General features: G+C 43.5%; 2 protein-coding genes across 7 annotated transcripts; both read left to right on the forward strand.

Annotated features, from left to right (window-relative positions):
- Positions 1 to 498: 498 nt before the first annotated feature.
- TRPM8 (transient receptor potential cation channel subfamily M member 8) lies at positions 499 to 92,671 on the forward strand. Of its 4 annotated transcripts, none has more exons than XM_052675656.1 (27): positions 499 to 661; positions 26,998 to 27,119; positions 54,789 to 54,893; positions 55,472 to 55,545; positions 56,591 to 56,747; positions 59,735 to 59,912; positions 61,223 to 61,395; positions 62,579 to 62,753; positions 63,657 to 63,724; positions 65,021 to 65,218; positions 66,228 to 66,330; positions 66,919 to 67,037; positions 67,364 to 67,654; positions 68,123 to 68,218; positions 68,998 to 69,127; positions 71,080 to 71,225; positions 71,843 to 71,955; positions 72,642 to 72,858; positions 75,649 to 75,740; positions 76,721 to 76,862; positions 77,663 to 77,834; positions 78,305 to 78,482; positions 79,682 to 79,872; positions 82,137 to 82,236; positions 83,042 to 83,075; positions 84,349 to 84,429; positions 85,609 to 92,671. In XM_052675656.1, the coding sequence occupies exons 1-26, from the start codon at positions 655 to 657 to the stop codon at positions 84,397 to 84,399; spliced, it is 3,432 nt and encodes a 1,143-aa protein (XP_052531616.1). In that variant the 5' UTR covers positions 499 to 654; the 3' UTR covers positions 84,400 to 84,429; positions 85,609 to 92,671. The 4 variants fall into 4 exon arrangements, with proteins under 4 accessions (XP_052531616.1, XP_052531617.1, XP_052531618.1 ...); XM_052675657.1 differs by having other exon boundaries at positions 72,642 to 72,849; XM_052675658.1 differs by lacking the exons at positions 499 to 661; positions 26,998 to 27,119 and adding an exon at positions 45,315 to 45,422.
- A 120-nt stretch (positions 92,672 to 92,791) lies between these two features.
- On the forward strand, positions 92,792 to 101,693 carry SPP2 (secreted phosphoprotein 2). 3 transcript variants are annotated; one of them, XM_052675660.1, is made up of 7 exons: positions 92,792 to 92,934; positions 93,023 to 93,147; positions 93,689 to 93,811; positions 95,354 to 95,464; positions 97,197 to 97,251; positions 97,627 to 97,716; positions 101,472 to 101,693. In XM_052675660.1, exons 1-6 carry the CDS (start codon positions 92,850 to 92,852, stop codon positions 97,704 to 97,706), a joined length of 579 nt encoding a protein of 192 aa, XP_052531620.1. In that variant the 5' UTR covers positions 92,792 to 92,849; the 3' UTR covers positions 97,707 to 97,716; positions 101,472 to 101,693. The 3 variants fall into 3 exon arrangements, with proteins under 3 accessions (XP_052531620.1, XP_052531622.1, XP_052531621.1); XM_052675662.1 differs by having other exon boundaries at positions 101,529 to 101,693; XM_052675661.1 differs by lacking the exon at positions 101,472 to 101,693 and adding an exon at positions 99,783 to 100,087.
- Positions 101,694 to 143,154: the final 41,461 nt, after the last annotated feature.

Genomic DNA, 143,154 nt, shown 5'->3' on the forward strand with positions numbered 1-143,154 from the left:
CTGAAAAATATCTGTTTGTATAATGGTGCAGTGGGCTGCTATCCTTGTCAGCTCAGCTGCATCACTCCCAGCTTTGTGGTAGAGGTTTGGGGTCAAAAAACAAGCTATGAAGATTTCAAATATATTTCCTTTATAGCAGCACTGTTAGAAAACAATCTGCCTTGCAGTGGTTGATGTGAATTTTCTGACAGTTGTCTGAAGGACTAATACTGCTGCAACACTTAGTTGAAATGGAATCCAACTATTCTAGACCATTTGTTTGCTGACTTGAGCTTGATGACTTTTTTTTTAAGGTCCTCCTTTAAACCCCAGTGGTTTAGGGAGGTAGATCTGGGAGTGGGAGTGAACGGGGTGCTGGCTGCATTGCTGCTTCTTGGCAACTCATGCAGTAGGTGTTCAGAATATGATAGATACCATTCTTCAAGATTACCAGGTATCCAGAACTTCCTTCTGTAGCGCAGCTGTTTGACTTGCTACTCCAACTTAAGCTTCTGTAATTGTAGGAGACTGGGGAAGAGATCCTGGTCCTGTGCAGCAGCTGAGAGCAGTGAGTGATTTCAGTGCAGACGCAGCTCAGCTGTGAAAGTGCCCGTGAGCATAGGACAACAGCGAGGAGAACAAGTGAAGTGTGAAACTGAAGCAAGTGGGAGTGTTATGAGAGGTGGGTATGTGATGAGTAGCACAGCATGGGGCAACTTGAATATTCACTCCTTCCTTTATAAGAGACAGGAAAAAAAAAAAATCAAAAGAAGCAGATGGGTCTGACCTTTCGGTTTCCTGTGAGATGACAGATAAAAGCTAGAGTGGCAATGCAAAACTAACCATAACTACAAAATGCTGAAGTAGATATGACTGCTTTGGGAAGTTAGTTGCCAGTGCTTGGCTACAAATGCTTTTAAGATTGTCAACTTAGAGGTAAAGAATATGAGTTGGTAACAGAACTTGCTTTCTAAAGAATACCTGCCTCTTTCGCCTTGTCCCAGTGCATGTCTTGCAGTACTGTTTTGTGTTGATGAAACGAGTGTTTTTGAATATAGATGGTGAGCTAAGTGACTCTAAATGCCAAAGAATGGCACCAGCCTAGACATGGCATGCAGAATTACTCTAGGCTGTGAGTAGACTGCTGGTAGAGGAAATACTGTGGAAAGGAGGGGGTTGGTTAGGATGAAGAGTAATGTGTTTAACCCTTCAGAGAACTAGTGTGGGCAGAGCTCTGGAAACGCTTACTCAGCCAGCAGCAAATGTGAATGCAAAGCAGGTAGCATGCAAATTATCAGCTGGGCTGCTGTGAACAAATGCCTTGCTATATTCTTAGATATCTTGCTGGAAACAGGATGCTGTTCTTTGGAACCTAACAATGAATTCATTTGTGTTATGGGTTTCTAGCAGCTGTTAAAGCCATTGGCTTTAGGTACTTGTACAGCAAGCACTGCAGGTAAAATGAAATGTCATTCTTTGGTCTTACTGATAAACTCATCTACTAAGCCTCACACAGGAGGCATTGATGGTAGATAGTCAGAGGCCAGATAGAAATAACTTGATTTCACTTGTGCTATCAGACAACTGCTTTTGTATGATCACTGAGGGCTTTTTGCAGAACAGGACTTGGAGACAACTGCTGCATCTTTAATATTGGGGTCTGACATATACACAGCTCTGTATGCTTGCAACTCAGGTGCTTCAATTAGATAGGAAAAATGCAGCAAGTAACCATTGCCCTGTTGGAATGATTGTCACTGGATAAGAATTAAATGCATAAATGCATGCAGTTAGATGAACACTTTTGCAAAGTGCTTCTGTACTCAGTCAAACTATAATGAGTAAAGATACTCATTTTTCCAGGGGGAAAATAAAAAAAAAAAAAAAATCAACAAAAACATGGTTTGACTGCATTTAGCTATGTCTTCGTGAGATGTAGTTCTAAACATGCCTTTTTATCTTCAGCATGTCATAATAAAATTGGGCACATGGGGAAGAGATTATGAGCAATGAATTAGGAAACTCGTCTGGCAAAGCGTTTTTTCACCTTTTACCAACACACATGTAAATTGTGTAGGCTGCATGCCCGGTGTGGGTGGAAGGCTTGGAGATGATTCAGCTACATGGAATGTAAATGAAGTCCTCTGTAGTGAAATAAGTGGGAATGTTTTGGGCTTTCTTTAACTTTATGCTGTAAAAAGGTAATTCAAAAGCTGCTTCTAACTCCTGCAATACAGTTCTCAAAAACCTTATTAGGGATGGATGGAGTTGAGGCTTTTGTTAAACCTTCACCACAAAATATTTGTAAATCCTTGTTGCTAAGCGTGACTTGTGAAGTGAAATCTTGAGTGTCTGAAAGGCATTGCAATACTGAATTTAATGTGGAAAAGTTGCCAGCCCTAAACCAAAGGGCTATGGGCAGCTGGCTTGTAGTGAATTCAGTATTTGGGTAATGGTGCTTTAATAACTTCAGCTAAGGACTAAAGAGAATAGTGAACAAGATGGATTACTAGAAGTTGAGTGTGAGTCACCTGGGCTAACCTGCTGCCCTTGTAGCTCTGAACTAGTGATAGGAACTCAGCCATGAGATCTACCCAAGGCAACAGTTGGACATCTGTCAGTGTGTACTCAGCAACAACGAAACCATCGGTGTATGAGCAGCACTGCTTTATTCACAAACGCAAAGCACAGCACCGTGCAGTTATTATGAAGAAAATGTATTCCATCCCAGGCCAAACCAGTGCAGATGGTTAGGTGAAAGCATAATGAGCAGCTCTGGTTTTGGCTTTCGACATAATAAAATGTTTTGGGTTCCTGTGGGTTGTGCCTATGTAGGAAAAAGAATTCAAGCTGGACTAGATGTGATAAACTTCTGCTCAAGGGATCATCACAGTGCATGAACAAGAGAATACCTTTAAGTGAGAGATTGTTTTCTTGCAAACTCCTGAAAAATAAAACGGTGGCGTGCAGCTCTGGTGTAGGGTCAGCACTGGGAAGCAAACACACATCTGCATAGGTGTGCTGTTGCAGTGATCACCATCGGTCAGTATTCATCCACTTCAGTAGAGCAATGTGGGGAAACAGATCTGGACAGAGCAGATATAGGAATTGAGTATAAATCTTTGATTCTCATTACAGCAATACCCACAGAACAAATTCATAGGTCCTTAAAATACGTTATTTTTCACTGTATTTTTCAGTGGTTGATTACTGAAATGTTAAAGCTTCCAGAGTATGAAACTTAAGTAATGTTCACAACATAGTATATGTTCCTTGTGGTATTTTCTTTTGGCACTGAAATAATGTCTTATTCTCCAAAACTGCCCCAATGTTTTCTTCCTGTGGATTTCTGAGAGCAGCTGGATCTGGACATAAAACAATTGCAGCTTTTGAAAAGAGAATGGGTTGGGAGCACCAGTGTCATGAGGCACAGCCGGAAAAGAATTTTTGCAGCAAAAAAGATCTGTTAATGAATTCTGGGTATTTATAGCTCTGCAAGCTTTCCTGCCGAGTTTATCTCCATGGGAAGTTATTAGCTCAAAAGTGAGCTTAGTCACAAGCTGCTTATAGGGAATATTTCTATTTATAATATTCTTATGTCAGTAGATGATGCTTCTATGGATATTTACTAGTCGAGGTGGCCAGCACGGCTCAGGTCAAAATTCATTCCTTTTTACATAACTGTCTTAATGGGGAAAGAGCTCCATGGCTATGCCAGGTGGAGAAACACGTGCCCTGTGAGGCTGGGATGCAAGTGAAGAGAGAGATTGAAGCCCTCTTGCTTGCCCAGTAACCCTGTGTTTACACTGAGCAGCAAAGCAGGGGGTTCCCATGGCAAAGGGTAATGGGAAATCTATCAGTGCTGATGTTGTGTGTGTTATTTTCTCATCCATTTACTGCTTTATCTGATTGGTGGTTGGTGGAGCAGATATTCCTTTTGCAATGCAGAATGACTGGGCTGCCCATATGTCAGCAGAGGAGAATGGCTCAGAGCATGAATTGATATTTAAGGCTGTTCATGCATGAAATAATTTGTTTTGTAATAGCAGTGGAAAGCCTGCTTATGCATCAGTGAGATGCAGCAAGCCTGTAGTTACAGAGAGAATAAAATACAATTGTGACTGTGTATGTTCACAAATACGAATTTAGGCCTAGATGGATTTTGGTGGGTTTCTGTGCATGCAGAAGCTCCCTCCTGAATCCTTAGCTTGTTTTTTGGAAGCATCTTGCAAAAACTTGATTCTTCCATTCTAATTCTAGCTTTAGAGCTCTGCTTCAACTTCCCATCTGCTGGCTACTTTAGGTATCCTGGTGAGGCTTGACTTAGAGGAAGGCCTTAGGTCAGTGATATCCTGCCTTCCTACAGCATCTCCTGAAAAGAGGTATCAGTGCCTCCCTGCTAAATGCAGTGGCAGACCCAGGCACAGGTAGGTGAGACCTCCTGACCCTGAGGGTGCGTCTGATAGGTAAGGCTGGAACCACGTGTAGATTTCCAGTTACCAAGGAGGAACACTTGTAGTCTGTGTCCCCAAAGCTGTCACAGTTGGCTGCACGTCTGGCTACTTAGCCTCCAATGCACCAAAGCTTTGGAGCCATTTTTCTACTGTTTGTTAAATAGCAGATATAATTCAGAAGGAAGCCTGGTCTCAGGAGGCTTGCCGGGCACTGCCAGCTAGCAGTAGAAAAGCAGCTTTAGCAGTTCTAGGAACTAAAACAGGAGAAGTAGAGTGGTATTTGGAATGCTATATTACATGTGGCTTTTGATTTGCTAACCAGTCTGACGGATACTGCAGCTGCTCAGCTCTGTGTGGGCAAGCAACTGCTGTGCTAAGCAAGAAAAGTCAACACCTGGCAGCAAAGCCTGGCTTCCAGAACAGCAGTGCATGCTTCAGCACCAAGTCCTGGGCTCCAAACAGTGCAACCCTCTCGGGGAGGACATGCCTCAGGGTTTCAGTACCTCTATAACCAGAAAGTTGAGGTTGTATTGAGGGCACCAGGAATCCTGTACTGGGCACCAGCTGTTGTGCTGAATTGTACTGAACAGAAGAATCCAATTAGCCCTTCCAGAAGGTGCAGTGTCACAGCAGGCTCTCCTCCAGTTCAGCTCATAGCAGTCTCTGTCTGCTGTGGTTAAAGTCATTAGTTGGGCTCCCTTACCAAAACCTCTAGAATGCCACTCATTTACTGTCACTGGTTAGTGTTAACTGCTGCTCAGGACTCTGGAGGGTGCATTTTTCTTCTATTGCATATGCTAACTGGCATTCTAGGGAGCCCTTAAGGAAGCTGAGGTTAACTCGAGTTCTTTGCTGGTGATGCAGCACTGTGATTCATGTAACCACAGCAGTTCACCTAAACATGCACTACAGTGCCTAAGGTTTATGTCAGCGTATCTCTCAAAAAGAGATGTGATTCATGAACCTGAGAACCCTGTGCTATTATCTCCCATTTGAATGAGCCCGATTGAAATGTTCACAAGAGCCTGCAAACCCTGCTGCCAGATTGTTGGGCTGTAAAGCATCAACACTGTGATTTATTTTGGTTTTGATGTAGACTGGGGGCTATGTGGTCTCTTAAGCCTCTTTGAGGACATGATTCAGCCTTATTTCAGCAAGAAGAACTGGAGCTGTAGATGTCTTCATTGCTAAAAAGCCACTGGGAAGCACTGGCTGCTGTAGACAAACCCTGTCATAAGCAGACCTTACTTGTCATGTCTGTACTGATGAATCCCTGACTCCAGACAAAGCTTGATCTGTGAAGCCATTGCTCTGATGGTCAGCTGGGGTTGATGAGAAGTAAGGCTTCAAATCCCCCATTTATCTACTAGATATTTCCTTCTTTCAAGACCAGAAGAAAGTTGGTACCACACAAATGGACACTCCCAAACTTCCGTTACCCGAAGTGCTGGGAGATGTCTGTCAATCTGCACCGAGCAATGCTGTGTCAGTCCTGAGAGTGAGGAGCTAACAGCTCCAAACAAAACAAGGCAGTGACAAATTTCTAATGCTGATGTAAACTGCTTTGGAACTAACCATGTCAGTGTGTTATGTGGAAACGTACAGTGATGCAAACAGGACACAGGAGCTGGCAGTATTTCATGCTTTATTACACTCCTCCCGCATGGAGCTGGCTTTAATTCTAGCTGCACATGCAGTTTTTGCCCCCCAGCCTCTCTGGTGTCTCATGTTGATATCAGCAGGAGCCTTCACCAAATACATTTGTCTTTATAGTGATAGGTTTTGTAGAATTTGGCTGTGTGCCACCGAAGGACCTCGTGGTTTTAGAGGAGTTCAAGTGGTTCCTCTGTATAATTACTTCTCCGAGGAGATTAAGAAAAGCTTAAATCTGGCAGCATGAATGCCTTGTTCAAGAAGCAGTGGGTCTTTCTTACCCAATCTGACAGAAGAAAATTAAGGCTCATTCTGGTTTCAGTAGAAACCAGAATGCTGCTAAATATAAATCCGAACTTTAGCTGTCTTCTGCGGAGGAGAAGCATCTCAGTGTCAGCTTTAGATAACTACTGTTATTTGCCCTGTTTAACCCCAGTCTGAATTGGTTTGGACTGCATAAACATGCAAGAGGACTGCAACTTGTTTATTCCCTCTGAAGAGGAAGCTATGAAATGTTCCCTTTCTGAATCACACTGAAGATGTGTGGAGGAGCCTGGGGCAGGCATCATCAGACAACTCATGGTTCTGTTTTCCAGCGGAAATGTAAGTGAATTAAAGTGAAAGTGGTTATCTGTAATCTGTCCAGCCCATGCTGCTAAGTTATCACTTGATGGAAAGGAAAAGGCTTGTACTAGCAGCTGATGTTTCCTAACTATTACCAATGACAAATTAAAGCTGCTTGTAAATGCCTGAGAGGTTAAGTAACTTATCAGCTCTATGATGTTGAATGGTTCATATTAGGGACAATTAGATGCCTCCAGAAACAGACAGTGACATTGAACTTGTCTAAATCTTATCAGAAAGGAAAAAGTATTCTTCTGTATTATTCCAATATTCTTGTGCTTTTTGCCTCTTTTTTGGTTGGAACTGGAAACTTAATTAGGGGATTGTCTTTTTTTTTTTTTTTTGTTCCCCTGCAGAGATTGTTGAGCTTTTAATTGGTACAGAAGAAAAATAGTCTATGCTGCCCCATAGAACTGTTCCAAATAATTCAAGGAAGCGGGGTAATTGTTTGCTTAGCTGACAGCTTGAGGAATGGAACTGGTCTCTCCAAAAGCCAAAGTAATGCTTCAGGTGGTAAAGGCAACCAAGTAAAGGCAGGCCTTAACTGTTTGTAGGCTGGAAGAAAACATCGGAGAAAGGGATAACGGGAAATGGAGGTGGTATTTCAACATGATGTCATATGAACCCCTACAGTGTGTGATTGTCCCTCAAAGGCTGACTCTACTGCACTACTTTACTTGAATAATTTCCTTGACAGAAGAGACTATCAATATACCAATCTTGGAAGTGCTGATTTAACTGCAGGACTGTTATCTTGAAGTTCTTAAAGACCAACCTCCTGAATCGCATTCTCTGATCCTTACATAAAGGCATGCTTTCTTGTGAGCCAGCTGAGAACTAAGCCCCAGGCCTACTTTGTAGAGGCACTTTGAGCAGGACTCACTACGTGTTTGTGGCTGAGGATTTGCACTTGCTTTGCTCTAAATTTCCAAGGATTTCAACGTTTAGAATATATTCAGTTGGAGGGGACCTGCAAGGATCATCAAGTTCAGCTGCCTGACGTCTTTAGGGCTAACCGAAAGTGGAAAGCATATTATTAAGGACATTACCCAAATATCTCTTGTCTGGCATTGGTTCCAGGTGTGGGCCCTGACATTTACCCCGTTGGAACTTCATACCATCGGTGATTACCCAATGCTTCTGTAGGTAATCATCTAATCAAGGTGTCTGAAAGTTCTCTCATCCCTCCAGGGTCTGGGCAGCACATCCTAGTTCAGTATCATTGGCAAACTTCTGAAGGAAGCACTCTGATCCTGTATCCAGATATTTTATAATGGTGTTGAACAGAACTGGCTCTAGGATAGAGCCTGGGGAACACTGCTAACTAGATGTAGCCCCGCAGACTACAAGCTTTTGAGGGCTACTGTTGAGCCAGTATAGTGTGGGCCTGTTTATCTCACAGTTGGTCAATTTGTTGAGAGGGATGCTGTGAGGGATTGTATCAAAGGCCTCCCTGAAATCCAAAGTGATTACACCCACCTCTTGCCCTTTATCCACCTAGATGGTGACCTTATCACAGAAGGAGATAACCTTACTAAGGCAAGACTTTCATTTCATGAACCCTGATAAAAGGCACGCAGAGAACAAAGCTTTTAGTATTCCTCAGGATAATTTCTGTGATGTTTCCAGGGACTGAGATTAAACTGACATGTTTGTTGTTTCTTGAGTTGTTTACGTGCCCTTGTTGTGGATGAGAATAATGCTGCCTAGCTTCCAGTCAGCAAGGACCTCCAATAACTCCCAAGACACTTGGTAAATTGTTGAGAGGTGTCCAGCTAGAACATCTATGAAATCCTTTAGTACTGTGGCATGAATACCCTGTGGGCTTCTTAAATAATGTGTCCAATACAGTTGCTCTCTCACAACAGCAACCAGTGATGGAAAGTCACTGCTCTACTCGTCACGGACATCCTATGTCATTACATACATTCTTTGCCATCTGTCACCACAGTGGCCAGTATTGGCTCAAGCTGAGCTCTGGCTTTCTGGTTTTCTCGCAGCAGGTGCAAACTGCAGCTCTGTATTCTCCCTGTCAAGTCTGACCTTGCTTCTGGAGATCATGTTTTCTCTTTCAGCCCTACTTCTACCAGGAGTTTCCTATTCAGAAGGTAGTTCTTGAAGTGACCAGCTCTCATGGACCTCTAAACCTGATTCCCAAGGGACACTGCTAACCAGCTCCCTGTTTGCTCTCAAAGTCCAGCATGTTTACTCTGCTGACCTTTTCTGCTTTCACAGCTGAAATTTTGAGCTCAACTATTTCACTGTGCCTGGGACCATCACCTGTCCCACAAGGCCATCCCAGTTCTCAAACAACAGTACTAGGAGAGCACCTTTCCTAGTTGTCTTGCTCAGTACTTGTGACAGGAAATACTCTCCAATATGCTTTAGGAATTTCCCACACCCGCTTACTGCAGTGTGGTATTTCTTGTTTATGTACAAATACACAACATGCTTTTTTATTTTGCATTAGCCCTACCTGCTGGCAGAGCGCATGGCTGTAGGGTGAGCGTCGGTGCTTCCTTGCTGCCACGACAGAATGGTGTTAAATGTGCTGCTGCTGGGTGAGGAGATTCTCAGGGCTGTGGCCTGAGCCTGCTGGTGGCAGAGCAGGCAAGCAGAGAGGCCGTGTCAGAGGGGCAGCTGGGACAGCATCCATAAATCTGAGAGGTAGCACCAGTGCCCTGTCACAAGATGAAGGCCAATTCAGGCCTTGCTGAAGAGTGAGGTTACATTGTACTGCTATGGGAATTAGTTCATAGGCCTTCTTCAAGACTTTGCCGCCTCGCTATTTAAAAAAAGAAAGAAGTGAGCTAAACTGTGCAGAAGTGTAGCTGTAGACAGTGGGACCATTGAGCTGCAGTGCTCAGTCTGTGGCTCAACAAAGTTCAAGCCTGGCTCATTTCGTAACTTGTGTTTTGTCTCGTCTCTCAGAAGAGGTTAAGCTGGTATATTCTCTTTTTTTGGCATTAAGAGAATGGAATCGAGCAATTTGTGGACTGGGCGGGAAAAGAATCAGTAGCTCAGTTATTGTTCTTTACTGCCAAACACCTTGACAGCAAGAGATCCCCAGATACTCTGGGTTCTTGCTCCATGTCTGAATTTGATCGAATCTGCATAGACTTCAGCATGGCAGCTGGCACCAATGGGGCACACAGGGCACTGCTGTGCTAATGGCCGGGCCCCTGAGTGCAGTTGGACTTCATACAGGTGTAGGGTCTCTGTGGGTCTCTATGGCTCCCAGCAGTCAGGTAGAAGCACAAGCAAATAAAAACACTTATCCTGGCTTTGATCTATGGCCAGGGAAGGGGAGCAAGACTTTTATTGTCAGTTCAGAGTGCGGAAGAGAAGCTATAAAATTTCTGTAGTGAAAATAATACATGGAGCTGTCATGATCTGTGTTGTAAGAAAGCACTCGCTGCACACACAGAGCTGCTGCCTTCCCCTGCCTCATAAAGAGGCTCTTGTTACAGCTCAGGATCTCTGGGCAGCTCCCTCTCTGGGCTTCAAAGAAGCTGCTGAGCCATGAACAATGCAGGTTAAGGTGACCCTAAGATGAGAAAGTGCCACAGCTCATAGTCCCAACATCTGACCTGCTTTTGTCTCGTTCTCCATCCATGCAATGTGTGTGACTTTCTGGCTGTCCTTGGATGATGTGCTCTGGTGATGCGTTCCATCACTTGAGTGCATCCACTGCATGAATCTGCACTGCTTACAGTACAGCTTGCATTGTGCACCTTTTCCCATCTGTGGGCGCTAGGTTTTAAAAAGGAAAATAAGGGAAAGAAGGAAAGGAAGACAGAAGTACAAGTGTAGTAAAGGATGATGACAGCAAATGGGGGAAAGGAAATGTTAGGTAACTATTGTCCTCTGAAATGGAAGGTAACTAGTCTGCATGGCTTCCATAAGATAATATGGAGCTAACAGTGCGTGCTGCAGCTGGGAGGGCAAGAAAAATGCCAGAACAGAAGCATGAGATTCTTCTGCTTGTTCTCAAAGAAGGCTAGCTGGGATCTCAAGTGTGAAACAGGAATGGAACTTGCTAAAGTGAAGCCACCAACTCTTTAAACTGGAATGGATGGTAAATGGAGGGAAAAACCCCAAATGAAACTAAACAGAGTTGTCCAGGTTGGGCTGTGGTCCAAGTTTTTGCTTTTGTCTTCTAGTCCAGATATATTAACAACTCAGAAAATAGATCTAGGAAGGGCACACTGTGCTTTTTGTGTCTGGGGAGGCAAAAATAGGTAGTTATTAGTAGTGAGCTAAGTAGCCTTGCAGTGAGCAGATCAGGTTTAGAGGGGAAATTTTCCTTTTTCAACAGAAATGGTTATTTTAACTGTGTATATCAGTTGATTGCACTAAAAACCAGTTCAGTTGCAGTGGGGAGTGGCTGGAACATGTCCCCGTACTACTTGCCCTAAGTGACCCCAGGGCCGGTGCGTGGGTTGGTAAGAGCACACTAATTAGCCTCCTGAATGACAGAAGATGTATCTAGAAAAATCAATTTAGGCTTCTGCGAAAAAGATTTCCATGGTATGGGAGGCAACAGAAGGCAGAGGCGTAGCTGGAGGATAAGGGCAGGCAGAGAATCATCGGTATGAGGAGGGCAGACAAGCAGCATAGATGGGTTTCCTGAACTGCAGACTTATGTGGCTTTGTTAAATGCAAATTTGCATGCTTTGCTGCTGAGAGATCAGTTTGGTTGTTACAGGCTTTTTTTTTTCTGGACAGGAGGAGGAGATGACTGTAAAGCAGTTTGAGGGACAGAGGATGGAAGGCAGGTCAGAGCAGGTCATGGGTAAAATCTGCAGACCAACTGAGACTGAGCAGAGGATAGCCGGGGAAAAGAGAACAACCAACAGGAAATGAAGCTACAACAATAAACCTTATCCTGAAAAATGCCAGATTGTTTTTCATTCCAGAAAGAATATCTGTCTCCGTTCTCAGGGTAGGACTTCATTTGGTGGGATAGTAGAGAAAACAGCTAGTTCACTGGGGAAAATGAGACGTGCCAGATGTCCAGATGCTGGTGAAGTGCTGTGCTCATCCTGCTGAAGTCAGATTTAGCATACGTGAAAGTTAGATTTCTGGGACTAAAGATCTGAGGTAATAAATGATTTCTGCAGACAAAAGGATATGCTAGTCACTGCCTATGCCTGTGAAGCTGGATAGGCTGGAGCCCAGCCCCCTTTGCACGCACTGTTCTGCAGGCTTGGTTATACAGAGAGCAGCATTTGCTTCACCCAGATGTGCATCTTGTAGCAAGAACTATCCCTGTGTGCACTCAGAAGCAAAATACTTGCTAGAGGAATACAGTCATGAAGCTGAAGAGTGAGAGAACTGCTGGTAGTTCCCACAGCACTCTTGAGACTGAGGTTTACTTGCTTCCTGTCTTGATGTAGCAGCCCTGTGGTTTCGTTGGGCTGGTTTTGGTGCAACATATGCCTTTCTGAGGAATAAATAGTTATGTGTTAGCTTGTGTATAACACAATGGTAACGGCTCAGTGGATTTTAACAGCCTTGTCAGCTGGAGCACAAAGCCCTTTAAACTCCACATTCCAATTCTAAGAACTTTTCAGAAATGACCTTGTTACCTCACTTACAGCAGGAAAAACACAAGATTCAGCAGTAATGATTTGTAGCACAACAGTGTTTTTAGGCGCTGCCTGGCTTCGTGCTAAATGCTTTCTTTCATTCAAAGGGACTGAGACAACTGATGTCTTAGCGTGGTCTTTGATGGTCCTCCCATGAGTTGTAAGGATTACATTTTGATCACAGTGTTGGATTAGGGACTGAGGTTTGTGTGTGAAGATGTTCTGGTGGATTTAATAAGAAGTAGAACCAGTAATTCATACTATGTAATATGGTCATGGCAAGACTTAAAGGCTCTCAAAGCTTTGCCACGTCAAGCTTTGCCTTGACAAGGTTTGATATACTTGCTGGTAGGTGACTCCTTTTTGTTTCGAGATTTGCTTCTGGAGAAAGGGGAGATGGAGCGACTCACGTAGTGGGTCAGGCCTCCTTTACCCATTTGGTTGTTGTCACTAATGTAAAATAAGGACACTTGAACTCCCAGGCTGACAAATGATTTAACTATCTGCCCTTTAGACAGAGGGCCGTTTGTTCTGCTTTGCCAGCTATCTGTGCATTACAGATGCAAAACATTGTGTGACTTACAGAAATGTTGAGTCATTTCTGTTTGCTGGTCAGCTTCGGTGACTTTATAGCCTTTGCAGTCATGGTGTGACACTGGGAGGACTGCATCTTGATTTGCCAATCTTTGGACCCAACCTAAAATGTATGACTTTTGGGATTGAGGCTTAAAGGGTGTCATGCCAGGACAAAGGAGCTCTAGGAAAGATGAAAATACTTGTGGTTTTATGAAGAAACGTAAGGAATGTGGAGTATTTTGCTTCGATTAATGTCAGTCTCCAGCTGCCAGCTCCCAACAATTTCCTCTAACCTGAGCAGAAGTCTGGCAGGATAGCAACCAAACTAGCAAATGTTGGCTCTCAGCCTCTGTCATGATGTTATGTGTTGTTTTTTCTTCCTAGAAATTCCATCATCTTTGAGATAAACTGGTTAGTAGTATAAGATAAAGGTGACTTAGCCTTTCATAGTCCAAACCTCACCCTAAACCCCAAGATAATGTACAGTGCCACAGAATCTTTTCTACAGATGGTCAATGGCAAAATATACAAAAAAGGGCCCAAACTGCAACTGCAAAGCATAAGAAATTTCTGCAGAAGAGCGAGCTGGGGCCAAATTGGTTGGAAGAAAGGATAAGGTTGAAAAGGAAAGAAAGAGCAGCAGAGGGATGTCAGCAGAGGTGAGCTGCCACCCCTTCCCTGCTGATATCTTCAGCCACAGTGTTGAGTGCTTGTCCTTGAGGAGCCAGAAGGACATTTCCCTAGGTCATGGTGCCCTTCCCTAGCTGCTCATTGGGAAGATTTTTTTGTATTTATCGTCCGTTGCCAGAATTAATTCCCATCATCTGTTCTCAGTGCTTACCTACTGCTGGCTGTCAGAGCCAAGTATCTCCTGCATGCCTATGGGACTTGGGAATGGGGAGGTGCCTCTGTAGTCCTGTGTGTTGCTGCCCTGCCAGAGCACTTGGGGTTTTGGCTTTCCATGGCAGTCAACTAGAAGTTGCCACTCTGTGGTCAAATGGTACCCAGACGGTGAAGGACATTTTAATACCAAATCCACGAACAAATCAATTTGCTGCAGTAAGCTACTTAGTGGGCCCATCTGGTAGTTGCTAATTTACAGACTGGGCCATCTGCCACTGTCACAAGCTGGTAAGACTAGGAAAGTTACCCAACACAGCCAACAGTTTAGCTTTGTTTTCATTTTTTATTCTCCCCAGCGCTGTGTTCTGTTTCACTGCTGGCTGATGGGAATGGCAGTGGTTTCTGTTCTGAAATTGGATTTCTCAGACCTCGGATAATCTTGTGCAGCAGGGAACCGCTGCTGCTGTGACTCAGCAGCTGCTGCTGATGTGTTTGTGCAGCATTCAAGCTGCTGACAGTGGAGTGCAGTGGTTTAGGAAGCTGCGTCTCTATGCAGTGCCAGCATATTTCAGCTTGCTGTGACAGGATATGTGGAAAACTTACTTTAAATGCGTGTTATTAAAGCTGGAGTCTTCTCAGCCACAGAGTAACTTCTGCTCTAATGGAAACAAAGAGATAAGGCTGCTGTGATGTGGAGAGCAAACGAATTAAAAGCTGTAGATGTGATCTCCAAGTTGGTTTTGAATATGTGTGAGGAGTGAGAGATGGAAGTGCGTTGTAAATTCTTCAGTAAAGGTCAGCTCTGAAGGGAGACGTCCCTGCAAAACATGCAATGGCATCACAGGACCAAGTGCTGCTGGTGCTTTGGAGGCTGCAACAACTTCAGAGAACAGCTGACCATGCCTGGAGTGGGGTTGTTTCTCCTGGCTCCGTGCGTATTGCCATTCGTTTTCCACAAGGCAGTCAGCACTTAGCTAGTTTTCCTTCAGATAAGAATGCAAAGCAAACACCAGCTGTTGGGTGTTAGCATTTCTCTGATGTTGTGCCTGTGCAATATTTAGTTAAGGCCAGCTGATGGGCGCTTTCCACTATGGGAGTGAACTAGTGGTCATTTTTGCTCGAGGTCTGCCTGGCTAGGTCTTGGCAGATGCTGACTCTTACAGTGCTTACAACTTGGATTTAATTTTCCATCTGAAGATGACATGGTGAAGCTGAGCTAAGTCTCTAATTACAGTAGGTTAGGGTTAAGGTTAGCCTTAGTCTGAAAACCATTTTCCTTTGAGAACATCTTGAAGTGCCCTTCAGGAAGGATCAGAATTTAATCCACACTTGTTTCATTCTAATTAACTAACATTCTAGACAATCTGAGTGGTAGAACTGGAGGTGCACAGGATTTACAGTCATCAGCCGTTAGCTGTTACAGATGGTGGAAAGTGAGGCAGTGCAACAGACCAAACACTGATTTTCTGAAGGTTTGACCCTGGGAACTCCTTTGAGCTTCCTTGGATTAGGATGGTAACTCATCCTAGAAGGGAAAAGCCCTCAGCAACAACAGAGCTTGCAAACCCAGCTGTTCTATTGACAAGGTGAAGACACAAAGCCTTTCCTTACTGCCAGAAACTAATGGTACTCTCCCTATTGGGACAAAAGCTTTCTACTTTGGAGCTGGGATTTGTTTTTCATCAGAGCGTGTTTTTCGTCACTTACTGTTATTGAACGAGTTATCCTTGGGGGGAATATTAATTGAATTCTCTGTCAGCCTCTGCTTTAAGAACTGGGAGGACCCAGAGGAAAGATTGCCAATAGGGTTCCTATGTCTAATGTGATTAAAAAATATTTGGCTGCAGAAGAGAGAATATTGTTGTTCTTGCATTGTATTTCTCTGCGAGGAGATAACGTGGATGCTGACTGCTGAAGAGACAGGTCATACATGTTTAATTTGAACAGCTATAAAAAGTAGCTTGCAGTAGGGCTGCCTATTGGAAATTTAATAAAGAAAAGTTATTACTGTGGCTCAGTATAATCCCAAGGATATCTCTTCATGTACTCTTCTTGGAAACTAAGCTGTCAAAGAAGTTAAGCTAGGAAGTTGTTGTGTGAATAACACATTAGATCTGAGAGGCAGAATAATCTTTTTTATGAAGGGATTTGGGAGCTGAGCACTGATCTTTGCCGTATTCACAAAGCTCACATATCAGTGCTGCTGGACTGTTTCATGGCTGGGGACTACAGGCTCCAATGGAGCGACCAGCCCAAGGCTACCACGGGTCCTTGCTGTGGTTGTGATGGGTGCAGTGATCATTAAGCCCTCCTTATCTCCTGACACTTTCCTACTAAAGACATAATAAACAGCTGTAAGACTACTAAATGCCTTTCAGGGCTTTAGCTTGTGTTTCTTTTTGAAGCCAGGGATATGTTTTGGCCAGAAACCTGCCCTTGGGAGAGGCACCATGCTTCCAGCAGCTCCTGAATCTGAGGAGATCAGCCATAGCACCAGAAGCTGTGATGTCCTCTCCTTGTGACTTTTCCACCTCTGACTGTATGTTGAGAGCGTGGCATTGAGGCTGTGGGCAGTTTGGAAATGATGCGACAGGGGCTTCAATCTCATTTGCGTGTATTCTGCTTACTTCCTTCAGTGAGAGTGTATCAACATATGGCCCTGCATTTCTTGCTCTGGAAGATGCAAAAATGCTTAACAGTACTCCTTTGTCTTCAGATTAACTTAATCATTGACTTATTTTTGTGGTTATTGCTGCCCTTGTTGTAAGACTGTTTTCTCAGTAGAATTTCAGGTGTGTCTTTAACCGATGTTTTTCACTTATAATTTCCAAGAGGTAAAATCTTGGCATGTTTAGAGTATCCTCAAAAGTTCTGAGGGGAGTGTATGCAAGCTGTGCAAGCTTTTGTCATTGCTGCTGTGTGTGAATAGCTTGCACGTGCCTCTTTTACAGTAGCATGTAAAATAACCAGATAGAAGCTCAAGCGATAGGCAGTTAAAATCAGTCTATGAATATATTCCAGGATATTCTTGAGGCTAAAAAGTTGGGAGGACCTGAACACTTGGTTGGGCGTCGGGTAATAGGTAAGCTCCATGGCAAAGCTCCATGGATGGGGATGGAAGTCCTAGATACAGACCCAGGTGAGAGGTGCCTTGTTCAAAGGCTGGACTGGTGGTGAGATGGTGTGCTTTGTTGGAGATGAAGCAATGGAAGGTTCGAAAGTCAGCTGAGTCTGAAAGAGGGAGCAGGGAAAATCTGAGGTAGTTTCTTATCTTTCTCAGTTGACACTGGGTTCATACACCAGCATGGGAGGTAGAGCCTTAAGAACTGGGAATATCCCATCTCCTCTCAATTGGGTACTTTGAGACATTTGGCGTGCCTTTCTACAGGGTGGAGTGATGCTGTGCAGCCCATGGTAGAGCTGGGCAGGGATGAGTAGGGGACAGGGCTTAGCTGAGAACAGCCAATTTGGGAAGTTGTCACTGTATTTGTCCAATAATATTTTAGAAATAAACCTTATAACATAGCTTTTCAGATTTCTAAATACAGACACCTCCTGGGGGTCACAAGGCTGTTTTCCAGAGGCAAAGAGCAATGAACTATTAACTTCAGTCATGTTTAGACATTAGAAAACATTTCACCCAATGTAGGATAAAAACATCTACGTAAGAAATTGACTTATTTTAGGGTTTATGTAGAACTTGAAATTATTCAGCCTAATGAAGCGACGTAATGCTTTGATAAAGGTGCCAAGTAGGAAGTGAGGGCTGTGTTTGTATTTGTTTTTGCATTGAATACATCTCCACAGCTCCCTGCAGAAACAGGGGCAGAATAGAAGACAAGCTGACTATTTCTTGGCTCAAGGCTTTAAGACTGGCTACTGCTTGCAGCCTCAAAAAAGGCCTCTTGATAGGTGAATGGGGCTGTGGCTGGTGGCATTTATGCATTTCACGTGGCAGGCTCATTAAGATGCCACATAGCAATGCAGATGTTTGCTGTGCATCATGTTGTATTACAAAAAAGTGCATCCCTGAGCAGTGGTAGGAAGGATGCACCTACTGTGAGAGCAGTGCCTTTCTTTGCAGTGCAGAGCTGCAGTTCATAGGGATGGCAGGCAGGTCTTTGGGGTGAGAAGGACTTTGCCTGACAGTTTGCCACAACTTGGGCTTGCATCTGAAATCTGATATGTAGCAGCATACAGCAATGAGGTTCTGCTAACGTTAAACACACAGTTGGTAATGAACATGGAAATGCAGCAGCAAGGGAGAGCAATGCTTCTGTAGCACAAAGCAAAACCCTTCTCTGTCTGCTAAAAATGGTCATCTTTGTGTGTGGTCACTAAACAGTGCTGATCCTGTCAATATAAGGCAGAAGGCCCTTGGGATGCACCTTCCTGGCATCAAAGCCCAGCACTGCAAACCAGCCAACCTTCCCTGTTTTATCTCCATATTAAACCTGACAAAATCATGAGGTTGGTTTAAGGGCTGTGTCTGCAGATCTAACATCCTCCTCCAGGAACCTCTAAGTCTCATCACTGGGAGGATGATAACGCTAGAGTGGTTTTCTGTGTGTCCTCCCCATTCTGTTTCCTCTTTTAATGGCTTTCTCACTAGTGCCTTTTCCTACAAGAAAGTGTTATGCTCCCCAGCAAACAAGATCAATGGATGGCCATGATATTTTTTATGCGGGGGAAGGAAACATTGCTTGCCTGGTTGACGAGGCTCTCCATTCCTGCTCTGCTCTCTCATCAGCTTAGCCTGTAAATTGGCAGCCCTCCAGGCTTTAATTTCTATTTAGCTACTGTGTTTTGACATTGCCGTGCAGTGACAAATGTTGAGCTCCTTGTGAAGCTGGTGGCTTCTGATGAACTCTTTCAAGTCCTACATTGACAGGTGGGTTCCTGGGGTTTAACTTGCCCATCAGTTTTCCCTTTGTTAACTACCAGATGGCACTAGAAAACACAGAGGAAAAGCATGATGGAACATCTAATGACCTGTAATGTCACTGAAAGTACCAGAGAGTGATGTTAGTACAGGGCTGCCTCAATGACTAACACATTTGTGCTAGGATTGAAGCTTAAATCACAGTGTGCTAGCCCTTAGGAGGGCATATGTGCACCATGCAATGTTGAGCAGGCTTTCCTGAGCAAAGCCTCGCTCCTCTCCTTTTGCAGAGCTGCTTGCTGCCTGCAGCCAGGTGTGGGCAGCACCTTGCTCACGGCCTGGAGGGCAGCAGAAAGGGGCTAGGCCTGAAGGCTGAGGGCTGTAGCCTGAATTCTTGCTAACCTGTCCCAGCCAAGTGCTTTTATGTACTTACGGCTTCTAATCATGTCTCAGAGACAGAGCTTTAAAGGTAGAGTCGGCTATTTCCAAACCGCAGTTTGAAAGCAGTGTTATATGTAGCTGTTTTTTTATTACTAGCAACTTCAGCAGCTGAAATTGGACCCCAGAGCTTCAAAGCAGCTGCTCAGCTGAGGAAGTGCTGCTGAATAAAAGCTCCCCGCTCTGCTACCCTCCCCCTACTTTTCTACACTACCAGCTGTGTGAGCCCAGCAGCAAGGAAGAGAGTTTGGCCTTGAAGTGAATCTAAAGAGGAAAGAGAGAAGAGGAGAGGTGGAGTTAGCAATAGCAGCCTGCAGCATGGGAAGATGAGAAAGCAGAAGCAAAGAGACAGATGCTTGAATCTCTGTGTGGGTGAGCTCTGAGGAGCAAGGTCTGAATAGAGGGGAGGGCCAAGGAGTTTAAAGAGTGAGCACACTCAGTGCAAAGGCAGGGATTGTGTTCCTTTCTCTTTCTGGAGGATCAATCGAAGGGAAAAGGTAAGGGGACAAGGAGGAAGCAAGTGAAATCAGTGCCAAATTCCAGTTACAATATGAACCTTTAACAAACAAGGACTGTGAAGTGGGAAGAAGTGCTGACATCTTCCAGCGTAATGCAGGAAGTGAGGAAAAATATAGAGGCGCATAGAGTATGGTAGGCACGATAGTCCCATTTTGTGACAACCTGGCTGTGTAGCTCTGTGCAGCTATCACTGGCAATACTTCTCTTAACCCCTAATGCAGCTATTAGTGCAGTGTCAAGCATTATGGTCTTTCAGAGGATGAAACTAGCTGGCAAATACAACGTTTTTTTACTTTATTTATTTATTTATTTATTGGAACATGGGTTTAGCAAAAACCTGGAGACAAGAGGATGGTATTTACCTTTGATAGCACTGCTGGCTTCTGCTGAGAAATGTGGCTTTTAGCTAGGTTTAAGAGATTCAAGTTGAAGCTTGAGGCAAACAAATCAGAACCAGCTCTTAAATACACGGAGTAAAAACCATCAGTTCCCTTTGAGATGCTGCAAATGACTGGATTGCTTCTTGTTCTGAAGTCCCACAGGGAATGGAAATTAGGGAGCAATCTTGTTACCTCTTAGGGTCATGCCATAGCCAGTCTGCAATCCCATTCTGTCAGAAGTGCTGCTGTGAAACATGCAACTGCTCCCCTGCTCCTACTATTTCGTAGAGCAGTATTTGCCCCCGTGGGAACTGGGGAACACAGAAGCAGCTGGCTCAGCTTTTCCATGGTGGTGAAGCAAGCACTCAGTGTGGGGTCCTGTGCCTCAGCCAGCATCTTACCACAAAGATATTTTTATCTGATGCTTGTAAGGCTAGTAGTAGGTTTGGGGTTGAGTGGTTGTTGGAAGTGAGTGATCAGGGGGCTGGGGCCATTCTCTTGTCATGCTGTGGAGCAGCCATGAATGCAGCCCCTCCAGTCCAGCTGTATCAAGCTGGGGTTACCAAGCCCACGACTGCTTTGGTAATTCTGGGTAACCACGGTGCTCTGCTTACCCTTTCTTTCCTTTGGCAATGGCAACAGACCAGTGACTCACTGAAAGAAAATACCAGTGTTTCTTTAAGGATTTTGAGGATTTAATGTGTCTCTGGATTATTTTGTTCTGTCAGGCAGGTACTCCTGAGGTGTTAATAGGAAGGGGCTAAACCTCTCTCTTATTATTTTAGTGTTTTAACTGAGGAGTAGAGAGAGACAAGTTAGTGTTGAGAAGTCAAAGACAATGGGATTTTAAGGTGCACAGTGCTAGCGAAGCCATGAGCATCCTTTTGGAAGAAGGTGAGCTTTTTACTAGCTTGGTAGTGGGGTGGCAGAGCCTGGGGAGATCTGAACAGGAGCATGAATAGCCTCAAGTTACACCAGAGGAGATTCAGACTGGACGTTGGGAGGAATTTCTTCTCTCAAAAAGTGGTCAGGTGTTGGGTGGCACTGCCTGGGGATGTGCTGGAGTTGCCTGGAGGTGTTTAAGAAACGTTTAGATGTTGTACTGAGGGACATGGTTTAGTAGGAGAATATTGGTGATAGGTAGATCGTTGGACTGGGTGATCTTGGAGGTCTTTTCCACCCTTGGTGATCCTCTGATTCTATGAGCTGGTCCTGGGAGGTGGACTCCAGACTGCAAAGCTGCCAGCTGGAGAGTGTGAGGAATGTGGACGGATCTCTGCATTAGCAGAAGGAAGCAAAGCCGTTCCTTCATCTAGGTACAGCTGTATATTTTCCCCTTTTTAGCAGCAAGTTCTATTTTCAGAAAGGCTTGCTGTCCCTTGTGGTTTATCTGTTTGGTAGGTGGTAGACACAATAAACCGAAACGTATTACTTTCTTCTCGCCTCCTGGAGCCTGTGTATTACAGTCTCTGGGAGCAGAGTAACTAAGCTGTAAGATCTGCTTTCAACATACTGAAACTGTAGGCTTACTTTTAATGTGGCTGGCTTAAAAGCAGCACGGTTTTCTTTCTGCCTTGTCTAGAGGCAGGACGCCAGGCCCTCCCAGATTCTGACTGTGGTTGTGGTGGCTTTTGGAATTACAGAATAAATCTCCATTTTTCCTTTCCAGCTCTTCCTTGGGGAACTCCTGAAAACTCTGCTCTCTGAAAGGCATGTTAGAAGCCTTAAAATGCCCCCATAAGAGTATCAAAGTGTGACGTGAGAGAATAATCTGCATAATCAGATTTTTGGTTTTATCTGGGCTTTTTGTTCAGAAAAGGCTGCGTCCTTTGCTGAAATCTGGACTCTGACCTCTTACACCCCTTCTTCTGTTTGTTTAACGTGCAAAAACAGTCTCACGCCCAAACAATCTGTGAAACCTTGTGGATTCTTGAAGTTGTGGGGGCCTGAAATAATTGATTTTAAGGCAGAGGTACTGAAGGGGAAAAGCAGTAATTCAATTTGACTGAAAAGGATTCAGGAGTCACTGGATTGTCTGGGTGAGGTGTTCTCTCTCCTGTGACTTCTTGTTTCTGCCAATATGTGCCATAGGTGGGTTTGCGTCATCTCTTGGTTTGCTTTGGCAGCTCACAGCTCCCTCCTTTCCCTCGGTTTTATTGCTCAGTACGATGCCATGTCACGGCCATGTCCCTTCCCAGCCCATTTTACACCCCCAGCCCCTTGCTAGCAAAGCAGCATGAGAAGCAGCAAAGTCACCGGCATGGTGTAAGCACTGCTCAGCAAAGCCGAACCATTTCTGTGTTAGCAGCGCTGTTCTCGCTACAAATCAAAATCATGGTGCTGTATGAGCTACTGCAGAGAAAACGAGCTCAATCCCAACCAAAATAGAGCACTGGGATGGAGAAAGTGGGTGATAACGGATGTCATCAGGCTTGGTTGATGGCAGATTGTGGTAGATTCCACTAGAGGCTTCATGGGAGGGGGCAGAGGGTACAGACCTGTGAAATATGGGTACATACAGCGTGCAGCTGAGACTGAGCCTTGCAGTTCTTTGCTGAGATCTCAAAAAGCAGGTGGTGACAAGGTGATCTTGGTTCCCCACAAAAGCAGTTTGGAAATAAAACTGCAGTGCGATTGGACACAAAATTTAAGAAGCAGTAACAACGTTTTGTGCCATCTGTGGCGTGTTAGGTAATATACTGAAAAGGGCAACCAGTGTTTGACAGCTTATTGTCTCAGAGAGCCTGGGAAATGGTAAACCCGAGTTCATGCTTCTGTGCTTTGCTGTAGCTTTTCATTGGGAGCATCGTGGAAGGTGTATGTCTTCAGAGGGAGTAGCAAAAGAGTATACAGTGCTTTCTGTAGTTGAGCGTGTTTGTGAAAGTATGGCTTTTTGGAAGCCTGGCCCTGAACACAGCTCAGCTTTGAAACTCACCCTCTGCTGCAGGTTCAGCTCTGCTTCAGTTGCAAAAGCAGCATTTACTCTTTAGCTCTCTGGAGCCACGTATTGAGAAATGTGGAGTGAGTCCTACTTACAGTAGTAACTCTGATGTGTATTAGTCTAATATAAAACTTAGGCTGTCCAAAGGTTTGCTGAGGGGCGAAGCCTCCTTCTTGCCATTACAGCTTTTTAACAAATGACCCTGGGAGGTACACCCTTAAAGATTGGGTTTCCACTGCTGCAAACACCGTGCAATAGGATTTACACAGGCATCCCAATTCTGGCTGAGTTCAGTTTCCTTGTTGTAGAAGTGACCTACTTGAATATACACTGAGTAATGTAATTACCATCTGGAAACAGCTCACCTTCTGTTGCTTAATTATGTTTTCCAAGTATACTTAAGTCGATTTCAAAGGAACTGTGTTGGTTGACATACTGGGTTTCCTCTTCACTGTTGTATGAAAATTGCCATGTAATTACACTCTAATATAACGTGCGTGTATCATTATGGGGCTGTGATTTGGGTAATGTCAGTATATTTTATAAGTGTTATGTATGTTCTCCACAGAGAATCAGCAATCCCTTTAATGACAGCAGTCTTTTACAGCTATTCATTACTTTGATTCTCACACGCTTAAGGTCCATAATACTCCTTCAATCATCTTGTTAATTTTCTGGAAATTGCTCTGCTGGTTGAGGTGAGGTGTCCAATGATTGTCATCACAAAATAAAACTGTGCTGGTGCAGAAACAAGGCAAGCACGCTAATAACCAGCTGAAAAACTTCAAGTAGTGGCATTCTGGTACTTAAATGTGCTTCAAGGTGTTTGCTATATGTTGGTTAAAAGAAGAAATTGTCAGTAATCCCATTACTGAGTTGATACAGGTTCAATTAAATATCTTAGAGCTCCACCGGTGCACGCAGGAGCAGCAGCTCTTTATGTAATCTGCTTCTTCTGTTAGGCTTACATGAGAGGTTTGCCAGGGCACTTCTCAAAATTAAATCTAGCCTAAAAGGATGAAGCACCTCTGGAGATTACCTTTGTGTGCATTACTTTTCTAAATAGGCAGTGACCCCAGAGGGGCAATGGGAGGAGCTCTTCAGTCCTCTGCTGTGATGAAAATGTGTGGCACTAAAAACCTTACAAGTAATTTTTGCATTGCTAATCTTGGTGCCAGACTTAAAGGAGAGTTTTGTCTTTTTTTTTTTTCCCTCCTCCATGATGCTTAACCTGCTATGTGATTTCCCTGCTCTTAACATGTTGCATATCAGCCCCTTTTCACTCTTCCTGGTGAGCAGATCACTTTTCTCCTCTGTGCTTTATTTCTTAGCAGTGTGTCACTGCCTGCTTTGGTGCAGGTGTGGAGCCAGGTGTGATCCTTACTTGATTCAGCTTAGGTGCTTATGTACTGTCATCTTCTGTATGCTCATATTTCAGTACAGTTCTGTGCTGAATTCCTTTGCCTCTCTGCGTCTGGGAGAAGAACATAGTGGCAATGCAGTACCAGCAAGATTCTACAGTGAAGAAGGCGATGAATTTTAATGTAACACAGAAAGAAAAGCATTACAGAAAACAGAACCTCTAATTCATTAGAGGATTTGCATTTCTTTTTAATGTGCTTTTTGACTTGCTGGACCACTGCACTGTAGAGATAACTAAAAACTGTACTGTAGTGTGTCTAAGTGCTGCTCATTGAAATAACAGTGCTAGCTCTTGCTGTCCTGTCCTCTCTGAGTCCCAGAGATCCATGGCTGAAGAAATAAGTTGCAAAGAGAGAGATGGGGATTTGCCAAGACCTTTTGCAGCAACTACTATGTGATGACTGATAGTGAATTACCTTGGAAGGGCTTTCTGGGAGGCACAGTTCCTGGAATTTAGAACTGTACTGTCTTATTTTCATCCTTCCAGATTTCTGTTGGCACATCTTGTGTAAATGAAGATGTTCTAGGAAAAATAAATCTCTAGTTATGTCTTTGTGCTAATGAAAAAATGCTACTCTTGCCATATATTCCTGAATTTAGCCAAACTGAAGTGTCTGGACACAACAACCTCATCTGCTTCTGAGCTGTGCAGAGCCAAAGATGATGAAACTGAGTAGGACTGAGCCATGCAGAAAGTGCATTTTTATCATGAATTTAAACATCTGTATGTGGCTTTGGCTCAGTGCTATGCAGACGGAATGAAACTGGCTGTGAAGAGGACAAAGAGCTTGTCACAAACACGTGTGATTGTTTTGTGATGCTGCACAGCAAGGGCAATGGCTTTGCTGACACTGGGCCAGACAGCTGCGTCAGTTGCTTTTCTGCAAACATGCAGCTAATATCATTAATGTCATAATATCATTACAAGCTTCTGTGTGGTTGCACTGCTGTTTTTATACTGTTCTAGTCACAGTTCAGGCACCAGGCAGATGCAAGTCAGACGTTCATTGTCTTGCTGGCTGCACACAGCTGTGTGCCTGTTTGGAGCTGGGCAGAATATAGCAAGGGATCCTTGGCAGCAGTCACTATTTTCCTGCCTCTTACTCCTGTAAGGCCAGCTACTGTCTGTCTTGCATCTTCTCTGTACCAATTTCATCTCTCATAAGACTGCAAAGATTGGTTAATTAATATCTTTTAGTCTTAGATCTCTTGGGAAACTGTCCTTAGGGACACAGGAACAGAATTGAGCTGGCAGTTCTTTAAAGGACATGCTTCTGAGAGCACAGCAACTCTCCATCTTCCACCAAAGAAATCACATAGAAGAGGCTTCCCTTGCTGGGAAACCAGCAAGGCTGAACAAAGACCTGCTGGTCAAACTGGGGGATAAGAAGAAAATGTAGAGGCAGTGGATGCAGGGATGTGGTGCCTGGTAAGAATACAGGGATGCTGTCTGTATGTACAGAGATGGATGCAGGAAAGCCAGAGTGCAAATGGAACTGAACTTGGTGAGTTATGTGGAAAATAACAAGAAAATATTCTATGGGTATGTTGAGAAGAGACAGGGAAATGTATTCCCTCTGATGAGAAGGGAGAAAACGCTTCTACAGACATGGAGAAGACTGAGATACTCAATGAATTCTTTGCTTGGGAAGATCATGGCGCAGATCCTCCTGGAAGAGATGTCAGTGCACATGTGAGATGAGGAGGTGAGACAGTCTGCACAGCTTCACAGAGAGCAGATTGTGCCTGGCCAATCTGGTGCCTTCTACGATGCTGTAACAGCATCAGCCTACATAGGCTGGGCAGGGGAGATGTTCTCTGCCTGGATTTGTGCAAGGCTTTTGACTTCTATTAATGGGAAAAAGATGGGTTTGAAGGCTGGACTGTTAGGTGAATAAAGAGTTGGTTGGATGGTCGCAGCCAAAGGGTTGTTGTCAATGGCTCTATGTCCAGGTGGAGGCAGGTTACGAATGGTGTCCCTTGGGGCTCCATCTTAGGATTGATGCATTTCAATATCTTAGCAATGACCTAAGCAGTGGGATTGAGTGCACCTTCAGCAAGTTTGTTAGATGACATCTAGCTGAGTGGTGCAGCTGGTACAACTAAAGGAAGGACATCATTCAGGGTCTGGATGAGCAAGTTATTGCACTTGATTCGGGGCAATCCCAGATATATGCACTGAGTGGGAGAACTCCTTGAGAGCCCTGCAGACAAGGATTTAGGGGTTCTGGTGGACAGTAAGCTGGACATAGCCAGCAGTGTGTGCTCTTGCAGCCCAGAAGGCCAACAGCATCTACAGAGGGGGTGACAGCAGAGAGTGGGAGAAGATTGTCCTCTACTCTGCTCTTGTGAGGTCCCATCTGCAGTACTACATCCAGGATTGGGCCCTGAGCAGCTTAATCTGGTGCGTGGCAACCCTGCCCATGGCAACGAGTTGCACCTAGATGATGTTTAAGGTATTTTCTAACCTAAGCCATTCTATGATTACATGTACACAATATCATGACTTTCCTCCTGGGCAGAGTACAGAATAAAACCATCTGAGCTTCTGTTTATTTGGTGCCTTATTATTAAGGCAATCCTTAAAAATAGAGCAAACCTTAAAATCCTTTAGCGATCCTTCTTCCCTGGGGAAAACTGCTTTCTTTCAAGCCATTCATCTTCTAAAATGTTTGCCTTCTCTGTTTCTGACTAGAGTGTTGTTTTCCCTTGGGGAGCATTAACCACTGCTGGCTGCCAGGAGCCACCAACCTGCTGTCTCACTCCCCCCCAGCAGGACATGTGGAGGAAACAAGATGGAAAAGCTTGGTGGTCAAGGTAAAAACAGGGAGATCCCTCACCACTTACCATCATGCTTTGGTCTGCATGTCTCCTCTGATCCTGATATCTCCCCCGCATCTCCCTTGCCACCAAAATCTTGCCATGTCAACCTATCTGATCTTAGTATTAATGTAGCATCCTGGTAGGGATGTTTTTCGTGTCCTTGGTCAGAAGGTATGGAAACAGTTTCTTAAATTCTTTCCTGCTAGGAAGGACCACTTTGAGCCCCCCCAGGCACAAACACCTCATGCTATGCCTCTATGTACTTCTATCTGAGAAATGATTGTCTCTTCTACAGTCATCTCTATTTCTGTAGAGCGGATGTTTTGCCAATGCTGGGACAGTCATGGCTTCCCTAATGACTGTTTTCTGTGCTGCAATTATGTCAGCTTGTGTAGGAGTAGCAGAAAATAACAGCTATTTAACATGAGATGATCCATTCAGCTGCAGTGTCAAGAAGTCTTAGTGGTGGGCTCAAGTTGATGAAAAAGGAGGTTTTCACAGAGAGATGAAATGGGTAGGAAGGTGGGGGGTAAATAGCATTTTCCAAATAATCATTTGTCTGTTCCCTTTTAGAAACTGAACACTTGGCTTAAATAGCATCCCTCCCACAACATATTTGCAGTAGTAAATACTATGCCATGAAATCTTATGCCTTCAGAGATGGTCGCTAATGCTATTGTGATTGCAGGAACTTGACTGTTCTGGTCAGCTGTCTTGAAGTGAGGCTGCAGTCTATGCTGCTCCTTGCTAACAGTCTTAATCTTCTGTTTACAGTATGAGCTCAATCATCTGTCACAGAAATAAAAATAGAGTTGAGAGGAGCAGGAAAGAAACAGCTGTTGGCTTTGCACTTGCCCTTTCGTGCTTGTTTTGATCCTTGTATCCTGCTGTTCTTCATGATCCCACCCCTCCCAAACAAGTATCAGGCTTTCTCAGACTCACACATGCAGATTATTTCAATAGATTCCCCATGTAGTTTGCAAATATTTGTGGATGTTGGAATGAGCCTATAATACTGAAGTCTTTTACTCCTCTTGCAGAATTGCAAGTTGCAGTTTCTGACTCTTGTAGTTTATACTATGAAGTATAGAATTTACTGTAGAATTTAGGATCTCAAAGCACGTTCTTGACTTGTGAAATTACCCTTAGGTGCTGTCTTCTGTATGATAGGTGATAGGCAGTTTTATCTCCACAGTGGCAAGGTACCTTACCTGGCTGAGGTTGCTTTCTCAGTATCCAAAAGTTCCTGTAATAGGCTTCTAGAATGTTGCTAGTGATTTCATATGATCTGTGTTGGCATAACTTAAATACTTAACTTTTGGAAACCGTGAGGGTAGTTGCCTTGCAGTGAAATAACTGGGGAGAGTAAGACTCCATGTAGAATCTGGCAGCAAAGAAAGAACATGGGAGGCCTGGTTCTCTCAAGTGTCCTGGACCAGTCTGAAATCTGAGGTTAATGCAGCTCAGTTAGACTTCTGGAAATATTTTTTTTCTTTACCTGAGAATAGGAAAGATGAGTTCAAAACAGATCCTTTAACGAAAAGCATTATCCTTGAGTTGTCTATCTAGAAGAGTGGTATAAAAAATGAAAACAAATCTACTGTACTTGTGTTCTTATGTATAGTGTTTGTAAATAGAAGTAGCTGTGCTTTAATCAGATTGTACAGCACTCTCTTCCTGATGCTGGACCAGGGGTTGATGCATAACCATCAGTGTGCTCTGAACAGGCCTTTATGCCATTAGGGCTAGATGCCAGAACTCTACAATGAGCCATATAAACCCAACAGGAGAAGCTGTTCCACTGTACTGCACCCCAAATGGCTGCCAACTGGTGGCTTTATAAAGCAGCCATCGCGATGTAGTTAGTGTGGTTGGCTCAAACAGGTTATTTGGGCAAATGGATGTGAGAATTTGATTTAAATGCAGGCTGCAAATAAGGATTAAGCCACTCAGACCTTCCGAGTGGTCTCCAAATCACCTCGGTTTCAGTGCATTTTAAATGAGCATCATCAGTTCAGTAGGAAGAGCTGAGTCCCCATCGTTTGGCAACGCAAATAGCTCTAACCTCTGTCACCTTTCCCTGTTGGGATGTACTTCTGTTTTTTAAATCCACATGGCTGTTTCATTTAAACTTGTGGTCGTGAGTTCACTTTTATGGTCTGAATGTTCTTTGGGGATTTTGTTTATGTTTTCTCATGAGGAAAGACATAGCTTGTTGGATAGCTAAGATGAGAACCTAGAGGGAGAGCCATGCTTTGAAGAAGGAGCTGCGATGAGATCAGCATATGAATGTTGAGATGAGAATATTTGGAGTTTGAGGTTAGGATGCTTATTATAATGCCAAACAAGGCAGACTGTGCCTGGGATCGCAGAGGTAATGGCACTGACTAACCTTAGCTCATGTCTTTCTGTGCAAAATTGCTTGGAGATTTATATTACATCTGCTATTTGATCAGCTTTTGTATTTAATGATGTCTGGGCTAGGTCAGACAAAGGTACTTCTGTGGCTCAGTGGGTCTGAAATTCCTCACTGGGTCTTCCTCCCCTGTGCTGAACCTGGAGACTGACTTCCCTTAAGGGTCAGCTGGCTCAGAAGGATTGTGACAGCACTGCTCAGCTCTTGTTTGGAGTGCAGCAGTACGAAATCAGATTCTAAGTGCTGTGTCAGGCATGCTTCGAGTGGGGCTCCATACTGTATGACTTCTGGACCCAGGCGAGCATAAATCCACTTTTATGGGCTTCAGTAGTTATAAATAATGGTGACCAAGCTGAGCAGTTTGTACTTTCACTAATAGGTAATATAAAGCAGACTGGGGGAAGTGAGCAATACTCAATATTGCTATGCACAAACCAGGGAGAAACTAAAACGTTTAACCTGCTTTTTGGCTGTTCAGTTCCAGAGATAAAAAGAAAACAACAAAACAACAAAGAACCAGTTGCTAACCTTCTTTCCCTGGTATGCATTGGATGCTTGATCCTTCAGCCTGCAGCTCTGGAGTGTTCAGTATGACTGATCATAGAATCTTAGAACGGCCTGGGTTGAAAAGGAGCACAGTGCTCATCCAGTTCCAACCCCTGCTGTGTGCAGGTCACCAACCAGCAGACCAGGCTGCCCAGAGCCACATCCAGCCTGGCCTTGAATGCCTCCAGGGTTGGGGGCTTTAAAATAAAATAGGTGCTAGGTTAATGGGGACTACTGTGTCCTCTATGACTTAATTACATGCGATTTAAGGTGGGTGTTTGTGAGTTTTCTTTTCCTTCAAATGTGAATGAACCATCTGGCCTTGTGTACGTCTCTACAGTAGGAGAAGCAGAGTTCAATTCCTCGTTTCAACCAGGGCGCATTGAATAGGATGTTTGTATTAAGGTTTTTAATCAGCTTTGGCACACTCTCTAGTGGCACGACTAAGCGCGATTTACTGCTTTTAATGTAGCAACTTTGCTGAGTAATTGCTGTGTGAGCTGGACTCAGAGTCGATAGGTTTGATGCCTCATGGGCAAATGCTTCCACGAATGCCATCCTCGGAGTGTGAATCCTAAGCAGCTGGAAGGCTACACCATCAATAAATCATGGTTCAGTCTTGGTGAACTGCAAGCTTGCTGCCAACTAGGTAATCTGTGCTGTTTGGTGTGCATCTGATGAAACGTCTGCCCATCTGCTGAGTGGGTCCTCCAAAAGGCTAAGGGTAAGATGGAGGATTAGAAAGAAATGCAAGTGGACTTTCATCCCGATTTATTGTGGCTTTCTTGTGTGGTGTTCCTGGCAAGATTTATAGAGGAAAAATGTAATTGGATTTCCAAAGAAGGCAGAGGATAAGGCAAGCAGGAAAAGCCTGTATGGGAGTGTTATATTGCTAGGGGAACTGGAGGCAGTCTGGGTGAAGGCACAAGGGGGTAAGTTCTCTTCTAAGACCTCAATTCAGGATTTGACATTTACGAAGTAAGCATCTTTCCTGTTGGCAAATACTCTGGACCTAAAGGCTCACAGTGGAGAAGAAAATATCTTAAGAATGTTCAGAAGTTGCCTCTGGCAATGCTTCTTAAGCAGGTTCTCAATTCAAGCTGTAAGCACATTGATATAGGTGGCAGCTACTCACTCCTTAAGGCAGATGTGTGGCATATGCTTCGTCCAAAATGTTGACTGGCTAAAATATCAGCAACTCAGTGAAGGAAAGCAAAGAATGGCAACCGTGTGAAAGAGAATTTAGGCTTTCCTAATGGCTGCCTGTCATTACAGTGTGATGGTATGTGAGCAGATATCAATCCAGAATATTCTGGGCTCACTTGCTGCCTCAGAGCAGGCTCTGAAGTTGTGATCCACTCACGCAGTGTTGAATAGCTCAGAGCCTAAGACTTCTCCTTATTGGACTGAAAGACCATTCTCTGCCAGTAACATCCTCTGCAATTATCATCCTACGCCCAGCTCGGTGAGGTAAGTGGCATAGGAAGCCTTGTGATGCCAGGAAAGTGCAAATGCTCTGTAGATGTAGGCTCTTTTAAATCGGGTCTAAGCTACCGAGCCCATTAGTAGGAGGATGCCAATGACGTTCCAGGTAGCAAATGAGGATATGAATTAGAAATGAGGATATGACTCAAAGGGCAGATACACCTGGAGGGGTCTGGGCTTCTGAGGGGCCACTGCCTTGTGATGTGCTTTGCCCTGTAGAGGATGCTCTCTGGAAGAATAACAGAATGCTACGGATAAAATTTCAATCTCCATGAACATGCACCTGGCACTGGGCTTAAATATGTATTTTCCACAAACTGCATTTACTTTTGAAATATGTTAAAACAGGAGGTCTTGACTTCTCACGTTTCCAAAGAAGAGATAAGATCATCCATGCAAATATATTGTGTTCTGTGGGAAGTACCGGGCTGCTCTCTAGCTGCAGTGGCAGTTTCCCTGAAGTTGCAATCCTCCCTTTATCTTTCTTCAGTCCTCACTCAGGCCTGTCTGTTGTATGTTGCTGTGTTCTACAGAAATGGGCTTGCTTCCTCCAGTCTTAGGTCTGATGAGTTGGATGACTCTGCTGACAGCAGCGTTGTCAGCTGGCTTGCAGTCCGGCTTCAATAAGCCAAGGCACTGCGACCCTTTCATTTATCTGTTTGGCTGCACAGGAAAGGCTTAAAACAGCAGGCTCCTAAGATCTGCACTGGAATTGTTTGCACATGTAGAGACTTAATGGTGAAAAATAGTAAACCATCCCTTTAGAGCCTGAAGAGTGGTATCTAAAGCCGTGCCCTCAGCACTTTCAAGCCATAAATAAGAGTTCAGGCATGTTTGACTAAGGAAGATTATTAGCTTGGCAGGGGAGGGAGGTTGTTTTCTCTGTAATTTAAAAGATTGATTCCTAATTACCTGGTTGAACATTTGCTGTCATGCATGCTGAGTGCCTGAATGCAGTGGCTGAAGACAGAATAGTTCCCTTTGGGAGAGTCATCACAATTGCTTGGCCAGCAAAGTGCCTGATCTCATCACCTTTTGCTGCAGGGAAACATTCGAGTCCTGGAGATCAAAACATCTTTTCCACAGCGTGGGAAGGAAATGAAAAGCAAAACTGTTTGTTTCACACATTCCTGGCCTGTGCTTGCTTCTGCAGTATCCCAGCACTGTCCAGCAGTATGTTAGGTGACGTGGGGAATGTTTGTCACGTGCTGTTTGTTCTGTCATCTTTTTCCCAGGGGTGAGCGCATGCTTTAAGTGTGTAAAGACAGGGAGCTTAAGGAAGTGCATGTTTTATCCATAGACATAGCTGTGCTGGGCACACTGAATGGTGCTGCTGTTACAGAAGGAGGACGGTTTTGTGGCTACTTTCACTTTAACATGATTTAATTTTGCCTAAGCTTAGTTTGTGGTGCTGTATAGTAAAGAACTTATTAAAAGGTTTGGTGGGGGGGTTAAAGAAACCAAATTGAAGTGAGCTTTATTTCACTATAGTGATGGAAAGCCCTTCTTCTGGTGTCTGCTGTCAGATCCACTTTCTTTGTCCTTAGCCTATCAGAGCCAGCCTGGCACTGGTGCCTCTTGCTCCACAACCATCATATTAATGGGATGGCAAGATATTACAGCAAATCCCTGTTGGACAGGCAGCTTGTCTGGCAGCTGACCCCAGCCTGAAGGAACGCTGTCCTGGGGATTTCAATTGTGTGTGGCACCACAGTGGTTGTCAGGCAACATCGATCAGATTGAGCTGCAGAGTTCAGCAGTTCATCCTGAAAGGGCGTCCATGAAGGTGTGCTAATGCAGCCACGCTCTCTGCTTGAGGTGCTAAAATGCTTCCTGGGAAGAGTTCCTCCAGCAGCCGTCCTGAACTTTGGCCCCACCAGCATGTGGGGGAAATGTTTGGTGATGCTGACAGTAGAGCCTAGCATTTTTCAGATGGATGCTTTAGTCCGTGCGTGACTCTGTGCAGCAAACAGAAGTGTTTCGTTTAGAGATGGTGTGAGGCAGTGCCTGTTCTACTAAACTGCATCTTAAACTGAAGAAATTCTGCCTGAAGCTCACCGAGGTTGAAAGGTTTGTTCAGTGAGAGCAGGAGATGAACTGGGAGACAAGGAACACTCTAAAGAGGCTGTGCCCTAAGCTGCAGGCTGGAGTCCCACAATCCCTGCACATGGCACATCTGCAAACGCACCTGTTAACAGCACTACTGAGGAGCTAGCAGGTCCCTGGCAGCCCTATGTAAGGTTAGGGAGTGAAATAGGGAAATCCAAGAGCAAGGGAGCTGGAGTTCTGCTGGATAACGGGTTGGCCATGAGCCATCAGTGTGCTGTTGTGGCCAGGAAGGCCAATGGCATCCTGAGGCACATTACAAAGAAGGTGGCCAGCAGATTGAGAGAGGTGATCCTCCCACTCTGCTTTGCCCTGGTGAGGCCATATCTGGAGCACTGGGCTCAGTTCTGGGCTTTCAAGTTCAAAAAAGACAGGGATTTCCTAGAAGAAGCCCAGCAGAGTTTCACAAAGGTGATTAAGGGCTTGGAGCTTCTCTCTTACGAAGAAAGACTGAGTGACCTGGGACTGTTTAGTCTGGAGAAGAGAAGGATTAGGTGGAGTCCTATCACTGTTCATAAATTTCTAATGGGTGAGAGTCAAGTGAATGAGACCAGATTCTTCAGTGGTGTGCAGTGATGGTCTTTGGCCATGGGGAATGGACTCACCTTTCAGTGCAAAGAAATATCTTATTTAAACAAGTTCACTTACTGTAGAAATTACATACTTCCATGTAGGTGTTTGGCTGAACTTGATATCAGTTAATTCTTGCTTCCTGGAATATTTTGGTGGAGAGTGGGGTGTGCATGTTTTCAACACATCTTGTATGCTGACTCTGCAAGTTGGCCTTTGCTAGATGATGTATTAGAAATGGATAAGGCACGAAGTGTAGTTTGAGGTTACTGCTTCACAGCTGAATGGCAAAGTGTTTTGCTCGTCTTTTCAGGTCTTTGCTCATCATTTCAGGTCTTTGCTCAGAGCGGAAAGCGAAGTTTACCCCGTGCCAGCACTGTGTTGATTTGCCTTGCTTGCTAATGCCTGCTTACATTTTTTCCACTTGCATGAAAAAGCAGCCTCATAAATTAGAAGCACTCAGTAGACAATATGCTGCTCCTAATTATGTGGAAGCACAGACAACAGTCAAAACAGTAACAGGAAAACTACCAAAGCAAATGCAGCAGGCTGCTAACTGCCAAATTAAGGTCTCAGCTCTTCATTGTAACTAAATTTGCATGTTGATGAGATTTGGTGGCACGCTTCTGGATTACTGTCCTCCCCATGGAAGAGGTGGACTGCTCCTGCTGTGTCAGACCTGCGCAGAAGTGTCAGCCTGTAGGACACGCAGAAGGACAGTTTTGAGGTTGCTGTTAGCACACAAAAATAAGCTCAAATTCACATTCCGTTTGCTTAGTTCTATGTCTGCAGTCTGAAATGGCATGCCATTGCTGCTTGCTACACATCTGTGCTACAAATCTTTTTTAGGATCAAGTCGAGGAACTCAAGAAACGTTTGGATGTGGGTGGGTTGAACTGAGTGATCTTGTAGGTCTTTTCCAACCTTGGTGATTCTGTGTGGCATCTTTATTTTTCCCATGAGAAAACACATTCCTTGCTCTTCAAGTACTGCTAGACAACAAAAGCCAGGATTTAAACTGAGACAGGGGAGGTTTAGATTGGATATGAGGAGGAAGTTTTTCACCCAGAGGGTGGTGAGGCACTGGAACAGGTTGCCCAAGGAGGCTGTGGATGCCCCATCCCTGCAGGCATTCAAGGCCAGGCTGGATGTGGCTCTGGGCAGCCTGGGCTGCTGGTTGGCAACCTGCACACAGCAGGGGGTTGGAACCAGATAATCATTGTTGTCCTTTTCAACCCAGGCCATTGTATGACTTCCCCTTTGAGTTTCTTTTTCTCTGTATTACAGCTGCATTGTGACTCCAGCTTACTGAACTGTACTTCTTGCAGTTTTAGATTGGCCCAAGCCATACGGGTTGCTCCTTGCCAGTGTAATTTCCAAGGTTTGCAGCTCAGAAATGTTGGGAGCTGAGGGGAGTGCCAGCAAAGTGCTCCTGAATTTTTGTGGTGTGTGAGAGACCCGGGAGTTAAGGAGAAAGCAATCACTGCACAGCATCTTTGCACGAGCTGTTTGGGTTGTATCATTTCTGATTGATGTGTTTCTTCCTCCTGTAACACTTAGGTTAATACTTAGTGATGATGATGATGGGTTGGCAGTTGGGCTGGATGGAGTTGTTTTCCAACCTTCATGGTTCTACACTTCTATGATTAGTACATATCCCTTAAAGCCTAGTAGGTGTGAAAGCTTTCAATCCCAGAGCGAGGTCTCAATGCGTCCTTGTTGCTCTGTGTCAAGGATTACTTGGCTATGGCACTACAGCAGCCACTTCTGTTTTCTCTGTACAGCCATGGCACACATTTTCTCATTCAGCACTGTGGGCTCTGTTTTCATTTTGTGGCTGAGATCTGTAGCAGAGTACTGCCTGGACAAGGTCCTGGAGGAAATTTATTCTCATTGCAGTGGTGCTTGCCAGGATTTCTTAGCATGAGGTTCCACAGTAGAATGTACATTTTTCATTACGTATCTGTAACGAGATTTAAGGTATGGATTAAATACGACTTTAATTGAAATGCTAAAATGTCCTAGGGCAAAGTAGTAGCATAATTAGAATTGAGGCACATACATCTATGTTGCTGGGCATTGCAACAAAGCAGGAACCAAGATGTTTTGAATGGAAACCACAAAGCGTCTTGTTGTCATTTGAAGACCATAGCTGTGATAATGCTGAATGCCCTGCTTGCTATTCTTTATGTACCAAGGCATGTGTATAATTGCAGACCCCTGTGAGTGTTAGTTACGGTGAGTTCAGTCCTGAGCACGGCGCACTTGGTTTGTATTTACTGCATCATTCAGCACTGATTGCACAAAGCTCCTCCGACAGATGGAGGAGCTCTGCCACCAGGTATGCAGGGGAGGATTTCCTCTGTGGAAAGCAAGCCTTATTTTTAGCATTGGAAATGCTGTGTTTCTTAAATCTCCCTCTTTGAGATGGAGACTCCTGTGGTCTGGCAGAAGGTAAATGTACACCTGCCCAATTCCTCCACGGCTGGCCAGGAATGCTGACTCAAGGAGACCAGATTAAGTGATATGGTGCTGGGTGGCTGAAATCAGCTGTGCCTGTTTCCACAGGGTCAGCTCGCTGTATTCTGTGTGCCTGAAGTATCCCCTAACACTGGGTGTGAGCTTCCAGCTCTGAGCTCTGGTTTCATTTCATCTCAGACTGTCAGGCTCCTGATGTGAGCAGCTGTAACATGGGCTTCAAAGAAAACGGGTGTGATGGCATCTATTTTGGTCTCCACTAATGTCATGTTACTACTGGATTTTTAAGCAACTCCTAAGGAAAGGGTATGGCTGTATGGACCTACATTTTCTTATTCCCTAATCCCAGACAAAGGGAATAAAAAATTACAAAGCAGAAAAACTCCTTGCTGCGTGGAAGGAGAAAGCTCTACATAAATCCCTTTGGCCCTTCAGAGATGGAAGCAGATGGGAAGGCTTTTAGTTTTGGATTTAGAGGGAGAGCACTAACAAAGACATGGTTACTACTATGCTTCTTTGCATGTATTTTTTTTCCTTCTAGTTTTGGTTATCAGTGCCATACATGCATGAAAATTCCCTTATATTTAAGAAACGTAGATGGGAGATGGGAGACAGTTGTCAAACTACTTCTTTGTGCTTTGGAACGTGTCCATGTCAAGCTTGAATGGCTCAGAAAGGACTTAGTTGTGTTCAGAGCCTCATACGTGACCATCCTAAGCGCTGGTATTTTCATTACTTATTAGCTCCCTGTAGAGTGAGATGGGAGAGTTAAAAGAATCTGATGTTGGCTCTGTATGGACACAGAGCTCTTATTGCTCGAGCTGTAGCTGCCTCGGAATGGACAAAATTACATCTTGCTGTAGTCTGAGTTTTCTAGAAAAAATAAAATGCTGCTCTCTTTGGCACTTCTCCATCTGTTGCATTGCCTCTTTTCCCCACCTGGAGGGTATGTTTGTCATTGCTGCTGCTACATCAGCACGAGTGTTTCTCTGTGGCACTGGAGGAGGTGTTAAAGAGGACACTGACATCTCTGCATCTGTGCTGAAATGCTTTGGCAAAACTGTGCATTTCCTCTCTTTAGTGAAATAAATGGCTGGTCTCCCTCTCCTGCTTTGCTTACCCTGAGGAAGGCTGCTATTCTGCTGACATAACGTCTGTTCTGTGGTGTTTGTCAGCTGTTCCCTCCTCTGCTGGTTCATGTATTGAAGCACTTGTTTGGGTTTATTAGGAGTTGAGTGGTCGTGTAGCATTGCTTACCGCATGTTTGCTGGACAGAAAACCCTGCTGCTTAATTACCTGTGAGTGTGGAAATGCTCTGCTTGTTTTCTATGGAGGTGAGACCTGCTAGCATTTCTGCTGGGACGTGGATTGCAGCGAGTAACTTCAGCCAGCAATTGCCACCTGCCTGCAGGATCTCATCATAATGTCTAGAGCCAATTCAGGGAGGTTCTAACAGAGCTGTGCATGACAGAGAACCCCAGGCAGGGCAGTCGTGTATATGAGGGGCTGCTCCCAAAGTAATGCCTCCTCTTTTATGATATCAGCCCGCGACATCAGAGGTGAATGCTGGTGGGATGGCAGTAGAGGAATGGCACTGCAAGCCAAAGTCAAAACAGCAGGCAATCGAGGGGCCCCGTGTGAATTCTCCGAAGCTGCATTGCAAGCGCATGTTTTGCCTGAAGGTGGCAGAGTAGAAGGTTTTGCAGTTACTGTGCTGGTAAGTTAGCGCTCGTCCCCAAATTAATTTGACTCTCAGCCAAGTCAGGTGTTGGGCAAATCAGAAAAAAACAGATTTGGGCCTTATGGGTTCAACTGAATTACGCTTCAGGACTGCCAAGTCGGTGACCTTCCCCAGCACACAGTGCTATCACAGAATCCCTGATCATCTAGTCCAACTCCCTGCAATGAACATGGACACACACAGCTCTTATCAATGGTGGGAAACTAATCCACCAAAGGCATTACATTTTTTTGTTATAATACAATGTCTGTGTGTGTGGAAGTGAGAAATGCACGCAAGACTTTTGGAACTTTAGCCAAAGCACTTAATTTGAATAACACTGTGCAGAATAATTCAACAAGCCAATTTGTGTTCTTATTTTAATTCATAAGGAAGTGATAATGGAAAGTTCCTTTTCCTGTTTAAATGCTTCATCAGATTGTGCTGGGACAGTCTCTCAAGTATTTGTCCAAATATGCATTGCCTAACTCTTTACACTTTGTAGAGCTGGCAAGAGAAGCCAAAATATATGTTCAGTCTGTTCCTCTTTCTAAATACTTTTTTTTGTCTGTAAGGCAGGCAGTGATCTAACAAGTGCTTGAGGTGATGCTTGTCACAGATGCAGCTGCTTTGGCATAACAAATACAGAGGTCCTCCTGCTGTGCCTTTCTCCTGTGGGCTGGTTGAGGTCTGTGAGCTGGTTCATGTTGTGCTTCAGGGGGAAAAGTGCACCTGCAAGTCATGTCAGACACAGGTGGTGTACATGCAGTGAACTCTGGATACAGCACATGGCTGCCCATTAGGCAAGGCAGAGTCTGCACATGGCAAAGTTAAACAGTCATGCATGAACCATGAGCAAAGCTGCTTCCGATGACACTGGCAGATGGCTCTCAGGAGAGCATTTTGGTGATGACAGTGAGTGTATTTGCATGTCAGCAAAGGAGGAGGGTGCTGCACTGGCTGTGGATATGGTACGATGGGATTCCCTTAGGGATTTGGAAGGCTTGAGGCTATAGGCAAGGTCCAAGGATGGGTCCGCAGCCCTGGGGGGGACTGCAGCTGGATGCTCCTGGTAGGTCTGCTCAGGGCTGTTCAGGGCCCTGGTAGCCCTTAATATGATGGTCTTTGTGGTCGAGTACTTTGTGGTTAGTATTTCTTGTTCTTCACTCAGTGTCTTTATCGATTTTTTTCGCCATGCTGATGCTACCTGGAAAGCTTGCTGCTGCAATAGCTTCGTAAGAGCGGGAAATGTTTTCAGAGGCAGATATTGACTGGGTCACGAAGTCCTGGTTTCTGACTATTCACGTTCAAGCAAAGTTCCCAGTATCACTTTGAAAAGCAGAGACAAAATACGCCAGGCAGCCTTTTCTGTTCCTCACATAGGTCAGCAGTAAAATCTATGATTGCTCTGATCTAAACTGCTGTTTTAGCAATAGGTGGTCTTCTGAGGGCTAAGCTGCTTAATTGAAGATGCTTTTGAATGGTGGGGTTTGTGTGTGTGTGTTTTGTTTTAATGCACTATGACTAGGGCTCTGTCAGCTGAGGATTCTATTGCAGAAACAAATTCAGGCTTGTGCCTTGTGCAGATGTGGAGTTTGTAACATAGGCAATCTGCTCCTTTTGCAACTCCAGTTGTAGTATCAGCTCTACCCTCGCTCCTCCTTGTGGCCATTTAAAAACATTGTACTTTTTTAGTTTTCAGTGTGAATATAGTTTTTTTTCCCCCAAATTAGGCTTCTGTCCCTGGATATGTGTGCCTGAGTTTGTGACCTGGCAGCCAGCTGCTTGGTGTAATGGTAGTGTTGCAGAACAACAAGTTTGTGGGCATCATTTGGCTTCTTCTTTGCTATGTAAGGATTGTGACAACAGTGGGATGTTTTATCTTTTTTTTTTTTTTTTAATTTACTTAATGAGTAGAAGCCCTGTGCAGGTAGTCTTCTGTGATGGAGTTGGAAGGACTAACCTGAGTTTTTAGCTCTATAGCAAAATTAGGTTTCTAGAATGATGTGGCTGGCTTTAAATCTCTGCTTTAATGATGTGCTTTATATCACCTTTCCGATACATGACCTGTCAAGTTGCTTCACTGTGCTTTTTTTTCCTCTCCATTAACAGCACAGAATCCATTTAGAAAGTACATTGATATCCCTTTGACCCCAAGGTTTGGGGGTTTAGGTAATAGGATCCTGTAATGGAAAGATTAGCTGAAGTACAGACACAGTAGGTATCTGCACTACTGCAAATTGTGAAGAAGCTTATGGTTCTTCCCTTTGGAACCAGCACGTGCAGCACTGAAGCACCACTAAACATGGGCTGATGTGAGCTTAGATGCTGGGCAGCCTCTTCAGAATGATCACTCTCTATCTCCCACAAGCAGGCAGATGCCCAGCCAGTCTCCAACAGGGATAACTTTCCCCACCAATACCCCTACCCCCTGTACTACTGAGCACAACGCTCCACAGCATGGTATATCCCTTGGGTCAGTTTAGCTCAGTTGGCCTGGATGCATCCCCTCCTTATCTCTTACATGCTCCAAATGTACTCTTGGGAGTCAGAAAAAGAGAAAACCTTGAGTCTGTGTGAGCGCTGCTTACTGACAGCCACAACACCACTGTGTTTGTTATAAACACAAATTCTAAACACGACAGAACATGGGCAAAACAAGTTGGAGCAACAATTACGTGCCCGTCCATTCTTCTTACCTTGTTCCTGTACTGAAAGATGGGGGTTAGAGAAAGCAATTGTAGGAGATGAACAGAAGTTGTCTGAGGGGAAAAGGGGGAAATTGCATGTAGGAAAGATGTGTGTTGGGGAAAGAGCAAGCTTACAAGAGAAGGAATTGTTTGAGGCCGTGTGGGAACTATGCAATGCATTTCTACTTCAGTAGGTGTTTTCCTGGTACTTGAACTGTTGTTTTTTTTTTTATCATGGGGATGGTCAAACACTGGAATAGGCTTCTGAGGGAGTCAACAGCACGTTCTAGTTTAGTATCATCAGCGATCTTGCTGAGGTACCTCTCCAGTCCTACATCCAGATCATTGATAAAGATGTTGAGCAGAACTGGCCCTAGAATCGACCTCTGGGGAACACTGCTGGTCACCAGCCATTCACTACAACCCTTGGAGTGCTGCTATGGAGTCAATTTTATCACCCAGTGCAGCACAAATTTGTTCAAATTACAGTTGGATAGTTTTTCCAGGTGGATGCCATGGAGGACAGTATCAAAGGCCTTGCTGAAACCCAGAATGATTACATCCACTGCCTTCCCTTCACTGCCAAGTGGGTGACCTCGTTGTGGAAGGAGATCACATTACCAGGCACTTTCTCATATTGACTATGCCAGATAACAGCTTTGTGCTTTAAGCATCTTTCAATATCCCTCAGGAAAGTTTTCTTCATTACTTTTCCAGGAACAGAGCTGAAGCTAACATCTCTGTAGTTTTCTGGGTCTTCTCTTATGCTCTTTTTTTATGATGTGGGATAGTGCACCCTCAGCAAATTTGGATAGGGATTGAGTGCACCCTCAGCAAATTTGCAGATGACACCAGGAGGAGCAGTGCTGTCAATATTTAGAGAGCTGGGTTGCCCTTCTGGTCAAGCTAGCAGTTGAACTTCATGAACTTCATGAAGTTCAGCAGGACCGAGTGCAAGGTCCTGGGGCAATTCCAAATATCAGCATACAGGGGGTGATGAGTGGATCAAGAGCAGTTGGCAGTACTGGTATATGAAAAACTGGAACACCTTTCCTATGAAGGAAAGCTGAAACAGTTGGGTTGTTCAGCCTAGAGAATAGAAGGCTCTGGGGAGACCTCACTGTGGTCTTCTGATACGTAAAGAAGAGCTACTTAAAAACAAACAAACAAAAAAACCCACAACAACGCACAGACTTTTTGCTAGGGTCTATGGGGCAGGACAAGGGACAATAGTTGGAAAGTAGATTCATATTGGAGAGAATGCAGAAGTTTTCGTGATGAGGATGATGATGAGACCCTGGAATAGGTTGCCCAGCCAAGATGGGAATGTCCTATCATTCCAAGTGTTCTAAACTGTGTTGTCTGGGACAACCTTGTCTAGTTGAAGAGTTCCCTGCCTGTGGCTTCGGGGTCGCACAGGTGATCTTTAAGGGCTCCTTCCGACACAAACCATTCTATATTGCTGTGGTTCAGTGATGTTCAGTGATCTTCGAATTAGAGGAGACACTTCTTTTCATTGAGACTTTCACAGTGAGCATTTCTTCCTTTCATAAGCCTGTGGTGAACTGTTCCTCTCTGTTGTCCACAGGAAAACTAGGATAAAAGCAGCTTTCTGCCTGTCTGAGGGGAGTAGGCTGTCTTCTCCTTTAAATGTCACACCGCTGCCTGGATAAAGAATCTTTGCTCCTCTACACACCTCCTTTTCTGCAAAAGTATCTACTAGGTAGTGCCTATAAATATGTGTAATTTCCAAGGCTTCATGTCTTTCAATAGCCATCTTTCTATAGAGAAGAAACATTGCAGACTGGCTTGATGTACAATTCTTTTTTCCCATCCTTAAAGCTTTTAAGCCTACAACTTTCCTTGTACACCTCTAGCAACTGGTGAAGGAAAAGGTGTTATCTTCTGACACAACCATGAAGCAGCGTGCTCAGAGCTGCTGGAGCAAACCCTGGGCTGGAGAACTGTTGGACTTGATGCAATAGAGTCAATTTATTTTAACTGTAAAAACAGCCCTGTTGAAAATCTGTTCAGCCCTACAATTCTGATAACGGGACAAGTTTGTAGAGCAGCTTCAGGGCTCTGTGAGTGGAGGAAGCAGCCTTTCTGGTCCTGGAAATCCAAACTCCTGCGAAGACAAATGCCTGCCTCTCCCATCTATCTTCTGGTGTGTCTTTCCCTGTGTTTATGGCGAATCAGCTCCACATGGGTATGTCTGTTTGCTCTTGGTTCTCCTCCCTTGCCCTTAGCACTGTGACAATGGGAACCGGTTTAGAGTTAGATTAGAAAGGGAATTTCCAGGACTGACAGCTCAGGAGGCAGCCCAGGGGCAGGGTGATGCTTAGAGCTGGCTGCTGGGAAGAGGGCAGAGAGCATGGAAGGGATTTGAGTAACAGAGGTCAGCGCTGCTGCTGCTTTAGAGATGGATTTCATTTTCTGACCCCGAGTGTTGATCTAGCTCCTTCGCATTTAACCCTGCTTTCCATGAGGTGGAAAATGATTGCCCTCTTATTCTTGCTTTGTTCTGTTGCAATGCTAAATACTCTGAGAGCTACTTCTCTGTGCTGATAATGTGTAGTAATGGGATTGCTATTTTAAAAAATCGATACAAATATCACACTAAAAAAAGAAGGGTTTATCAATTAGTCTGTCAAGGGCTGTTTTAATAGATCTGTCTGACATTTGAGACACTTTCCCTAAAAGTATGCTTTCAGTTTCAAATTACTTTTTAAATGCTGTTGGTTGCAGATTCCAGGCTAGCTAATACAAACTGTTAATGGTGAAAAACTTTCTCAGCAGTTCCAGAGAAACTGGAAATCATAAATGCTTTCATGATTTTTTTCAATTGATCAAGAATGTGTTCTCTCACAGCAGGGAGTGGCAGCTCCTAACACATGCCTTATTTTTGTGGCTTCAGCTTTCTGGTAGACCAGAGAAGCTGGAAAATTGAAGCTGATATGAAAGTTTAGAACGGATCTTTCTAAAGCTTGCATTTGCAGTATGAAAGGTTGAATGATACTGGCTTGATTGAGGCTCTTTTGAGATGCAAAATAATTTGCTGGCAGCTGCATTTGTAAGTTAGATGTTTGAAGTTGTCTTTATGTCCATTTTGGTCTGTGTGCTTTTCTTTATTTGGGAAAGTATTCCTCTTTTACAGACCCTTAAATCAGTTGTGGAGAGGTAAGATTGTGTTAGGATCCATCTGTTCCCTTATCTTTTATATGGCATTTCTGGGTTAGTGAATGGCTGAAGTCTTGCATGAGGAGGCAGTTAATTGTTTTGCTTAAGCCTGTGCTTGAGACTTGTGGGGCTGGACCAGGTGAAAAGGATTGATTTGTATAACTACTTTGCTGCTGGTCTTCTGTAATTCTTAGAGCATCGTTTATTTGTAGCATTTACTGAAATCTTAGAAGAAATAGGTGTTACAGTGGGAAGAGTAATGACAGCTCTCAAAGAATGCCCAAGAGCACAGTGTTTGAAACAGAGTTCTGTTTCAGACTGGCTTGCTCCACAAGGAGGAAACTGTATTTGAAATGCTTGGCTCCCTGCAGAAAAAGAAGTGAAGACCATGCCCATATATCCTCTGTAAAACATAAAATCCACAACGGCCAGTTTAAAACATCGTAACTCTGCAGCGTTCATTGGGGAACGTGCAGTTCAGAGAGATACACCATCGTACTGCCCTCCCAAAACAGGTTTTGGTGGATCTTATCTCTCCCAGGCAGATGCTGATCTGCAAATAGGAGAAACCAAACGGTTTTAGAAGCCCTGTTGAGCTCTGTGCCGCCTCAGCAAACAGTTGCTGACCTTCCTCACCAGTGCCCTCCTCACACCTTTCCCCCTCAACTTCTGGATTGAGAACCTCCCCATGCCCTCTACTACACTCTCCGTGGTTTACAGTCAGTCAGGTGGCTCAGGTCCTTGAAACAATGGTGTATCTTCAACTTGGAGGGTGGTCAACTTCTGTTGGAGTCTATTCCAGACACAGAGGTAAGAAGCATCAAGGAGGCAATGAAGGGAACAGTGTTATCTTTAAGGCTGTAGTTGACAGAAATGACTGTTATTTTAATGGTGGGTGTGAAGATAATGTTTGCCTTTTGTTAGCCTTGTTCTTTACCAGAAAATGATACCTCCTTCAGTACTGTGACTATACAATGAAACTGTTTTCTGTCGGGAATGCTTCCAGCTGGCACCAAGATTGGCAGAGTTCAGAAGCTGGAGAACTGTTCCTCACATTTCTGCAGCTGAATGATGGACCAGGGACTCGTGGCATTCCCAGGGAGAAGGTATCCAACATAGATATAGTGCAGAATAAGTGTAGCACCCAACTACATCACTTGCTGCTCTTAGGAAGAGGCTTCTGGTTCTGGGGCTGAGTCATTTTTTAAGCTTGTGGATATGGCATCTTGGAGGAAGAATGAGTTCATGCCTTGTGCTGCTGAAGATATACCAGTTGTGCTGCAAGTGTGCCCAGTCTTGGGGAGATTACAAAACCTAACAGAAGTTTGAATTCCACATGCAAGACCAGTATGTTCCAGGGAGTCATTTGTTGTCAGGATCGATGGCAGCGTGGTGTTTTTAAGCACCAGGCTTGGTAGTGGCAGCTGATGAATAATTAACAGAAAATTATGGTCAATGAAAGAAATATATCTTTGCTAATTTATAATGACTTGGCTGCATATATTTTCCATGAGTGTCTTTTCCTTGGAGGAGTCTGAAAAAGGGTTTTTAGGGTTTGCTTGCTTTCAGCTATGGTTTTCAGTGGATAATGACTGAAACTGTGTCCTGATCAGTCTGACCATCCCCAAGGAGTTGCATTCCTTTAACTGTCTCTGTCTCCTTGCCTCTCTCTCTGCGTGCTCAAATTCTTGGCGCAGCTGGTTGCTCTCTCTATTAATGCTGCCTTTAATGCTTCATATTTTATGACCGTCCTGAGCTCAAAACTTTTCTGTACAGTCTCATCTAGGATGGCAGTTCTCGCTCAGCTTGACCTCAGCCAAATTTTCTTGAAAAGTTTCCTCCCATCAATGGGGAGAAGGAATTGGTCCTACTTTTCTCAAACCGACTTTCCAGTGACAGCAGAGAATGAAGGATTTTAGTATTTTACAGGGCTCCAGGAGTCAGATCCTCCGTGTGGCCACAGATAATTCAGTCAGATTTTCCCACCTTAATTCTGGAGTGTGGCTGTTATTATTATTCCTTTTTTTCCGTGGACTTGGCAAGAGCTCCTACATCCTCTGTGTTCCGTGCCACCTGAGTTTCTGTGACTTTCTATTTCACCAGGTTTGATTGAACCCAGCTTCTATATTACAAGAGGTAAAGGTGTCCTTGCCCTGGGACATGGTTTAGTGGGCATGGGTTGATGGTTGGACTAGGTGATCTTTAGTGGTCTTTTCCAACCTTAGTGATTCTGTGACTCCTTCTCTAGTAAATCTTATTCTAGGTTAATGAAAGTGTCATTAGCTGTATCTGACTAGGAGCCAGCAGTAGGAGAGACAATTGTATTTTGTTGATGGCAGTTGGGATGTAGATATTAGTTGGTACAACAGAAAAAGATCACTTCTCTTGTGACTTGTGGAAACTTTGCTTGCAAGAACTGTGCTTAGACCTGGGAAAATGTGTACATTGCCTCTTCTGCCCTTGGAATCGATTATTTTTATTGCTTGAATAAACCTGTGTAGAGTTAGTTCTCGGTGATGGAGCCACTTGAAAGTGTCTGTAACTGCCCAACACGGAAAGAATGAGTGGGAAACATACCCAGGCTGTTCTCCGAGGTGTGTAGGAACATTGCAAAATGCAATGGACAAAAACTGGAAGTCAGAAAGTCGCAGTTAGATATTAGGAAACAAATTTCAGCGTGAGTGAGCTCGGATGCTGGAAGGGGAGTCTAGAGAGGTTGTGATACCTCTTGCCTTTATGCCATATAATTGTACGTATGTGATCTCATGCAAAATCGCTCCTTCCCCTCTTCTCTCCCTCTTCTCTCCCTCTTCTCAACATTTCTATCAAATTAAGTGCCTAAAAGCCTGAGGTGCACAGTCACCAATCACTCTGAATGTTCATAAGCTGAAAATGACATTATTTTTTTGTGGATTTATTTCATTTTTAAGGCTTTTACAGAAAGAATCTGATAGTGTTCTGTTCATACCTATTAATATTTCACACAAAAATGTGCTTTTAAAGCTTTCTGGGCTAACATGCACATCAGTGATTTCACCCATTTTTTCTCCAAATGCTCTGCGCTCTCACACTATAAATAAATATCAATGTCTGCATTTAGGAATTGTTAAAAAGGATTTTAAATGCTTGTAGAACAACAGAATAAGTAATGAGAGAGGGTAGATCTACAGCTTTCTGTTTTGTCATAGCCACATTTTCATATTCTGCTATCAAGAAGTCTTTGTATCCTTGCAAAGGAACACCTGGAGTTATTCAGGAGAGCTGCCCCGTTTCGGTGATCCCAACAGCACGCTTGGAAGAGGGATCCTAGCAATGTTGGGCACTGTTAGTAATCCCTTTTTGAGCTGCTCTAGTATCTGTGATGGTCACAGCACTGTAATTTTGCACTGGTGTGTCACTTATGTCACTGTAGACTTGATGAACCACTGTGTTGCATCTGGGAAAAACAGTGGGTTAAAAAATAACAAAATTGCTTCTGGTAATTAATATGAAATCCTAGTGACTTGAGCAGCCAGCTGGATATCTGACTTTCCACTGGAAAGAAATAAGAATCACTGGAGCTTCAAATCCTTTATACAGCTTTGAGTGATCTCCAACAGTGCACTTGCCTTCCTGAACGCAGGGAGGAATGAGCAAGTTCGTTCACAGAGCTGTATCTTTACTATATCTACTTTGCTATGAGAGTGGTGAGGTGCTGGAACAGCTGCCCAGAGAGGCTGTGGATGCCCAGTTCCCTGGAGGTGTTCAAAGTGAGCTTGGATGGGGCCCTGGGCAGCCTGGTCTGGTAGTAAATTTGGAGGTTGGTGGCCCTGCATGTGGCAGGGGGGTTGGAGGTTCATGATCTTTAAGGTCCCTTCCAACCCTGGCCATTCTGTGATTCTGTATCTCTGGAGCAATGCTTTCTACAGGGGCAGCTTCAGCTCTTTACGCTTTCCAAGATCCATAAAGACCCCAACCTATTATAGTTTAAATAGTTTAACTGACTTTTCTTGGAACAAAACCACCTTCTGCTGCTGCTCATTTTACTGAGCCTTAATATATATTAAGCCTTAATAATTAAAGCGTAACCTCAAGAAACATAATTAGACTGTAAGACCCAGTTAAGTATAATTTCTGGTTATAAATAAGAATTGAAGCCAACAAATTGCCTGCAGTGTCCAAAAGCAAAGAGAGTTATGGTTGTGGTTGGTAGGTGCGCAGAGCATCCAAGTGCTTAGCTTGGAGGTGCCTCATTTCCACACTACTTGTTTTGACTTCCTATCCAGAAGCTTAAGGTTTTAGCTCTTACATAGCAGTGGTGGCCAAGAGAAGTGCAATCCATGCACACAGGAAGGATTCAGATCTCTCTTGGTCACAAGTGGGACGTGGTTTTGGGGAAATCCGTCCTTGTCCATTTGTTTAATCTGAAGAGTTGACTTTATTCCAAAGCATTTGTGGGATACTTGTTGCTGTTATATTGATCTTTCTCCTTTCAGAATCTTAAGAAGTTCTCCTTAGCCACCGGTAGGAGAGATGCAGGGGATGAAACTGAAATGACAGTTTATCCTTCTTTCTCCTCGGGTCTGTCGTGTAGTTCGTGCCAATTATATCCAGCATGCTTTTGAGAAAGTGCTCAAGTCCTGTCTCATACTTTACATTAAACAATTTTAATTGCTTTCTCTCCCTCTCCCACAACACTTCAGAAATGCTGTGTCTGAATTGGAGACGTGATGAAACAGATTTGTTTTCCCCAGAGGAGACTGGGCTGTTTTCTCCTCCAGGCTCATGCTATTAAAAGGGTAGAGTCATGCAGGCTGTTACCCCTGCTGAAGGTGAATTTCTGCTGTTTGGATAAAAAGGGAAGAAGCAGGTCATTATAGAAAGCCATCAAAGAGGGAGGGATGCAGAGGGCAAGTCACACGCAGTAAATAAGCTTCTATGTGAAACTGTATCAGCAGAAATGCGTTAGCCGAGGCAAAATAAATCCAAAGGGGATTTCTGTGATAGAAATATATGGATGTATATTTTGTGAATCTCCATGTAACACTTTGTTTTTGTTTCTGTAATTAGAAAGTGACGTGGCTGTTCCACAAGAGTGGCTGGCATCTTGTTCTCTCTGCTGATCCGTGGGGATAATTTAGATGAGGAAAGCATGACGATGACATAGAACCTTTTTGTCCATTTGATCCATCGTGCTTGGATAGTGCTGCAAAGCCCATCTGTATGGTTGTTTGAGCTCTACTGTGAGTTTTGGGTGAGAACAGGTGACCTCAGCCTGTATAGCCACTGAATGCTGCAGCAGCAGTGTCAAAACCTCCAGAGATATTGTTCTTAAACAGTGCTGATTGCATGTGGCTCAGAGCTTAGCTGAAACAATCTTGTCCCTAATGTGGCTTTCATGGCCAATGCTTGGTAATTTTAATGCTGTCAGCCTGTGATACTTGTTGACATAAAAAATTGAACTCTGCACAGTGAAATGAGGCTAACTGTGTTAAAACCTACAAAAATAGAAGTAATATTTTGGTCAGCTTCACAGGTGCATTGCCAATTCTGCCTTGGGCAGTAAAAAGCCCCATGAAGCTCTGATAGGTCCTGGGTTGGAAGATGATTTACTGTTGAGCTACTGAACCTCATAGCACCAGACTTTCTGCACAATAGAGACTGCAGGGTTCAGAAATCCCTGTAGCACTTCAGGCACCATTTGCCTTAGCTCTGCTCTTTGCTTTACACTTTGCTCTTTTTTTTTTTTTTCTTTTTTAAAGACTCGGAAGGTTCATTTGTGTACAGAGATCTTTCTTCTTTACAGTCTTTGGAACAATGGAAAATACTTTTATACTTCTGTTTCTGTTTGTGTTTTAGTGATTTAAGTGCTTGCCTCCTTCATAGATAGTGGCATAGGTAGTCTTTAAATGCTGATCCTGAGGATGAGAGATTTTATGTCTTTGGTCATAGCAGCACAGTTCTTTAGCCGGGATGTGAAGAAGAATCCATAGTAGCACCTCCTTTGTTGCTCAGAAATACCTTAATTTAGTCCAAATTAGGAGTTATCTTGAAATACTCCTCGGTACGTTCTGTGGAGTGGGAAGGATAGCAAACTCTATGGAGTTCAGCATGCTCCCGTTGAAGTCTCTGGTGGAAATAGAGACCTGTTTTACTGGAATACAGTAAATATTAATGTATTTGCTACCACTTGAAATAATTGGTGTAGGTTTAGAATATTTAGAGGTGTATTCTTGGATAAAGAATGCAGAAATACTGGGAAGTACAAATTGTTGTCAGGGAAGTAGTTCTTGTCTTCGCTTAATATTGTCTGTCTTATGCTTGGGGCCTGCTCCCTTACTTAAGGTACAGATAAATTTACTACATTTGAGAACCATAAAGTTTTCCTAAAACCTCTTCACCAATTTTCCTATACCTACGACCAGACCAAAGAGTTTGTTTCCCCATTCTGAAGTTGCTTTTTAAAACAAAGGATTGAGCTCCCCATTTATCTACTCATTCGTTCTTCATCTCGAGAGCTATCAGTCAGCTGGGCTGCTTTCTCAGGGCTGTGGCTAAGGGACTCAATGCAGGTATAAGCCACAGGTCAAGATGCATCTTCAGTGCTACCCTATTATGGGTGCATGACCACGTTGCTTCTGGCTGCCTCTGAAAACTGTGTTCCTGTGAAATGTGACTGTGAATACAGAACATCACCAGGAATTGCTTTGAGAGCCATTCTTCCCAGGCAGAAGATGTACAGAAGTGTTGTAGCTCCCTCTGAGAGTTAGCTGCAAGTCTTTGATTTGTTTTCTTATGCTTCTGAAGGGTAGTGGATCATGATGAATTATGTCTTCGGGCTGAGTGCACACGTAGAGCAAGCAGCCTGAACTCCCTCCTGACTTGAATAGAAGGTGGGTGGCCAGTGCTATTCTAAGGGAAGTTTCTCTCATGGATGGTGAAACTGCATCCTACATTTCTGGGAGGAAATGAAACAAAGGAAACTTTTTCCTTCAGTCTGACATTGCTCAGAAAGAAAACTGCAAACTGTAGTTGCCTCCAATGGTTTGCACTCTTAATCATTTTTTTACTACCAGCTTTGGATAGACTTCATGGGGTAACAGGTCTTAAAAGAGGTGAAGTAGCATGCGTATGTCATGATTACAGGCTGTATGGCTTTGGTGAGTTCCTGGAGTTCCACGTGGTCATCATTTTGTGATCCTAGCAGCTTTTAGTGTCTAAATGTTTAGTTTCTCCTTCTCTTTTGTTCCTTGTTTTGTGGGTGAACTTATTGGATACCAAGTCAAGAAGGAAAGAAGATGGAGCAATGAAGTCCATGGTAGCTGCCTGTTTCAGGCCAGGTTGGATGGGGCTCTGGACAAACCTGATCTGTACCTGATTTTGTGGTTAGCTATGCTGCCCATGGTAGGGGAATTGGAAAGAGATAATCTTTGAGATCATCCCAAGCCAAGCTGTTCTGTGGTTCTGTGATATGATTCTATGGAACTGCAGAGTGAAGTTAAGCCTCTAAATGAAGACCTCTGCAAATGTGCCGAGGTAACACGAAATTTTGGATAAACAAATCTCCATCACAGATTGCTCTGGGGCCAGGCAGCAGAATGGAAAAAGCAGATTTGTTCCCTCTTCTGCTGCTGCCTCCTGCCAGTCAGTTTGCTTCCTCATCCTCATTGCACATCCTCATCGTCACCACACGACCGCTCCCCACCATTACATCTGTCCTAAGTGGGTGGTTAAATGGGCGCACTGGGGAGCTCTGCCTTCTGCAGAGAGAGCAGATCGGGAGCATCCTGGCTTTCCAAGCAGTTGCTGTGAATTTCATGCCAGTAGAAATGACTTCTACCAAAGTGGATGGTTTCATGGATGTTGATTTTAGAACTGTGTTTTATCTTTTGATACACTAACATCTGATTATTTATTCTTACACCTCTGGCTTTGTAGTAGTGCTGTTGGTAGGATAAATCAGCTGCAGTACTGTTATCAGTTTCTAGAGTACATTGGCAGCAGGTGGAACAGAAACAGCTCTCTCCACTTTCTGCAAATAACCTGCAGCAGTTATTTATTTCCTGCATCCTGCTGCAAGTATGCCTTTCTTCATTATTTACTGGTGAATGAATAGGTAAGTATTCCTGCCATTGATTATTCCTATGCATTTTCTTGTTGTCTGTGCTCTCCCTTAAAAGGAAAGCATGACACAGATTAAAAAAGGTGGGGCTTTGCAAGCTGAAGTATATCAAAACCTTCCTCTTTGAGTAATGATTTCAGTAGAATTGCTGGGGCACATTCTGGAGACTCTGGTAAGTGCTCTGCACCCGTACATGGTGAGGCTTTGTTTTTCCTTTGCTTAAGAGTGTGTGCTTTTTATATGCTGAAACTGAGGTTGCTGCACCTCTGAAGTTCAGCACTACTCTTACCTGTCTGGAGGACTTTGCTTAAAGCCTGCTGTTAGGATTCTGTTGCTGCAAATAGTGGTTAGATTGATCTGAAACCTTCCTGAAAATGGAAGCGAGTCTTTTCAATTGCAGGCAATATTTTTAAAAGCCTGTTTATTAAAACCTCTATTAAAATTTATTGTTTACCACTTCTGTTCTATTTTTTCCATTGGTTGCTTCCAGGCTAGAGATTTCCTTCGATAATGCTCCTTTACGTGCTGAGGAAGCCGTATACTTAGCTGTACAGCTTAGAAGATGATTCTGATTTTTATCTAAGGGCTATTATTCTCTGGAACGTGCTGGTTCCAAACAGTTACACTTTGTCTGTGCCGTAAAAAAAATGTCTTCCTATCTATTTAGTGGATTGGAAGCATGATGAAAAGTGAATTGTGTTTGCCTGTTGCAGAGGCTATAGCTGTCACATCTCTTACAGTGTGTACAACTGCTGTTATTTCTGACACTCGTGGAGTTAACAAGTCTCTCTCCCAAATATCAGCTGAACACTGTGCTATCAGCACATAAACTTACAAGCAAATCCATTTTGCTTGTCTCTGGTTTTCAGGGTTCTTTTGCACCATCGCTAACTTTTCTCACTTTGTTTGCAGCGCGTTCCTTCTTGTCAATTATTTACAAATGCAGCGAGACAAACTTGAAATTCTTTAGTGCTCCGAATGAATAATTTAATGCCCTTGTTTCTATTTAATCTTCTCTGCTTACAGTTATGCCCATGGTCCATTTTCAATGTTAACTTACAAGGCAAATCAACAAGTGAAGTAAAGCTCGGCCAATAAATGCTTCACAAATCCAGACCAACACTCATTTCTCCCCGTGGATCTTTTGTCTTGAATTTTGCCCTTATGAACATTTTTCATCAAAAATAAATCACGTGCAGTAACGAGAATTGCACGGTGGATTCTTTATAACTATGCCTCCCAATGCAATCATCAGGCACACAGCTAAATAAGTGAGGTGGTGTGCATTTGCAGTTGCTTTAGACAATCCAGTTTTGTGTTATCTGCTTTTTTATGATGATAGTGAAATACAAATACAAATGTTTCTGTGAAAACTTGCCTTTTTCTTGCTTTGGGAGTTGCTCTAATGATGACTGCTGCTTCCAGCTGTCCTTGACTGGTAGTCAAGGTAGTTCTGCTTTTGGATAAAATCTGTGGGTAAGTGGCTTATTTTCCACTGGGTTGTTTCTGGTGCTCAGAAATGATCTATTCTCACTCAGGGGTGATTTTTTTAGAGCTGGAGGATGAGCGCTGCTGCACCTGGGAGGCAGCTTTTTCTCCATGTGGTATCACCTGAGGCACAAACCCAGTGTACACAGTGGGAGCAGAGACAGGAGAAAAGGCAGCATTGAAAGCAGTGAGATTTCAGCTCTGCGCCTTAGCTGAGGCTGCTCCACAGAGGGAAGCCAGCACCCTTACATGCTCTAGAGGGTAACTGCAGTGTGTTTGGTACTGAGACTGACTTGTTAACGAACTTTAAATTACTTACTGTCCTTCTGGGTGCATCCTTTGGCTGTCATTAGTGGAGCAGGTGACAGATGTGAGGGCTCTGAATTGAGGTGCTGTGGTGCTGCATCTGCTCTAAGTTTCTGGTGTCCTCCCCGTCCAACTTCTTTTTACATGATGGTTCATTTTCTGTGATTGAAAGTGTCACTTATTAATATCACACACCAAACTAAGAAGCTGCTCATTGTATATGAGCACTCAATAGCATAGTGTGCCCACCTGAGATGGCAGGGAAAGAGAGAAATGTTGGGATGAAATGAGATGTATGTGGCGGAATATACGTTCCTTTCTCAAAGCATGTTGACTTGGAATTCTTTCTGAGTGGGGAAAGAAAGACGAAAGTCTTCTTGTGGAATGAAATAGGAGAAAAGATTTCCTCTGAGTGCTAGTTTCACATTTTAGCAATCAATTCAATGTAAAATTTTTATGTTGAATTTGAATAAGCCCTCCCTTTACCCCCTCCCAGGACACCTTGTCCTTGCTGATCCTGTCTGTTGAAGGAAATGACCATGGCAGTGAGCCTTTCCCCTCTGCCATGCCATTCCAGGTTTCTGCAGGCACAATGAGGCACCGAAGAAATGGCAATTTTGAGAGTTCCAGACTCCTCAATTCCAGCATGTCTCGCAGCATAGATGTGTCGTGCAATGACAGCGTGAGTATCACGACATGGCTGATAAACTTGGGAGATGTTTCATCGATGTGTCAGCTTTGCTTTCATGGAGGTTTCCCAGTCAGATGGACCAGAGTTAACCAGAGTTTGGAAAGTATCATCAGGTTTAACCTCTGTAACCATCCATGCAAATGGGATGTTCTCTAGTCTACAGCTGACTGCATGGTGCCACTGCATTCAAGTAAGATGTTTTCTATGTGGGTCTTCTGGATTACAACTGCTGAAATTCGAGTAAGCTTTTCATGGCAATTCGTAGGGTTTAAATTCTGCTTTGGTGTTCAGGTTTTTTTATGGGGGGAAGCCCCACGTTCTGTTATATTGTGCTTGATAGAAAAGGATTGATATCACTCTTTTATTTGAGTGCCTGTCTGTGATGTTTAGCTGTCTTCTGTGTTTTGTCCGTTTCACTCAATGCTTTCTCTTTCCTCCCTGTCAACCACTTTGAGAAGGCAGACTTGAAAATCACACCAATTTCACTTTGTGCTTGAACTGGCTGTGCTGTTAACTGAAGTCTGTGCTGTTTCATAACCTGTTGAAAGTAATTCTTTTTTCCTCCCAAGGATTTGGTCAACTTCATTCGAGAAAACTTTAAGAAGAGAGAATGTGTCTTCTTTACAAAAGACAGCAAGTCAGTGTAAGCAGCCATTTTCCTCTGGTTTTGCAGATGTTGGGTGTCAGGAGCTGAGGGTATTGCTTCTTGCTAAGCCATGTGGCAGGGGTTGTTTGGGAAGCAGACTCAGGAGTCTGAATCCAGCAGTGCAACCTCACCTCAGTCTTGCTTATACAAGTCCTCTGGTTGTCATTGCTTGTTTGGTCTGTTAGCTTATGTCTGGGATATTGTTCAGTCGTGGTCAGAAGAACTGGAATTCTAATGGTAGGATAGGTACCCTGGGGTGCTTCTCCCAGCCCTACAAAGTGTTTTGATCACACACTCTCTATATGGTAATTTGTAAATTACATAAATTTAATGCTGTGCTAATATAACATACATTATAAGATTCATTTTTATGAAAGGAATCTACAAAGAAGATCAGATCCAACTACCTGCCCGCTTCTGGGTTATCAGAAATTGAAAGCACGTCGTTGAGGGCATTATCCAACTGCCTTTTGAACACTGGCAGGCACAGGGCATCGACCACCTTGCTAGGAAGTGTGTTCCAGTGTTTGACCACACCTGGGCTATATCCCTGTAATCTGCCCCCTATTATTTATGTCCCTGCCTCCATGTCTATACTTTTCCTTTTTGTGCTACCTTTGACTGAGAGGAGTAAGAATTGTATTAGCTGTGCTCCCAAACTGTTATCATTGTGTGGAGGGATATGTTGGTGATTCTGAGTTGCCTTGTTGCTACTCAGCAGTGAAAGAGCAGAAGCACATGTCCTTTCCCTCTCGATCTGACCATGTATTAGACCAGTCAGACCCTGGATTTACATTGAAAATGATTATAATGAACAGAACAGTAACTTTTTACTTTTCCTACCTGGTTAAGAGTGCAGAAAGGAGAAGAAACTATTTGTACCCTTAAGTTTAGTGGCTGATAAGGTCATCTGATGGTGTCTGATGCTGAAACCTGCTCTGACTCTTGAGTGTCCTGTAGGCTTTCAAATCAAGCTGCTGATGTTTTAACTTGGGTTAAGGTAAGGAAAGAAGTCATATAGGCCCATTCACTCTTCTTCCAGGGGCAATTTGTGTAAGTGCGGATACCCTGAAAGTCAACATATAGAGGGCACTCAGATCAATGATGATGAAAAGTGGAATTATAAGCAGCACACCAAGGAACTTCCTACCGATGCCTTTGGGGACGTTCACTTCGAAAATATAGAAAGGAGAGGAAAGGTAAGTCATCTTCTTGAAGGGCAAATGTCAGGCCCCATGGGAGTCCTGAATCCAATGCCAGTGGGGGTTCCTAAAAACAGGGAAGGTGAAGCTGAAGTAGATTTTATTCATAAGGAAATGGGAAGAGTTAGGCTAGAAAGGAGCTGAGATGGTTTCTTTAGCTGTGATAGCTGAAACAGGGAACAATTTCTTCTGTGTTATTTGTTTTATAGACTGATGTGTGTGTGTCTGTGTGTGTGTGTGTGTGTGAAGGTGTTTCCAGGTGTGACAGAAGAATTTGTTTGTTTGGAGTCTGGAGGAAATAGTTTCAGCTTGACCTGTGATGTCTGTGATGAGTGTATCTGCGTGCTGCTGCACTGCCCACTCTGTGTTTCTCACTGCTACTGAAACGTGATGGTGTTGAGGCACGACTGAGCACCCTTTTACCCATCTTTACTAGTGAACCCAGCACAGTAAGCTTAAGTGCCTGAATGACTGAGCTCCTGATAAAGATGCTTTTTTCCTGACTTTCTGACTTTAACATTAAGGCAGGGTTGTTTCTTAGAATGCTGCTCCTTTTCAGTGTGGATAAACTTATCCTTTAGAAAGAAAATGGTGGGAGACTGCGCACCAGTGTGACTCCTGGGGCAGGAGCATGGCTAACATGCTTTGCTGTTGAAGGTGCAGCAGGATTCGGGAGATAATAATCATAGAGATTTCACATCTGGAAGGATGTAAGACCTTTTTTCTGAGGATCTGTGCTCTTCAGTACAGAAGCTGCATGCACGTACCTGGTTGGTTTTCTCCAAAATCATCACTTGTGTTTTTAATGGTGTTACCATTGCATGGCATGTCGTTGCTGCCTGCAGAGCTTTCTGACCACTCACCTTTTTCTCCCCCCCTCTTTCCTTTTTCTCCTCCTCTCTCCCTCCCCCCCCTTTCCTTTTTCTCCTCCTCCCCTGCACCTTTTTCTCCTTGCCCCTATCCCCCAAATCTGAGGTAATTGAAGACCCTCTTCAGTGAGGGGCAGGAAGATTTACGCTCTGCATCCCACTCCCAAGGTCACACCAATATTGTGGTAGAGATGCCAGATGTGAACAGGCCAATCAAAAGTCTACCTTTACTAAGTCCTCCTTCAGCTCGTTTATTTCTGCAGTATTGCTCAGAAGCTGTGCCATCCAAGAACGTGCAGTTTCTGTATTTAATGTTCTGGCGGCCTTCAGCCTGGATAAAAGCTTGCTTTGCTGAATACCTGTCTGAATTCAGCTGCAGAGACGCCTGTTATTGCCTGGGTGTGATGGTCCTCGAGTCTGTGGGCATGCATTAGCTGGGTGCATCAGGCAGATGGCACTGTTGGATTTTGGAAATAGCGAGCTGCGTTCAGCTGAGCGGGTTACAGCCTGGCATGGACTGGAGGTGGAAAGTGCCAGGTGGATGGTGGGGCTCAGAGCCTTGTATAGGGGAAATGCCTTCTACTACAGAGCTAATAGGAGTTGCTTTGGCTGTTCTGAACCATTTGCAGGAACTAGGCTTGGGAACCTTCCGAGAACATAGGAGTGTGTTGTTTGATTCAATTTGAATGCCTTTCAAGGTGTTTTTTTAGCATAGAAAAAATAGAACTGTGATTTTTTTTTTACATAAATGGAGAGATGGTAGGACTATCTGAAACGAGTTATCTATGTTCTTTATGGCATCCTGACAGACTGTTCAGACTTTGCTGTGAGTTTGATGCAGTTAGTTTTGTTACAGTTAGAACTGCTGTACCACAGACTTGCTTGGTGTTCATCCTGTGGATCCAAGGTCTATGAGTGGAAGGTTTGGGAAGCCTTACAGTGACTCTTCAGGCCTCTGAAGGGAGGATTTCAGTATTGGTCAGGGGGATCCTTTCCTCCTTGGGCTTGAGATGCTAGGAGTTGTTTCTGTAGATCTTTTTCAAGACTTGTGCCTGTGCTCTTTCTTCTCAATGCTTCTGAATTATGCAGTTATTTCCATTGGATTTCTCACTTCTAAAACTATTTTTACCTGCCTCACACATTTACACTCAAACATTGATTGTTATTGCCCATTGATTTCTTTTTACAGACTGCTACCTGTGCCATCTGGTGTCAGCATTCTTCCACACCACCCTCATTCTGGTCGTACATCGTTCAGTCTCCACAGAATAGCTACTTGTCATCATTATGAGCTAAAGCTAAGGCAAACACAGACAGTGCTTGCCAGATTGCCAGACGGCTGCTGTCACGGCTGTAACCAGTTCACACCAAACTGATTCTTAGGATGTCGATTCATTACAGAGACAGTGAACTTCAGGTTGGATGTTAGAGAAATTTCTTCTCTGGAAGAGTGGTTAGGTGCTGGAATGGGCTGCCCAGGGAGGTGCTGGAGTAACCAACCCCGGAGGTGTTCAAGAAACTTTTAGATGTTGTACTAACAGATGTGTTTTAGTGGGAAACACTGGTAGTAGGTGAATGGTTGGACTGGGTGATCATGGAGGTCTTTTCCAACCTTGGTGATTCTATAACTCAATGATTTTCACTAGTAGTGGCAAATATGTTTCCTGTGTCATGCAGTTTATCTTCGGTGCAGTTGAAGATGTATGTGGCAGAACACAGGGTACAGTCACGGCACTGCAGCTCACCCAAGTTGCAGTTTTGGGACTGAAAAGGCAGAGCTGGGAGACTTGAGATGAGCAGTCGTGTTCTTCACTATGCTGCTGGTTGTAAGCTACCACTCAGTGCTCTGCTTTAAGACCATCCCTTATCTCTAGACCTGATCTACAAGTAGAGGAAAGTACCTCAGAAATACCATGCTGTAGGTTGTAGGGAGAATATAAAGATGCCTTAGAGGAAGAAATAAATACTTAAGCTCCGATTCTTCATCAGTTCACTTGCTGCCCACCAGCTGTTGCAATGAGAGTGTACGATAGAGAAGAAAATACAATTCCTGGTCTGTTTCCAGCTATCAGTGTTTATCTCTTGTTATTTTTCTCTTATTTTTTCTCACTGAAGTACATCCGTTTGTCATGTGACACAGACCCTGAAACACTCTATGACCTCATGACACAGCACTGGCACCTGAAAACCCCTAACCTTGTCATCTCTGTCACTGGAGGGGCAAAGAACTTCGCGCTCAAGCCCCGAATGCGCAAGATATTCAGCAGGCTGATCTACATTGCCCAGTCCAAAGGTAAAGATCTGCACGTGGATTTGCATTGCTACACCCGCATAAGGCTGATGGAGAGAAAGCAGCTAAGAGGGTCAGCAGGGAAGCAGAGTGTTCGTGTTGTTTCTGCTTGGCTGGTGCATGTGGGACAAATGTTATCTATCAGTTTGTAAGTTAGAGAGTTGAGAACTAGTCCTTTGGATACCCGTGGCAACATAAGGTAGGCTGTGTGGCATGTATTGTGGTGTGTCCCCCAGGGGTCGGTACTGGGGCCCATCCTGTTTAATATCTTCATTGACGACTTAGATGAAGGGATTGAGTGTACCCTGAGTAAGTTTGCAGATGACACCAAGTTGGGAGGTGGTGTCGATCTGCCTGAGGGCAGGGAGGCCCTGCAGAGGGATCTAGATAAGCTGGGCTGAGGTGAATGGGATGAGGTTCAACAAGGCCAAGTGTCGGGTTCTGCACTTTGGCCACAACAACCCCATGTAGCGTTACAGGCTTGGGGATGAGTGGTTGGATGACTGTGAAGAGGAAAGGGACCTGGGAGTGTTGGTTGATGCTCGGCTGAACATGAGCCCACAGTGTGCCCAGGTGGCCAAGAGGGCCAACGGCATCCTGGCCTGCATTAGAAATGGTGTGGCCAGCAGGAGCAGGGAGGTGATCATCCCCCTCTACTCAGCACTGGTGAGGCCGCACCTCAAGTACTGTATTCAGTTTTGGGCCCCTCACTACAAGAAAGACAATGAGGCCCTGGAACGTGTCCAGAGAAGGGCAACGAAACTGGTGAAGGGTCTGGAGCACAAGTCTTATGAGGAGCGGCTGAGGGAGCTGGGATGGTTCAGTCTGGAGAAGAGGAGGCTCAGGTCAGACCTCATTGCACTCTACAACTTCCTGAAGGGAGGTTGTGGTGCATAAGGGTCTGGCCTCTTCTCCCAGGCAAATAGTAGGACCCGAGGAAATGGCCAGAAGTTATACCAGAGGAGGTTTAGGTTGGATATTAGGAGAAACTTTTTCTCTCAAATGGTGGTCAGGCACTGGAATGGCTGCCCAGGGAGGTGGTGGAGTCGCTGTCCCTGGCAGTGTTCAAGAGCGCCTGGATGAGGAGCTACAAGAGATGGTTTAGTGCTTGTGGTACTAATAGGAATGGGAGGATGGTTGGACTAGATGATCTTGCAGGTCATTTCCAACCTTGTGATTCTGTGAGATTTTATGTTTAACTGAAGGATAAATGCCTCAAAGTGTCAAGTTTTGAGTGGGAGTGGGATTGTGGTCTTTGAAAGGGAAGGTATTCCACTGTATCCTCCCGTGTTATCCCTCCACATTGTCCCCAGGGGCCTGGATTGTCACAGGAGGCACAAATTACGGGCTGATGAAGTACATTGGGGAAGTGGTCAGAGATAACACCAACAGTCTGAGCTCCGAGGAGAATGTGGTGGCTATTGGCATAGCAGCCTGGGGCATGATTTCCAACCGAGAAAGCCTGATTCGCAGCGGTGATAATGAGGTAAGAAACATAAACAGTCAGTGGGGAAATAATGATAGGGCTCTGCTCTAAATTATGCAAATTACATCCTTGACTGCTGCTCTGAGCAGTGATGGGCTCAGCTGATGCTATCAGTTATGTGATGACTGACTTGAGCAATTAGCAAAGAGGTCTTCTTATTATGTTATGATAGACCTGAGCTTGCTGGACTTTTTTTTCCCAATGAAATGTTTGTGTAGAAACACAACAACAAACTTAACAACACAACAGTTAGCTTTTGTGTACCTGAAACAATTCAACTTGGGCCCAGCTTTTCTTCAGCATACGTTGCAGGGAGATGAAATACCAATTGCTCTTTCCAAATCAGAAAGGTGCTAAGGTGTTCTCTTATGCAAGATGGTCTCAAACATCAGGTCTGGTGTGGGGAGGATCAGCTGGTGATTCCAGCTGTGGGCTTAGCACGCCTGCATGCTAGTTCAGCTGCTCTAACTTCATGTCTGACAGTTACGGAATACCTCTTCCACACTTACTCTAGCTGTGAAATCCTTGCGTATTTGCCCACAGTGGGGATTCCCATTAACTAAGACACCCTGTGCCACCTGTCCCTGTTGAGGCAGTCCCATCAGTCAGATACACTGGCACATCTCCTTTTCTGTCTTGCATAAGCTAGCTCTTACAAGCATATCTAAAATCCATCCAGTTAGATAAGAAAACTGATGAGTGTACTGATGGCTCTGAGATGATTTGGGGATTGGACTAGATGATCTCAACAGGACCCTCCCAGAATTTTCGAGTCCCTCAAATTCTGCAATTCTCTGATGTGTTGAAAGTAAGTTTTCTGCAGATTTAATGTTTCCAGTGGCTGAAGGAAGCATACTTGCCTCCTGCATTGCTTGACAGATCTTCAGAAAGGACTAAGCTGTTTGAACTAATTTCTTTCTGTTCCATTACCTGAAATGAAGTTATGGGAAGATCATCTCAAATCTGTACTTGTGAAGAAAACAAGATATTTCTACTATGCTCTTCCATGATGTTTCTCTCACAATCTTTTGTTGCTGTTGGGACTGTTAGTGTATGGAGTCAGGACTCCTAAATGATAAAGAATAACTGGTGTTTGGAGGTTCAGCTGCCACTGGTTTGACCTTCAAAACTTGTGCATGCTTTGTCCTTGCTTTTCTGTTAAACACTGTGCTTGTGATTCTAGGGGTACAACTTGGCTCATTACATAATGGATGATCTCAAGAGAGATCCCCTCTATTGCCTGGATAATAATCACACCCATCTCTTACTGGTTGACAATGGCACCCACGGGCACCCGACGATAGAGACAGAAGTACGAACTCAGTTAGAAAAGTACATTTCGGAGCGCGTTATCCCAGGTAGGTGTGGATATCAGGTTGCAGACCTCCTCCTCCTTGGAACTTGCTTGCTCTGGGGCTCAGTGCTCATTCCAAGGAATGAAAAAGCAGTAGAATCATCCCTTGAACGATAAGTGGGAGGAGTGTGTTATCTGCATTTCATCTCGAGCACTTCCAAGAATGAGCAGTCTTCTTCAGAGCCATCTCTTTCCCCTCATTGCCATTTTTCATGTGACAGTAGTCCTTTGCAGGACACAACAAATAATCTGCTTTAGCAATGCAGCCCTTCTTACTCTTCCTTCTCTTGGAAGCTGACTACTGACTTCTGCATGTGGCCCAACTGGCACTGAGCTGAAGCACAGCTACACAGGAGCTGATATTATGCTTTATAAAAAACATCAGTGATGATCCATCTGCATCCTGCTTATAAACAGTTTCTTCTTTGGCCCCTTCTTTGCTAAGAAGGAAAAAGACAAAGGCCTTGGCAGCTGCTCTTGACTTTTTGTCTCTTAAAAACCAACTGGAGTCATGTGGTTCTTAGCTTTCCTTTACCATTGAAAACGTGGAATCAGCAGTTCTGAATCTTCAACTTTTGATAAGAACCTTGCATCTAGACTCCAAATGATCAAAGCAATAGGTAAATAGAGAGAAATCAGATGTTGGGGGCTTCAGAGCTACTAAAATTATGATTGCTAGGAAGAAAAAAAGCTGGAGAAGGCTGATGCCAGCTTAGCAGAATGTTAAGCAAAACTGAGTTTTCATTAAAAATAAGTTGTTATTGATAGATTTACCAAAATCAACAGTAAACTGGTATCAAAATGAGTGCACGAACAACTCAGAAATGACGTCGTTGAACTGAAGAAAACAGGTTGGTCCAACTGCACTAACAGGTTGAATCTTTTTTTCTTTTGGCCTATTCCACAGAATCAAATTACGGTGGGAAGATTCCAATTGTATGTTTTGCTCAAGGAGGAGGGAAAGAGACTTTGAAAGTGAGTTTATTTCTTTCATTTGTTTCTTTCACTTTTTCCAGGAGTGACATAGGAATGTTGCTCTTGTATATCAGAAGAGTCTTTGTCAGCCATGTCACTACTGACCTTTAGTTTATCTGATGGTTTGGTTTGCCAAAATTTGCCTTGCACTTGTTCAGTGGAGATTAGTATTTTCATTTCATACACTAAGAGGATCAGCTTATGTTGGAGATACTCCAGTTTAAAGCCTGCAAAAGCTGACCTTATTGCTGATCCTGTGAACTGTAGGCCACATCTAGTTTAAACCTAGAGAGCCGAACAGGTGAGCTAATACTGAGGCTAGTCAAACTGGTGACAAAAAATGTTCCTAATAATTCTAAGCACGGTCTCTGTTACCATTTCATTGCTAACATTAATCAAGTAGTCTGTATCACTCTGTGAAATCGTTACCCCAGCCTTTCTGTAAGTTTCCTGGTGTTTGATTCTACTTGTGTGATTAATTTAGTTTTGCCCACAAGCATACTGTAGATGAGTGCAGATGCAGAGTTCAGTATGCTAATCAGAAGTCCAAAGATAAAGACGAGATGAAAGCATCCATTCATGTTTTAGAGTGAAGCTTTGCTGTAACTGCTATCTTCTTTTAGTTTCAAACAGCCAACTTTTAAGAGAGGATTTTACTAGAACTGAAGGAGTTGTACTGAATGCTGTATAAGAGCAGCTGGTTGAGAAGCACTGTGATTGCCTGTATGGAGAGACATCAAGCCACCATGATGCATAATATATTTACTAGCTATCTAATCAGTATGATAAAAGCCACGTCAAATTAAATGCTTCGTTCATGGAAGGAGGATCCTCTGAAATGTTACTGGATGATGCTTCAAGGATGGGTTCATGCCAACCATAGGGTTTACTCATTAGTGCTAATAATATACTCAGACATCTTTGTCTGCCTTCTTGCTCATTTACAGATAAAATCAAAACCTATCTTCTGCAGGAGTGAACTGAGTCTCTGACCAGCTCAAAGTGATCAGCAGGTTTCATGCTGCAGAAGTCTGTTTGTGTAAGACTATTGGCTTTTCCTCTAACAAATAAAGCTGGAGCCCTTGTGCTCACCTTTAGTGTTACTTAAGCAACACTTGTCCATAGAAGAGTAGTGACTGTCGGTTTAAGTCGGATGTTGAGAAGAATATCTTCACAGAAGGGGTGGTCTATGCTAAAATTACTAGGCTTTCTTCCTGAACAGTATTCTTGAATAACTAGTATTCTTGAATAGCACAGTGGTGCTGCAAGTCGTCATCTTTCCTCTTTGCTCCCTAGTCTATCCATGTGGCCATCAAAAGTAAAATTCCCTGTGTTGTTGTGGAAGGCTCTGGACGGATAGCTGATGTTATAGCTAGCTTGATGGAAGCAGAAGACACTCTTACTTCCTCGTGTGTCAAAGAGAGCTTGCTGAGGCATCTGCCTCGCACCATTTCAAGGCTCTCGGAAGAGGAGACTGAAAGCTGGATCAAATGGGTAAGTAGTATGTGCTGTTGTAGAGAGCTGGTGAGGTTGAAAGCAGCAGAAAGGTAGAAAGGAAATGAGGTCAGGAGCAGCCAGGTTTTAGGGGAGCAGCATGTACTGCATACATGTAATGCAGCTGAAGGTGGAACAGTGCACATACGCCAGCAAATTCGTTTGCTTTTTTTTTTTAAATCTTTGACCACAGATAGAACCCTCAGAATTCAGATGCCATGCTGACTGTTTATTACAAGAGTTTTCTTTGGAGACTGGGGAGACTGGAGGACTTAGGAGAGCATCTCCTATATTGCTCGGGCCAGACTCAGGAAACTGTTTTGACTTTCCATTTACCTGATCTTCTGACTGACCTGGTTTTAGATATAATTCTGCCCTCCTAAATAGGGACAAAAAAATGGAGCTCTAGGAAAATCTTGATGTTTTTCTGAAGTCTTTGTTCCAACAACACTTCTGCCTTGTAGTCCGTTAACTTAGGTTAATTGACTTCCTCAATTAAAAGCCAGTGCTTTATTATAGGGTCTGACTCAGTTTTCCTCTTCTGTTTAATTATCTCCTGCCTTCATGGTAGGGAGCAGAAGGTGGGAAGTGATTGCATGTTCGTAATGGGGGTGGAAAATGATGGATTGCTTCTTGTAAGTCTCCTTCACTCACTTTTTCCCCTTCTTTATTTAATATTAGTTATTTTTTATGTATGTACCATTGTAAGTTGTTTGCAAGCTCCAGATAGAGATTCAGTCGGTCATACTTTAAGAGTAGTTCCTTATTACTGATACTGTGGTTTTTGGGATGTTTGCTGTATTCGGAGTAAAACTAATCTTATACTTCAGCAGCTTAAATCTCATCTGCTCCTGTCTGGACTTGTGTAAATTTTAACAACTGTACTTGGAAACAGGACTGATGAGATGGAAGTTGGCTACAGTGTGATGGAAGATTTCTTTTAAAGAGGCTCTAGGAGATCATCTGCTAAACATTCTATATTGCTTTGAGTTGAAACTTCTTTTTGTAGATCAAAGAAGTCCTTGAGAACCCTCATTTGCTGACAGTTATCAAAACAGAAGAAGCTGGAGATGAAATTGTGAGCAATGCCATTTCTTTTGCTCTGTACAAAGGCAAGTAATTGTCTTTCTGTTCTGTCATTTTGTGTGTGTGTGGTATTTTTGTGTGCTGCTTTTTAAACAGGCGGACAAAGATGGGTTACTCTGGGATTCTGAATAGTGGGGTTTTGCCCTGTGCAAACGTATTTTCATAAACTGAGTGTTCTGCTGAACCTGGAATCCATCAGTCCTTTTGCATGCAACATTTTCTTAAACTTGAAGTAACTGTCCCAGTGGGAGATGGGTTTGGTTTAGCATTTGGTTTTACTTGTGTTCATTTAATTTTCTCCTGCGAAATTCCCTATTGAAATTAGTATTGAAGACATAAATGAGTTTAAAACAAACAATAAAAATAACAAAATAGTACCATTTTCTGCATGGTGTGTGAAACTGAAGGTGTGATATGCATGCATGAGGCGCTAGGAGTGTCTGTAAGCTTTGGGAATCCTCTAAAACCCAATCAGGAAGATATAGATGAGTCTGGGGAAAGATGCCTGATACAGGGCTCTTGTTGAGCAGAGCGTGAAATCAGAGATGAATAAGTATGCCAAGAAGCTCTTCTGTCTCTGGTCTTTTACCTAGAGGATTGTTCCTCCTCAGCAGCTTTCAGCACCAATGAACATAACAGAGATAACTGGAATGGGCAGCTGAAGCTGCTGCTGGAGTGGAACCAGTTGGACCTGGCCAGTGATGAGATCTTCACCAATGACCGAAACTGGGAGGTACAGATGGTTTCTGAGTACGGTGATATGGGCGAGGGGAGAAGGGGGAAGAGAGACATGGTAACAGCAGCAGTGTCTCAGCGTCCCACCCTCTGTGGTGATACTTAAGACCACCTTTTCCTCCTTGCACTGGTATCGTAGGCAGGTCATGCCAGAAGTACTGGAGGCCATCCAACAAGTGCAATTACATACGTGAAAAACTGTTTCTCATGAAAGCGTGCCAGCCTGAAGGAAAATATGGCACTTAGCTACAGGTATCAGTCCCCTTAGGTAAGCTTTTCACATCCCATACGACTGCTGATATTTACTCTTCCATTTCTTCCTAGTCTGCTGACCTGCAGGATGTCATGTTCACAGCCCTAGTGAAAGACAGGCCCAAATTTGTTCGTCTCTTTCTGGAGAATGGTCTGAATCTGAGGAAATTCCTTACCACAGAGGTCCTTAGAGAGCTGTACACCAACAACTTCAGCAGCTTGGTGTTCAAGAACCTGCAAATCGCCAAGAACTCCTATAATGATGCACTCCTCACGTTTGTGTGGAAGATGGTTGAAGACTTTCGGAGAGGTCTCAAAAGAGATGATAAAAATAACAAGCATGAGCTGGAGATACATCTTTCAGTGAGTGATTTCCATTTTGCATCCCTGAAAAGGAGGGGAAAAAGAAAAAGGAAAAGCTATGTTTTATTTCTAGTATAGCAGGATTTACTTTTAACAGTCTCAGCCTTATTTTTAACTTAACATGTGGTCCCATTTTACCAATACATGTAGGGATTGTTTAGCTATGAGCAAAGTGGGTGGATGTATTTGGATGTTGAGTTATAATAATTTATATTGCAGTCATAATCATGACATATCAATGTCATAATTATGCTTATAATTGAAACCAACATAAATGCAGAGTCCAGTACAGAGGTGCTAGCTGGGCATGAGTAATCAGAACTTATAACCTGGTACAGACCATGGTATTTTGTACCAATCTGCTCTAGAGCAAAGAAGTTGATGGTGTAGAACTTTAAGGACTTGTTCCAGAAAGCAGTTTAGTTGAACTTTGGTCTGAAGAATTGTTGCTTTTTCTTTTTTCTTCAGACTGAGTGTCCTATCACAAGACATCCATTGCAAGCTCTGTTTATCTGGTCTGTTCTTCAGAACAAGAAAGAGTTATCCAAAGTCATCTGGGAACAAGTGAGTTGAGTTGTTCTTAGCTCCTGTTTGTAAACAGCACAGTGATGCTCCTCGTCTTCAGGTTGTTGGCCATAGAACTGTGGTAGACAATTGCAAGGTGATTCAGTAAGTAGGTTTACTGTTATCCATTTTGTGTTTGGGCCTGAATTTCATACTTTCCTTCCATAATGCTAGATACATGTCAGCAGTCCAAACTAGTACTTACACATAGCTACATTTTCTTGTCTGTTTTCAGTCTTGAATGTTAAGTGCCCCCCATTCTGCAATATGAAAGCGTTGTGATCCCAGGTATTTGATTGAAATCCATTTCTAAATTTGATTAGAGATTCAGATATAATTGCATCAAATGCATAATTCACAGACTGCAACTGTGATGCTAATGCATGCAAAGCTGATGGATGCTCCTGCTCACATTGGTCTCTGTCTCCAAAGCAGAGCGCTTCCTCCCTGGAATATACTAACGTAGTCAACTGGTCCAGGTGGGTGTACTGTGAATACAGGATTGTAGTTCCTGGCAGAGCAGACCCTCTTCTGTGCATCTTCAGCCAGAGATGCAAAGCTGATATCTGACTGAAAAACAAAAGAACTTTTCAGACTGGTCACAAAGTTGTTTCCAACCCAGTACAGAGATAGTTGTTACCGTTTGTGTCATGGAACTAGATCTTCATTTGCCAGTCTTGACTGGGAACACAGCAGCTGCAAAAAAGGGGGTAATGTTTAAAGAATACATCACTTTCCCTCTTCAGAGGGGTTTGCATGACTTAACTCTCTCTCCACAGACCAGAGGTTGCACTTTGGCAGCTTTGGGGGCCAGCAAGCTCCTGAAAAGCATGGCGAAGGTGAAGAATGATATAAATGCTGCTGGTGAGTCTGAGGAACTTGCTAATGAGTATGAGACAAGAGCAGTAGGTAAGTGCCTTCTTTTAAGCCCTTTAGAAATTTAATAGACGGGTCAGAGAACAGGAAACTGTTGCATTTCTTTGAATGTTACTGGCTTTAGCGATCTCCAGATCTGATGTACAGCAGTGCTTGCCTAGCAGTGCTTTTATTTTGTGCAACATAATGCAAAATGAAAGCAGAATGCAAGGAATATTGTTTATTCAGTTTGCTGCAATACTTCCCAGAAGGCTAGCCTGATTTGTAAAGAAGAGTATGACGTTTCAGGAAGAAGTAGAAAAACCCTTTATTTAGAAAACTAGTTATCCAGCATGAAATCATAGAAATATAGAATGGTTTGGGTTGGAGAAGGGACCTTTGAAGATCACATAGCCCGAGCCATCCCACACTATCTTTCACTAGATCAGGTTGCTCAGAGCCCTGCCCAACCTGGCTTTGAACACCTCTAATGATGAGGCACCCACAACTTCTCTGGGCCACCTGTTCCATTAGCATTGTGATTTTCACTGCTTAGAACTGTTTTCCACACCATCTGTTCCCATTAGAAACTGTTCTGTCTGAACAGCTTGCCTCCAAATATGAGTGTTCAGGGATTTTTTCTTTTTTTTTTTTTTGGTGGAGAATTTCTTTCCTTAGGAAGAAAAGCTACCTGGCTGTAATGGCAAGGCTGAAATAGCAAGGACAATATAGAGTAAGAGAAACTTTCTTCATGAGAGCTGGTAATGTTTGGGTTGAGAGGAGTCATCCTTCAATTTTGCAGTAGTACTGCAAAGTAGGAGTGAGAATAAATTGAGATAAAAAGTATATTGAGTTCCTGAATTCAACGTCCTAAGCCTTTGTTATTCTGCAAAGAAAAGCACTGCTGCCACTCATTGAGAATGCAGATCTAGATCATGCATTCTAGGTCAGTCATTTTACTTTTTATGACCTCTGGTTTCTCCTGCTAAAAGGGTTGTCAGTGGTTCAGAATTGAGTTCTACATCTCATGAGCTGGAGTAACGAGTATTTCTTATTTAAAGAAGCTAATTGGTGTCAGATAGTTGGGGTAGGGCCCATCATCCCATAACTTGGAGCAAAATACAATACACTGTTGCCTTTAAAGACTTTATTGCAGGTTATGGCCTTGTTCTCTTGACTGATCTGCTTATACAAATGGCAAGTCTGTAATTGCATTGTCAAGCAATTTGCTGTCATATCCACAAATCAGATTAGATAATGGTTAACGTGTAACAGCCCATGTTATGCAAACATTGCTGTGCATCAGATCTGGAGATCAGATCTGACAATGTCTTGCTTGTTACCAGAAAGTATCTCCTGCTTCACAAGGTGAAAACCACTTAGACTTTCTTAAAGGTATCCAGGTCTCTTGGATCTGATACAGAGAAATGACCACTGAAGTCTGTTTTCAGGACTGACCTGGTAATACCAGCTGAAGGTATTGCTGTATGTATGCATCCTTGCAGTTATGGTTAAAAGCTGTTTGAAAAACACCTAGGGAAATATGTTGCTGGAGAGGAGCACTTCCTCAGTTCTTAGTATAGAATGCACCTTAACACCATCCCTGTGTAAGGTGACTTTATATTACAGTTTTTCATCCCAACCCGAATTCTGCATGAAAGCTTAATGCATGCAAGTCTATTATGTGTAAAGTGTATGCACATGTTGTTTTATCATGCTGAAAATTTGGAAAGAAGTCTTCAGTCTGCATGGTTTAATGTTCCATTTTTTAAGTCAGTGAGGGAAATTGCATCCAAGTTGGTGAAATACTGAGTGTGAAGTTGGAGCTCAGTGTGTGATTGTGCTGGAAAGTCTATGTACAAGTATGCAGCAAGTGCTGTATGAACAAGTGTTAATGCTGCAGGACAGGATAATTCCTGCTCTTTGAGCTCTACAACTGTTTCCAAATGGGGAAGAGGCTTGGAAGAGGTGCCTTCTCTCCTTATGGACCTTCCTCTTTCCTCCAGAGCTGTTCACCGAGTGCTACAGCAATGATGAAAACCTAGCTGAGCAGCTGCTGACCTATTCCTGTGAAGCCTGGGGAGGGAGCAATTGCCTGGAACTAGCAGTGGAAGCAAAAGACCAGCAATTCATTGCACAGCCAGGAGTGCAGGTAGTATCAGTGCAAAGGTGGTGCACGTATCACTGTAACTCTTGTGATCTGGGTGACTTTAGGAAGAAAAGCAAATATTCTTGCTGTCAAAATGCTGCATCCACATGAATAGCCTGTGGAAACTCCACTGCTCAGGCACTGTCCTCATGCAAGTCAGAACCTACGGGAGTGCTGTGAAATGCATTCCTTCTTGTGGCTTTCATCCCTCCTGGAAATGGCTGAATTGTCGAGAGGGGAGGATTATTTAGAGCAGTAGATCATAAAATAAAATAAGAAAAAAAACCCTGATGATAAAGACTGCCCAAAGTGGCTTCTTCTTTGGCACAGCTTCTGTGTTCACACAGTGTGGATATACTGCCTAGTATAAAGTGCCTCATAAATCAGTTCAAGGCCTGTTTAGGCTCACATTCAATTCTTTGTCAGATAAACTAAAGGATGACTGGATTAAGGAACCAGCACACTGTTACTGATGCTGCTGTATTTTTGATATAGGAATAATTGTTATTTTGTTTTTAATCTGAAGGTTTTTTTCTTCTAAATCAAACTTGCTGTGATAGCATTCCTAAGTTATTTTGTTGTTCTTGAAACAAATGAGAGTATTTTCCTTTTCCCTGCAGAATTTCCTTTCCAAGCAGTGGTATGGAGAGATTTCAAGAGATACTAAGAATTGGAAGATTATACTGTGCCTATTCTTTTTCCCTTTAATAGGCTGTGGTTTCATTTCATTCAGGTAATCAATTGGATTCTCGTTAACAGAATTAAAGCAAGTCAATTAATCGTAGAATCACAGGGCAATTCAGGCTGGTAGAGATCTCTCAAGATATTCCCTTGCTGCAGCAAATTGCCCAGGATTGTGTCCAGTTGAGTACTGAATAGGAGCTGTGATGGTCTGCAGCACGGGTCTGATGGGGAGCGGCTGAGGGAACTGGGGTTGTTCAGTGTGGAGGAGAGGAGGCTCAGGGGAGACCTCATCGCTCTGCAGCTGCCTGCAAAGAGATTGTGGTGAGGTGGGGTCGGCCTCTTCTGCTGGATGACAGCAATAGGACGAGGAGTAATGGCCTGAAGTTGCACCAGGGGAGGTTCAGATTGGATGTTAGGAACAATTTATTCTCAGAAAGAGCAGTGCTGCAGTGGCACAGCTGCCCAGGGGTGGGGGGTCACCGTTCCTGGACGTGTTCACAAAACGTGGAAATGTGGGGCTGAGGGATGTGGTCAGTGGGAATGGTGGGGTGGGTTGAGGTTGGACTTGGGGATCTTAGAGGTCTTTTCCAACCTGAACAATTCTGTGATTACCTTGATACTGCTATCCTGTGCTAGACTTTGCAAGCTTTCTAATTTTCACTTTGATAAAGAGCACAAATATTTCCAGGCATAAAAGCTGTGCTTTGAGACCTTTTCCTTCTTTTAATTCCTCAGGAAAAAACCTGTGGAGAAGAGTAAGAAACTCTTCTTATATTACGTGTCGTTCTTCACCTCGCCCTTTGTAGTCTTCTCATGGAATGTTATCTTCTACATCGTTTTCCTGTTGCTCTTCGCCTACGTGTTACTCATGGATTTTCAGAAGGAACCCACCATCCTGGAGATCATCCTTTATGTGCTGGTCTTCATCCTGCTTTGTGATGAAGTGAGACAAGTAGGCAGCTCTTGAAAACCAAAAATGTTTAATGCTAGATTTAAAGCCTTGTCTTGATGGTTTCCTCCCTCACTCATAGCTTATGGCAGTGCAGTCTGCTTTAAAGTTAGAGTGTAACTGCTTCCTGGATTGTGCATTCTGTCCAATGTCTGGCTCCTATTTACGTCCCAATGGCTGCAGGCTTTGGGGCTGTTGAGCTATTTTACACACAGCTTTGGGGCTGTATGGGTACGTTGGTGCCACTGGAGATGCTTCTTAAGGGCTGCTTGATTGAGGTTGCCAAAGCAGTTGAGAACTTGGAGACCAGATTTAACAGAAGATTGACCTAGATACACACCAACACACACTGGTTTTCAAGCAAATTCAGTATTTTGGGGACCTGAATCACAAGGTGCTGGAAACGTCAGTGTGGTTTCAGTATACAGCTGCCTTCCGCTTGTCCTATGAAGCAAACAAGAGCTTCTGAGTGATGTGTGAATCAGACCACTCTCCAACCAGATCTCTCCCACGAACCTAAATGACTTGACTTAGTGTTGATGCTGCAGTGCTTAAATTTCTATGTAGTCTTTTTCCTTTTTAATACTCATGGTAGTGCCTTATTTAAGCCAGCTTTACTTGCTAAGGAAAATGGGACGAAAGTAAAAGACTGTCACAATGAAAACACCAATGATGTTTGTTTCTGCTGGTTTAGGTTCTGGTGCCTCTGGACCTGTCAATGCATTTCCTCTGTGGACCAAGCAAAAATCCAGGGGAAAGGCTTAGGGGTAGAAACCTTTCTTCCTCCCAGTGCCACTATTTCTCACTAACCTGAGCAGATAGAACAGCTTCAGATCCCAGTGATTTCTTTAATAGCCAGCAGCCTGACTGTATCAGCTTGATTATGGGAGTGGAGGCAGCTAAAACAGAGACTTTATTGAGGATTTAAACTTGAAACTGATGCCCTCGTTTCAAAGCTATTTTTGGTAAAGAGCGGAAGGCAGAACAGAGTCCCAGCCCTACTGGCTTCTTGGGATGCTTTCTCCCTAGCTTCCTCTGAGATTGAGTGGACAAGTATGGGTCCAATTCTGCTATCAAAATATTATCTGTGTCCTTAATAATTACAAAATAGTTTTGTGTCAGATTTTGCTTTCACATCAAAGGAAAAGTCAGAGTAATGTTGCATGTGGTCCAAATGTAGATGCTGCAGTCAGATAACTATATGGAGGAGAAAATTGGTCCTTTGATAAGTAATGTGACCATGGAGTTACCAACTACTAGAAACATTCCCTTCCTGCTGTCTTTTTTGCCTCCTGAATGTAGCCTCCATCCAGGTCAGTGGGCAGATGGAGGCGTCAGGCTCCAGCCTGCTACATTTAATACAGCTATAGGGCAGCGCTGTGCTTATTTCTTTGTGAAAGACATTTGGACCCTATGCATCATGTAAAACATCGGTTCACTGTCATATCTAGTTGTTTTTTTTTGCCTTACTGAAAGCAAGGCAACTTATGTTTGGTGTAGGAAATTCTTAGAATCAACCCAGTGTCACAGGATTGCTGTCCTCCCTCTGCACTCAACCTTTGGTACCTTAAATAGTAAGAAAGGGGTGCGTATGGGTCCCGAGATGCTGAAATAGTATCTGGTAACATCTTGAGCCTTGCAACCTGCTAGCTGCCAAATACTTGTCTATCTTTAGCAATGCATGAGCCACCAAGTGTCAGAATTCTGCCTGAAGGGCTGATGGTCCTCTGGGAGTCAGGAGACTGTGCTCCACATAGGCTGCAGCATCGTAAGCACTTGTTGAACCTCCAGTTATCTGCCACTGCATGGAATTACTTTCAACAACTGCATGTGAATTAGGGGGTTGGAGTTGATTTTGTTGATTACACAAGTCAGATCACTCCAAACATGAATAAGGTAATGGAGCTAACATTCTGTGGAGCCTTTGTAATGGAATTTTTTTAATAATCAGAGCTCAGGACTAGTGGCTCAAACTATCTCTGATTTGAATCCAGAAGTTGGTTGCACACATTTTCAATCCAGGATGCACTACCAGTCATTCAGTCTGGGAAACAGTAGAGATTCTTACTAGCATGGTAATTTAGAGTTAGAGAGAGTCTGGTAGTTAGAAGAATTAATTACATCAGCATCTTTGTTCTAAAGCACATGCATGTAGCTAGGGACAGCTTGCTGAATGAGCTCTGATGAAAGAGAAGCCTGAATGCTTCAGTTGCCCTGAAGCAGTGACCCTGCCTCCCCACATTGTTTCAGCTCCTGGTAGGCCAAAGCAAGACTCCTTTGACCCAACTGGCAGCAGCCTGCTGGAGCATACTATGATCTACTCAAAAGCTCCCCGAGGAGCATTTGTGTTCATTCATGTGATCCCTAAGCACATTGGTCTCAGCCTTCATCAGGAGCATTCATTGTAGCAGCATCCATGTGATTGGGTTGTGTCCTCTGAGCACAGGAACCCACATTGTGGTGCAGTGTCTGCGGTCCACTACAAGAGCATGAAGTCGGTGAGCTCTAGACATAGAAAATCCTGACATGTAAGCAGTGAAAAACGTGTTGCCAGTAACTTCTGGTATTGCTGGGTTCCTAAAAAAACTCTTTGGGTAAATTGGAAACAATCTGGTGTACGTATTGTGTCTTACAAAGTATTACCTGAGCAAGGAAACAAACCTTACTGTTGTATTGGCAGAAGATTTACCCATCCAGTGGGAGAGATGGGGGGAGCAAGTACTCATGTATGAGCACCTCAGGTAACTGGCCAGTGCTGTGTGACTGTTGCTTTCTGCTCTTTCTCCATTCCAGTGGTATATGAATGGCAGTAAGTATCTCTCAGATCTGTGGAATGTTATGGATACCCTAGCAATCTTCTACTTCGTAGCAGGGATTGTGCTCAGGTGAGTGGCGTCTTCTCTTGTGGCCGTTCTGTGACATCCCTTTCTTTCCAACTTTTGACTGTAACTTGTCACGAGATTTTGGGAATCATGTTCCTGAAACTCCCTGTTCTTTACGAAGGCAACAAATACAACGACGTCTTGACTCTAAATTGTTAAAATCAATTAAAGAAATAATAAGGTGATTGGAGGAGCACCTGCATGAAACATTTTCTCTTTTGTTTAATGGAGGTTGAGTCTTTCTCTTGAATCAAAGTCAACCTCCCTAAACTCAGATCTTTCTGGGCTGTTGGGACAACCATTCTTAGTCTGGATTTGCATGTGCATGTTTACAAGAAGATGGCTTAAATGGACATAGATTTAATGACAGTACCTTCAAGTCTGGCAGTACAAAGCATTTCAGGATAAAATGATGAATGTCCCAGATAGTCAGAAGTACTTTGGGATTTCTCCTGGCTCCTGTTATTGACTATTCAGTATGGTAAACTGGACTCTGACCTGTAGTGTGTTGTGTTTAAGTGAACTGTAATTTTACTTACAGTAGTGTAACAGAATGTCCTCAGTTCACATAAGCTGCTTTACACGAATGGGTGGGTTAACAACCATGACAAAGATATGATGGTATTGTAATTGTTTAGTCAGCTATAACTTAGTTTTTGTTACCTCAGTGCAGCAGAGTGGTTGTTGCACTGTGATGAGGCTTAAAGATTACCTAAAGGTGCCTCGCTGTTAATATTAGAAAGAGACAGGGGAAGGCAGTGGTATAGCCAAGAGAGAATGTGTGTAAACATAGCAGGAGCTAACAAGTTTGATGATAAATATCGAGTGGGACTGGGTCAGTGGGCTTGAGACCCCAGGTAGCTGTGTTGTTTTCCAGTGATTTGCTTTTCACTCCCCATTTCAGTTGTTCCAGTGTGTTTTTATGTGAGTTCTGTATGCTTTAGCCAATGCTCTTCTTCGCTTTCTTTTGCTGTTTCCATCAGGCTTCACTCATCTGATGAAAGCTGTTGGTATTCTGGGAGAGTCATTTTCTGTTTGGACTACATAGTTTTTACTCTGAGACTGATCCATATTTTCACCGTTAGCAGGAATCTAGGACCCAAAATTATTATGCTGCAGAGGATGGTAAGATTCTGGCAGCTGTTCAAGAGCGTTTAAATAAATGATATGACAAGGTGTCATATCACCACTGTTCTGCTGATGGCAGCAAGTTCACTCCTTCTGTTAAATCTGCTAAACAGAATTAATTAAGATTTGAATAGGACCTAATTAAGAGCAAGGCCTTTTCCTCTGTGCAAGATTGAATTTCAGACTAAAAAAAGATTAAAGAACAGAAGAGAATTTTTCTTCCTCGTAGCCTTTTGTCTTATGTGTTTCAAATGTTTCAGTGGCATATTTCGGTCACTGGAGGAAGGTTGGTCTGCAACAACAGGAAGGCTTAACTAGGATATTGCTGGTCTCCACATATCTGTCTGCCACTGAAAGCTGGAAATGTATGAAACCACTAGCTGAGTGCTGGGAATATTAATGCCAGCTTTAAGCCACCTGAGATGGCGTTTACAGAAGTGGTGGCTGCTTTCACCTGGCACTTGGCTGCAAGGCTTACTGGTGTAATTGTTCCACAAATAGCTTTTACATGTGGATCTGTTTGTTTTTTTTTTTTTTGTGGAATGGAGCCTGTCTGATGATGGAGGGCCAATCTGTATTCTGAAATTTCTTGTTTTTATGGTTCTGTAAATGTTTTTGAAGTTCCCTCATGGGAATAGTCAGTTATTTCTGTACGTGCATGTTGGTGGCTGTGAATTTGCATGAAAATGATGCTAACTTCATAGAGTTATCTGATATGTGCTCTCCACTCTCACGTCATATCAGGGAGAAAAATGAAATGTGGAACGCCGACACATTTGCTTGTTGTCCTTTTTCAGATGATAGATGTCTTCTTCTTCCTCTTCCTCTTTGCTGTGTGGATGGTGGCCTTTGGTGTGGCCAGGCAAGGCATCCTGAGGAAGAACGAGCACCGCTGGGAGTGGATATTTCGATCAGTCATCTATGAGCCATACCTGGCTATGTTCGGCCAGTACCCTGATGATGTTGATGGTAGCTATCTTCTCTGATTGGTGGAAGATTCTGTCCTTTCAGTGGTTGTCCAGTCCGTTGTTTGAGTGGGAGAGGAATAATTCTGTCATCTGTGATCTTCAGAGGATCAGCAGCTGACTCATTTCCCAGGCTGAGGCCTTTGAAGCAAGGCCTAATATGAGAAATTAATCCCATGTCTAATAGTTTCCAGCTGTTCAGTTCTCCTCTGCTACCGCTTTTGTCTCTAGGTGCCAGCCTTCTTTTCTGCCTAGATAGCCAAAGTAACTGTAATAGTAGCTGTAATATTTGAGGCACAGCATCTGCCCTTTTGTCCCCTTTTCTCCAGAGCAACAGGGAAGGTTTTATGTTTGATTCGGGGGGGGGAGGAAGAGGACGCAACACATGTTGTATTCAGTTGCAATATCTGGGGCTGAACCAACAGAAAGAGAGGGAGAAGTTTCACTGTTTGCTCTCCTCTCTTGCCCTTTGAGGTACCACCTACAACTTTGACCGCTGCACCTTTTCTGGGAATGAGTCCAAGCCTTTGTGCGTGGAACTGGATGCCAACAACCAACCCCGCTTCCCAGAGTGGATTACTATTCCCCTTGTGTGCATATACATGCTCTCAACTAACATCCTCCTTGTGAACCTACTCGTGGCCATGTTTGGGTACGTAATAAAGGAGTGATCATCCAGCACTCTTGTTGAACCTCATCTCACTGGTTTCAGACCAGTGATCCAGCCTGTCCAAATCCCTCTGTAGGGCCTTGCTACCCCCAGTCAGATCAACCCTTCCTAATAACTTGGTGTCACCTGCAAACTATTAAACAGCTCTTAGTAATCACCAGCTGGAAGGGGTCACCGTGAAGCCTCCCCTCAGCCTCCTCTGCTCCAGGCTGAACAAACCAAGGGACCTCAGGCACTCCTCATACATCATACAGCAGTTCCAGTTAATAAAACCACGTATTTATTATCATAAAAAGATTACTGTAATAAGTCACCCATTTGGTCTAACATGACTGATAGTTTGGAAATTTGAGGTTGCACTTGTGATGTAAAACAACAGATAATTTTCAGCAGCACACTTGCCAGTTAAGGTCCTACATTATCTCGTGGAAGGGTCCATGAGGATCTCAACACAGGCATTCTGAAAACACCCACTTAACATTTAATGACAACAATAGAAGTTCAGGCACTCTGTGAATTGTTTGCTCTCATGGCTTTGGCTGTGTTGGGATCATGCAGTACTTGAGTACATTAGGTCTGATCCTTGCCAAAAACTCTCATTAATATCTCTACCAAAAACTTCAATAGCTTTTTTTTTTTTAAGTGACCTATTTTTGGGGTTTCTTTTTTGCTTAGAAATATGTTAGCTGGTGAATTAATGAGATATAGTATCTTGTAGTGAAGCATTCTGTTCTCATGTGTTTCATGTGTTTAGACTGAAAGAAAATTGCCTAGAGCTAAGATAGTGAAAACACATGGAGTATTTTCTCCCTTTTTCTAATTTTTGAGTTTATTTTTTACTTTATCTTTTTTTCTTTCCTCCTCTACTGTCTTAGTTGTATACGTTTGAAGGATTACACAACAAAGGATTGCATGAAAATGATGCTAACCTCATAAACTTTTCTGATACGTGCTCTCCACTCTCACATCATATCAGAGAGAAAAATGAAATGTGGGACGCCGACACAACAAAGGATTACACAAACTCAGTAGCCTTGTAACCAGGGAAAATGACTGGCTCCAGGATGACCTTACAAAAACACGTCCTAGTACGATAAAGAGAAATGTTATAACTTGCCTGTGATTGAGTTCCTTGCTGAATAGCTAATGATGCCTGTGTTTTCTCCTCCTTTGCCTGTCAGTTACACTGTTGGATCAGTGCAAGAGAACAACGACCAGGTGTGGAAGTTCCAGCGTTACTTCTTGGTCCAGGAGTACTGCAGTCGCTTGACCATCCCCTTCCCTTTTGTCATCTTTGCCTACATATTCATGGTGATGAGGAAATGTTTTAAATGCTGCTGTAAGAATGAAAGTAAAGAGCCATCTATTTGTTGTGAGTAGAACGGTTTCTTACTCCTTGAAAGTCAGCTCAGGGGCAGATGCAATTCTTTCATGATGTGCTGTGTTTAAGCCACATACTTTGGGCAGGACACACTCAAGGGCAGTGTAGAACCTCAAGGAGGTGGATGGAGTGGAAACGGAGAGCAGCTCATTTGTGTTCTCCATCAGATGCAAAACCATTGGAGATCTTTTTGACAAGATACAAATCAAAGCCTCAGCTTCTTCTCAACTCTGATCTTCATTCAGCCCAAAGTTGTGCTCTGTTTAGGATATGGGAAATTATACTGTTAACACGCTAAAATTCTAACAGGAGGTTTCAAAAATGTTGCTTTTGTTGTGATTCTTAGTCCCTGTCCCTCAATAGCTTTGGGTTTGGTCTGGTTAGAGAGCTTTTGAGTTCTACCATGATACCTGCTCCGCTTGAGTACTGTGCAGTTATCCAGTGCTTTCCTGTCTTCCGGGGCAGAATTACTTAATGTGCATCAATTAAGATCAATTAAGTCTTTGAATTATTTGTATCATTTTAGGACTGCTTGTGATACTTGCTAGCTTCGAAAGTTGTTTGTGTGTGTGTGTGTGTGTGTGTGTGTATTAGAGCACTGAATAAATTCATTCAGAGGCTGCAGCTGCTGAAAGTCATCTGCATGTTCTGCACAAAGAAATTAAAATAAACTTTTTCTGATCAGCTTCTTGGTAGGGCATTCCTCCTGCACCTTTCCCAAGTGCACTGATGCCTGGCTTGGTATGCTCTAAATGTTGAAGTAACTTGTACAGGAGGTGGCCTTAGTCTCTGGTTACTACTCTGCCTCCTGGAATTTCTTTTTCTCTTTCTATCTACCAGCTGATACAGCTATTAGCTGCAAGGGCAGCCTGACAGCTGTTTTCTTCATGGGCTCTTCCATCTGCTAGCATGTGATTGAATGAACTACAGAGACTTTCCTGGCCCTCTGGCAAGTGGACAAACCACCTCAAAAGCAGAGGAATGGTTTAGTCCCCTAGCAATCCCCTTATTTCCTTTATCAGAGAGCACAGATATGAATTTTTTTAACAAGCTTTTTTCCCCCAACTAGTGGAATGTCTTCAATTATTAAGTGCCATTTAGAAGCAGAGGAGAGATAAGTTGAGCTAATTGACAGACTTATTTCCCTCCATCAGCATCCTGACTTTTGCCGTGCAGCACAGGCAGGATTTGTTACTTCATTAGGACAAAGGCTATATATCTTAGGGCTATAAAATTCCTTAGTGCTGACTAAAATGGTCTTGGCTGTCCACTTCCCTCTCTGAGAAGGTTGTTTAACAGATATTTCTGCACAGATGATGCACAGTTGTGCATCTTGTAGTGACAGCAAATATAAGAATTAATTAAAGCCAGAATGTCACTTTAGTTGACATGTTGATGGGAACTGAGAACTGCACGGAGAAAGCACTGAATTGACTTGCGCTGTGTAGAGGAATCAGGGCTGAAATCATTTGTTGGCTCTTGGCTGCACACCTCTGTGACTGAATTAATTGCTCCTGAGGTTACATCAACCTTGGTGCTTCTTTAGAGAGCTGCAGTTAGTCTGGAGTTGCAAACAGATAAGAGTGTCTGTAATTGATGTACAGGCCTTATGCTGGCTTTTGAAGGGGAAAACTTAGCTAAATTTTGTCGTTATTAGGACCCATATGGTTTGGGCTGATCCAGTTGGAACAAGATAAAGTGCAGAAATATTATCCTAGAGGACTTTGATGCCTCCAAGTTTGTCTTGCTCTTTGTCATTGTTTAATTTACAGCATCAGCAGGAGATGCTTTTTAAGAGAAGTCAGTATTACAGCATTTTGAAATGTTTGAATTGAATGGTAGGTTATGCACATTCCTAGCAGGTGTTTTCTTAACAATCCACTATAGGAAAATGCAGAAACAGTGAATACAAAGAGGAAGTTGACACCCACGTAGGAACTTTCCTGTGCCTGGTGGAATGGCTGCAGTTTCACAAAGCACTAACAAAGACTCAAAAAAAAAAATTAGAGAGACTTTTGTTTGTTTTTGTTGCTGTTTTTAACCAATTGTGATTGCCAGGAGCATGCACTATACTGCATTAGGGTCATGTTCATCAGAACGTTCTCAGAGGTGGAAGCAGGGCTGTGAATGTTCTCTATGCAGGGAAGGTAATAGCAAGCACTAAGCCAGTCTTTGTGCGTCTTGCCAGTAGGGACACAAATGGACTGAATTTGATGTTTTCTCTGTATTTTTGTTTTTTTACCTACATTCCCCAGGCTCAAAAAATGAAGACAATGAAACTCTGTCATGGGAAGCTGTCATGAAGGAAAATTACCTTGTCAAAATCAATACCAAAGCCAGCGATACCTCAGAAGAGTACGTCTAGCCTTCTTTGTCTTCATTCCGTTAACGTTCTGTTGAGTATTTTTAGTGATCCCAAGTTTTCAGCAGCTCTACATTTTTACAAACTATTGTGTATATGAATAAACCCAGTATGAACTCAATAAATAAACCCAGTATAAAGCTGCCTTTTTTTAATAAGATGATTCTTTTTTTTTTTCCTCTCTATCTGTTGGCTTCAGAAATAGTTGATTGGGCTGGTTGGTAAAATGCTTAGACTACCAAATTGTGATGCACTGATTATCTTTGTGATCAATCCCAGCACAATCCCAGCATTTTCAGACTAATAGTATAAGAGGAAAGATAAAGCTAGAAGCTAGAAAACAGCCAGAAAACATTACCTGCTATGTACGATGGCTTAATTTTGTAGCCAGCTTCCAAGAGCTTTGGAATTTCTCCAAATCAAATGTAAGAGAAGAGCTGATAAGAATAGATGGGGAAAAAACAGAGCCTTCCAGACTTCTCTATCCCTGCTGTGGAAGTTGCCATTTATGAACATGTTAAGTCTACACAGAAAGACTCAGCACTGGATAACGTGTTAAAAACAACGGGTCATGTTTTAAATTTGAAGAGTCTTGACAAGAAAGATGTAAAAGTGCAGCGTTAAGAATAATTTGTATGTAGTAATTTAGTAGTAGTAATGTAGTAAAATAATTTGCAGTAAATGCTTACTAAGGTAGGTAAACACTTTTTGTCCAGTGAGGAGCAGATGGGGTGGTTAGCCAAGACTTCTTTAGTATCTGGATTCAGCCCTCTCTTCTGTGTCTCTTTCTGTTTTCAGGATGGTGCATCGATTCAGACAACTGGATGCAAAGGTACTTGTATTTCATTCTGCTCTGGGGGATGTGCCTGTGTCTGATAAAGCAGATAGCGGCTCACTTGGAAAATGAGTCATTTGTTGTCTTTGTTGCTACCACCAGGATCCCATTTTCATGGTGCTTTTTTAACCTGCTCCTTTGCACCCTTGATTCTGTATGTAGCTTCATATTGTGCTGGAAAATGAAGTAGAAAAGATGCTTACATAGCGTTGGAGAAGTGTTTTGCAGTACCTTTGATTGGATGGACAGCAGTAAAGCCAACCACCCACAAAACTGCAGCATTCAGCTGTTTATATGACCCTTGAAACACTGATGGGAAGAAGCAGCATTACACAGAATACATCCTTCTCAAATACATCTTCTATCAAGTTCAGCCTCTAGGCCAGATTGCAGCAGGGATCTCTGCCAAAGGCCTTGGTCAGGGTTATCTAATGAATACCAATTCTGGGGCTGTTCAAGATGGCCTTTATGCTGTTGTTTCTCTGACAGTGCATCTGCATTGCTGTAGAATTTGAAGGCAGCTGCGTGTGTGAGAATGTTTTCTCCAAAGTTACTTTTTTTTCCCATGAAACATCCCAATGACTTCCCAAAGGAATAAGATCTTATTCTCCCTAATTTGTGGTGCTAGAAACTATTCCTTGGCTTGGCATCTCTGCAAATTTATATTGCAGGTGTTAAAGGAAAGGGATATTAAAAAAAACACAACAATTTGGGGTCCACAAAAATACACTGATCAGCCATCTCTGCTTTGGAGGAGCAAAAGGAGATGGGAAATAGTTTGGAGCTTTTAGCTGCTTGATGCCTGCTTGTTAAATAACTAAATTACATATGTATTAGGGCTCACTGCATTAACTGAATAGCTGAAAACTGTAATTGGAAGAGTCTTTTCAAGTACTATTGTATTTGAGATAATATTTTGCAAGGCAATTGCTTGTATCTCATATTACTTATTAGCATTACTTTTGTGTGAAAAGCAATATTAACAGTGCTTCATTTGCTGTCATGGTGTGACTACTGAATAGGAAGAGCAGTCAGTTACTGCTATCTCACTAGTGGCTGGCACCCGCAGGGTAGCCAGGTAAGCAGGAGTTCAGATTAGGGGTTTTATGCTCGTTGTTGCTGATGTTGTATGGCATTTTCTCTCGCATGTTTGTTCTATGTTGTTTAATGGCACTTAAAACTGCTTCCTTTTCCTGTTCACTTTCTACCAACCTGAGCTGCAGTCATCTGCTGGAATGAATTAGACTGACTTGTTTTTTTAATTCTTAAGCTCTCTGATTTGAAAGGCCTCCTAAAAGAGATTTCCAGCAAAATCAAATGAACGTGGCTGAAAAGCAGCTATCTGAGCAGGGTAAGCCCTCTTTAAATCCATTCTCTGACTTGAATGATTTATCTGTGATATTAAACTAATGTGCTTTTGGAAGTCCAACTAGAATTAATCAATTAAAAACATAACTTTCTTCCATGGTTTCTAACAATTTTTGGGAAGGTTTAGAGTAGTTATTCTGCTTTCTTGGTTGTAGAATAGCAGACTTTTGGAGATCATCTCATCCAAGCTGCTCAAACAGCACCAGGTCAGTTTGGGACATTAGATACATACGTCATCCAGGGCTAGCACTAAGCTTCAAGGATGATGATAGAGTGGCTGGGAGAGTGTTTGAAAGAGTGATGAATGACTGGAAGTCTTAACAGCATAATCTAGAAAGGAGGGAATTAATTAGCCTTGGAAAGAACTGAGAAGATGACCATTATCTGCAGCTTCTGTAGTATCATAGGATAGTTGTGGTTGGAAGGAACACTTTGATCCAAACCCTGCTTAAAACCGGGCTAGCTCAGATCAAAGTTTCAGGAGGAAGGAAACCATATATTCTTCATACACATAACAGGCTTAATTCACAGCAGGGCATTTCTAAGTTAAGTGACAGGAAATGTTTTTGAGCAGTAGCACTTGTGATGCCATGAAGCAGTCTGCTTTGGGAGCTTTGGAAACCCAGTTTGGCTAAAAGCTGCCTACAGTGTTTTAGGTATATTTGGTCTGGTATTCAGAATGGTGGACAGAACCGATCTCTGTGAAGGCCCTTCCAACCTGTTTATGTCAGAGCTCATGGGAGTGACCTCTGGTTGTTACTGATCAGTGTCTTGAAAAGTTGGAGTCCCTTTCCAGCTCATGCCCACTAAAATGTCTACGTGACATCCTGGATGTGAGCATCTGCAAAGACATAACAAGTGAGGCACTGGCACAGGTTGTTCGGAGAGTTGGTGGATGCCCCATCCCTGGAGATGGCCTAGGTCAGGCTGAATGGGGCTCTGAGCACCTGATGGAGCTGTGGGTGTTTCTATTCATTGCAGGAGAGCTGGACCAGGTGGCCTTTAGGGGTGCCTTCCATCAAATGATTCTATGATGTTAGGTGATGCAGAGAGTTCATTGATTCAAAGTGTTTTGCAAGACATCCAAGGTTCCAAGTGGATAGAATGAGGGTGAAAGCAAATCTACGATCTCAACTCTGAAATTTTTCTTTTGCTCACACAGGTTCCAATTCACCAAGAATCTCAAAGCTGGCAGAAACCACCACGCAAACAGTCACCAACTCACCAGAGTGTCAGTGTCTCAGTTCTGTTTTTAACAAGACAACCCTTTCACCTTGTTGGATGACGATGGTAAAACGTTAAGATTGTTTCTCTCCTGTCAGAACTCCTGCATTACTCAAGCTCATTTTCCCTTGCTTTCCCAGAAACTCAATGATAGAAGATAGTTCTTATGAGCTTCTGTTAAAATTCACTCTTACTTCCAAGCGTACTGCTGCTGCTGTAATCACTCTGCTTTTGAATTTCACTTGAAGGAATCTATTCATGGGTTTCCTTTGGCGACCAATTGCTTGTCTTAATAAATCTCCCTTTCCTCTCCTTCATGTAGTAGCCATCTCTTTATGTACAGCCTATCTGCTGAAGTCTGTAATGCTGGCATCTCAGGTCCAACAGCCTTACCTTGGACTGCAGATGAACTTCCCTCTTCTACCTGTAACTGTGTAGCTAGCAATGCAGAAAATCAACTGTTACAATCCTGCGTGAAAAGGATGTAATTCATACAGAAACACTTTGGAAATGCCTCATGTGTAATCCTTACTTGTTTCTATGGGTGGGACTGGAGCATTGTAATTTGTTTTTTCTTTCAAGCATCTGTTTGCAGATGTTTGCATTGTGGATTTCAAGTTGCGAAGAGGTTGTTGGCTAGCTTTAAATTTTGTTATACTTACTATGCTCTGGCTGCTCTTGCTGTTTTCTTTCTGAAATAGCAGCTGGTTTGTGTGGCATTTGTGTGATATAACTGGGCGCATCACCAGCTGTAGGGAAACCACTCCAAATGCCCCTCATTTACCTGGCAACATGTATCCATCTTCATCTCCAGCATCTAGGAGCAATCACCCAATACGTTTGATTCTGAAGACTTAGTTTTCCTTATCTCACTATGGCACCTTTAGTCCATGTGCTTTACCATGGCATACAGCTGGTTTGAGGGGCATCAGGCAGAATATATGAAGGCAGGACATATACAGCTAGGTAGGTGGAGAGAGAATTTCTCTGGAAGCAGATCATTTCCTATGGCAAATCAACTCATCTAGTGCAGAGAACCATTTACTGCCTGGCTAAAAAGCACAACAGGGCAACAGAAGGATACAAAGCATGGATGTTTTGGGGGAATGTTTCTACCTCTGAGATGCAGCTGACTGAGGTACAGCAAGCTGATCAAAGAGGCCAGAACACGCATGCATTCTGCAGGTAGACCTTTAAATCTGACCCCTTTTTCTTACATTACCAGAAAACACTCCAGATCGTCCTGCTTCACTGTTTGCAGAAGCTGCTCTGTTTTTTTTCTGTAAAAGCAATAGTTTTCCAGGGAAAACTGATGAGGCCTTGACAGAAGGGTTACTGATTATTTTCTTGCTGCTTGACCTTTCCTGATGTTACTGTACACCCTGCTTTGTCCTGGGGTGTAGAGCATTACAAATAGTAGTGTTCCTAATTTTTATGTATATGGATATTTCAGTATTTTCCTGTAAAAAGGATTAGGAAGAACTCAGCAAGACCTTCATAGTACTCTGTGGTATGTAGAATCACATTATAAATAATTAACATCGATTTACTTTCTAGAAATTATTTCTTGTGTGATGTTTGCATATCTAGGATGTGAAAAATATACTTTCTGTGCATAACTTTAATTTATAAAACCTGCAGGATACATGCCAGAACTCATAGTGAATAATTCCTTTGTGAGATGGTGAATGTAACATCGAGATGAAGTCTGAAAGAACAAAATGCTTGGGATACCTATTCCTGCTTCTCCACCTTGTGTGTGCATGCCTTTCCTTTGTGGCAATGAATCCTTGGACAACTCAAGCCTTGAGCTTGGCTTCCTTCAGCCATGGCCCCCAGCTGAGGACTGGGAGGAGTGGGGGTCTCTTCCAGAGACAGGAGGAGAAGGAAGGAAGGAGCCCGCCTGGCTCCCTGCTGCCTTGCAGAAAGGAGATGGATGTGGCTGAAAGAGGTTTGTGGGCTTTGCATGGATGGATGGATGGATGGAGCCCTGCAGCAAGAATGGGGCTGCCACAGTGCCCAGTAGACTTCCTTGCTGGTTAAACTTCTCCAGAAAAGAAAGAGGGGGGGGGGGTTGGCTTGGTGTTTTTTATGTTGTTGGTCATTTGGTTGTGGGTTTTTTTGAGGAGTGTTAAGAGAGAGAGAGCAGGGATTAACAGCAAATCAAGGTTCTCCTGAGAGTCCAGGATTCAGCTGGGACAGCTGCTGTGACAACAGCAGGTTGTCTTCTGAGAATACATTCAATGGACACAACAGCACAGGACCAGTGCAAGCAACCTTCAGTCTCCCCCCCTACGCGGGATGAAACAATTGCTGTGACAGCTTGTTTAGTAAGCCCTAGAATTTGTGCTCAAGTGAAACTGCAAAACTTAATGCACTAACACACAGTACCATGTGGGCTGCAGTGAAGAACACCAACTCTATCTCAGACAGACCCAGTATAGCAAGATGTGATTTGGAACAGCGTGCGGCACATTTAAATAAACTTGATGAGGTAGTCATTCACCTAGAAGAGCTTGCAAGCAATGAAACGCAGAATTCACTTGGAAATATTTACTCAGCTCTGCTGGAAGCTGATGGTGAACTGATGGGCAGATATTTGCAGATGAACGCTTATGTACAATGTTTGGGATAAGGAAAAAAGCCTTGAAAATTATCAGTATGGTCAGCAAAATGTAAAAAAACAAAACAAAAACCAGGAAGATGTATCTCTCTTTCTTTGGCTTTCCAGGTAATGGTCTTTGAGGCTGGAGGTAAAGTTTGTCTTGCATCAACTACAGCATTTTACCAGTGACCCCATAAGAACTATTACTGCTGAGCTGGCAGAAACAGGAAATATAAATATTTAATGTTTCAAAGGCTCAAGGGAACGAAGAGAGAGACCTCTGAAGTTCTGCTGCAGGCTGTGATGTTTAAGAGCAGCCACCCAGTGTGCAGTGTTGAGATTTTGTTTGCTGCAATGTGTGCTTTCTATTGCTTCACTCTCAAAGTCCACAGCAACGACAGTAAGAACCACGCAGGTTTAGGCTGCATTTCTTAGACCAGCATGGATGGTGCACCTTAGGATTACAGTGCACAGGGGTTTGGGCACTGCCTCTACATGCTCATTGAATTTAATCTTTGTAAATTGTTGTGATGAGCTCAGTTTCCTACAGCTTTCAGTCCTGAGACAGAACAGCTCAATGAGTTCCCTGGAACTACAGCAGATATTGCAAAACATGAAACTTCCAGAGTACAAAATCTGAACATACAAGATGGATCTGTTTCCATCCTTTCCATTCCCACTGTGGGTATGGGAAGCTGAGGTGTCACTATGTTCATTTGTTTTCACTTCACTGTCCTTTTGGCCATCAAATCTTTCAGTCTTGCTAGTGCTTTAAGAGAAAGCTGAGAATGGCACTGAGAAATGCAGCCAGTGTAGCATAGGGTACCATTTCAGGAGGGTATGTGGGCAATTAGAGAAATTGGAAAAAAGAAAGACTTGTTCTCCTCCATCCCAGCTGACCCACGTGGGCGAGAGCTGAATAACTTCTGACAACCCATGGACTGTGCACTGCTGTACCATTGCCTCCTAGTTTCTCCAGGGGCAAACAAGATCCAAAGGGAGTTGAAGTTGAGTCTCTGTTGGTGTCTGTGAATGATGGCTCAGGTCTCAAAGTCTTTGTTAGTTTGAGCAAGATCTGGAAGACTTTTTCCTGTTGCTATCACCTATAGTCAATACAGCAATTAGGCTTCTGCATAATGAGAAACAAGTTAACCACAGAGAAAAACTTTTAGGGAGCCTTTTGATTTTGCCAGTGCCAGAGCTAGGAAAGGAAAAAAAAAAAAAAATGCAAATAGCCAGCTTTTCTTTTACCTAGAGAGACATCATTAACTTTTATCTGCCAGGAAACAAGCCATGGGGAATAGTTTCTGGGTGGCTGATACGGTGTTTGGACTGTTTTCAAGAGTACAGATGTAGCAGTGCTGCACAATTTACATTTTTAATGAAAATGTATATTGCAATAATCAGAATTTCGGAATGATTGTTCTCCCAGTAGTCTGGGAACAGCTGGGAGCGAAAATGGTCTGAAAACAGTCATGTAGGAGAAGTTTAATAACTCTGATGTTCTCTTTTCTTAAATGGTGCGTAACTGTTTTCAGTGTGCGCTAAGTTGGATGTATCTCCCTGCCCTAAGGTGCTTGGCAAGCCTGTAGCATTGCCTGGTGTTGTTGTGACCAAAGTGCAGGACCTGGCACTTGGTCTTGTTGAAACTTACACAGCTTGACCTCATCCCAGCAATCCAGCCTATCCAGGTCTTTCTGTTCAGCCTTTCTACCTTCTGGCAGAACAGCAATTACTCCCAGCTTGGTGTCATCTGCAAACTTTCTGAGGGTGCACTCAATCCCATCATCCTGATCATCCATTGATCTCTACTCTCTGGAGATATGTCCAGCTTCTTTTCAACCCCCCTGCCCAGTTTGTTTTCAACGCTTTCTGCCCAGTTGGACAAGACACAGCAGGCTCTCTTAAGAATCTTGAATCTCCAGCTCAGTTTAAATCTTCAGCATTGTGGTGCCTTGTCCTGGCTGTAGGGGGAGGAATGTTATTGGCCTTCCTATGGCACAGAGAGCAGTTAAGGAGATCTGAAAAAGAGGAAGGACAGGCTTTGCTACATGTGAGTGTGTCCAAGATCTTGGAGGGAATCTCTGTAGCTGCAGTGAACAAGGAGAATGGATGTACAGAGGAGGCTCTGACTTCTGATGAAATTTCAGTCAGTATTTTGATCATGTTCCCAATGCTGAAATTTAAGTTGGCTGGCAAAAAAATCAACTTCATTTTGGAAGATGCACTCACATCACAGCTTGGGTGGGATGGCACACACATCTGATGTGGCACTACCCCGTAACGTGGCTCTGATAAGCTTCCCTTTTTACACTCTCTGCTTATCCCCCCCACGCAGGCATGGCTTTTTTTTTTCTAGCACGGTCTCTGTTTTCATGTGCACTTTTAGCAAGTGCCACATGAGCCCTTTCCTTGTTTGTAGCATGACTTTTGAATCCAGTGACATTCAAGGCCCACATGTGGGCAGCTGTTTATTATCATGTCTTACAACTACATGGCCTTTACGGGTCTTTGTCCAAAAGTACTTTCAGTATTAGTGCTGCCTACCAGAATCCACCCATCTGCCATCCGAACAGTCAGATTCCTCCAGCGTGCAGCCTTGCAGTTGTCTGCCATCCTGCAATCTGGCCTCTTGTGAGAAGGAAGGAGCTCCTGACAACTGTGTCCTTCGTCCAGGAAAGATGAATAAACTGTGGCAACGCTCTGAAGTAAGAGCTGGTGTTGGATTATGAGCACTGTTGAACTGTCACAGCTGTGAACTGCATTTGGCTCATCTGGAAGATATCCCTGGTGAGAGCCAGGGACAGGAGGAACTCTTCTGATGACTTTGCTTGGCTTAGCTTTGCAACATCATTATTTATCACTTTTGGAGTGCAAAGCCCAGACTGAGGAGGAGATGAATTGCTTGTTCTTTCAGCATTGCTTGGAACATGACTTGCTTTGAATAAAGATGGGAGTAGCTTTCCTTTTTTGACTGCAAGTACTTCGTGGTTTTTCCCAAAAATAAGAATATGTAGCCACCACTACAGCACAAGTTATGAATGCAGCAATGAGGAATGGCAGGGAGGTGTGACATTGGCATTGCTGAGTATTGATAGGATGCTGAAGGCTACCTTAATCCTAATGTAGTCCACCAAGGACAAGCAAGTAGACGCAGTAGTCTCAGTGGAGCAACCTGTAATCAAGAAAGTATAAGCAATCAATCACAAATATGGGGAAAATCGAGCAAAAAAGCAAACAAGGGAGGGGAGGATGAGGAATGGCCCTATAAGTGATATTTGGGTTCATTAAGGCTTGACTGCGTATTAAAAAACACACTCATCAGTATTGAGGTGAGGCTAAAATGAGACAGCAGCAACCTCATCCCAAATCTAGAATCTTTGAGCCCCATAATACACACATGCAGCAAAGTTGCAATAGAAGAAGCGATTAGAAAAGGGAAATTGTTCTGTAAACAGCACTATATAAATAACTGCACTTCTGTTTGGGGTGTGCTTGCTTTGTGAAGGATCGCCAATGGCCTGACTCTACTCAGAATTAAAGTAGAGGCTTTGCATGGATTCTGAATCTTCTTATTGACTATGTGCATTGGGCCTGAACCCCACTAGGAAGAACAGTTCTTGGTGTCCAATGTGGGGCTCCCAAAGCAGCCTTTTCCAGTCTTCTATTTGGTGTTGGCAGTGGAGGACAGAATGTCTGGTAGAGCCATTAGATATGTTGCCTGCACTTGGAAAGTGAGACCAGCAATTGCTGAATGCCTTGTGTTGGACAGAATAGAGAGGATAACTTGCAGCTCGGCATTAGTTAGCTAAATGCTAAGGTGTCAAGTCTACCCTGTCCCTGTGATTCTTTACAAAGCTTTCCACACTGAAGAAACTTTGTGATTTTTCAAAAATCCCATTCGTCTATGTGCAGAGAGTGAGTGCTGAGCATTAGGAGGATCTGATGAGGGAAACCAAGTGGTCTCAGGCACTTGTTTTGTTAGCTGGGCTCTGGTTTGGCAAAAGAGGTCAGGGCAATGTGGGACTTCTTCAGGTGTGTGCTAATTAGCAAAGAGCTTATAAGGTAAATGGGCCTGGAGTCTGCTCTGTGCCTTGTGACTGGAGGATGTGTTCAGTGCTTAGTCCTGATGGGTCATGGCATCAGCCGTGTCCTGGTGCATGGATTCCCGTTCTTTTCCTAGGAAATCAGGGGGTTCCAGTTCCAAAGTACTTTCTGTTGTGCCTGGGACACAAAAGTGTTGGTAATGGACTATGGAAAGTGTTGTCTCACCTGCTTTCAGGCTAAAACTCATGGCTAAAGTGAAAAAAATGACTACATCTGCCACTGCCTGTGGAGCTATCAGGTATCTAGCGCTTCTTTTTAACCACAGTGCTAAGGAAAAATACAGCAGTCCATCTCTTATCAGAGAACTACTGCTAAATGGAGAAAAGCTGACAACAAATATTTACTCTCAGATCAATTCTGTTTAAAGTGCAATGTTTGTAGCAGAGCTTGAACACAGGAAGGTCAGATATAGTATCAAGGCTGCATGCATATAAAGACAGGAATATGCAGTGGACACTCTTGCTTAGATGGGGAAAACGCGGGAGGATTTTGAGAGGCACACTATGAGGAGCTTGATTTTTGTCCTCACTCTGAGCGTTTTCTCATGTTCAGGTAAGTTGTTCAGAATTTTTCAGTCCTTTTTCATATGGCTTAGTTAAGAAAAACAGTGAGTTCTAATGGAACTGTGTGTCTGCCTCAGGGTTTCCAGTGTACGATTATGAACTCCCTGTCACAGAAGAGGCTCTCAATGCTTCTATTGCAAGGATCAATTCTCAGTCTTGGGGGCCAAACCTGTATGGTGTTGTCAGGAGCCACGTTAGACATGTGAGTGCACAGACAACAGAGATCCTTTACCTTAAATATGCTTTGCTGTCTTGGAAAACTGGTTGGTGGTTTGGGTTTTTTTTTTGTTTGTTTGTTTGTTTTGCCTAATCTTGGAAATGCAAATTTAGTTGGAGTTCTCTGATGCATCTTGGAAGAGTGTGGTCTGAGGCACTGTACAAAGCTATGGCTTTAAATGTTCGTTGTACGTGCAGTTTTAATTAAAAGCATGTTTGGAGCTCAAATTGACCACCTCTAGAATAGAAGACTTCGATGGATATCCTTAAAGATTTAGCACAAAAATTAATTTAGAAAAGAGCTGGTGTTTCTCAAATACCTCCAGCTGACTGTTTTGCTTTGGGCATAGAATAATGTGGATTCCATCTGATGGAGGTATTCAGTGCAGCTGAACATCTGCCCTCTGGGCAAGCACTCTGCATAAGGAGCTGACAAATAGTGACTCTACAAGCTGCACCAACTCAATGTTCTGCAGTTTTGTGACTTGCTTTCCAGGCTCTGCTTGATTTGGCCTTTCTCTAACCAGGTTGACATGTGGAACAGCAATGATTATAGACTAGAGCTGCAGCTCAGTATTCGTGAAACAGAATGCACAAAAGCTTCAGGAAGAGACCCATTTACATGTGGCTTCAAAGTAGGGCCTTTTGTGGTAAGTGCCTCTGGTGTAAGTGGGAAACTCCCCTCAGTGCAGAGTGATCTCTGGACAGGTTGAAACACTACTGATTGGCTCTCAGAAGACAAAAAAAAGCCCAAATACAACCTGCAGAATAGAGTGGGTATTACATGGGAAGGGGTCATGTTGAGAAACTCTTATTTCTGACCAGTGAGGAATACATGAGCTGCCCTGAGCTGAAACAAGAGGATGCTTGCCTTAGAATGGCATGAGATAAAAGTGTCTGTGTGCTTTGCAAACAAATCCTGGAAGGAAAGCATAGCTGCTTTTACAAGTTAGAGGATGGTAAAACTGGTACTTGACCTGATTTATTTTCTACCATGCATGTAGGCAAGAAGTCAGGAACAAGGAGATGAGAACAGAGTTGGCAGTCTGTATAGGATGGTGTGCAGCATCCTCACAGCTTTGTGCTGCAGCATGTAGTAAGGCTAGGAGTTGATGTGAGGTAGGGATGTTATGCTGTTTGGAAGGTTGCAACAAGGAAGGGTTTGGCGACTAACTACAGTTCTTTTAACTCTCCGAATTCTTGTCTCTTTTCCTCTGTGAATGACTGCCAAGTTCACCTATTCTTCCTGGGCACAGAGTTTAGGGAAGAGGAAGGATTTTAGGAAGGCACTGAAAAGGTGGAATAAAGGCTTTTCTGGTAGAGAATGAGTTGTGCTACCAGCCATTGGAGGCAGTTTATGCACCAGAGAGAGAGGCAGATGTCTCTTTGGGTATTACTACTCTTGAGTTGAGTGGTTTTTGTGTGCATAGAAGGAACAACACAAAACTGATGAATGTTATCAAGTTTTCTTCCAAATCAGAGGGATTGGTGGCTGTGAAGTTATTACTGCGTCCTAAATGGACACTATCCCATAGCTCCCTCAAATCCCAATCAGAGGGCACCTGATTAGATCTACCTGTTTTAGATTAGATTAAATTTGAGTGAAGGCCTGGAATTGGTTCATCTTGACGTGTATGCTGAACATATTCATAAAGATTGAATGTCAAGGGAGGTGGCCCCACCTTAGGCACTACAGTTGGGTGATTGAGAAGACACGTCCTGTTTCTCTTCTTGTTGGTGCAATGCAGCATGAAAGATGTGAGGATGTCAGATTTCCATGCTTGGGTGCAGGCTCTGCCAGAGTTTCTGTCAAATCAGAGAGACAGCTTCTTTAATGGTTGTTCACCTTCTAGAGGTGGAGCTGGCATCAGCATCGCCGTGGGTAGATTTTCTGTTCGTGATAGGTGATGCTACAGCCATGAAAAGGTTTGGGAGAACTTTTTTCCTAACACTACCAGGTTCAAAGCTTCATGCAGGTAATATGCAATTATGAATCAATAAATTGTGTGAAGTTATACACCGCTAGAATATATTGACCTGGCTGCCAGAATTTGTTAGGCATGTCGCTTCAATTCTGTCTTCTTGGAATTTGATTAATAACCCCCTGTGAAGATTTCCCACTTAAACTCCTGCGGAGTGCTTTGCACTGTAGCTTTGTTCCACCAGATTCACTCTATTTTTATCTGTTACAGCCAACTGCAGTCTGCAAAAGTGTTGTGGAAGTCTCCAGTGAGCAGATTGTGAATGTTATTGTGCGATGCCATCAGAGCACATTCAGCTCTGAATCAATGAGCAGTGAGGAGGTAAGGAAGTGAAAAACTGCTTTTTTGCTACCTGGGAACATAAAAATTCTGCTTATCCTCTCTCAAGGAGAAGTCAGGTATTTAAGTGTCAAGTGAATTTTTACAACTGGCTTTGACACTCTGAAGCAGCTTTTCAAGGACTTTCACATGTCATATCACTTAGCAGTGTTCCCACGTTGACAGTGGAAAAGCTGAGGCGTGAGGGAGCATGGAATTTGCCCATAGTTCATCACTGTGTCCCACCCAAAATGTAACAGTCATTTAAGTCTTGAGTATTTTTTCTGTGTGCTGTCACGTTGCCAGAGGACACTCCATCCCAATGGTGGCACATACCATGGAGTCTTTATCCTGTCCTTACTCAGATATCTGGTAACCTCCTTGTTCTGTGCTTTCTGTGCTGTGGAAGCTTCTGACATGTATTTAGAGGCAACTGGAAGTTTACAGCATAAAGCTGTTTGTCATTTGAAATCCAACTGCCTCCTCTAATGCTTCAGGTTCCTTCCTGTGAGAGGCTTGACCTTGCTCGATCGATGCCTGAATGCAGTGTGAATCTCTGTGACAGTCTGGCACATCCACCAAACGTGACACTCTTTCTCCATTGAAATATACACCATGCCTGTGCCTGGAAAATAGTGATTGGCACATCTTACAGACAGAAACAAATTCTGGCTCTGTCATCAAATCCCTCAGCTGAGCATGTAATCATAGTATAGGTGAAGAGAGTTTGCTCCTCTGAGATTGATGATCCACTCATCTTTACTTTTGAGCTCTCATCCAGTTTCTAAGATGTGATTAAATGCTGACCCAATCAGTAAATCCTTGCTAGCTGCTTTCAGATTGTACCAGTATCCAATTTTTCCTTGAACTTATTCTTGAAATTGTATGCCTGCACTTACAACATAGGCCTGCAACGAATGCTGTGCTTGAGGATTATATTCAAGGAATGAAGCTAGTTTCACAGGCAAGGTGGCAGAGGATCTGTGGGCAGCATTTTCGGTTTTGGAAGCTGCACGTGGCGAAAGATTCCATATCATGTTCCCTTTATTTGAACTGCCAGCTTTTGTTCAGAATCTCTTCTCAGATGGAGATAGTAAATGCACCACAGGAATTCTTGATTTGCAGAGCAGAAAGACAGTGTGTGAAGTACTGAAATATGTACAGCAGTTTTGCATGTTCAGTCTGTCCTCTGTGTTAAGCGTAACTCTCCTTTAATTGGGCACTAACTATAAACACTTGCTTATATAAGCAGAGCTCTTCCTGCAAGTCTTCTTTAACTGTCACTTAAAATTCAGTGCTGCTGCCAATATTCCTGCTGGGGGATGTATTTCCTACAAATTTAATAAGGAATAAATGCTAAGGAGAATTATTGCACATGAAAAAGAAAGTCTTTCTGAACAGGGCTGCACTGCAGCTCTTGGTCTGTGGGTTGTAACTCAGTTAAAGGGATCTCAGGTTGGCTCACTGTGAATGATGTTGATGTACTGCTGGTGGTATTTGGGTAGGAGTGGAGCTGTGATTGAGGTTGAGGTCATACTACTGCGATAGGAACCTATACAAAAAGAATATAAAGAGCTTTAAAAACAGTAATTTGATGAGTCAAAGAGATGCCCTGTGTAGCTAGAACAAACTAATTCGGCTCTCTGAGTCCTGTTCTCTTGGCTGTATCTGCACTAAAGGTCAGGTAAGGTATTGGGTACCAATTTCTTTTTGAAGAAACTGCTTTAATTTACAGATGATGCATATGCTGATGACGGGCCCAAGCAAGCGAGGCAGCAGTCGCTCTGAAGGTAAGCCCTTTCTGCCATGCTGGACACTCCTGGCACAGGTTGGTTTGCCATTTGCATTGGCCACATGGAGGTCATCTGTCTGAGAAAGAGGAAAATACAAAAGGCCAGCTGTTTGCTCAGGTCACATCCAGCTTCTGTTACTGTGGAGGGGTGCTTCCCACTGAGAAAGTGGTGAAGGCATGGGGCTGCAAGACAGGGCAATGCTGAAGCTATAAGCTTGCAGCTGTTTTCAGAATTGATGGATTTGTGTTTTCATAACCTGTACTTGTGTGCCAACTTATGGTTGCCTTGATGTGCAGAATGCTGAAGAAACTTGCTTGACAGCATGCAGCACTCATGCATGTCTTCATGTTCTTTCCATTTTTGTTTCTGAAGCCTTCTCATCCAGGGGAAGAGGCCGCATCAGTGGCGACTGGAATAAACCTGATCGTGTTAGCCCTGGCAAGATTGAATAATGCAATTTAGGTGAGTATCATATAATCACAGAATGGCCTGGGTTGAAAAGGACCACAATGATCATCTAGTTTCAAACCCCCTGCCATAAGCAGGGTCACCAGCCAGCAGACCAGGCTGCCCAGAGCCACATCCAGCCTGGCCTTGAATGCCTCCACGGATGGGGCATCCACAACACAGTACACTTGGAATACAGCTCCAAGTGAAGACTTTATGCACGCTAAGTTAGCAGGTTTTGAGGCAGAGTGGGAAGGAGACTGCTCAGGATAAAAGACTCCTTTGGGAACATACTTCTTGACTGGGAGCATGTTAAAAGCCATTGCACCGGAGGCTTGCTTATGGGGGAAATCATGGTGTGTCACTTGGCAGTGGGAACTTGAACAGGGCATTAACACAGATAGAGATGAGCAAGTCACCTGCCATCTTTGTGCCAGTACTATCTTCCCACCTACAGCTTGTTCCCAGCTTCAAATGTCTTTGAGCTGAAACTAACTTAACAGGGCCTTGAGGCTGCATAGTTCAGAAAAAGAAGAAGAAAAAAAAATTAGTAGTAAGGTATCCAAAAGAACAGAGAAGCAGTTTGCCCAGGGCAAGTGTTTGTTGTAGAAAAGCTGTGATGGAGGTGTTTGGAGCTCAGGTAATGGAATAATAGTGAAAGGTACACAAGATTCAGTGGAGCTGGCAAAGCTTAACCTACAGAAACCACTTTAGCTGACCCACTTCTGAAGATCTGTGTGGGAGAAGCTCTCGTTTCTGCTGGTGTGTTACCGACCATTTTATGGAGTGAAAAAAAAGGCAAGTGTCTTTGAAAGCATTTTAGCAGTAGAGAATGAATGTCATGCTCGGGCATGCTAAGGTGATTTAAAATAGTTGGAAAAGGGAGAGGAATTATTGGGCACTATGTCTGTGCAATCAAAAGGGTTTCACACACTCACTAGCAGGTGTTTGGCCCTGTAGAAACTGACTACAGAACGGAATGCTGCATGTGTGGAGCTCAATTCAGGCCCTCTGCCTTTGAAACAACAGTTTTAGATGTTATTTAGCAGTGGTGACTCACCAACAGCATGTTATTCATAAACATATCTGTGGCAGATCTGTGCGTGCTAAAGGAGATGTGCCCCTACTCTCATAGAAAATAGACATGAAAGGAAAACACAGTCATTTTGTTAAGTCAGGTCTTTGTAAAAATGCTTTCATTAAATCCGTATCCTATTTTGGTTTAGCTGTGAGCCTGCAAAGGTGCTGGTTTTATTCCTCTTAGAGGGATCTTTTCTGAATGCTTCTGAACTTCCTCGATGATATGCAGTGGCGTTTTGGCACACGCTCTGCGTCCAACACATGTCAAAATTATTTCACGTGTTTGAGGTCAAGGGAAGTTATTCATGACTTTTTTTTTTTTCCTTGTGTTTCAGTAACTGTGTGAGCATGGCAGGCAATATTGCAAGCCCATCTATGATGGCCATGTTTGCTAGGTCATAGGAAATACGTGCTGTGCTTTGAGATAGCAGTAGCTCATCTGGAGTGTTCTCTCAGATGAGAATATTTTGGAGGAGGCTGGGGAAATGGATTTGATAATAGAAGGCTTTCATCTCTAGCTCAATAAACCTGCTGTTGACAGGCAAAGCTAGACAAGTTCAGGTAAGAAATGAAATGTGATTCTTTTTTATGCAATGGTGTGGGTAACTGACCGCTGCAAGAATTGCTAAGGCAAGCTGCTGAAAGAACGTTTCAAGCTGGAGTTATCATTTTCTGAAGTACATCGTCTCTTCTTTTTGGCTACAGGAATTATTTCAGGAGAATCCTATGTCAGATTGTACGCAGGAAGCTAGGCTGAATGGTCTCACAGGTGCTTTCTGTCTCTCTGTTTCTATTTATTTGAATGTGCCAAATATTCAAGAGGAAAAAAAATCAATGCAACTGTTATATAAAGGACGTTTTCAGGTCTGCAGTGTTCAGACCTACCGACCTGCTGCTGCCAGCCAGGAGTTATCAAATCGCATATGAAAGAACCACACCAATGACTAAAGAGCTTATTTCATTGACAAGTGCTAATCAGATTTTCTGGATTAATTTCCTAGTGCATCTCTGGAACTGGGGAGGCTGTGAATATTACTTGTCGTGCTGTGGACTGGCCTCTCCAACAAATAACTCGGGCACGTGAGCAAGTGACAGCAGGAGAGCCAGCTGCTGTGCAAAGCTATTGCAGCTTAACAACCCGAGCCTGCAACAAGTGTTAAGGTTGCTGATTAGATATAGCACACATCTAGCTCTGCCAGCCATGAGCCTTTAGTGCAAGGTGCAGTCCAAACTGTGCCTTATACCTGCAGTCACCAGCAGTGCTTGGTTTCCTTGAGCAGAAAAATAAAGCATGTCATTGCTTGCATTAGATGTGTGGGATGTGAAGAGTTCTCTTGCTGTCGTTAACCACACAGGGAAAGTGTTTTGTTTGTTTTAACATACAGTGGGATTCCTTCTGCACAAAGACAAAGGGCTGTGATTTCTTCCTGGAGTTTTCTGCATGTTCTTAAAATGATCCTCTGGCTGAGTTCTCATGTGACATAGCTGGCTGGAACGTGATGGTGGCAGTTGGCCTGGCAGAAGCCAAAGTCAATAGACTGTCATCCTTGGCTGTTAGAGCTCTTTCAGTGAAAGAATGACTGGTAATATTGGGCCTCTTCCACTCATACCCAAGAAATCCAGGCTCCCAGTCTCAGAGTGAACTGGATCCTTGTTTCTCCTACTTCCAGAAAAGGAGCAGTGCAGCAGCATGCATAGCTCTACTGGGGCACAGAACTAGAAGCTTTTATCCCCCATGTTATTACAAAGCCATCAGAGGGAAGGGAAATCCCTGCAGAAGGGAATCTTTTGTGTAATGCATGAGCTCCACATCCCGATCAGCTCTGAGAGCAAAAGCTAGAGCCCATTTACCTCCTAATGACAGGCAGCCATTGTATTCCTTTTCCCTTGGAGCCTGTGATTGCAGAGCTCTGGGTGTTACCTGGCATTTATGACAGGCGGTAGGAGAGAAGACAGCATGCCCTCATATGTTCTGACTCTTTGTCACTACCACATGTGTGAACATTTGTTTCTGGCACCAATCTGACCCGCAGAATTGGCTTCCAGAGAATTTTCACATTGCCATGGTTACAAACATGATGGAGATGCAGTGCAGGCACTCGTGTGTCCTCTTAGAAAAACGGATCTCAGATTCCTTTGTGCATGTTTAATTCAAATGCATTTCTCAGAAGACCATGCACCTGCTTATAACCTCAACCACCTCTGCTTTTGAGACTCTCCAGTCTGAGTTGGTTTGTTTCCACTATGTTGCTTATGCTTTTTCTAAACCCCAGAGCCTGGGTTTATCTATCTCTCGCTCTCTCTTTTTTTTTTTAAATGCTAATTAGCAATTAATGTGACTTTTTTGGACACGTGGTGTTTTGCGTATGCAAAACAGATTCCTCATTATATGATTGTGATGATAAATAATAAGCAATTCAGTAAAGTTGAATATCCCTTTTTCCTGGGCTGATTAATTCTGCTAAGCAAGCAAATTTTGAGCTATGACTTTTCTCCCCCACCTCCTTTTCTTGGATGAGATTGGAGGATGAGGAATATCAAGATTCAAGGATCATGGAATGAATCATAGAATGGCTTGGGTTGAAAAGGACCACAATGATCATCTGGTTTCGACCCCCTGCTAAATGCAACCCCCGCTAGGATGCAATGTGTGAAAAGCAAACCTGATGCAATTTCCTTCTCTTTTTCAGGAAAAACTATTCTGTGATGAAGTGGGTCTTTCCTTAAAACCTCCTTCTCCTTTACAGCCAGCTGGCCATTGGATGAGTTCATCAGGTGCTGAATGGGTGCTCAGTCAGTAACGTTCTGACATATTGCAGCTCATCAGGAGGACTGTCTCAGACACCTAATATAACTCTGTCCAGTATGTGTTGTACTATCTCATAGCAGTGATATTAAAGGATCAAAGGATCGCTGTTGCATCTTTGTGTTCTGCATTGCTTTCCAGGTACTTATAATTTTCTGCAATGCTTGCAGCTTATTATGGATTACTTCAGTGTATCTCTGTTCTGGAAAACAAGTCTTTTCAGTCTTGTCCCTTTCTCTGCACTCCGTGCATGTGTCCCCCATCTGCAGTCCTTTAGGAAGGGACTGTGCATCTTGGCTTATTTTTTTCTTTTTTTTTTTTTTTTTTTGGTCTTTGCCATGAAGAATGAAAATCTAGTTTGCTCTCTGGTTACAATTAGGACAAAAACATCAGTGGCAGGGATTTGTCCATCACTCATGGGATATACTGCCAGTACACTGTTACTGCGATGCATAGGATATTTAGATTATAAATACACAGTTATTGTCTGAGCTAAAAAATCCTTCAAGAATGAAAAGTAGGGTTGCCTTTGACCTCCAGATGTGACCCTCATGATGAATGAGTAGGAAAGGTCTTCTGATCCGTTAGCATTGATGTTATGGGTGTCATAGAGTCATAAAGCCATTAAGGTTGGAAAAGGATCACCCAGTCCAACCACCAGCCCACCCCCACCATGCCCACTGACCACATCCCTCAGTGCCACATCTCCATGGTTCTTGAACACCTCCAGGGATGATGACCTCACCATGAGCAAGAGCTTCTCCGAAGGGAGGACTCTGTAGTCATGTCTCTTGGTCACGAGGGCAGGATCTGCAGTCAGGCATCATGGTAGAACATGCAGGGGCTGTAATATTTCTTCTTGACTGATTATAAACAGCAATGAAAGGCCACCCCTCTCCACTGCACATGGGTCACCCGTATGCTAATCATCTGCGTGCACCTCGCTGCAAAGTTTGCAAAGCAAACACTTTTTTTATTTTCCCCAGAAAAATGGATTACAGGTACTTTAATCTCCTTGCTGTATGTACACAAATACCTTCACAGCCAGGAGCTGATGTGACATCTGCTGTGCAAATGTTGCTCTGGGGCTGCGGAGTAATATTTTGTCTGCGTTACTCAAGTCTTCTGTGGTCTCAGTGCTGACTTAAGCACTTGTTATTCCAACACACTAATGATAGTTGCTATGGGTGTTCCCTTCCAACTCTGCGTGTCTGTTCTGAGAAGCATCATCCATGTCCAAGAGCAAATCTCACTGGGACTGGTGCATGAAACCATATCAGCGTCCTGATTCTGTTTGCATTCAGTCATGTCTTCACTCCCGTGGACTGCAAGTACAGTGAAAGACTCCAAAAAATGCCCATGTCAGAGGGAGCCAGCCCTTTTTGCACTCTTGCACCAAGAAATATTTTGACATACTGTCCAAATCTCTGTTCTGCATCTGCATGCTCTGTTCTCCACAGCCCCTCTCCACAGCATCTCATTTTATCCCTGTGGAAGAAGGAAAACTGTTGACTTTTTATTCTCAATGAAAATCTGATTAAACCTTCACTCGTGGCAGTTGGTTCTTTTAGAATTGCAGAATGTCAGGGATTAGAAGGGACCTTGAAAGATCATCAGTTCCCCTGCCAGAGCAGGAACAGCTGGATCAGGTCACACAGGAACATTTGTATTATCCTATGTAATAATAGGCTTAGAGCATGTTACCCTTAAATCCATGTTTATGAGCAAAGAGAAAATAAACACAAAAACAAGAAATTGTTAGTGTTATTGAAATCTTAACAGTTTAAGAATTTGTTCTCATTCAATTGTTATAAACAGGGAAATATACGTATATGTGTATACATGCATATACATATAATGTTTTAATGAAACAGTTAAAATATTATAGTCATACTTCCTAGCATCTTCCCATTTTCTTGGTTCTATGCTCATTTTTCCACTGCTTCTCTGGGCCCATAGGTTGCTGTCTTCAGCCTGGTAACAGGCATGCTTAGGCCATTTGCCAGCATCTGGGGGCATTCACTAGGATGACTGTTGGCTGCTGCTGCTTTACCACACTGTGATTCATCTGGATCTTCACATATTTTTTGCTTTTGCAAACCATCTATTCTGTGTATGATGTACTCCACACATGTTACTTGAGGGGAGTGGAGGGGGGAAAGGGTCTCAATGCCCTTCTTGCCCTTCCATCAACATGTGGGGAAAAATGATGTAGTGGGCATGGTGGTAATGGGCTGATGGTTGGACAAGTTGATCTTAGCGGTCTATTCCCACCTTAGTGATGCTGTGATTCTATGAGTTATCTGGAGATTTGTGCTCCAGGGCAGCACAGCATTTCATTTTCTGGATCTTCTCTTTGCCATCATGTGCTAGAATTACTGGCAATTGTCAAGCGTTTGGTGCTACGTGAAAATAGTCTAGAAGTGTTCTCAAAGGTGGAGATCATCTTGAGCAACAGCTGGGGGAAATAAGCCCATGCTCAGAAGAAGCTTATTTCTCATCGTGGAGGAATGTGAAGATTTCCTGGCATACACCTTACTGTCAGCAGCTTAATCTCAGGTGAGTGACAAACTAGGCTGACCTTTGGACGATCCCTCTGATGAAGGATAGGCCTTCATAGTTGAGCCTGTTTCCTAATCTGGGGCAGTGAGATGTCGGGACTTGAGCAATTTTCAGCCTCAACTCTACCACAGAATGGACACTTCTCAATACATTTACAAGTGCAGATTCAGCACAGAGGCTCAGGAATTCTTAAGGAAGCACAGCTGTGCTGAGGATGGAGTACATCCCTTGCAGCAGCCAATTGGTAGATGATGCTGAGCTGCTAAGGATGTTTGTGAGCCTAGCTCTCTGCTTCCACATCCCACTGGTGGCAGTGCCCACTAGGTGTCAGGATTAAACAAATGCAAGGCTGATGCAGTGGAGAAAGAAATTCTTCTGATTCTTAGCATTTTTTTTAAAAATTCCTAACTTCTACCCTGCTGCGCCATAAAATAACTTGTGGGGAAGAAGAAATAACTTGTGGGGATAGACCTGTTTGTTTGGAGGCTGGAGAGAACAGGGGAAGAGAAAGGAGACGTGCAAAAGAGTCATGGCCTACCCAGATATATTCTGCTCCAGGCACAAAGTTAATTTTACTTTTTAATGCTGAAGTCAGTAGCCTCTTCTCTTTCCTCCATGACAAACTGCTGCTTTTTGATGAAATGGTCATTTGTCACATTATCCATCCGTGAGTTGCCTTCGACTAAGGCTGTAAGATGCCTTTGGTGGGAGGAGGATGCTGGTTGTGGAAAGGGCTTAACTGTAGAGCTGCAATTTCTAGAGGCTCAGGTTTGATATGGGGCTGCGGGACCTGGAGATTTTCTGGGCCATTTGATGGAGGTTTCTGCAGCTGATTCTAGTGGATTCATGGGTCAGGGAGTACTTAGACACAGCCTCTCCACAGCCTTCAAGTACTGCTTGTTTTTCAGACCTTCATGCTGAAACTAGATGCAGCTGCATGTACCCACCTTGACCACCAACATGTGGTTCTAGGGATTCATCTGGATGTTCATTGCAGAGTATGTCAGGGGGAGGTGAAACGGGAACCAACAGGGAGAAAGTTGGAAACTGGGATGTTCTGTTGGCTTCCAGAGTCTGGAGAGGTTCCAGAGTCTGGAGAGGTTCATGGCATTAGCTGGCTACAAGATCTGGGGCTGAAGCAAAAGGCAATCTGAAAAACTGAGTCTGGCAGGATCCCAGGGACCACAGACAGTGATTAATGACAATTTTAAAAGGATCTTGTGTGTTTTCTTGAGAATGAATCTTTTTGTAGGCAGTTGGGTAGGTGCTGCTGCTGGCTGAGCCTCCAGATCTGGGATAAATACTGAAGAGAAAGAAACAGCCTCCAAAAGTGAAGGCTATTAATTTAAATGGGAAAAAAAAAAAAGTGAAACAAAAAAACAGAAACCGGCCCGTAATCTCATTAAAAATAGGCACTGAGCAAAGGTGATCAGAAATATTTAATCCTGGAAATTAAAGCATCCAGCCTTGTGTCCACACTGAGCATACTGGCTGAAATGATCTAGGAAGTACATTTGGCATATGGCAACATCATGAAGTCTTGCCAGTGTTGTTTTTGCAGAGAAAATTTTGGATGCATCAGGAAAGCAGAAGCCTGATGTAGAGTTCCCAAAAGCCTTCTGACAGGCCTTTGTGGAGAGAAGAATGCTAGAGGAGTGACATAGGCGTGATCCAATGAAGCATCATGGCTCAAAAACAGGCATGGACAAAATTACAAAGTGAGTGGATGGCACCTGACAAGTGCAGCTGGGGCAGAGTTGGTGGTTGTAGATAACCTCTGGGAATGCAGTGGATGGCTGCTGGGTGCCTCCACAAGCATCATGTTTGTTTACAAAAGGGCTACGCCTGTGGGCAGCAAAAGCCTCAACGCCAACCATTAAGGATGTTGAAACTAGATGAGTTTTGAGGTCCTTTCTAACTTAAGCCATTCTGTGACTCCACGTTTTCCTTGTGTGTCTTAAAGGTTTCTAATTTTCCTTGGTATTTGTATATTGAAGGTGGTTTTGTTCAAAAGTGAGACGTTGTCAGGTATTTTGTGAAATATGGAGGAGACAAGAAAATGGAAAAATCTCTGGTGTGGTCACTGATGCAGGGGCTACGAAGGAATATCTTACACTGTTCCTGCTTAGCACAATGGCCTTAAAGAGTATTTTGAGGGGAAGAAACACTGAATTTATGAAATGTTAGAACTGATAACAAGAGCTTTTGATTTGATTGGTTTTCCAAGCTAGTTTAAAAATGGTATTTTATGAACTGTAACCTTTTTATCTTGTTGGAAGGAAATGAAACGAACGCTTTTCCATCAAACTGTTTCACCATCTTGAGTTCCCTAAATTTTAAAAGACGTACCAGCCCTGATGGTGGATGGCCAAAGCAATGCCATTCTCCTTCTGTCGTTGGAGCAAGGCAGCAATCATTTTTCAACATGTGAGCATAACCAGAGCACTTTGAGCTAGGCTAGGGGACAGTATCTGTTGAACCCTACGTAGCCAATAAAGTAGAAGGATGGGAGGATTGCCAGGGCTTGCATGGCAAGGGCACAACTGACCTCACAGAGGTGTGTGAGCATATATAAGAGATTCTTCTTGGATGCTGTCCACCTATAGTTCAAAGAGTGTCACAGATTTAGTTCTTTCGCTACAAGAAAGTGAAAAAGGGCCTTAGCTTTCTGCTTCAGAATCCTTAAGAATCTCCTGAAGAATAACTATTCATTGTGACTGTGTCACAAGGGCTTTCTCATTGCTGTCTCCGATTTTACAACAGGCAGCGTTCTGACTCTTCTGAATTTCTTGTCCTTCTCTGGCTGCAACAACTCTCCTAGAAGTTGCCAGTGATCTTGTTTCCCTAAAAATCCCATCGTGGGGATAGCCTAGTATATACTGAGAATATTGCACGGTCCCACTGTGAACAAAAGCAGAGATACTCAGTGTGGTGCTCCTGCCTGCCATTGGCTGACATTTGCAGTGCTGGCTCTGCTGGAGAGCAGCTTGGAGCAGGAGACTGGAGTTCCACTGGGACGCACTGGTGGGCTGCAGCCTGCCATGCTTTGAATGCGAATGCTGCCAGTGATTCAGGAAGCTCCATCTGTTTTGTATTCGCACCCATGCTTGGTTTATGCAGCATGGCTCAGGGCTTCAGATGCCACTCTGCCCAAAAGCATGGCTTGTGAACTCCTGGAGGAACTGCAAGACTTGGATCTGTATCTTAAATCCCTGGAATTTAAATCTCTTTTCCAAGGATAATTGATGCATCAAGGAATCGGTGCATCAGGAATATTGGGTCTTTTGGCCTGCCTGGTGCTTTCTGGAACCTCGAGGTTCAGATCCTGTTCTGCTTTGATCCCAAGGTATAGAATCACAGAGTGGTAAAGTGTGTTCCGAATGGCTGAGTTCTAGAGTGGGCCAACACTCCACCAGTTTCCCTTACGTGAATCCCACCCATACAATGTAACCCCACGACATGGTGTTGCATGAAAATTCTGCTTCATGCAGCAAACAAATGCTTTGCAGTTATTAGAGAGCCATACTTACTCGCCAGCAGGGATTGCTGCCCAGTTGGCACCTACTTGTTCTTTTGAGCTCACTTTTAGAATAGAATTGAGCAAGTCAGTCACCATCTGGTTCCAAGACACTAAGTTTTGTGGAAAAAAAAAATAAAAGAAATCCTGGCTCCCCTTCTTTCCCCCCCTCATCCTGCTCTTCACTGATTCACAGCCAGTTCAAATGTGCAAGTGAAATGCAAGCTGAACACACAAAAGGCAGGGAGACGAGGCAGTTCTGAAACTAGGTTAGAGATTAAATGAGCCTGATATTTGGCAGTTGTAGACAAGGTTGCATTACCCTGGGGAAAGGGCTTGAAATGATTAATGGAATGGTGTTATTAGCCTATCATGGGATTGCATTACTGCTTGAATTCTGAAGACAGAAATTGAGAGGAGCTGTGTGGGTGTGAATGATGTGCTGTGGAAGAGAGAGCGCAAGAACAGTGCTTCCCAGAAGGCAAGTACATCCCTTATGGCAACCTCATGTTTGCTTTGTTGCACCCGGAGGGGTCTAAAATATGCCCTTCTCTACTACTTCATTAGTGATTCATCATTTAGTATTGGGTAAATCCATTTGCACGGCTCTTCTTTCTCATTCTAGGTGGCTCGGAAAGCAAAGAAGGCATTTCATTTTACGGACTGATATTTGCTCTTAGCTTTGTTGCCATCCAGAGAACACCTGAACAGAGCAGATCTTTTATTTTTCAATCGGGTCTGCTGGTCTTCCTACTGCCTTCTGGAACCTCAGGGTTCAGATCTTGTTCTGCTTTTTTTTTTTTTTTTTCTGGCAGATTCTTATTTCAATAAAGCAGAATGTTGGTGTAAGTTGTTCAAATAACAGCTAATGCTGTTAAGTGGTGTTGTAATCCAGTAAGAGATTGATCTTTGCTTATAAGTGCTGTCAACCTCTTGGAGAGGGAAGCTTGGAGAGCAGCTTGCAAGAACTCTTGGTGTCTGCTGTTAGATTAATAGATTGGGGCTTGGAATAACTTAACTGTGCTTTTAAGGGTTTTTGTTTTGTTTTTGTTTTTCACTGTTAAATATGCAGATACAGCACTGCTGATTAAGTCCAAATGTTTACAATACAAAATACAGCTACTCAAACTCTTGTTCAGCAGGAGTTAGTTTGAAGAACCAGTTTCTTTGTTCCCATCAAATGACTTCCATATTTTCAGAACTAGAGACTCGTGCATGAGATTTCTGGGGCTCCTGTGCCCTAACAAGTGCTTGCCTCCTATTGCACAAGCCTATAGCTTGAATTGCATCATGAAGATGCAGTCTCCCAGAAGTTGCAGCTGGAGACTGAGTATGCGTGCTCACGTACATGTATATGGTCATAGATAGAAAGGTGGCTGCCTTTAGAAAATTTTCTTTTCCATTTTTGCTCTGAAGTTCTTCATCTGTTGTCAATTAGGAGGATGATGGACCTTCTGCAGAGCACTGGCAGCACCATTCCGATTAGACAACTGAGATGGCCTTTGCACTTGCAGTTCTGTTGGAGAGATACAGCTCATTTTTCAATGTAAGGTTTGTCTTGCCTTCTTTGTACTCTAATGAGAGCATGAACAAAGTTGGTTATTTCAAAGTCCTCTGTCAGGTATGTTAATGACTGTCACCCCTCACCCCCCCCAAAAAAAAACCACAGCAAAACAAAACAGTGGTATTTCTAGGATTGTTTCCAGATGCAAAGATGTTAACATTTTCTTTGATGATCTATATTACATCTCCTTCTAATCAAGATCCCAATGATATTTTGATTAGGAGAAAAGGATATACAGAAGTATTACTTGAGCTGGAAAAGAGCTATTTCTTTTTTTAAGTGGTGCTCCTTCAAATAAAACACCTTTTGATGGCATGGGATGCCAGTCACAAGGAGACACCTCCTACCCCAATAGGAGAGAGAAGAGTAATGGAGAACAGCTTCAGAGCTGCCTGCTCAGTGTAGGAGGACAGCTATGGCCATCCTTGCCTTCTAACAGCATAAGAACCCTGTGTAACCCTGGTGTTTACCTATGGGAAACTGCTGTACTTGCATTCATGCCACAGAAAGAAAGTAGTGAAATTTGCGTTTGCCTTAGAGAAAAACTTTTGGAGCAGAAAAAATGCATTTGTTTCCAGCCTTCCATTGGATAGGGTCTTTTCTGTATTGAATAATGAGTCCAGTACATTAAATTCAATATTTATCTCGGGCTTTTGGTTTTTAGCAATAGGCCACAGACAGAGGAGCTCTCTGATGGAAGGAGCTGGTGGCTCAAAGCCTTCCTGTGAAGGGCAAACTCTTGTAGCACAGGTAATAAGCTAAGCCAGGGAAAAGGGCTACTGAGTGAGCCCTGTGGTCTGCACCCACCTCTTCTGACCCAAGAGATAATTCCCAGTCTACAGGAGTCCTATGGCAGGAATGAGGTCTGAAAGGCCTTAGTGCTGCCTTTTTGTCTCCCACCAACCTGTGTTAAACCACAGCTGGAGGAGAGAAGATAACAGCAAGAGAAATGACCTCTAATTCTTAAACTGAGTGAGTTCTTTACCTGCTCCCAGAGGTCCTGCTCTCCTAAGCACTGCCCAGCTACAGAAAGCAGTGAGTCTGTACTTGAAAGGAAGACTGCAGAATGGGCAGCCAGCTGGGCTGACTTCATGCACACAGCCTGCCCAGGGCTGCTATTCATGCTGTCCAGACAGATCTTCTCCTGACTGCTGTCAGCAGTGCTGTGAGTTCCAGAGCCTGCCTGTGGCACTGACAACAGATGTCTCTAGCAGTTCAAAAGCTTACACGATGCTCTGAGTTTCCCTCTCTGTGGTGTAAGCGGAAGCACAGGAAGATGCTGCTAAAAATATGTGATAAATCTTCTTCTCTGTGTTTTAATACGTTGCCTAAAAAAATCCACTTGGCAGCTTCTCAGAAGTGGAAGAAACCTCAGCAGCCTTAATACCAGATAGGACAGCACAGAAAGGCAGAGGCACAGCTAGAGCCGAGCTGTCACTTTAAGCAGGGATCTGACACGAGCTGGGTCCTCCCTCACAGACTGCTCACAGCAGTGTTCCCTAATGCTTTTTTGGTAAGATTACAAATCCTTTGCCTGCAATTTTTAATCTAGGGTTTAAGATTTCTAGCGCTCATTCCTGTAGGGTAGTGAAAATCTCACTGGTATTCTCTTCTCTGATGCTTAAATATAGGCAGGGTACTGAAGGTCTCCCATAAAATAGTTTTTTAATTATAATGGAAAGCACTGTGTTTGGTGACCTGACTTGTAGCCCAGCCAGGTCCAGTGGTGTGTTCAAGCCAGAATCAAGCCAGTGCTACAGCCAGCTGAGATTCAGCTCTGCTCCCCACTTGCTTCCTACAGTGAAGCCTCTACAGATAGCTGTCACGTCTGAAAGAAGCAGCAGGAAAGTCAGGAGCAAGTTTGCGTTGGTGTTAAAGCGGAGCTCCTGCAATGCATATTGTTCCTATGCAAAATAATGATCTTACAGTGCAAGTGGTTCTGAAGAAGCAGTAGCAAAATCATGGTTGTGGACCATGAATTGACACTGCCCAATGCTTTTTGGGGATGCATACGTGTAAGCATGCAGCTCCCACTGGCATTTAGAGCAGCATACATGAGGTGGCAAGTTTGTCCTGCTTGCCAGGTTATCACCATAAAGATAGATAGTGCAGCTACAAAAAGAAGTTTCTGAAAACAGCATTTTTTTTTTTCTTTAAGAAAAAAATCTGATGTCTCAGGCAGGTTTTACGACTTCACTCATGCAAAGGATTCCTAGCAAATCAAAGATGATGACAAGATTGAGCCCTGCAGAATCTAAGTTCCCACAATTACTGCTGCAAAGAAAGCTTCCAAAATGTTGTCCAAGTGGATTTTATTGCCTTGGCTGACAAGTGACAGGCAGCAAACTGACTCAATTCCAGAGTTAGTCAGGTTTGAACTCTGGAACTTTTTTTTTTATTTTATTTTCACTTCCTGGGAAAATGGCATTCAGTCATGTAACTCAAAATGAGTGACAAAAGTGGTTTGCTTTGAGAAAGCTGAAGTGGAACCGGGCCTGTAAATGTAATGGGGTGTTTGACAGTCGCTCTTCAACTCCATTTTCCAAACTGGAGTAATGATGAGTATTACAGCTCATTAGAGCTCAGCCTGACTCATGCTTGAGAGTCCACCAAAGCTGGGATGGTATTGGCTTTATCCATAGCAATCTGCATCTCTACTGCTGCAACAGCATTGCTGACTCTCATGCAAAAATCCCAGCAATTCTTAGTTTATATAGAGGGAGACAAGTTCAGTTTTTCAGAGGTAAGTTGCAGTTGGGTGGTGCTTTTGTCACGTAATAGGTGTGTTGCTTCTGGTGCTCAGGGCAGCATGTACAGTTCTCAGCAGAGGCAAAGCCACAGGTTCATAGTTCCAGGAGAAAGCAAACTCTATCTCTCCTTTGAGAGCTGCAGAAAGGCCACACAACAGCCATTTGTGATGGTTTTATCAGCAGGTGACTGAAAAGAAAGAGCAGTGACTCAGATTGTGTGGGTTTGCTTGAATTGTTAAGGATGCAAAAGATTTGCAGTACATGACTTAAAAAAACAAAAATTATCTTCAGGCAGAAAAATCAGAAGGTTGCAGAAGACAGGCCGTACACTTGGTAGATCAAGTGATCATTTTGCATCAAGTCCAGCTGTGTCCCAGCTATTAGCTAAAGTTACAGCAGTTACAGCAGCCACTATCACCCGCTCCTAAGAGTTGGAGACATGAGCACTATTTGAATTGACTGTTCATCCAACAGAGAATTTGGAGAAAATTAACTGCAGATGGAAATTTCTAGGGACTCCTTAATCCCTCTGCTGGGAAATGGAGACCAGAAGACTAGGTTCAAGTTGAAGGGTCTGCTCCTGCCAAAAGCGCTTGGGGGCCACTTCTGACTGCAAAAACACCTCAGTGCTTTATTCCAAGGGCAAGGTATATGTTCCCCAGAAGGGGGAACCTACCACCTACTGTCTACTACCTACCACCAGTGTTGCCCACTAAACCATGTCCCTAAGTGGTACCTCATTAATCAGTTTCTGCAGTATATCCAACATCTCTCACCACACAGTCAAGGCCAGCCCCTCCTGCTGAAAGCTAGGAACACCTTACTACTCCTGCCTACACAGCAAACTCGTTCTCAAGTTGCAGCCTGCTGAGATAAATATTGGAGAAAGCGACTTCTGAGAATGGCCCTAGTTGGCAAGGCAGCAGTAAATGCCACCATTCACACTATTAGAGGAATTAGAGGAATATTCCTATTGTTTGTGCTTGAAGAAGGATAGCAGGAAGAGAGGTTTTTTTCTCTCCACTAATGGCTCAAGCAATTAGCAAGATTTCCACTTTCACTGAGGGAATGATCACTTTTCAGTTCTGCTGAATTTCAGAATATAGCTTATCAGGAAGAGCAACACCAGAAGGAAAGTCAACAAAGTTCTTTACTCCAGAGTGCCAACTGAAATACTTTGATGTTCCAGAGCCATGGAGCTTTTGTTCATGAGCCGTCCAGCTCAACTTGGTGTGATGTGGCATGGGGTATTTAACAGAGATTGGCCCAGGCTTTTCTCTTTTGGAACAAGATCTCAGCTGGCTGAGCTGAAGCAGCAGCTCCTATAGCTGAGGCCCATAAACAGCTGTTACTGCTGTAGTATCTGCCAAGAGAGAAGGGAAGTGTGAGGACCATAGACTTGAGTTTGTTGCAGATACACTACCCTGGCTGAGCAAAAAAGCAGCCTGTTTTTATCAGCACAGAGAACATTCCTGCCCACCTCACAGGAAAATCGACCCTGCTACAGATTTCTTTTGCTGCTTTCCATTCCTGGGTGAGGCAAGAAAACAGAACTTCTGCAATGCCTTCGGGTTAAGTGCTAAAATCATGAATGCAGTTATGCAAATGTTGAAGTAACATGTACTCAAAGTGACAGCCTATTAAGCTGTTTTAATTCTCCGTGTTGTAAAGGATTTAGTAAACATGACAATGCAAAACCAGAATGAATAGGTGGTCAAAAAGTCTCAGGGATTCCCAAGGCGTTCTGGAACAGATATGGGATATATTGACTGGAAAAGGTTACTGTTTAGCATGGTATTTCTTCATGCAATATGTTGACTTTTGCAGACAATTACACTCTACTAGAAGAATAAATTTCAGTGAACAGTTGATAAAATTCATAATTAATGAACTTGGCTACCACAGTTCTTACACTGTTCAAAAAGAAGACAGCATTTCACACTTGTTTTTCTAAATACTAATGAGTTTGCCATTAATAGAATAAAATGGCATTTAGACATATATTGCCTAGGGGGAAGCACATTCTTCAGCTTTTTAGTGTCTGTACCAGTCTGTTTTCAGAGATAAGTCAAATTTGGCCTTCTGGGCAAGAAGAAGTAGGAAGACTAACAACAACTTCCTCCTCTATTCTAGTTTATCCAGAATGTAATTTCGAGAGCAAGACAAACTTATGCCAGGTGAATACCCACAGCAAAAAATGGGTGGAACTGTCTGTGTGAAACAGCTGTCTCCTCTGAGATCAGTAGTCTGTATGCCTCCCATGATTGTTCTCCTGGAGAAAATAGACCTTTGCTGTGGTTTGTCTGGAGATAAGCCCTGTCCCATTCAGATAGCAATGTGGGTGTTGGTTTGCAAGCTTCAGAAAGGCTCTGACTTTCCTGTGTAATGGGTGAGAGGAGTTTTGAAAAATGTTCCACCGTAAAAGCTTGGTGAATACCCACAAAAATACCTGGCTGGTGACCACAAGAAGGAAAAGCAGTAAGGAGAAGAACAGGGCACCTACTATCAGTGAAAGATCATCACCTCTCCTCTTTCTGCTGTGTTGATGAGGGGAGAGCAGCAAATATTGTCAGCTTGGACTTCAGCTAAGAGCAAAACACCTCCTGAGGGCAAGAAACTAGCAGTGTGTGCACATCAGTGTAGCTTGGTTCAACTCTTTGCACTGTGCTTCCTGAAAAGAGGCCCATGCAGCATCCTACAAAAGGTGAGCTCAAACATTGGTGCAAAGCTCCTCATCCAAAGAGAGCTTGCTGTCTCGCCGAGTAGAAGTTTGAGTTTCTCTTGTTTGGCTAACACCAGGAAAATGGAATGGAATAGAATAATGGAATGGCACATGGAATAATGTATGGGCTTTAAAATGGCAACAATAAAGACTTGGGCTATAGCTTGACAGCATGGATAGAGCTTTGTGAGATTGCACTGAGGTCAGACAGATTACGTGCAAGGTTGTAGAGTGAGACTAAAGGGAACTGAGTCAAAGCCACTAAGTTGACCAGTACAAAATTAATTTCTGTAAGACTTTACCTCCTGTCTACCACCCTAGGGTTAGAAACAAGCCCTGTCAACGGCTGCCTACCCTTCACAAGACATCTGCAAGGTAAAGCACCGTGCCCTCTTTCTCACTGTGTAGAAGCAGCATCATTTTGGGGGCCAGGGGGAGAAGGGGAGGCTGCATTCATGGAAGGAGTGTTGGAATATTGGCAGAAAAAGGAGCTCTTGCAAACCCATATTTCTGGCTAGGCTTCCTAGGCTTCCAAGGAAAATACTGAGCTTTATCAAATTTATAGTTTGCAGAAGAACTCATGCATCAAGCGAGCCACTCTTACAGACAGCATTTTGGAATAGGTTTGTTTTCTTGCTGGCAGGTTCAGTGATCCAAGTAGGTGTGTTTGGAGGATAAGCAGTGGAGCCAGTAATTTGCTGCAGGGAACTTCTACCTGGCTGAACAGTCACTTGGAGTACTACAGTGCTGTCCAGTTTTTGCCTCTCTTGATTTCTCAGGCTAGCATTAATGGATTCAGTGCTTACTGAAAACCACAGAAGGCTATAAATTAGCTCTGGCTGCTCAGGAATCCAGGAGAATGTTAATGAAACAATCAAAGCTGAGAAAAGGTGACCTGGGAAAGTTTAATTAGTGAAAATGAAGGAAATTTCAGAAGCCAGCTCAAGTAGGGTAAAGAATCGTAATGTGATTAGATGCTCACATCTGTCAAGCCAGAGCAGGGTTTTTAATCTTCAAGCCAGCCTTCAGATTAGCTATGCCTTGGCAGGGATATCATAATATATTATTTTTCATCTAATTGAGTGAGATGGTTGCCTAAAGTTTGGCAAGTATATATATCACCCAGGGACCTATCAGGAAGATCAGAGCATTTTCCTTGCCTTCAGATCTTAGGGTCTGCGTCTCAGAGGAAATAAATCTGTCTAAGGAGGCTCAATTTTTTCTAATAAAAATTACTTCACTTCTTCCCCACTGCATCTGCTGTAGTTGTCTATCTTGCTCCCTGTTGTGCTGAAAGAAGATGGCTATGCAGTTTTGCACAGCAGCATGTAGGAGACAAATAAACTCAGGTGCTGGGTCATGCCCTGTGTAGATGCACGTGCTGCCAATCTCAGGAAGACCTGGTTGTGCTCACTGAGGTGCTGTAACTTCCATTTACTGAGCTGTGAGACCAGGCCAGGACTGGTAAGAGGAAAGAGAAACAAAGGAGCTGCCTCATAGGTGGGGGCATCTAATGTGGATATGAGCACCTGGTTACCTCCCTCAGATTTACATATGTTGGCATAGGGTTTAATATTCCTCTGGTATCCTGATCCTCTTACAGTCTAATGCAGTTTGCAAGGCCTAAAGGAAAAAAAAGCCCAGTGGATTCAAAGCAGGATTCAAAGGAAAAAGAATGACTCATGGTCCATTTCAAATAATTGAAAGATTCAGATATGTAGAGCTCTATCAAGAGGTTGGAAGGAGTAATACGACACTGTCAAATTTGTTTTAGAGCTGGAATTTGAGCAGCCTCATATAAAATTACAACCTATGAATTAAGCCCCAAAAAGATAACATTATCTAGGTCAAGTCCACATCTCAACTTCCAAAAAACTTCAGCTTCATTCAGCTTTTTTAGGCTTATATTTAATTCCGCTGCCTCAGGGGAGGAAATATTATTTCATTTTTTAAAAAGCCTTTTTTTTTCTTCCAGTTTTTCTTTAAATTCTTTTCCCTGTCACTCTCTTTCTCTCTCTTTTATTTTTAATGCAGAGAGCTTTTATCTTTGAAAAGAAAAAAATATTTGCCCAGCATTGCCTGTATTAGAGTCTAGTAGAGTAGAGAAGATGCTTTGCTGGACAGCCACTATCGTATCTGAAAAGTCATGGCAGTCTGCTCATTGAATGGCAGAGTGGCACTGAACACATTGCTAAGCCAACAACAGTAGAAGGTTCCTCACTCCTAGGCCAAGACTTACTTGTGGCAGCTTTCTTTACCATATATGTAGCATTGCCCTTGATCGTACATTTCTGACACAGGCCTATGAGATGTATTGGCTAGTTGTACAGCTTCTCTGGTTCTCAGAGCAATGAGTGCCTGCCTTATTTTCAATGCTATTCTAGCTTACATGAGCAAAGCTTGAGAGATTATGGAGGTGTTGGTTTGGTTCTGCTAACCACAGATCATGTATATTCATATACATTAGTTTCTCATCACACAGTCTTATGCCCAGAGATGTAGAAACAACAGCATTGTCTTGCAACTGTTTTGTTCATCTTCGTGTAATGAGCACATCCTATCTAGTGCAAATTCTGAGGTTAGGGCTTTGAAGAGCACTGGCTGTAATTGGATAGATGATCAGATTAGCTTCTGAGGCTCAAACTGGTTGACAATGGACAGAGCTGAAGCAAGTCATGAGCAGAAGTTTCCGTCCTACCCTCCCCCAGTGACTGTGTGGCTATGCATGATGCTATAAGCCCAGACCATTGCAGGATACTGATGACTGTACACTGCAGTGAAGCAGTGGGCAGTGCCAGTCATCTAGACTGCTCGTATGTCCTCTGATGGTCCCGATTTTCCCACATAAATGGTTCAAACCATTCACTGCCCATTGAATTCACACATAGGTTTGATGCCCAGCTAGAAGAGCATGAAACACATTTGTGTTGTGTGACTGAAAACAGCAGAGCCACAGCACCTTACGGCCATATGCAAGTTGCCTATTGCACAATGTATTTTGGGGTTTCTGGTTTCAGACACTTGCATCTGCCAAACAGCAAGAGCCCTTTGTCCTTTGGCCGTTGCTGGTCTGCCAGAAGCCTGCTCCTGTCCAGGGCTTTTTGTGCTTTCCTGCTGCAGTTCTGCAAGGCATTGCAGGTGTAACAGCCAGTGACCACCTGGCAGTGAGAAATTTGTACATTGTTTTTTTGGGCTGTTTCTTGGACTCCTTGCACTCAATTGCCCATTAGTAAACAAGGAAATGAGGTGTTTCTGCCGGGTGCCAGGTGTCACAGCTCCAAGACACACAGCTGATTAGGTGATACTACACATCTACTGGAATTTCACCCTGGATTGACTGATCCTCCTCCTCCTCCCCTGCTGTCCTGAGATTTTCTTTAAGCAAACAGCTGAATTTGAATAGTTTTCTCCTTTACGAGGCTGCTACAACCTTGCAGAAAATAGACACTTCTGTGGGCCTCCATTGGTCATGTATCCATCTTCTGCATACTGCTGCAGTGAGCTGGAAAGGACAGATACAGATTGTTCTGTGCCTTTCCTCATTATTTCTTTGCATTTGCCAGGAAAAATTGATTTCCTCTCATCTCTTATGGATCTCTGTTTGCTCTCTATTTTGGTAATTCCAGACTCTAAACTTTTTTTAAGCGGTAATGCTGCAGAAAACAAAAACAAAAGACTCAAACACACAAGATTTAGGAAAATGGGATGTATTTCTGTCCTGCTTCTAACCATATTACTTATAACTGGCTGCACTAAAACACTGTTTTAAAATACCTCCATTTTTACTGTTTCCAGAGATTGCAATTTGAGACAGGCTCTAAATTTATCCGATTGCTCTACCTTGCCTTAAACTTGATCTCTTTGCATCAGGGTTTGTTTCAGCTTGCTGATCAGTGCAATGAGGCCTGAACCTTTCCCTCTCAGAACATTCTCATCTTGTTCCATGATGCAGTGACAGAGCACATTGCTCATTGGGAGTCCAGGCACAGCCCCTGTCCTTTCCTGAAGCTCTGGCAAGTGCAGGCATAGGCTGACTATATCACACTTCCTTACCACCTTTCCATTCTGATTTTGCTTTCCCCGGTGACATGCATTCTCTTGCTGCAACCAAGAAAGCACATTTACTTTTGAAGTTTCAGCTAAGCTGGCAGCAGAGTAACAGCTTTTCAGCTCTCACTTGATGTAATTATAGAAATAACTAACTGCTCTCCCTTTCTAGGCCCAGGAATATTTGCACTTCCTATGACCTTTCAGTAGAATTTGTGTTGTAAGTAGTTGTAGCCACACATTGTTTGCCCCTGGCCTGAAGGCAACAGTGAGCTTTTTATTGTTCTGGAGTGATAGCTACAAAGGAAAAATGAAACCTCTGAAGTACAAGTCCCAGTTAATCCCCTGTCTCAGCACAAAGGCATTGCAGAGTTTTTCTTCTGCAGCAAAAGCGAGAACTAAGGAGACCTCATGGGTACAAGGAAGCTGCAGAAAGCCCAGGGTTTGAACAGGGGAGTTGGGATGTATGTGAAGCAGGAAGGAAAAAGCAGTGCCTGTTTCTGCTCCCTCTGACCTGGGGCAGTAACAGAGGAGCTCATCATGGTAGTGCTGGCTGTGGTTGGTACTAACAGAAGGAAAAGTGGAGGCTGGGCGTGCAGTCGGGGAAATACCTGAGGCAGGGACTTGCTTTGGCCAGTAGCTGAAATTGTTAGCAGGTTTGGTCATAGCATTAGTGAATGGAGTGAAAAACCACGTGGTTGGGGATGAAAGAAAGATGTAAAGTGTGGCTTGCTAGCAGGAAGATAGTTTCAAGTTTAAAGACAAATGTTGAAGCTGTGGGAGGATCTAGCAGTCTAGAAGCAGTGGGGAATCTGGCAGTCAATGAAGAGGTTGCAGCCAGATCTTTCAGTCCCCAGAGGCTGACAGGGAAACTTCCCAGTATGTTCTGCTTTCCAGGCAACTTGGGAAACTGCAGGAAAGAGGGAAAATTAAGTGGAAAGGAAGTTCTTAGAAAAGGGCACAAAAAGCTCCCTTCCCCCTTAGTGATGGAGCTGTGGCCTCTGGCTGCCCCAGTTTGCTGCCTCTCAAATGGAATGCTGCTCATCTCTCGGGTTATAGCAACACCACTGAAGGAGCAGCTGGCTTCTCCACATTCCATGCTCCCTTACTGATGCCCCTCTCTGATCTGCTCCACCAACGTGGTGTAAGGGAAGAAAACCATCATTTCCCCCTTCCAGACCTCTCTGCTGGAGCTGTTCAGTGTGGACTACCTCCACTTAATGAAACAGGAGGCAAGTGGCCTTTTTGACTGCATTTTCCAGCAGATTTCTGGGATTTTTCTTTCTCATCCCTCCCAAGGCTTCCTACATGGACAATAACCCTTCCAACATGCAGATGGCAGCTTCCTATGGAGAGCAGCAGGCATGTGCAGAAGGCTGTATTTTACTTTATTCATGGAACATATGTATATGTCATTTGCAGGGTGTTACTCTCAGTATTGTATTAAAAATAACCTCAGTGTTAGAGTTTTGATTTTCACCATTTTCTTGCCTGATTTCAGAGTCATTTTGATAGTGTTTCACAGCATAAAACTGTAGTTGAGAGAGCTAGTCTGGCTTTCTATGAAATGTATAAAATCAGACTCTGTGTTTCAAGTTGATCATTAAAATCACAAATAGACTTGACTGATTCTCAAACTGCTGGAGTAGGCACTGGACAGTTACATCCTGGGTTGAGCTGGTGCCTAAAGCACAGCAAGTCTGCAATGAACGGTAATGCTGCTGCTCATGTCATAAGTGGCAAAATCTGTCAGCAGAACATCAAACTGCTGAAAGTAGGCAAAAAAGATAGGAAAAAAAATATGTATTTTTAAAAGTTCTCGTTTTTCTTCCACTGTTATATGTGACAGCCTTCTGCCCAGAGTGCTGCAACACTTGGAAGGGCTGCACATCACGACTACCAGCCTATAGGGGGTAAAAATGAAATTTTTAGGGAGGGAGAACAGAAAGAAAAATGAGCTGTTTGAAGCCCTTCATAGTGGCAATCAACTGGCTTCCAGTTCATGGTCAATGGCTCAATGGCTCAACTGGCACCTTGGCATCTAGCTGGCGAGCATTGAGACCCCATGGTAACAGGGTCTTGTGTGTCATGGAATTATAGAGTCATTTGAGTTAAAAGGAACCTTTAAGGGTCATCAAGTCCTGATATCAGAGTGCTTGAAGGCCCCCAGCAGGTTGGAAACCTGTGATTGCAATGCCTCTTGTAGGTGGATGAAGAACGCTTCCTGCCAGGTGCCCTGGCACCCTGGTTAGCTGGGGCAATGCTATCTGGATTCCCAGAGCCAACAAGGCACCCAGGTGCTGTCTTTGTGGCTATCATGTCAAAGAATATATAAATTCTAGCATCAACTTTACTGTGGAGTTATTAATGGAAATTATCACACTCATTTAGTAGCTGCCATCACTTAGTAGATTAACCTTTATCATGCAGCTTTGCCATGCCAGCAAAATAATTACTTTTATTAGAAGCTGCCCTTGATCTAAAGCCATGGGGGAAGCAATTAAATTTAACAAAAAGCAAAAGCCATGACTTCTAAATGAAGATGGATGGCTTTTGTTATCTGTTTCATAAATTTTATTGTGTACAAGTATTAGAAAATAGTCAGTCATCTCGTGTGTGTTTGGCTTTTTAACATGATATTAAACTTTTCCACTCTAGGGCTCAGTTGAATGTCAGCAATGCTTGCTCAGGGACTCAGCTCAGAAATAAAGCTTAGTATCACTTAAGCTTATCACAGATGACTTGCAGGGGGCTTGGGACTTGAGCTGCCATTTGCTTCTCAAACCTTTGACACTTGTGCTCAGCATGAAGCTGAACACTTGTGGTTTCTTGGATCGCCCGATCTGTTTCTATGTCCAGCTGATTAGGAGGTGTTTTACTTTAAACCAAGATGCACTTTTCCTAATTAAGGTTATATAAGTGAAAGTGTTGGACAGCGGATATCGTATGTACTTGTATGATGACTGTATGTTGGTTTGCAAGCAGTTCACAAACAGCAGGTACCAAGCAGATACCAAATGTGTATCTATTCTCAAATTGCTGCAGAGTCGGAGCTCCTGAGGAGAAAATCCATCTCAGTTCTATTGTGTGTGCTTGGGAAGATTGACATGAATATGGATTGGCATTGTGACTGCTGAGATCACTGCTATGAGCAACAAAAGGTTTTTTTTTAGTCAGATACACGTATCTGCTGGGGAATCGTTTCTTCTGTAATGGAGATCCATGGTTGTTGGAGTCTTTGTGGACTTGCATGGTATGATGGATCGCACAAAAACATACAGCAGGCTGCCAAACCAATTTAAACTGGGGCTGTAATAGTGGCACAAGGACAGCAGAGCGCTGCAGTGACTCCAGGCTGATTCCTACAACCCAAGCACTGCGCTGAGGTAGCTGGCATGCAAAAGTGCACACGCAGCCTTTGCATAAACAAATTGCCTTGTGTGATCTGTCAGCACAAGTTTGGGAACATCAGTCCTCAAAGAGCACTGTTCCTTGGGGTGTGTACCAGACAATTAGCTTCAGGTTCTCCTAAGACAGGTAAGGGTGTCCAATTGACTGTGACACTGCTGGAGGGGGAACAGGACAGAGCTTTGTATTACTTTGTTTTCATCTCTGCCACAGAACACAGAGTGTTTGCTGTCCTTATTTTTGATCCGGTGGTGTCATTCTTCGTGGGGAGGTTGATTGAAATGGCAAGGATGCTCCTTTACTTGTGGAGTCAGTTGTTTCAAATCAGAGAGCACTTCAGGCTGCTTTTGTAGCTATCTTTTGTGGAAAAGGTGATAAACAAGTTTCTGAGCGGCTCCGCAAAGCAGCCGTAGTGCGGCAGTGAGCAGCTGGCTGCACATATGCAAGGACTCTTAGGGCTCAGCTCTGCTTCAGAGCTTGCATTTCCCTTTAAAACAGGCTTCTCAAAAGCAAGAGAAAAATGTGTTTAGCATCGAAGGGGCTGGAAGTAGGATGCAGCCTGTCTGCAAGTTCTTGGCACCTAGGAAAGACTTGGAAGTGTTGTGTAATGTGGAGAAATAATGGCCTTTACCATGCTTATGTTGATAAAGATATTTTTACTAACTGGGGCAATATATTGACGTAAGAATATTATAATTTATGTACACAGTGAAAATTAATCTGGATTAATTTAGAAACTAAATATGAGTAAAGTCACTTGTTTGGAATCAGAGTGGCTTTTTATTTGATTTAGCTTAATGGGCTTACAGAGTTAAGTGGCTGTTCTCAGAGAGATGTTCATGCCAATAGTGCCTGTGGAAGCATGCTCTGAATGAATGCTCCACTCTCTGTCCTTGCTGTTGATGAGCCCTTTGGACTCAACCGTGAACAGAACAGTTTGTTTTAACAATGTTATACCATGTAGGTAAAGGGAAGTGACCTCTGGGCTTGCTCTCACCTAGAACGCTGTAAGTGGTGACCACTGTGGGTGACAGCATCCACTGCATCAGGTGATGGGAGTGCAGGAGTTGTTCTCAGCCCTGCGATGCATTGAAGTCATCTCCTCTATGCCTTCAGTTTAAAGAGTGGGAGAAAAGACTGGCTCAGTCTGAATGGTGTGAGGAAAAGGGCAAGAGAATCCCTTGTTTGCTTCCCCTTTGCTGAGAGAACAAAAGAGACAAATAGCAATGCTGGAAGCTGGCAGATACCCCTGATCAAACGAACTTCTGCACTGTATAACCAGCCCCTGGGATTTATAATTGTAAGACTCTGACAAGCCAGGGCTTCAAGATTCCCAAGAGGATTATGTGCATAAACAACAACAATATCCCTTGGAATAAATATTAAAGTGAACTGGGGATTTGAGAGGGATATAAGCATTCATGTCTGAGGCACTGCACCTTCAGCTACTCGTGCTTAAGCAGCCAGATGGGAATTCTTCTCCCAGAGACACCAGCCTCTTCAGACACAGGGGCTGCAGAAAGCTGTGGCTGCTGGAGGGGCTGGGACCACATGGCTGGTATCTCTGAGCCCAGATGGCACTGTCTGTGCATCAGCACATCTAGTACTGGGTAAGATCCAGAGCCATTCCTAGCCTGAAGGGATGGATGGCCCTTCAGGTCGTGGTCTGTGGCTAGGAGGAAATTGAAGGTTGCAATCTTGAAGGGGAAAAGAAACAAATCTGATCAGCACCCAATATAAGGACTGAAACACCTCTTTAGAAAGTATCACAGACCCTCAACAAGGGAACCCATGTAAACAGGACTCTATAAATGAAAGGACTGAAAGGTCAGATCTCGAGGTTGCACTCAAGCTGGATCCCTTTGAGATCCAACCAATTGTTAACTCAGAAAACAAAAAAAGCCCACAAGATAGAATGGTGCGGGAGCCCCCCATCCAGTAGCCTCCCACCCTACATTACATATAATTCCTATACAGGGCAGCTGAACTTATGGATATGGTGCACTGGTTTAGACAAAAACCAAGAGAAAGTGCACCAGCATGGCTGCTCTGGTTATGGGACATGGGGGCAGAAAGTGTCATAGTAAATGGACCAGAAATTTTAAAACTGGCATCCATTACCACTCACTCTGCCCTTAGGCAAATATTATACACAACAGTTCAACATAATGAGGAAAATCATTCATTAATTCAACAGCTGATGGCCACATGGTGAATAAAAACGATAGAACTTTAAACACAAGTTTATGGTCATCTACAGAAGACTTACAAAAACGTACTGGAGAATTAGGTATGAAAGTGGCAATCTATGAGGATGTCTTTGAAAGTCTAGATCTGATAAAATTTTCAGTGGGAATGAGAGACTTCATCCTGCAACAAGATCCACCACACCAGTATGGTACTTTGTTATCTATCCATACTGAACTTCCTAGTGGCCTTGTAGGCCATAATACAACAGGGGGATCTGGGGGAGACAGGGTGCCTATGGGCCAGGTGCAATGTCTGAATAGTGGTGGACATGACCACGACCTCGGAGACCGGCCCCTGAATTAATCCAATCTGGACCCATTAGGGTCTCAAGATAGTAAATGTTCTATGACCTGATTAGGGCAAGAGTTCAATTTAAAAGTACTGACAGACAGCCTAATCAGTTTTTTATATTACAATTATGGAGACGACTGACAAACAAACATTCCAGCTGTCCCCTAAAAGGGAAGGAATTAGAGTCATAGAATGGATTCCACAAGAAACGTGGAATTTCATAGTCCCATCAAAAAAGTTTAAACTCCTCAAGTGGCCAGGGCAGCCGTGGCCAAGCCATCAAAGAAAAAAGACTCGGGGATTGGCAATCTAATGGCCTGATGGGAGGGCCAAAATCCCCTGGGACAGGGGCTCTAAAGGGGACCTGTGTTGAAATGACAACTCATAGGTCTGAAAGAATATTCAATGGGTTATGGCACTAGTGGATAATAGATCAGAAACATCAGCAGGTTGTGGCAACCCAAATAAATTTCCAGGCACTAAGGCAATGATCAGTTTGCATTCACATGGGAGGCCAGGCAGTGGACTTCTCAAGTCCTTCCTCAGGGGTATAAGCAGTTGCCTAACTTTTGTCTTAAACTGGTAGTGTATGACTTGGCAAATTGGAACAAACTGTCTACCATCAAAATGTTCCACTATATTGATGATCTGATGTTATCTGACTCCACGAAGACTAATAAGAGAAGGCAGTAACCTCACTAATTGCCCATTTACAAGAAAAAGGATGGGCTAGGAACCCATGGAAAGTACAAGGACTGAGGCTATCAGTCAGATAGGTTTCTAGGTGCTGTCTGGTCAAGTAAGACCAAGGTCTTAGCTAGTGCAGTCATAGATAAAAGTCCAAGCATTCCCAGTCCCCATAACACCAAAAAAGTTGCAAGAGTTTTGGAGTACATTAGGATACTGGTGATCCTTTATACCCCACTTAGTGCAACTGTTAAAACCTCTATGTTGATTAACAAAAGAAGGCCAAGTATAAGACAGGGAAGAAGGAAACAAGAGGCTTTCCAAAGCAAAAATAGCCATTAAACAGCCCAGGTGCGGGATATATTCAATCCAACCCTTCCAGCTGAATTAGATATCTATGCAACTCATCTCCATTAAAAGAAAAATTGCATAAGATACTTGGACCAGTAAATGTATCACAGCGAGAAACCTGAGGACATGATGGTCACTCATCTGGAGAAGAGTCCCATACAGGAAGGGAAATATCCTGTTCCAGAAGACACCTGGTACATAGATGGATCCACCAGAGGGACCCCAAACAGGGGGCAGCTGTCGTATACCATCCCTCAACTGAAATGTTGTGGTTTGAAGAGGAGAATGGAGTGGATGGTTATAACTCAAGAGCCGGGTGAAAACATGCTGAACATCTGCACAGGTAGTTGGGCAGTTTGCTGGGGGCTTACACTCTGGGTAGCACAGTGGGACACTCAGGATTGGACAGTCCACCTATCTGGGCAAAGATATGTTGGTTGATATATAGAACGTGGCAGATTCTTTCTGGGCTGAGATCATATGCCTGTTGGGCTGTCATGGGAGGAGGTGAGTCTATTTTTCTTCTTTGTTATATGCTATTGCTCTGTAGTGGTTGTATCCCATTAGAAAGCACTGCTATCGCCTTCTTTTGCCATACACGGATGAATGACTGTGATTAAGACTGTGGACACAGCATGTCTTTGTAGGAAAATACCTGCTAAGCTCTCCATGAATTGACATCTTCAGTATTGTTACTGAAATACAATTTAAAGCAATCTGGAGTGGGAGAGATAAGAGTGCTTTAAACAAGCTTATATATGAAAGAAACAAGCAAGCTCATAGACAACCTGCATAATACAAATTGGGTAGTCAAGTACATGTGTGATAAATCTTTCTCTGCGAGTCATTAAAATAATAGACCTCCTTCATGTCATCTCCTTTTTATGTGAAGGAACAATATACAGTCTTTCTGGAGATGAGCAATGAAGCACTGGGCATGCAGTTGAATTAACGGTGTATTGGGAAAGAACTAAAGTGAAAAATATCTATGCTGTATTTTCTTTCTCTGCTTCTTGGGAGCTGAGCAAATAAGCTTTTGCTTGTGCTTAAGTCTGCCTAGTATGATGTGGACAATATGATGGTACACACTGGAAATGGCTGCATGTGAGACAAGTTATTTTAGAATGAGCATTGAGCACTATTTTCTGAAATGTGGGATCTTTTGAGATTGTGTGGGTTTTTTTGTTCTTCTCTTCCCTTCTCTTCTCTTCTCTTCTCTTCTCTTCTCTTCTCTTCTCTTCTCTTCTCTTCTCTTCTCTTCTCTTCTCTTCTCTTCTCTTCTCTTCTCTTCTCTTCTCTTCTCTTCTCTTCTCTTCTCTTCTCTTCTCTTCTCTTCTCTTCTCTTCTCTTCTCTTCTGACAACTTATTGGTTGTCTACTTATTCTCTTGTTTCAGAAGCTGGGACAGTTGTTCTGTTTGTTCAAAGTCTGTTTTTCTAGATCCTAGATAGGAGTTTATTTGAACATGCTGCTGTCTAGCAATTTGAGTCTTTAAAATTATTTTTTCATTCACTATTTGGATTATTAATTACCTGCAAAACTTTGTTTTGATTAGCACAGCACAGCTTAACCCCACATAATTTTCTATATATATGTCATCCAATAACTGATTCCCTATTGGTAATTAAATGTTGAGACCCGTTGATTGACTATTAAATTTAATCCATAGCTCATGTTATTAGTATTTTAGCACAAAAGTAACTCATATGGTGATACCCAGCTCTGCACCACTCTTTCAAGATCTTGAATGTTTAGCACAGCATGAGCTCTCTGAACTAAATTTATAATTAGAAACCAGTAGAAATTGAGTTATCCTAATGAACCTACTGTAATTAATGTCATTGCTACCCTTTAAATGCTTTTAATTGGGTTTCGTCCTCTACAGTGTGGCATCCAGGATCGATACTGAGAGTCTGTAGAACAGTGAACTGGAGACTGGGTAAAAAGTGTAAGGTATCCTTAAGTTACCTTGAGACTACTTTCAGTGAAAGATTTTTTCAAGAGTCAAACTGAGCAGTCTGGGGGTTCTTTAAAAAAGGAACTGCAATATTATCAGATCTTAGTAGTCGGCATTTGACCTTAGAATGGAAAGGTTGTCAGCATAACTTCAATGCTTCCTTTAGCTTGGTTTTCTAAGCAAATGAGATACATAATTAAGTTGTCCCTTCTCCTTATACTTCAATAGCTTTCAAACTCAAATTGAGTTGAAATTTACTAGAAAAGTTATTTTCTCTGACATGAATCTTGTGAATACAGGCTTCTGTGTGGAGGATAAAAAGCTCATCAAGTATCTCTACAGGAGGGCACTGTGGTGTGGGCTCACCACTGACATCTACTTTCCTGCCAAAAAGCTGACTGTTTTGTGGACAGGAATGAATGAATGGCTGGGAGATGGGGCTCGGACAAAAAGCATTACTGCATCTGAGATATGCCTCAGTGCTGGGGGGCATTCCTTGTGGGCTTTCTTGAAATGCCTTCTGGGGTGCAAGAGCTGGGAGTGTTTGTGTGGCTCCAGAATTAGGCAGAAAATCAATGACTGTTCAGACAATGAAAAAGGTATTTATCACATTAGCTATTTGCAGTGATGTCGGCCACAAGGATGCAGAAAGCAATTCCTCTCTTCATTATTCTTAGCAGCGTTATTTTTGGTATGCCATTGTGAAGATTCTTTAGGCTCTTGTGAACTCTGCTGGATACTGAATTATCTGAGTCCCTCTATTGTCAATCAATATAAATCAGGAATGAAATAACTGATTGCATCAAATCCCTCCTTGCTTTTCTTTTGCCTCATGAAGACCATGTCTTACCACTGGTATTTCACCCCAAACTTCTCAAACCAGTCTCTTCTTGACTATGTTCAGTCTGAAACTTACCCGTCGACCATGCAAGTCATTACTTTAGCTTTTGCTTTGTCTGTGCATTAAAAGATCAGTGTGATTGCTTGCGTGGAAGAACAGGCTTTCATTTCAGTTGTCTTTTCATATTTCCTGCCCAGATGATGGTCTCAGTCAGCATGGCTCTGCAGGGAACTCAGCTTTGGAGGCACTTTGGGTAAATTCTTTAAGATAAGACTTACAGTGCTGGGAAAGCTTTGGAAATGTCAGGATGAATCACACAGACTGCTCTCCTGGTAAGAATTTATTTCACGTTTTATGGGAGAGGAGCTCAACAGCCATCCTGTCAGACACTCGTCATTCAAGAGCAGGCAGCACGCATGCTGGAGATAACAGCCCTTCAGCCATCCATGTCTCACAAAGATAATGCCATTTCAGGAAACCCCCCTTCCCAAACAGGTTATGAGCTCTGATTTCTGTATTCTAATCATGCAAATTCCTCCCAGAGGGTTTCAGTGATATCAGCTAGGTCAAATTTTTGTTCTGTAAATGAGCAATTCCCATTTCTCTTGTTTGTTATCCAGGCTTCTCACATTGGTGGAGAAGCAATTTACAGGATTTTTGTCTCCTCCCTCAGTGACTTAATTAATATTATTCTTGACATCTTGGCTTCAATGTACAAAATGAAGAGTCATCTGTTGTCTCTTCTTTTTCCCCTTTGCTCTTTGTTTCTCCCCATTTAAAGGCTTCCTTCCCTGTGCAACTTGACAGTTTACCAGAGGAGTGGAGGTGCAGCTGTTTTGGCCAGACTTGCTTCTCAATGTCCACAAACTCAATTTCATGCCCACAGGTCTTTGTAACAGCAGTTACCAGCTGGCTGCTAGAACCTCCCTATTGATTTTTCATAACACCTCCCACTGATTTCAGGGTTTCCAACTGCTTTGATGGGAATTCACCCAGATTTTGGTGTGTGCTTGATCAGTATTAAAAAGTATTTTTATTTTGATGTTTTGTGACCTGATGATTGAGTTTTTTATACGTCAGCTGGTTTCTGACCCACGTGAACTACTGCTTTTAAAGGTTCCTCTAGAGAAATTCTCTCTCTTTAAATACATACAGGTAGCCAAAGCAGCCTTGATCTCATGCACTACTGAATTGTGATTAGAAACTAGGGCAAGCACAGAAATAGGATCTCTTGCTTTAGTCAGTGAGCACTGAACCTGACTGGAGGCTATCTTGCTTTGAGTGCTGTGCAGGTGTAAGTGCAGAGACGAGTAACCTCCACTGACTGATGCTTGAAGGACATTCTCAGCACCCCACTGTGGCTATGATACGGTAATGGACAGCAAGATGAGGATAACTTGGTTTTGCAGCTGGTTTCCATTTGAGCTGATAGCATGACTAGGGCTCTTGTGGGGAAGAACAGATTTAAGGGAAGGAGGTAGCATTTGTGAATTGAAGGTGAAACTGCCCAAAATAGCTGCTTTTGATGCATCTGGCTACAGACTTGCCTGGACACTGCCTAGAAAAGAGAAACTAAGGCTGAGGTTGTTCAGTCTGGAGAGGAGTAGGCTTGGGGAGATCTCATCTTTTGGTAGTGAAGGGGGCTCTGTAAGAAAGGTGGGGAGAGACTTTTTATTAGGACCTGCAGTGATAGGACAAGAGATCATGGTTTAAACTGAAAGAGAGGAGGTTTCTGTTAGACATTAGGAAGAAATTTTTTACTCAGAGGGCTATGAGTCCTCTGGCACTGCTGACCAGCTGTGGGTGCCCCATCCCTGAAAGTGCTTCAAAGCAAGGCTGGATGGGGCTTGGGGCAGCCTGGTCTAGTGGGTTGCAGTCCTGTCTTTCACAAGGGGGTTGGACTACATGACCTTTAAAGTGCCTTCTAACCCAAACCATTCTACAATTCTGTGATTCTATAAAACAGTGATGTCCTGGGACTCATGAGCCAGAGCAGTCAGAAGGGAGAGAGCATCACAGGATTCATATTAGACAACCAGGTTTTGCAGTTTTGTTTTGAAAGGAATGCTTATCAGGAGAGAGGGATTGGTTTTGCTACCTGACCTATTCTGGGTCAGCTGCACTGGAAAACTTGTAGGATTCAGTTATCTTCTGTAGAAAAGTGACTGGAATGGGCTTTTGGGTGTTATGGAAGTCCTATGGATGAAAATCTCCCAAATGTCTGTCTTGCTCCCCAACAGTGTATGATCTGTCTTGTGTCCTCCACTTCAGTGAGGAGAGCTGTTCTTTTGTGTCAAAAAAACCCAACTCAGTACTGCTGTTCTTCTGCCTCCCCAAAACACAAAGTGAGGATTCTGTATGTGCTGCTCTGTGTTTGGATGTCTGCTCAGGAGGCTTCCCATTGTGTTCCTGCCCTTTAAAGTAGCCTTCATGTGTAAGAGATGAAGCCCTTGAAGAGAATGGATTGGCTCCTTTGCTGTAGAAACAGAAATACTTCCTAGCATTAAAGACTGTGGCTTTCTTGCAAGAGGGCATATAATTTTCATTCCTATAGAGCAATTCAGCCAAAGTAGTGTCAGGCAATCCAACTCAAAAGTGAAAAAGTTTATTTTTCCCTGCTCTGGCTTTGATGGATATTGTATATTAGTTGCAAGCTAATATCAGGCTTGTCAGGCACCCTGAGGTCTCAACATCTGGGTGTAAATTTCAAACAGAAGTTTCTAGCCAATAAATATAAACCTCTCCTGAAGTGATTTCTTCTGAGCTACAAACACAAATTTCAAGACATCACTTTTAGTGCTCAGTGTCTGGTTTTATGTAACATTTCATAACTGCTACTTGAGTGCTGGCTGCACTATACTTAAGTCCTAAAAAAGAGCTATGCTCAGAGCTCAGCATCTGATGTGAAATTCATAGAGTCATAGAAGCGTGGAATGGCTTTGATTGGAAAAGACCTCAAAGATCATCTAGTTCCAACCCCCCCACAAAGGAAAAGATTGCAACCACTAACTCAGGAACTGGATCAGGCTGCCCAAAGACCCATCCAGCCTGGCCTTGAACACCTCCAGGGCAGGGGCATCCACAGCGTCTCTAGGCAGCAGTTCCAGAGCCTCATATTTACATGTGTGTTGTGCTGACATGCTACCTATGTCTTAAAGATGTCTCAGAAGGCTGAGATTGCCTCAGTGTGGACATATGGGCAGGGTGCCTCCCCACTCTGCTGCCTCTCCTCGGAGGAGAAGGAAAGATGGAAGTTGAGGTAGTGGAAGCTCCTCCTTGTATGCCTACTGTTGTCCCCAAAGATGGGAGAAGACAGTGAGAGATGACACCACTGGTGCTTGCTAATGTGTGGAAGAAAGTTGCTGACTTGTGGCATCATCCAGGACTGTGGGGAGATGGGAAGAAGAGTAGACTTTTGGGTCAGACTCGTGGCCTGGTAGCTGTTGAACACCACCTTGTTCATCTCCACCCTTGTGCAGCAGAGGATGGGGAAGCTCCTATCCAGGTACAGCACCAGGCTGCAGGTCTCAGCCTATACATGTCTATCCAGTGTAAGCCTGAATAAACAAGCACTGGCTTTGCACAGTTGAGAAACCTGGACCCTGCAGCTGAATGCTCCAGGTTTTTCCCAGGTTAGGTGAACGTTCTGCAGTGTAACAAGGGCTGAAACAGCCTAGAAATAACAAGCCATAACAATGACATGTTTTCTCTCATGTCCTCTTTACTTTTCATAAACAAAATGTATAATCTCAAAACTGAGAGCAGGCCTGTTTGAATAGGGCTGTTATTTAATCAAGGGGACTAAGGAGAGCTCTTCTCACAAGGTCTCTTTCCAGGTTTTCATACTGTGGTTAGCTGACTGTTCTTTTCCCATGTGGCTTCAGACCTTCAGAGGGCGCAGGCTCTCTGCAAACGGGGCTCAGATTTGACTGGTGTCACCATTCAGATTATAATATACTTTCTTTTTGGTTATTAGAGTTGGTGGCTTCTCTTACTGTTTCTAGTTTACTAGGAATCGCTAACATGTACAGTTTTTCCTGCTGTATACCTGTAATTCTGCCATCTTTACCTGTGTTGTATGTAGTAGTCATCCAGCTGTATTTTCCATTTACCACACGAATGCCTAGAATCATTGCAGATTGTAGTTCTTCATATAGCTGAACAGGATGCTCAGTTAATATGGATGAAGTAGCACTTGGGAAATAATGGGGACATGACAAAGTTTTCATCTCTGCTGAGGACTTCTGTAGCTACTTAAGTGTTTCTGTGTTGCTTACTGGTTCTGAGCTGGGCTAGAAAGAAATAACACACCCATTTGCAGTTCCCCTAAATCCACCACAAAGCTCTGGTACCACTGCAGCACCAGTTTATGCTTCCAGCTCTGGATAGTAGTTCCTTTCCCATTGGTTGCACTGGCTATTAGGGCAGGAGGAATGGATCCTGATGCTTTCTTAGGTGTCTTTGTATCCCCATATTGCTCCCTGCTGGTTTAGCAGTCCACTGGACAACCACTGATACTGGACTTGTTCCCAAGCAGTTCCTATGTGCACACACGTGTTTTGAAGGGAAAATGCTGGGGTTCAATGTAAGTGTAGTGGATGAGGGAAATGCAGAACACAAAGTGCAGCAATCAACCAAGCACATTCCAAAATTCACTTGAGAAACCATTCTGCAAATTACAGTCCTGAAATATCCTAATTAGGAGTTCCAAACTATCTCAGGAGGATCACAATTAAAATATTCATGATAACTAGGAAAGCAAGCATGTCTTCCTTTCAGCATGCCTGGCTTTTTTCTTTTTCTTTGTAACACTTCAAAGGCATTTTGTTCCTGAAATACAGGATGCTTGTTCCCAAAGGGATACACTTATATTTTGGTGTCCTCCCAGGTTGTTCTGGTTAATTACAGACAGCAGATTTCCCACATTTCTGTGTGGTTCAGAGGCCCATATGTAATCATGTGGCGAGCTCTTTATCTGTCCTGATGCTCTTAAGGACAACAAAAATGAATGCTGTATAATCAAGGCAGGAAGCAGAAATTCCTTGGGGGGAAGCTATCCAGGGATGTGTTATCCAGCAAGGGGCTGCAGTGGAGGATGGACGGATGAAGGCATGCACACAAGGTGCAAATCCATCAGTTTGCCATTGGTTCTTTGCTGCAGACAGTGCTTTTGTCCACTCAAAGTGGATGATGTCTGTAGTGACAAAGATTGGGGAAAAAAAGCTTGATCAGCCAACTTGTTCTGCATTTGAAGTGTTACTTCATGCTTTGTCTCATTTTTCTTTGTAAAAGTGCTGATTTCCCACAGCAGGAAAACTGAATCCAACATATGTCTTTACAGGAATGTTACAGAAATCATCCTGCTGCAGCACAGATCCTGCCAAGGCATGAGTGCCTGTAAGAACCTAACTTTTTTTTTCATGGACTTTTTCCCCTCTGCCCCAGCTGGTGACAGTGGTGTCACAGATCACAACCTCTGACTGCCCTCAGTAGAGATGTCACTGAGTTTTTCTTGCAGAAGGGACTGATTCCTGATAGCACGCATGGAGCCATTTTGCTTCCAGTTTCCTTCCAGTGTTTATGTGCACTTGCTCATCCCTGTCTAATTAGAGGCCAAATCTTCAATATCTCTCTTATTAAAAAAAAGAAAACACCAGAGAAGCACAGGCCCTGTATTAAAAAATAGGTCCAGGTTTATGTTCTGAAATGGCTTTGTCTTTTTCCAGTGAAAACATCTCCTGTGCCCAGTCTGTGTTAAGGGGAACAGTTTTTCCTAGTCCTTTTTCTGGAAGACACCAATATGTTAGTAAAGTCCCAGTGCTCATGAGCAGAGGGAAGCTTCACCCCTGCATGTGTCACTGAAGAAAGGTGGATTTGCTAAAATGGATGGGGTCTATATGAGATTATATTGGGCCTACCATGGTGCACTGGGAGGAGGATCATTGTGATAGGACCTCAGGAGGGTTTGAAGACCAATGGGATACATTGCAGTTCAGCTCAAAAGCATGGAAAACTCTATAGCGATCTCAATAGAGCTCAAGACACAATCTCATTTTTCCTTTAAGTGCTACTCCTTTTTCACCTCCTTTTCATTAACCATGTCCTCTACAGGTAGCAAAATCCTTAAGCCAAACACCTACTGCAATTCAAGTGCTTTTATGCATGTCTGTCAGCACCTTTCCAGATAGCCTTTCCTTCCAAAGCATGGTTCATCTTCTGACTAAGGTCAGAGATGCTGTTTAGCTATTAACTGCTTTGAGGCAATCCTTTTCTCACATTCTGGTGACAATCAGAGTCAATGTCCTTCGCTCTCTTAGCCTAAATTTTTTCAAAGGTCAAAGGTAAGCTATAGAAGTTTTGTTCCAGGATGCAAGGTTGCTCACCTGGAAATGCTGTGTTTTGAGTTCACCTTCCAAGGTGCTCTGAAGAGATCTAGTTCCAGCCTGAGAACTCGAGCGTCTCAAAGTGCTTCATTTCCTAGAGTCTTTTCATGGTTAATTTAATGTGAGCCACTCAACTGAAAACTAGAAAATGACTTTTTCACTGGGTTTATTTTACTTGGTCCATTGAGCCTGCCTACTGTAGTCAGAACTCACCTGGCCAGGATATTTCTAATCCCATTCCGGCACAATAGGAGCTTGGAAAGGATTTCAAAAGCACCAAATATTTCTTGCTGCTTTTTCTTTGCAAATGAATGATGGGCTTTGACACATTGCATCCTGGAAAACTTTGAAGAGACGTGCATGGATCCACAGCGTCTTAGCCTCATCTCTATTGCAAAGCAGATTGCCTACTTGGGGAAGATGGCAAACGAGACTTGTTTGCTTTAGAAAATACCTAGTGGATTCATTTGCCGGCAGATGGTGCTCAAGAACACGCACCAGCAGGGACGTGGAGGTATGCAGGAGCAGAACCCTGCTTGTGCTCTCCCTTCAGCAGCTCCTGCTTTCCTGGAAGGCTTTCCCTCCCCGTGAACGTGTTTCTGTGGGTCTGTGCAGAGGGCAACAGACTCAGCTGTAGTTTTGTCCTTTGCTAAATTCCAGGAGCTGCTTTGCAGAGCCATTGGCATCATGCTGCTGGGCTCCTGGCAACTCCGTGAGCTCCATGTTTGAAGTTTGTTGCTTATTTTGGTTGGTTTGTTTGTTTCATTAGAAAAAAAAAAAAAAAAAGAGAGAGAGAAATAAACTGTGCTTCCAGACATGTTATTCCAAGGGATTAATGTTGCAGCTAAAATACTGCAGTATTGCTATCAGTAATCCTAATCTGCCCTGGTGGCGGCTGCTTCCTGCCCTTAAAGTCTTGGAGATGTTACTCTTTGCTGTGGACTTCTGGTGCACTTGTTCAACTGAGGGACACACCAAGGTGATTGTCACCACAAGAAGACTGAGCAGGGAGGTGGAACCTTATATCAATGATTTTGGGGGAGGTATTGAGTATGGGGAGCAGCTGAGGAACTGGGGTTGTTCAGTGTGCCGAAGAGGAGGCTCAGGGGAGACCTTCCGGCTCTTTATGATTCCCTGATGCAGACTGTGGTGAGGTGGGGCTTGGCCTCTTCTCCACCATAACTAGCTGTAGAGCTAGAGGGAATGGCCTCAAGTTGCATCAGGGTAGATTCAGGTTTGATATTAGGAAAAATTTCTTCTCAGAGCAGTGAGGCACTGGAACAGGTTGCTCAGGGAAGTGGTTGAGTCACCATCCCTCGAGGTGTTTGAGAAACATTTAGGTGTTGTACCAAGGGATGTGGTTCAGTGGAGAAATATTGGTGGTAGGAGAATGGTTGGACTGGGTGATCTTGAAGGTCTTCTCCAACCATGATAATTCTATGTTCTATTCTGTGATGCAATTCCACCTTTCCCCTCTCTGTGCCCCCACCTCTTTTTCATGCCCAGGGAGGGCACTGTACCTGAAAGTATTGATGTTTAAGATGTGAGAGGTCTGGCTAAGATAAGTTTATCCTAACAAAAGGAACACACCTGTCAACCAAAAGCTGCAATTTATTCAAGTTGGGATCGTGGCTACTGCAATGCCTGTAGAGAGGGGATGAAATGACATGACTGTTACCCACCTGCTCTGAGCCACAGAAGGATGTTGCCAAGCCAGGAGCTGTACTCCAGCCACTGGTATTAGATTTGGGCTGAAAGATCCTCAAGACTTTTTTCTTTCCTTGAGAAACTCTGAAGCTCACAAAGCAAAGATAAGCTTCATGAGAATTGAGTGGCAAACACAAGCCTGTCAGATCGATATTTCTTCTTTTAGGTGTAAATTACTGTCTGGAGTGAAATCCAAATGGAGAAGGTGACAGGTGAGCCTCGGAGGTGCATTGTCAGGGTGGTGGCTGACAGGGCGAATGCCAGTGATGGCAGCTGGGAAGCACTGTGCCTGGCACTTCTGTGTTTGTACACAACAGTTCTGGAAGGAACAGCTTGTTAAGTCTTCCCTAGATTTTGGGAGACCCGGAGTTGTTGCCTTGAGTTCGCAGATGCTGGTGACAAGGACTCAAGGCTCTCGTGCTGCTTGTTGACTGAATGTGTAGCCATGTCATGGAGCAGATAGGGGAAATGATGTGCTACTAATCAACCATCCTGTCCTCTCTTACCACTGTTACCTGCTTGTTGGTGGCTTTTGGAACGCACCTGCCAGAAAAGTGGCTGAATAAGTGCAGCACAGGTGACAACCATTACCATCATTAATGGGTCCCAAGCCCACTGCCCAGTGCTGTGCCCTCTAACATTGCATGCAAGTCTGGAGAGGAGATGCAATATGCAATTCAGTTGTGCTAGGGAAGGATCAGGTTGGATATTAGGAAAAATTGCTTCTCAGAAAGAATGGTCAGGCAGTGGCACAGGCTGCACAGGGACTGGTGGGGTCAGCATCCCTGGAGGAGTTCCAGAACCGTGGGAGTGTGGCCCTGAGGGATGTGGTGTTGTGGGCATGGTGGGGATGGGTCGATGGTTAGACTAAATGATCTTAGAGGTCTTTTCCAACCTCAGTGATTCTGTGAAGTCTGCGGTAACTGCCCACAACACCAATGTGTGCCAGTTCTGCATTTAACTAGTGATAAATTCTCTTCCCACATTTCTGTGCTGCTCAGAGCATAGAGCTGCAAATGTCTTCATGTGGATATTTGAGTGTGCATAGCTGTACTGGTGGTACTGGATCTGCGGAGATCTCATGCTGGCCCAAATAGGGAGAGAAAGATTTACTTGGAGTGAGGATCACGTCTTGTGACTTAGGAAGGACTTTGGTAAGCATTGCTCTGCTAACTCATTACTTTCACTCCCCTGGAATATTTTGATGGAGGAGAGAAGTAAAAAAGACATTTTGATACTGACAAAGGGCAAGATTTTGAAGTGACAAACTGCATTGACTTTGAAGTTTGAAGTAAATGAATGGCTGTGGTTTGCTATGATCACAAAACACATCATGCCTGGTACCTTGACTGAAAAGTCAGCTTGGATTTCTCCTTATTAGCTCCCAAAATGACAGCTAAGGTGCCAGCTCTTGCAGTAAAACAGAAGGTAGGTAGCAATGCCAGCCGTGAGAAAGCAGAAGGACTGAAATGCTTGTGGGGATTCCACAGTGTTGTAGAAAGAAGCTGCATGTGGAAGCTCCACTTCCCCAGTGATGAGATGCCTGTAGCAGTAGTTTCTGTGTGGTTTGGGCTGCTGGCAGGTGGCTGTGTTGTGTTTGAGCAATATAGAATTTAGCCATAGCTGCATTAGCTGTGACAGACCTGATAGGAGAGTTCATATGCAGCATTAGTTGGACGCACTGATCTGTCAGCTCTAGGCAGTCTGTTCTTCCACTAGAAAGCCTCCAAATAGTTAATGTGCTGTTTCTGTCTCCAATCTTATACTCTTTGCTGGTTTAGCAAATTTTCTAAATATATATATAAGCTTTTCTGTGTGCATATTGAGATGGGAGGGGAGAGGGAACCTAAATCACAGCAGGTATCTGTAAAGCATTGCTGCCTGCAGTGGGTGGTAAAATCAAAACCATCCAGGAGGCCAATTGAAGATGAGAGGGATCAGCGGAAATAGACCTGCAGCTCTCTTTGCAAATGTGCCCAGATATGCTTGGATGATAGGTTTGCTTTGGCAATTACAAGCCACAGGAGGTAACTGCTAAATTTCCTGATAGCATTGTCCTTTGGACTCAGTGTCTCAAGCAAACCTTCAGGAAAAGGGGACTTGCAGCAAACAACAATGTAGAACTCATGCAATAGCTTTCTTCAAGCACCCTTGAGCCAGGTTCACACAGAGCTGATCCCATGTCAAGGGCTTGCACTGACCATCTGTGCATTAAGTTGCTGCAACATACAGCACCCAGTAGCCCACATACCATTCATAAAATCTAGCTTAATTTGAAGCCAGAAGCAAAGAAGAGTTGACTTTCTTAGGACATAGGCTCTAGAATGCAATGATTGTCTTTGCCATGGGCAGCTGTTGGCAGACAAAGTGCTGAGGCAGTAATCTTCCCATTAGGACCTTCAGGAGAGTAAACCCAAAGGCTCTACAGAAGTGAGAGTCTGATACTTCATACAAGGCAACCCCGAGTGGCTCATGAGAGAGAATCAGAGAATTGGAGAATCATTTGAGTTAGAAGAGACCTTTATAAAGTCATCTGATCCCACTCCCTTGCAGTGAACAGGGACACCTGCAGCTCCATCAGGTGCTCAGAGCCCATCCAGCCTGACCTTGGGTGTCTCCAGGACAGGGCATCCACCACCTCTCTGGGCAACCTGTGCCAGAGCTTCACCACCTGCATTGTAGAAAACTGCTTCCTTATATCCAGTCTAAATCTCCCCTATTTTGTTTTGAAACCATTTCCACTTGCCCTATCAGAACAGACCCATCTATCTATCTATATCCACACACACACCCCAGCCTGCAAAACTCCCTTGACGACAAAGACAGGAGCATTCCTTGTGTGAGGTTTATTTCTGTGCACATCAAATCTTCTCTGGGAACAGGAGATTTTGGATATAGTTTGACAGCTATTAGCCTGTCTTCATTAACGTGACACGGAATGCAGGAAGCGCTGCATTCAGACCCTGGTTTAAGTATGTAATGCACATTCAGGAAATGAATTGTAATTTATGATGAATCCCGTACAACCCAGCAGGACTGCACCATTTGGCTGCTTTTCTATGCATTCATCTCCTAGAGTTTCTTTATAACTTCTCAATGTTTTATTTCACACTCCACATTTCCCTGCCGAGCCCGCCAACCTGGAAATTAGACTCCGAGGAGGCTTACCCAACCAGGGTCTATTGATGCTATTCCTAGCCCATTTCAAGCAGTCTGCTCGTTACTGCACACTTTTACTACATCACTCATGAACGTCTGTCTTGTCTACATCTCTTCCTTGGGCTAGGAGTTAAGTGAGAGGGCCTATCTCTGTCACTTGGCTGTGGCAAAATGAAGGTGACGCTCCCATTCTCCTTCGTACTTCTGCCTCTATTTGTGCTAGGTCCTTGCTCTGGCAGGCTATCTGTCTTGTTATCTGGCCTGTAATAGTCATGGGCCAACTTCCTCTCTCTCAAGACAGACCAGAATCTGGGTCACCTCTTCTTGGCTGATATGTGGAATTAAGCAGCAATTTTTTTCTTTTTTTTATAAGCTTGCTCCCTGTAATGAGAAAACTAGTGTGAAGCAAAAGGTGCCTTTGAAGCCTCAAGAGATCCTGGAGAGAGGGAAAGGCAGAAAAAATCCAATCCAGAATTTAATTGACATTAAGAACTTGCCTTTTGTGTATTAAAATTCTGCCACCTTGGCTGCTCTCCTGTGATTATTGCTGGAATGAGCAAGAATCCCTGTATGTTCAATTTGCTATTAGCTAAGGATGCTGGTGTCGGTTTTCTAAAATGACACAGATCAGTAGTTTTCCCTCAAAAATAATCATATTTCAACACAAAGCCATGCAAAGTCTCCCTGTCAATGAGGAGCTGGAGGTGCACAAGATGCTGAGAGAGGACAGAACCAGGACAGCTGACTCCACATGGCCAAAGGGATGTCCTGTACCAAATGGCACCATGCCCAGCCACAGAAGTGGAGATTCCTTTGAGTGATGGTGTTTATTTTCCCAGTAAACCATTACACGTGATGAGCTCTGTGTTCCTGCAAGTGGCTGAACATCTGCCTGCCGATGGCAGCAGTGAATTCCATATTTTGATTTGCTTATGCATGTTTTTGCCCTACACACTGAACTACCTTTATTTCAACCCAAGAGTACTCACACTTTTGCTATTCCAGTTGTCGTCTTCATCCTACTTTGAAGAGTATAAGTGAGCAACTGTGTGGTGCTGCGCTGTTTACCAGGGTTGAACCTCAACTCTGTCATTCATGGGCTCATTTCAAGAAGTTATAAACTCTGTGGGGTGTTTAAGGTTGCTTCAATTCTCTTTTATGCTGCATTCCACTTCATTCCAGAACACTAAGTTTATTGACTACTAGAATCAAAATCTTTCATTTCCAAGATGATCTCCCTTCTTTTTGAAGCCTGCATCATTTTTCTTTCTTTGTAAGAGTTTACAGTTTCAGGTAAGCTGGATGTAATCTCTTCATGTGTTCCAGGCAGTGCTTCATAGAGATGTGTGAACAAAGAGTGTATCAGTTTGAGTACATCAGAGTTCATAAAACACTTACAAATCCTAAACTAAAGGCCAGGTTTTCAAACCTTGCGTGTGCAAGGAATAGTATTCCTCTTTGACCGTCATATCTAACAGCTGAGTTTTTATTCAAAGGGGAAAAAAAGCTATCTTGTATATCCAGCTGTAGCAAATAGTAGCTCTGACTCCAGGGCAGGGTAGCCTTACAGTATCAGCACTTTTTTGTTTCTGTGCTGTAAGTCTTGAAGGGGTTACAGCGATGAATGTATTTTGTGACTCTGCACAGTGTAGAAGCTGAATGCAATGAGAAGAAGGCTCAATTATGGATGGTCACTTTGCAAGTTCTTCCCTTGCCCTATTTCCTGAAGAGATCTGAAAATATCACTGCCATCCCCCAGCGTGTGCAAATGGCCTTTTGCTCATATCACCTTTGCAATGCCCTCCACGTGGCAGTTTCCTTCAGACTCTGCAGGCCTTTCCTGAGCAGGGCTCTCTGCAGATCCTAATATATGAGGCTCTGCAGCTTAGGGCTTCCGTAGATTTTCCTGTACTGTATATAACAGTGATACATCTGTATCAAGGAGGAGGCCCCACATCACTTGTCTTGAGCTCTCTTTGAACCATGGTGCCTTCCTGTTGCTGTCTTTCAACTGCACCCCCAGATTACTTTCAGTACATAAGAAATACAGCTTCAAAGAGTGAGGCTACTCTAAGTCTTGTTAAACTAGCTGCAATTTTAGTCAGTGATGATACTTTCATTGATTTTACCATATATTTTATCACAAAGCACTGCAGGCTACACACATTAAGCAGCACTCTCTAAAATAAAGCATTTGAAGGTAGAAACAGATATGCACATCTTAAGTCAACATCCATCTGAGAAGGAGGTGAAGTAGAAATTTGTTCTGGTTGTTTTCTTATGCTGGCAGCAAGAAGAAGGGTGGTACTGGACTTCAGCTAAATACAGAGCCTTGCTGCATCAGGCTCTGTGACAGTAAAGAGCACATACCTCCAATATAATGCATTATATTGCTTTGTGCCAGCCTTGGGTCTGCCGGACCCAAATCCAGAGCATGCTGCAGTGTTGTGGGCTCCATGTGATACCACTGCTCTACTCTACAGCTTCTCCTCTTGTCCCTTGCTGTCAGGTGTCCCATTTGCCCATCCATCCTCCTGGGCCAGCCTCCATAGCTGCTGCCTGACTTCTCATGGGAGTAAAACAGGCTTGCTGCCTCCTGGGCATCCTTTGGCCAACCATAAAACCCTCTGCAATCCTGCAGTGCAAGCAGACATTAACAGCAAGGACTTCTGCAGGGTCGTGCCACTGCCTACCCCAGTGTTTCTGCCCAGCATGAAGCTCTGGGGGACTTCTATTGTATTTCTGCTCCAGTGAGTTCAAACAAAACGAGCTTTCTGTTTGTGTCTCGTGTCTTAGTTTTAATGAAGGCATGTTTTTGCCTGTGCTGCATCAGTGTAGCAAAGAGCAAGCACAGTAAGAACAAATGGGCCAGGTCTGAATCACATTTAAGTGCAATAAATAAACAGTGGCTGTTAAATGCTTAACGCACCAGAGAGCATCTTGCCAGCTTGGCTCTGGAAGAATCTTGCCTTCCTGCAGGTCTGGGGAGTCAGCTGAGGGGATGGAAAAGTTTCACAGCAGTGCTTACAAGCCTTAAATGCTAACAGCGATGCCACTGCTGTGCTTACATGGGGATCTTAGTAATGAGATGGAGCCACGGTTCCTGCAGACAGGTGGTTGTCTTTGTGCCACAAAACCACTGTGCTTTGTTAGATCGATGACAAAGCCTGACCTGGGGGGACTTGTGTCCTCGCTGAGATGATTCATGGTCTCCTCAAGCCCGTGCACATGCAGCTTGGCACTGAGATGTCACAGGTTTGACATCTCATTGGTATTTCAGCAGGATTAACTTTTTTACTGTGGGGTACTTACCAGTTAAAACCTTTCAATTAAAACGAAATGCGTGATGTGACTTGAATCGGATGTTACAGC

Source organism: Tympanuchus pallidicinctus, unplaced genomic scaffold (assembly GCF_026119805.1).
Source record: "Tympanuchus pallidicinctus isolate F22 unplaced genomic scaffold, pur_lepc_1.0 scaffold15, whole genome shotgun sequence".
NCBI classification, from domain to species: Eukaryota; Metazoa; Chordata; class Aves; order Galliformes; family Phasianidae; genus Tympanuchus; species Tympanuchus pallidicinctus.

What these genes read in the sequence shown, in the direction of transcription:
- TRPM8 (XM_052675656.1), top strand. An exon ending in TTCGCAGCGGTGATAATGAG is followed by an intron (nt 61,396 to 62,578) that starts GTAAGAAACATA and finishes TTGTGATTCTAG; the next exon opens with GGGTACAACTTGGCTCATTA. An exon ending in TCAGACAACTGGATGCAAAG is followed by an intron (nt 83,076 to 84,348) that starts GTACTTGTATTT and finishes TTAATTCTTAAG; the next exon opens with CTCTCTGATTTGAAAGGCCT.
- SPP2 (XM_052675660.1), top strand. Translation starts at nt 92,850, where the DNA reads ATGGGGAAAACGCGGGAGGATTTTGAGAGGCACACTATGAGGAGCTTG. An exon ending in GAGCGTTTTCTCATGTTCAG is followed by an intron (nt 92,935 to 93,022) that starts GTAAGTTGTTCA and finishes TGTCTGCCTCAG; the next exon opens with GGTTTCCAGTGTACGATTAT. An exon ending in TCAAAGTAGGGCCTTTTGTG is followed by an intron (nt 93,812 to 95,353) that starts GTAAGTGCCTCT and finishes TATCTGTTACAG; the next exon opens with CCAACTGCAGTCTGCAAAAG.